The 114,436-nt window shown below is 45.0% G+C and overlaps 1 protein-coding gene across 2 annotated transcripts; it reads left to right on the forward strand.

Annotated features, from left to right (window-relative positions):
• Window positions 1-929: 929 nt before the first annotated feature.
• Window positions 930-89,021, forward strand: RMI1 (recQ-mediated instability protein (DUF1767)). Of its 2 annotated transcripts, none has more exons than XM_087396725.1 (8): window positions 930-1,529; window positions 16,465-16,635; window positions 46,038-46,183; window positions 55,128-55,267; window positions 60,151-60,302; window positions 88,012-88,122; window positions 88,459-88,587; window positions 88,689-89,021. In XM_087396725.1, exons 1-8 carry the CDS (start codon window positions 987-989, stop codon window positions 88,848-88,850), a joined length of 1,554 nt encoding a protein of 517 aa, XP_087252851.1. In that variant the 5' UTR covers window positions 930-986; the 3' UTR covers window positions 88,851-89,021. The 2 variants fall into 2 exon arrangements, with proteins under 2 accessions (XP_087252851.1, XP_087252852.1); XM_087396726.1 differs by having other exon boundaries at window positions 55,131-55,267.
• The last annotated feature ends 25,415 nt before the right edge of the window (window positions 89,022-114,436 follow it).

Genomic DNA, 114,436 nt, shown 5'->3' on the forward strand with positions numbered 1-114,436 from the left:
ACACATAGGGCTTTAAAAGGGGACATGTACTATGGGGTAAGAATTGATAGATGTGTTATTGGTAGTGATCTTGCTGAAGCTCTTGAGTTTCAAAGTGCTTTTTGTAATGAAGTGAAAAGAAACTTGCGATCTAGGTTTTCTGAAAATCATGTGTTGGAGAGCTTCAAAATCCTTGCACCTTCCACGTTTCCTTCAACTCAAGAGCTTAAAAGTTATGGAGGAGATGAGCTAGGAGTGTTGGCACAGCAGTTTGGAAATGATGCAATGTTAGTGGATGGTACACATGTAGGATGCTTGATTGATGGTAGAGGATTGAAGAGGGAATATCATATTTTTAAGATACAAGCACCATCAGATTGAAGAGGAAAAGTGTTGAAAGATGCATGGTGCTTTATTAGTAGAAATGAAGTGCTCTGTGATAAGTATCCTATGCTTCTTCGAGTTGCAAAAATTGCCTTGTTGCACTACAGCAGCACATCTATTTGTGAAAGGGGCTTCAGTATTCAGAACATCATCGAGAACAAGCTGAGAAATAGATTGGAAACCAAGAACTTGGATTCACTTATGCGGATTTCAATCGAAGGGCCACCTCTAGCAGAGTTTGATTTTGTGCTGGCTATACAATTATGGCGGAATGCAGCCAAAACGTGCAGACATGCATACAGTGAATTAGAATGATAATGTATCATGACTCCTTGAGCTGTTTCTTGCTTTTTTAGTGAGTGAAATGATAATGTATCATGACTCCTTGAAGCTGTTTCTTGCTCTTTCATGAAGATATATCCACATCTTGTCATGAATGTAGTACCATTATATTTTCATGAATGTATTAGCAATGTTCCCTTGTAAACTTTCAAGGAGTGTTCCCTGTACAATATATAAGTGCACAGTTACTATGATGGCAAGTACAAGGGAAAATGGCCCTCAAAGCCCTTTGTGTTGAGAGTTTGAAAATTTGAATCAAATGCGCCAAGTTGTAGAGTATTATGGGTCATCGCAGACGAGCGTTGCGAGTTCCCTCCTCCTCCTCCTCCTCCTCCTCCTCAGAAGACGACCACAATGCATTACCACCATCATCTTCCTCTTCAGCTTCTGCTCCAGCTCCCGCTCCCTCAGCTGCTTCCGCTTCTGCTCCCCCCCAACACCACGACGATGACCTCCAATTCTTGGACCCCCCTCCCACCCTCCTTCAGCGTCGTCCCATCCCTAGCCACCCTCTATCATCCATTCCCGTTTCCATCCATCCTCCCCCTTTTGCCACTCCCCCCCTTCAGGGTTCCCAATATGCCGACTTGGATTCTCTGTTCCGCACCCGCGGTGTCCGGCCTGCACCTCAATGGCTCACGGCTTGCGTCGACAGTTTCGCTGCATCCCGCCCAGGCTTCCTCCAGCTGCCCCTTTCGCAGCAGGCAGAGTTTTGTTTCGCTTGTTTTCTCATGGCTGATCTGAACACCATGGGGACGGCCGTGCTTCCTCCTCATGTTGACACTCTTCATGCAACTGAACTTGCTGGGCCATACGTCTTGCAGGTACCTGGGCATCGCTTTAACTCTTGTCCTGCTGTGGAACGCCAGTACGTTCACATTCTCAAATGTAATGTTTGGCAGCACACACAACGGTTGCCCTTAGGTGGCTAGTATCTTGCCTCATCCTCATCTGTAACAACTAAATCATTAGCTCTACTTATTGAGCAACATAGGCTGTTCTTCACCTTTACAAAAGACTCTCGATTTGTAGACTTTCCAGACAACCGCTCAATGTTGGACAATAAGCATGGTCACACCACTGTTAGCATTCTAATCTCAGGGCGGCAAGGAGCAACCAGGAAGAGAGATCTTCAGATACCACGTTTCTTGTTTGATTTTGCCTTGGGCTGGTTCTCGTACTTTTTCTTCAGATCTGCCTTCTTCCTCTTTAAATCTTTACAAGATGTCTTGGTGGATTACAATAGTATTATTTATGAAAAGAATCCTTTCAAATCTCAAATGTCAAACTATAAACTAAGAGATTTGCAATTATCCATTTTGGACTACCACACCTGATCCTCATACACCCAATTGTGTAGGTCTCTGTAATGGGAGTAACTACACTACTATTTAGAGGGTGAAAATATAGAGCCATTTGATGGCAAGGTGACAAGCTGAGACAATCTTCTAGAAACCACCTCAACACAAGGCCACCACACCTCTGGTTTCATCACAACTTTCAAGTTCAATTGTTTTTCTTGGACAGTGAGAGAAACCATCTCCATTCAAGGCCACCACACCTTTGGTTTCATCACAACTTTCAAGCTAGATTGTTGTCCATGGAGCCATATCAAGGAAGTACCATTGAACAAATTAACTCATCCTCTCAACCTCAAACTTGACAAAGGCAAAGCATGCCAAAGTGAGGCAAGGGGTTCTCATGAAAAGAGCAAATCTGAAGGGGACCACAATCTTCATCAATGAGGACTTTACACAGATGCAAATTGAGCACAAGAAGGAAAGTATCATGAGGGTAATGTAGGCAAGGGAGAAGGGCAAGTGGGCAGTCTATAGAGATGGCAAGGGGATCATCCAGGAGCGGAGGCCCCCCCTCCTCCCAAATAGGGGTAGAATGGGAATGAGACCTTGTGATTCTCACCAAACAACTTTTCCAAGACTTTCTAGGGGAAAGATCTTGTAATATATATCGAGGCACACCAAAGCCCAAATAAAAGGACTAGAGAGGTGGCTAGAGATGAAGTTTGGCAGAGTTTATCTGTGTTAGTCACCCCAGAGATGTTATGCTCACTTGATGCACGCTTTACCAACACAGAATTCAAGACTGCTCTCTCTGCCCTTCATAAGGGCAAATGCCTTGGTTCCGATGGTCTTACTCCTCCTTTTTTTATAGCCTTTTGGGATATGATAGGTGATCATATTACTTCAGCCCTGCAGGACATTTGGGACTCGGGTGAGATGCCTGACTCACTGACCGAGGGACTCATTCACCTTATCTCGAAAGGTGGCAACATGAATTTTGTATCCCATTGGAGACCCATCACTGTTTTGGGCACTCTTTACTAAATCCTTGCCAAGGCGATCAGCATCTGATTACAGCCCCTTCTTCCAGACCTCATCCATGATACTCAGACAGGCTTTGTGCATGGCAGGAGCATTACAGGCTTTGTGCATGGCAGGAGCATTTTTGATAATATCTTTTTCTTTTGGGAAGCCACAGAGTGGGCTATGCAGAGTGGGCAGAGGCTAGCAATTTTACTCTTGGACTTCGAGAAAGCCTATGACAGAGTAGATTGGGGTTTTCTTGAGGGCACTCTTCTACGATTTGGATTTTCAGATGCTTGGATCAGAGGGGTGGCCCCCCTTTACAGATCAGCCCACAGCCAGGTTTTGATTGGAGGGGTAAGGGGTGACAGGTTTCAGATTTCCAGATCAGTTCGTCAGGGATGCTCTTTAGCCCCCTTCCTCTTTCTTTTTGTGCCAGAAGCTATGAGTATCTTCCTTAGATCTCAGGCTGAGCTTTTTGGGCTGAGATTGCCCTTGAGACAGGAGCAGGAGCTTTTTGACTGTGAGCTGACTGATGACACTGCTATTTTTATTGAGGTCTCTTCGCAGTCACTTGATTCTTTTCGGACAGCCTTGGATATTTTTTACTCAGCTTCAGGGGCACACATTAACTGGCATAAATCCTTTGGCTTTTGGATCAGTAATGAGGACACTCCAGGCTGGGGAGTTGACATTGGTTTTTCCTAGATTCAGAGGGGTGTTCCTATCAGGTATTTGGGATGCCAGGTAGGATTGGACATCTCTCCAGCACAGCAGTTTGCCCCAGTACTAGAAAGTATAAGGAAAAAGCTCCTTTTCTGGAGCTCTGCCAAACTCGACCTTGCATCTAGAGTTGTGGCAGTGAACTAGGTTCTCTTGGCCACTTCCTGGTTTGTGTGTTCTTGTTGGTGCCGGTCTAGGAATTGCATCACTCAGCTCATTAGACCAGTCAGGAATTTTTTATGGAGTGGACTTGATGGCACAGCAGATGTTGCGGCAAGGGGTGGCCTGGGAGACCATTATTCTCCTTACATGTGAAGGGGGCCTTAATGTCATTGACTCGGACTTGCAGTAGTGCAGGGCATTGCTTTGTAAGGTGGTGGTGAGGGGGGGCATGAACCTTGGAAGGATTTCTTTTTTAGACGCATTCATGCTTGCACACCAACCTTGGGAGATGATTGGGTGGACAGCCCTCGTTGGATTTTCACTTCAGCCCCTCTCAGATCTCCTGCCTCTCCTCTCATGACTGCCATCCTGAAAGCTTGGGGTAGCTTCAGGAACACTCTTCGAAGGATTCCACCTTCTACTGTCGAAGAGATTGATAGGCAGCCGATCATTTGGAATGATAGTATTCTTGACGAGCATGCCAGACCACTGGGCACTTCCCGTTACATGCAATGGTCTAAATGAGAGAGAGGCCCCGCCTACACAGTAGGCACTTGGAAATCTTTTATCAGGCTACCTGAGGATCAGAGACTGCAGTCCGTGAGTCACCTCAGAGGGGTAGCATGCAGGATTCAGCAGATAGATGTAGCCATCCCGGTGGAATGGACAGTTGAGTTGCCTATTACTTCCACCACTTGGATGGGGGCTTTTTTGAGGACATCATTTCCTTTACAGATGATCGCTCTCCGAGGTCTCGGGGAAGACGCACTGGTCTTTGATGTTGGCGATGGAGGTTTACTTTCTATATCCAAGGATAGCATTCTTCTTGAGGTTGCCTTTCAAGCTGTCAGGATTGCTGGTTTTGTGGATCATGGAGCGGGCTTGCAGTGGTACTTAGACCCCGACCCTCTACTCTTGGCCTTGGGATCCTGGAGATTGTGGTTATATGGAGGTGCACCTATCAGGTGCTTGCAGTGGGACCCAGGAGAGTGGGAGTGGATAGATCATGGGCACCGAGAGAGGGGGATTCCCTTCTTTCGTTTCACGGTTGGTAATGCCAGGAGATTTTAGTTGAACAGTAGGGGTTGGATTCCCTCCAGAGCCCCCCATTGGGAAAGCTTCTTCATCACCGTAGATTTGTGTAGAAATTTCTGGAGGAGGCTCTGGAAATCCCTAAGAAATAGAAAGATCACTCTTTTCTTTTGGCTTTCTATTCATGGAGGGATTGCAGTGAACCTATGGAGATCACGATTTGGGGCTGATCCCACTTGTCCTCGATGTCATTCTGCAGAGGAGTCAGTGCGACATTGCCTTTGGGACTGTAGTCAGGCGAGGACTGTTTGGAAAGGGGTTGCTCGGATACTCAGCATCTTTCACACTTCCGCTTTCTTCATGACTTGGGGCTCGGTTGCATGGTTATCTCTTACCGGGCCCTAGGTGTTTTATGAGGGTGAGCCTTCTTCTTGGGCACTCTCGGTCCGCCGGTAGGTGATAGAGCCCTGCTCTCTGCAGGATGTACCACTTACTCCCTTCAGAGCTTCTCATGTTTCAGTGGACACCTCTTGGGAGATTTTGGCTAGCATTTCCTCTTGGCACATTTGGAGAGCCAGACGTACTGAGGCCTTGGATGGCACCCAGATACACCCATCACAGGTGTTCACGGGTATTTGGACTGACAGGGTTCACACTTTGATAGCCATATGGGCTAGCATGCAGGGCCCTTCACGGGCAGCTTTTTCTAGAAGGACTATATTTCTTCGAGTTTGGAGGGGTTCTTCCTTTTTCTCGGAGGTTTCTACCGTATTGAGATGGCACTATCAGCCTCAATCCTTTCTTTTTGGCTCTTGAGCTTTTTGTGCATTGCATGATGTATCCTGTATGGAGCTTGCTCTAACGGTTTTTCTTTAATACTTAATAGAAGTCTCTTTTCGCAAAAAAAAAAAAGGGACTACCTATAGTATGTGGGTACACTTAGATGTCCACACCCGGTCAGAGACCTGCATAGATGGAGAAATGCGTGGGTTTGGTGGGTTGGCAATTCTTCTCTGCTCACACCTCTAGACACATATCACTATCATCAGTATGGATGAACAATCATCACACGTCCAGAGACATATAGCTATCATCACTATCATTAGTATGGATGAACATGCCTATTATATGTGGATTAGACTCAAGAGGCTACCATCTGTGGATGTATACATCATAGCTTGCTACTTCCTCCATAGACATCAGATTATGCCAGGATAGAATCTAGAAGGGGACAAGTTTCAACTTTCTTGGCACTATACGAAGGCATCCAGGGATACATGCAATAGAGAGAGGTCGTACTTATGGGGGACTTCAATGCTAGGACCAGGGACAAGTTGGAAGAGATCCTAGACTTTCAGGAGGATGCCATATCACTCCCATCCACACAGGGAAAGTTAGTGGTTGCTCCTAGAAGCGCCTAAAGAAGGATTGTGTTAATCCATTCTTTGGAGGGCATTGTTGTGGAGGGCTTGGTGAAACGCTCCTCTATGTGTCTGCTCATGCTTTGAGAGACATGGTCGAGACATGGGTCCAAATTGCCTCTCGGGTTGCATGTACGTGAGGAGTATACAGCAACTAAACAATCCCCAATTTATGGGGCAATCTAACAGCTCATAGGCCAGCCAAAAGGCCAGCCACCTCAGCCAACCAAGTGGCCAGAAAGACCAGTTGGTCTGGCCGACCAGTTGGCCGACCAGCTGGCAGGCCCACCGACTAGCTGGCTGACCAGCTAGCAGACCTACCGACCAGCTGGCCGACCAGCTAGGTTTGGCCTATAAAAGCATAAGCTCCCACACTCCTTCTGTCAGGACAGAACCTGCAGCTGCTCCTTATCTCTGCCATCTTTTGCTGCAGGCCCGCCTGCTCCATCTACCTCTTCTCTTCAGATCTGCCTTCTCTGCTGCCTTCTCTCTGCCTCACATTCCTGCCTCTTGGCTGCTCCATCCTCTCCTCCAGATCTGCCTCAACTTCTGCTTCTCTGTCCCAGATCTGCTTCTCTGTTTCAGGGATGCGTCAATTTTACGAGCAAAAACCTATGAGCAGGTTTATCCGAGCGTGTTTTTCAAGAGATTTTTAAAAATGTTTTTCTTTAGGAAACATGGTTTTTACACTTTTATTTTCACTAGAACTAGATCCCTTTATCATAAAAATATACAGACTAGTCACTCATTCATTTTTACACAACATAATTTTCTTATTTAAAGACATCCCTTTGTAACCCTGTTATTACCTTAAAAAAGTGTTGATTCCTTTAAGAAACATTCCTCATAATCACTCTCAATGTAATAATACTATGCATATATAATTACTTATTAACACATTTATATCATATGGCAATATCTTTTTAGTGTTTTTATAGCATATTTATGGACATGTTTCTAAAGAAGTTTAAATTACTATAAATAAGTATTAACTTGGGCTTATATATCACTCTCATAAAATACATGTAATATTTAATACTATATATGAAAGATTTTCCAAAATATAACTCCATAGATGTGCTCAAATGGGGTGTTCCGATCAATTTGAGTGGTTGAATGACTATATTTGGACATTGGATATGAAAGTTATGTCACTTTTAAAAGTGTTGTCCAAGGTAGTTTCGCCAGCGAAACTACCTTGGGAGACTTGCTTCAAAGGGGTTTCGCTGGCGAAACTACCTGGATGGCTTGCTTCAATGAGTTTTCTTTGAAGAAACTCTTTCATGAAGATAGGTTGAGAGAGGGTTTTCAATGTCACCCCCTATTAAGTAAAAGTTGTAAGAAGGATCATAAGGAAATTTTCATAGAGAAGTCTACTCTACATGTGGGTTTCTTCAAAAGCCATCCCATTATGCTCTCACCATTCCTACAGATTCACCTAAAGATTTTTGTATAAAATAGGCATAGCTATAATTCTTTGCATATTTCTAAGTGAAACTATGTTTTCTTTTGATCGATTTTTGCCATATTTATGCATAGTTGGAAGCTTTTTTTTCCTTTGCTCGGACGCTCGGAAGATTTCGCTCAGAAAATGCTCGTCCCCTCTGTTTCAGCTCTGTCTCTTCTGCTCCAGATCTATCCCATCCTACTCCAGATCTGTCTCTTCTGCTCCTCTGCTCCAGATCTGCTCCTTCTGCCCCAGATCTGCTCCTTTTCTTCATCATGTTGCTATTTCAGATAGCCTGAAGGTTCCTTCCTCAGAGCATGCTGGTTTTCAGCCATTTCCAAGGGCAGCTCCAGTCCTTCATCATCCTCGTCATCATTGAGCTACACGGAGGACTGTTGGGATATCTCAAGGTGTATGCCTCAGGCACACCTTATGTTTCTATGTGTGAGTGCTAGAGGCACAGTTAGGTGCCCACAAGCACAGTTAGGTGGTGGAAAAGCCACATAGGATGATTGAGTGAATCTAGGAGCAGATTGAGGAGATGATTGTGGAGCTTTGAGGTCATCAGTGATGTCAGTGACCTTGTATGAGGTGCCTACTTAAGGACCTCTTTCTTCTTCATTCTATAAGCAAGTATTCTGATTTTGTGTCAACTCTACTCTTTCCTTTCAGTGTTCCAACATGGTATCAGAGCCCTTTGATCCCCCTTGAGCCCATTTTTGCCACATCATCATCTTCTTTCATCTTCTTCTTCTCCATTTTCCTCTTTCTTCCCAAAATCTTTGAGAGCTTGGTTCTCCATCTACAAACAGCCATTGCCCAAACCCTCTGAGCTGGAAACTCCTCTAGTATGGGCGAACTTCCACCTGCAAGCAATTGAAGAAAAAACGTCTGTGGTGGCTGCCATTCTCCAAACAGCGAATTTCTTCTGTTGCTCAATACTCCCTGCATACTCCGCCATTGCCTGAGCCCTCTTAGGAGTAGATGGGCGACCTCAAGACGAAGATTTTGAGCCATTTTTCAAGTCATTTGGTTCAGTAACGAGGGAGAAATCGTCAAAACTCAGTTTCAGCCTGTAGCAACTCTCCCGGGCAAAAGTGCGCACCATTTCGTCCAACCTCTGTGCTGGACCTTCTCTGGTATATGAGCTTTCTTTTGCTTCAGAAAGCCCTCTTTTCCTTGCTTTGAAGAGTGAGCTACAAGCCCTCCAAGTTCAGCTTTTCAGTTTTGACAGTTTTGGACAAGTTTTTGAAGATGATGCTACATAAAATGCTACTCTAGCATTTCTGGTTTTTTGAAGCTTTTAATAACTTCAGTACAAGTGTGGATTCAGTTTGTTTTTGACTTGCTAGACCTGGTTTTGATTGGAAAGTGCTTATTTCACTCACTTCTATGAAGCATGTAAAAGGAAGCATCATTGTTTGAAATCTAGTCACTACTATTTGCTACATTAAATGCTTATATTTTGAAGCATTTCAGTTGTTATTCTAAGCCCTGTAAGAGAGAAGACACTACCCAATACTTGGGTTAGAGCCTCTCATGGCTTGCTTATGCCAAATATGTGAAAAGCCAAAACATAAAGCAATGTCTTGTTATGCTACAAAGGATGAAAATGCCAACCTGACTTCCTTGTTGAAGATTGCCAAAACAATGGTTGCCAAAAAGGAAGCAACTACAGAGATCTACCCTCTCATGGCATTTTTATTTGACTCCAAGTACAAGAAAAAGATGAAGGTCAGATACCTAAGATATGCTTCTCTACACAACTATGGAGATGACAAGATAATTGTTCTCTTGAAGGATATGACTTTCAAATCCACTTGTTCTATCATAGTACCATCTTATAAGGCACTAGACACTGCCCATGTGGTAAGACCTTGCCTTGACATGGATATTTTGCCTCCACAAGATGAGGCATCCCATGAAGATTATGCATTTTAAACTCATCTCTATGTATGCTCCAGATCACTCTTTTTATGTCAAGGTACTCAGTCTGGATAGTCCTCCAAAATGAATGAAAATAAACTATTGTGTGTTGTGTGTTTTGTAAACACCTCTGGTCACCTTATGATGTAGGCCATGTGTATGGTTTGTTCCATGGTACCTCCTACAGACATTGTGTGCATGTACATGTAGGAGAGATAACCATTGGAAGGTCTGTTTGTATCCCTTTCTGTTTACCTTACACCCAAGGAAACCCTTGCTAGCATGAGAACCTAGCCATAGATTTATCCTTGACCACCATGAGATGGCATGAGAAACTATGAGACTAGATGTATCCTTGACATAGCCTGAGGCATTTCCTTGAGGGGGGGTTTGTTGGGATATCTCAAGGTGTATGCCTCAGGCACACCTTATGTTTCTATGTGTGAGTGCTAGAGGCACAGTTAGGTGCCCACAAGCACAGTTAGGTGGTGGAAAAGCCACATAGGATGATTGAGTGAATCTAGGAGCAGATTGAGGAGATGATTGTGGAGCTTTGAGGTCATCAGTGATGTCAGTGACCTTGTATGAGGTGCCTACTTAAGGACCTCTTTCTTCTTCATTCTATAAGCAAGTATTCTGATTTTGTGTCAACTCTACTCTTTCCTTTCAGTGTTCCAACAAGGACTGCGTTACGCTCCCTCTGCTGCTATCTTTTCTACTGTCTCTCTACATGGAATCATCTTTCGGATTCACCTCAGCCACGGTCCTTCAGACACGACGGCTTGAGGTTCTTGTATTCAGTTTTTCATATTACCGACAGGCACTATGTTTTCTGAGTTCCGTTCTTCAGTTGTGTCTGAGTATTGTCTACTTTTTGATTGCTCCACTGCAAACCCTACAGTTTCTCTATAAGGAGGCTCCTCGTTTGATTGAAATAAGCTTCGATAGAAGTTTGTGGTCATCTGTAGAATCTCCTGAGGGTCAGAGTCCATCTGTTCGCTCACATCTCTCAATCTTTGTAATTGTGTCCGTGTTGATCGGGCCCGATGGTTTGGAAATACTTTCTGGTCATCGTGTCACCTTGTTGTAGCCATCGAGGCATGGATGACTGATAAGAGAACTCTGTGCGACAAATCTTTGTGTCTTGGAGGTTGAGTCGAGCGCACTCGGGCCAATGTACGAGCCATCGAGAGCCGGAGTCCACACTCAATGTAAGCCAGGTCCTATCTCAATGCTCTCTCACGCGCATGGAGGAGGTGGCGCCGGCAGAGAGCCTAAGACCAACGCTCCTTGATGCTCCTCTTAATCACATCTGCTACCCATTGGGCCCAACCTCCCTCTTGTGGGGTCTCGATTGTTGTCAGACCTCTAAGAACGCTTGTTGTATCTCCTTCTCTTTGAACAAGGCATCTGGTATATGAACCCCTTTCTGGGGGAGTCCTCAACGAGGTTACTCGAGGTAAAGAACAATCGGCGAGTGATTAGACGTCGTGGTACCTACCAAAATGCAAGTTGCTCCCTCCCTATGCATCGCCCAATCATCACCATAGAACCTATCGAGTCTCTCTAGACCTCTGTTATGCCGATGCTGTCCAAAGGAGAAGCGGGAGACTATTGGGGAGTCTGGAGAACTCCAACTCCCACCAAGAATCTTGCCACAAATCATGAAGAGAAACTACGTCCACATCATCTTCTCGGGTGCCGGCATCTCCGAGAAAGAGGCTCTGCCTTGCTTGTCCTCCCCCCTTCCCAAACTCTAGGTTGTTGAAGTTACCTCCAACAATCCAAGAGTTCACATCTGGGAGGCTCTTAATCAACCGTCTATAGAACGCGGGGCGTTGGTGTCTACAAGCAAGGGCGTATACACTTAGAATGGACTCGTCCAATCGTAAACATCCATATTGCCCTCCCTGTGATGAGCTCACCTTGATCATATACATCTGCAGCCAATGCTTGTGAGACAGAAATGCAAACCCTCCACTCTTGCCTATGGCAGGGGACCACACCTTCGGGCCTCTCTTGGGAAGAGGTGGCACCGGAGTCTGACATTTGCTATTGAAAACATATGCTCTTGGATCAAAAGGAAGTCTAGCCTTCTGTAACTCTTGGCAAAGTATGAGATGCTATGGCTGTTGCCGCGCACGGTCGTGAAGCTCGTGCTTGTTCCAACTCACTATGGTCCAGCTCATGGGGAGGATGCGTGAGAGAAGAGGGCTTGCTTATGAGTGGGAGCTTGCACAACCACCCCGAACTTCTATGTCTTTGAGCGGGGCTTGGAAGGAGAGTAGTGTGGACTTTGCATTTTTGCAGCAGCATACCAGAGGCTTGACAGATTCTATGCCTACATTTAGAGCCCATTGAAGGAGACCTCTATCCCAAGCCTGGCAGTGCATCGATGAAGCGTCCATTACATAGCTTGTGTGAGTTGCACCTTTGGCCCCAAATGGATCATCCCCATTTCTATGCATGTACTTGGCCTCTCCTTGATGAAGCCGAGCTAAAAAGAAGCCGAGTCTTCATGGGCGAACCAAATATCTATCCTGTGGGGGCCGGTCCATTCCTTCATCATGCGAAACAATTGCTCTTTCATCATACAATCATACAAAGTTGGGTTCCAAAGTGGAGGCCCCAGAAAGGGCGAGTGCGGGAACCAACACTCCGATGGATCTCCCTTTTTGGGGCTGCAATATCATCATTGTCATCTCTAGGGCGAGAAGATACTCATCCAAAGTCTCTAGGTCACGGTCCAATCCTATAAAACTCCCTCTACAAGGGTTGCTCAAGTTGGGAGAACATGCCGCTTGACTCTCACTTCTTCGAGAAAGTGGAGTTGTGCAAAATGAGAGGATTGGGCTGTGACAGAGATGAGGAGGTCACAGTTTGGGGGGGGGAAATGGGCCGTAGGCACTTGACGGTGTTGTAGAAGCTACACCTTGTAGTGGAAGAGCGCTAGATTGCTATTGCAAGGATGAGGCCACTAATTGTGCGGGAGAAGGCTCAGCCTCGCCCTTGCCGAAGGGTTGACATTCTGGGTAGGGCTTAGGCCCTATTGGAGGGGGACTCATAGATGAAGAAGAAAGCGGGGTTGTAGTAGAAAAGGGGGGGGGGAGAGTGGGGAGGCAGAGGGAGGGGGACCAGTAGTGAGAATAACTGCCCCCGGAGGAGCAGTCAAGGGGGAGGAGTGGACTCAGCCGGGGGGGCCTGCGAAGAGGATAGGATGTCTAGAGGAAGGGGAGGGTGGGCTGAAGGGGTGGTAGAGGACGAAGTGGCTGGCTCTCCTGTGGCCTATTGCTATAAATTTAAGGTACCTTATTGTGTTGGGCCATTGGCATCGGGGATTTGTGGGCAGATCAAAGAACGTCTAATCCTCCGGGGTCTGGGGTCGGCCTGAGGGGGTCTCCAATTGCTCCCCTTGAAATTGAGAAGCTGCCTCCTGCTTTGCTCTCACCCTCCTATCTAAGTCTAGTATGTTGCCTCCGGTTCTTAGTGGCCTGCTTACTCAGGAAGGGGGAGTTGGAAAAAGGGGGGAATACGAAAGGGACAAAGGTGAAGAGAGGACTCCGCAAAAAGGCCAACCCACAGCTCAAGCTAGAGGCTGCTTTAAGCCTAAAAGGGTTTGTACAAAAACCAGTAAAGAAGGCCGGCTGAGCCCAGGAAAGCTTGCAACCTGAAGAAGCGAAACCCTTGCCAAGGAGAGAGCTCTAAGAGCTGAAAGGTGCACAAGAGGCAGCTTTGAAGCTGCTGTAGGTATACCCGCAGCAAAAAAAGCTCCAGGAGAGCCATGATAAGCATGAAAGGAGCTCCAGGGAGGACCCTTGCTGCAATGCGGCACTTTACTAGTAGATGAATCAAATGAACTACTCCTAGGTGGCTTAAGAGTGGCGTAATTGTCTTGAGAGCATGCAGAGTAGTATGGTGGGGCTGGAGAGATAGCCGGGGTCGGTTGCGACCAGGGAAAGCTCCACCCGATTGTTGTAGCCTCCCCAAGCTCCCCCAAATGAACAGCAATGCAGGCTGAAATGGGGATTGAAGGGCCATCAAATAGGGGAGAAAGGGCCATCAAATAGGGGAGAAAGGGTTAAAATTAGAGGAAAGAAAGGGAAGAAGGGTGGAAGAGGGGGAGAAAGAGAAACGAAGGGGAAAGGAAGCAAGACGGTGGCAGCAGGGAGCTCGCAGCTCAGTCGTTGTGCTGACCAACTTATTGTGTCATGCTCAACCTTATGCAGGTCATAGCAAGATTGCTTCCACTACACAAGCTCTGGAGAGGTGCTTCTTTTGGCGAGGTATGTGCAAAGATATTCATCAATTTGTTTCTGAATATCTTCTTGCCAAAAAGTGAAATATGATAGGCATAAGACACCTGGTCTCTTGATGCCTCTTCCAGTGCCCTAGGCACCTTGGGGGAGCATAGCCATGGATTTCATTTTTGATCTCCTGAGGTCAAGACAAGGTAATGATGGGATTTGGACAATCTTTGATAGATTCAGTAAGCAAGCTCATTGCATACTTGTACGGATGACCATAACAGCTAATAATGACCCGAGAATGACCAGCCTTTTCTGGATAGCTTTATTTGATAATATGGGGACCAAGCTGGACTTTTCCTTTCCCCAATCTAATGGGCAAAGTGAAGTAGCTAATTCCACTGTTTTAGATTTGCTGAAATGTTATGTGGCTAACCAGAAGGCTGAGTGGGAAAGGTATCTTCCATTGATGGGGTTCGTATACAACAATACTGCCCACAGTTCTATGGAAAGGCATCTTTCGAGGTATTTTATGGTAAGGTAATTTTACCACCCGTCATGAGGGCGAAAGATGACATTTTTGCTGCTGATTAATATGTTCGAGATCTGGAAACAGCCTTTGCGCAGGTAAGGACAGCAATTGCAAGATCTCAAGAAAAACAAAAGAAAGCTGCAGAGAGACATCGGAGGCAGCTAGACCTTCAGATTGGTGATTGGGTGCTCCTCAAGTTTGAAAAGGCTAGACTCCGAAAGATGAAAAGCTAATGAATATGTATATCCCAAGCTGTCCACCAGATTGTATGGACCATTTCGGATCACAGGGGAGATCAATGGGGTAGCTTACAGGCTCGATTTACTTGAGCATTGGAAGATTAATAATGCATTCCATGTAAGTCTTCTAAAGAAGTATAAGGGACCAGAGCCAACTGAACCGGTTTTGCATGGATTGGCTAACCTTTAACCGGTGACACGTGCTTGGTGTGTTTTATTTTGTGGCAGCTGCTTGAAGAGGGTTAAAATCCCCACACTTTAATGGGGGAAAGGCATGCAAAAGCGGACGTCCAAAGTGCTAGAGGAGCCACATGCTCAAAGTTTCTACTTTTAGCTAGAGCTGCCCCAGTTAGGAAGCAGCTCACCTCTCCTTTTTATTTTAGAATTCAATAGTCTGATACAGAGTTCAGCTCACACAGAGCTCAAAGAAGAAGCTTATTTATGGCCCTTAGTGTGTGCATTCTCTGCTCCCTTTCTTCTTCTTTCTTCACCAGAAGAAATTCGTTGCTGTTTTCCCATCAGCCAAATCGACTGGATGCAAGTTTTCCCTGTGCCCACTGAAATTCAAATTCTTCTTGGGTGTTGTGCTGCGATTTGTTCAGAGCTGCCGCATTTGTGTTTTTCTGCTGCTGCAAATTAAGGAATCTGGCTGCGAATTCACTACGAAGTGCTGCCTTTTAGGGTTCATGGGCTGATTAAATACACCATGTCAGTAGGAGACTAGACATAGGCCTTGTGAGTGCACGCCCCATCCAAGGTACTATCATTGCGGCATCTCAATGCCAGGCTACTTCATGTCACCCACAAGTATATCTCATGAAGAGGAGTTGACATCAGTGATAGACCTCTGATATGTTCCAGATATACCGGGCTCCTGATGGGCTCCCAGTTAGACGTCTACTCTTGGATAGGATGGGACAGAATTGGCAGTTCTTGCCCATCTGTTTCTAGTTCTTTTTCATTGTCATTTTAAATATCAGTAGTTCTTGGGGGTGTATCTACGTGAGGCTTTTTTGGCCTTCAGCAGATGTTAATTAATCTTTTTCTTTCTCTCTTTCTCTTGTCAAAGGAGGTTAGGCTAATGGCTACAGGATATACGCAAGAGGCATGTTTTGATCTTGACAAGGTTTTGCTCTGGCTGCCGAGGTAGTTTTTGCTAGTTGAGCGATAGCACATGCCAACACAACACATTACACATGGAAAGTGTATAAAGTGAATGTTAAGTCAGCCTTGTTATGAATGATAAGTTGAAGCAGAAGTATAACATTAACAGTCACAAGGTTCTTTGCTAAAAAGACCTATGTTTCAACTTAAAAACCTATTATTTACTGCTAGAATGAGAAAGAGTTGTGTAGCGCTAGCCAAAGTTTGAGTCTTCCTTGGCATGGCAAAAAATTTACATAGAAAGACACCCAATAAGTAAAACTTTTTCAGTTGAAGTTTCTAGGGTTTTTCATTGTTTAGTGCTCCTTGATTGGCCTTGTAAAGAAATGCTTGTACGTTTTATTTAATTTCTGTGATAAACATTTTGTTCTATCTTTGTGTTGTCTTGGCAACTACGGATGCTCTGTATGCGTTGACCCTTGCGATCCTCTTCTTCCTTTACTCGGATGCCAGCATTGTAGGACATGCTAAAGCTCCCTTGTGGAGGCTGTAATTCCTACAAAAGATGTGATTGTAATGTATATTGTGTTTGTGGCAATGTGTAGGTGGATGAAATTGCTGACATTGGTTCAGCAATTCGTCACCGATCTAAAGAACGACCTGCAAATGCAAAGAGATGCTTAAAATTGTCCATGACTGATGGTGTTCAGCGAGTTTATGGTATTGAATATCGGCCAATTAAAGACTTGAAAGTTCTTTCCCCTGCAGGCATGAAGGTGAGCTGGTGTTTTCTTGGTGGTGCTATCGAATTATTGAGCCAGTTGAATTCGATTGCTCAAGTTTTGGCTAAATGAATCTTTTGATTGTACATATGTTTGATCTTTTCTTCCAATATGCTCTGCAGCAGGTTAATTTTTGACTATACAGTATTCTGAAGGAAAATAATTTTTAAAAAAGAATTACATAGCTACCGTCTCTCTCGCATGCACACACGCACGTATGCAGAGAGAGTGTAACAAAGGGGGGGTTAGTTAGTAGCTTTTAAGTTGGCTTTGTATTTTGTACTAAGAACTCTAGGCTGCTGGAATGATGCCATGTGGCAAATTGCAATCTGTGGGCCATAAAGATGTGAAACAGCCTGCCTTAATCCTATAAAAGGCATGGCTCTCTCATATGTACTCAGCTTCTAATGAATACACCGAAACTCTGCCAAATTGGATTCTCACAAGCAAGAGCTCTAATAGCTGAATCTAATAAGGAATTAACCTCTTTCCTGTCCCTGCTTCCTGCACACGTGCAGACCAGCATCGCTCGTCTCCCTCTGTTGCCAACCTCATGGAGGAATCGAGAGCCAACCATGGCAACCTCTGTCTCCCTGATGTGCAGTCCCCATATGATCTAACCCGGTGTAGATATGTGACGGTTTGAAAGGCTACATCTAGTTGGAGTGGAGAAGCTCCAAACTCGGCTTAAATGATGTGATGTGGTACAGACGGTTTCCCCCGGATCATCCGTGAGAGCATGAGTATCTACAGGCGCTCCACCCGTGTCCACTCTATCTCTGACATGTCAGGCCCCCAACAAGGACTGCCATACATACCGGCTGGTCGGACCAAGGAGTCGAAGAGAAGAGCCTTGGTCCGAGGGTCCTGGAAGTGGGAGTGGAAGCATTGTCTCTCTAGCCGAGCCAGTGAGGCGTATCCCCTACTCAGTCTGGCTTGCATCGTTGGTCTCATTGTGAAGATCAGGCCGGAGAAGATGACCCCCAAGTAAGTGTATGAGGATACGATCTCAACTGATGACCCACCGAAAGTGAATTGCTTTCGTTGCATGTTTGCTCGAGAGGTGTTAAAGATCATGACCTCAAATCATGGGATAAACAAAAAGCTTGTAGTGCATCTAGGTGTCGTTGGAGCCCCTCAGGTGTGGACGATAAGAGTGCCACGTCATCTGCATAAAGAAGAATCCTGATGATGATCCCGACAAGTGACCAAGTGGTCCCTCCGAACGTCCCCATGAAAGTCTCAAGCTCATCGATGTAGAGGCCAAACAGGGTCGATGATCAAGGGACAACCCTGTTTGACCCCTATGGTACTCAAGATCTCATCTGTCTAACTTGCAGCTGTTCAAACTCGGCTTGAGACTCTCTCATAAAGTGCCATGACTGCCCAGATGATCTCCTGATCAAATCCCAGTGTCTGTAGGCGTGTGATGAGATGAGCTCGAGGTACTGTGTCAAAGGCTTTGCGGAAATATACAAAGCAGCAATATACCCTCTCCTTCCGTGATCTGGCCTCCTCAATGACACTCCTAAGTGTGAGTATGTGATCCATAGTCCGATGGTCTCGCTTGAAACCGGCCTAACCCTCTACTCTGAGCCCTCTCATCTTTGCGAACAGGCTGACCGATGCATCCAATACAGCTGCATAGATCTTGGACATCACATGTCGAATCATGATAGTCCTGTAGTTACTCGGGTCCATGGGATCCCCTGCCTTGTGGATGGGGGTGATGGTGTTGAGTGTCCAAGTGCGGGGGAAGCCAAGGCAAACATCGTCATTGAATAGCTTTGCTAGGATCGGGGCTAACGTGTCGATCCCATATGTGATAAACTCAGTGCATAGCCCCTCGTGATCCTTAGCTCGACCATTGTGTGTAGTTTCAATGTCGCGTCCTTGACTCCCTCTTTGGTGAACAACGTGCAAGTGGTAAGGCGAGGTGTGTGAGATTTGGAGTGGGCTGGTGCGGGACATCATAAAGATGGTGTACATACGTGTGCCAGACTCTCGTGTCAGTGAGGGGTGATGGAGACCTATGCTCAAGGAATCTCCGCCAAAAATCTAGAGAAAGAAAGAAAGAAAGAAAGAAAGTGTATTATTGTCCACTAGAGGCCAAAATGGGCCCATGGGACATCAAGAACTCTGCATACAAGATAGCACAAAATCAACGTGCCCCAAAGAAGAGGCATCGTCGAATATCATCTAGGTGCTACGCAATATAATGCAAGTGAAAGTACATAATGTCAAATCTGAGCCTAAATACAGAGTAAACTAGATGCACGGAAATCGCCCCCGGATGCAAAATGGGGGGGATGAGCACAATATGCCAATGCAAAGATACAAGTCCAGGTGTCACGGAGTCTGAGAACCAAAATAATACTGGAAATCCTGTCCATCGACTCTGCCTCCTGCTATGAGAGTACAAATCTGGGCAAAGGTGAGGTGAGCGGCTGGTGGGGCGAGATCTCCATGAGTAAGTCTCCTCCGAAATGCTGCCATCATCCTGCGGCGTCTACAAACCATCTCATATGTACATCCACATGGTGGAGGCATGTGTCCTGTGTGGGCTCTGCCGTCCTCGTGCTCCTCCTGGTCTCTGTCCTCTGGTATGGCGTGTGCCTGAGCTCTATGAGGCTGGGCTCTATCACGCTCCGGTCTGTGCTCTCTGAGGTAGTCTCGCCGAAGCATAGTGGCCTCCCTGACATAAAGGGCTAGGCAATGCTGATCCTCGTAGTCCATCACTCATGAGAGGTGTCCAAAGCCATCCGTGAAGAGACAGTGGAATCTACCTCTGATCTCATAATATAGCGGGCATCTGCAAATGAAGTGCTCCTCTGACTCCACCTCTCCCATGGTGCAACAAGGGCAGATCCTGGTCTCTCGGCCTGGTCGCCGTCCATCCTCCATGCGTCGCATCCTACCAGCCTCTATCTCGAGCTGATGCGAAGAGACTCTAAGCTGGCCGAGGGCAATCCTCAGTGAGTGGGACATGTGGGTACCTGTATAGCCTGGTGGGATGACAAATCCATCCTCTGAGATCCGAAGGAAGTGGTCACGATATGTGGCCATCTTCACCGGAAGCTGCGTGGGATAAATCCAAGTGCGATACGTATGAAGCTGCAGCAAGTCTGCTCTCGTGACCTGGCTAAGCTCGTGGCGAGTCAACTCGAGATGAGGGGCATCTATGCTGTATCGGAACGGAGGCAGTCTATCCATGTCTAGTCCAAGGGATGTGAGCCACCTAGTGAGTCTGAAGTACCAGCAGTATCGGGTCCCTGATCGTGCCAACTCCATAGAAGATGCAAGTGCTAACCATGGCAACCGAGCTCTGCCTGCTGCTGAGTCTCCAAACTCCCTGACCCTGTGCAGATACATGACCGACTGAAACGCTGCATCCAATGCAAGGGGAGTAGCTCCAAACTCTGCTAGCATGATCTCGTGCGGAACTGTAGCCTTGGCCCTAATGAGCCGAGAGAACATGATGATCTGTAACCTCTCTACTCGTCTCCAATCTGCAGCGCCGAGGTCTCCTGCCCAGAAAGGAGCTGCATACATCGCAGCTGGTCTCACCAATGTATCAAAAAGCAAGGATTTCGTATCGGATGCTGAAAGTGGGACTGAAAACACTGACGCTCAAGATGAGCCAACGAAGCATACCCTTTACTAATCCTATCTCGTGCTGCATATGTCATGGTGAAGACCGGTCCCCTGAAAACTGCCCCCAAATAAGTGTACTCTCTAACAAGCTCAATGGGCTGTCCGTCATAAGTGAAGTAAAACTCATCCGTGCTGTAAATACGATCAGAGGTGTTGAAAACCATAACCTTGGTCTTGCCAAGGTTTACGGTCAACCCCCTGTCCTGGCAAAACCTGTGGAGTGCCTCAATATGTGCCTGGAGGCCCTGAGCAGTAGAGGAAATGAGAACCACATCGTCCGCATACAGGAGGATAGGAATGGAGGATCCTGAGAGAGTAAAGCCCACACCACCTGTCATCTGTACAAACATCTCTAGCTCATCAATATATAATCCAAAGAGAGTGGGAGAGAGCGGGCAGCCCTGCTTCACCCCAATCGTGCTGCATACCTCCTCTGAGAGCCCCTCACGTGTCCGAGCCCGACCAGTGACCCTCTCATACAAAGCCATGATAGCCCACTGTATCTCTCCACTAAAGCCCATCTGGCGAATCCTCTGAAACAATCTGAATCGCGGAACTGTGTCAAATGCCTTCCTGAAGTCCACGAAGCAACAATAAAGCCGTTGCCTTCGTGACTTCGCCGCCTCCACCAGTGCCCTAAGTGTGAGGATGTGGTCAAGTGTCGAATGATCCCTACGAAATCCAGCCTGCCCTCTGGCTCTGAGTCCTGTCGTCTCGGCATGGTCATTTATACGGCTTTCCAAAACTGATGCAAAGATCTTGGCCATAACGTGGCCGATCATGATGGTCATGTAATTCGACGGCTCCATAGGGTCCCCCGACTTGTGGATAGGTACTATGGTATTGCCTAACCAGGACTGTGGTAGGCCTGTACAAACAGACTCATTGAAGAGACGGGAAAGAACAAAATCTAAGGCATCAATCCCATGGATCACATACTCCGCTTGCAATCCATCATGATCCTTAGCTCTCCCGTTCTTCAATCGGTGGACTGCTGCACGGACACTCTCTGGTGTGAAAAGAATAGATGAAGCTGGCCTAGGGGAATGGGATAAATCGATGGTTGGCTGATCTGGAACATCGTATAGAGCTGAAGTATATGCAGACCAGACACGTGGATCTGTAAGGGGGCTCTGAGACTTCGAGCGGAGGAATTTTCTCTAGAATTCCTTGGAGTCACAGCTGAAAAGCAAGCTTCTCAGCTCCTCCTCATTCTGGGCTAGAAATTGGCGTTTCTTGCGCCTAACCAACCACTTGTAGTCTCTCTTGGTTTCGGTAAGGAGGGGAGACTTCTCCTTGGTCTCAAGGTGAAGTTTCCTGCGGAGTTCCTTACACTCCTCGTCATACCAACCGTTGCAAGGAACAAGACCAACCGGTGGGGGACTAGACGAATGACACGTGGCAGGGAAGGACATGTGGGCAGCAGAAACGAGTGAAGAATGTACAAGTTCCCACCGGTCCTGCGTGGATGGTAGAGCATCTAATAGATGAGGACGGAGTAGGCGGCTGAGGTTCTGGCTATATACATCATCGAACTGGTGGTCGAAATGAACCTCATAATAGGATGTGCGGTCGTGATGACGAGGGGGGGGTGGGTCATGGGAGACATGAGTCAAAGTAAAGTGGATGAGTGCATGGTCGGCAGAGGGCATGAAGGGGCTAACAGTAAGGCTATGGATGGAAGGGACTAGAGTCGGGGGACCTATGATGTAGTCGATCACGCTAGTGCCACGCCCAGAAGCAGAAGAGAATATAGGCATGGAAGACTGTGGCCACCTGGACAAGCCGTTATAAATGACCATACTGTGCGAGGTGAGGAGCTCCAGTAACTGACGTCCCTGATCTGTGGGCTGTACTGTGCAGTCTGATGAAGTCCGACAGAGGCTATCATTGTGAGATGCCGGAAGTATGACCGGATCCTCCATGAAGTCATAAGTGAGGGCCTGTCTGTTTGAGATCCTCGCGTTGAAGTCCCCTAAGAGGATGACTTCTCCGCGATGTGAAAAATCTGCAATGTCCGCTGAGAGATCCTCAAATATGGACTGGCCTGGTCCAGTGGAAGAATAAAACGACTGCGCCGGGGGGAAGTAGCAAACTGCAATAAAGAGATCTCGCTGAGAGGCTCTGCGGTGGATGCGTACCCACAAGAATCGGGCATGTGAATCCGCTCTCTCCACTGTGATGATCCGATCGAGATGCTCTCTGTACAAAATGGCCACTCCTCCAGATCCTCACTCCAAATGTTCGAGTGTGCTGTCTGAAGGCAGATCTCCATGTATATTCTGTCACTCGTGGCAAAGGTCTCTCTGGACTCTCGTGTGTCTCTGTGAAAAAGATGATATCTCTCCCAAAGAAAGCCCCCCGTAGATTGCCTGGCTGTGCTGTAAAAGAACCATTGCAGTTCCATACAGCGATGCGTAGACTATTTGACAGGTGGTGTGTCCCATGAGCCCTGTCCCGTCAGGCGGTCGGAGCAGGAGGTGGAGGTGGGGCCATATCTGCTGGTCTGTCATCCCTAGGCACTGTGGGAGCACGCCTCAAGGTGCCTGTGATGAGTCTGCCATCCCTGATCACTGCCCACTTGCCCTGAGCTCGGGCTGCGTCTCTCTGAGGCATGAGCGCCTTGCGCTCCTCAACCTGTATCTGAGTCAGATCCTCGTCCATGGAAAGCTTACAATCTTATGAGGGGAGCTGCGAGGGGGGGGTGAGGGGCTGCGAGGGGGAGAGGGGAGCTGCGAGGGGGGGTGAGAGAGAGAGAGAGAGTTTTCCTCTCCCCTTGCTGTTCAACAACCCATCAGAGCTTACAATCTTATGAAAATGGGTATCTGAGTTAGATCCTCGTCCATGGAAATCTGTGGGTGGTCTCTGAGTGTCCCTCTCCTCCTGAGGGCAGCTAGACGTGCCTGGGCATCTCTGAATCTGATAATGAGGGGCTGCTCTCTAGTACGATCTCTCCCGACTCTATATGCTCCTACTATGCCATGATCCTGTACTCCCAATGTCTGAGAGACAAAGGTCACAGCCTGTGTCATCGTGGACTCTGTCTCCGAGGGCAAGATACCACGAATGCGAATGTTGAGGGCCTTTGTGGCCCTCTGCTGTGACTCGGCCAATGTAGCTGATACAGTCGATCTCTGAGGTTGTGATGGCTGACGGCGGACGACATCCACCCACTCTGTGGCTCTCTGGACCTCTGTCTGAAGGGAGGTCAAACGCTCCTCAACCGCTGCTACTGCTGTAGTGGGAGATGTGTCTATGTGCTGAACGCGAGTCTCGATCTGTTGCACTCGCTCTGTGTGTCCATGAATCTCTCCAGCAAGAGTCCTATGAGTCGCCTGTAAGACCTGAAGATCTGTTCTAATAGACAAGATCTCCCAGTCCTGCTGTGTCACTCGATCAGTAAGAGATGCAACCTGAGCTGTAAGGAGAGCAATGGTCTCGTCCTTCCTGTGAAGCATCTGAAGGGCATCTCGGAGGTGGGTCTGAAAGTGCTGAAGCTCTGGCAGGATGTGTTGGCAAGGACAAATAGTGCAAGGCATGGAAGGAGAAAGAGAGGGAGAAAGGGGGGAAAGGGGGGAAACCGGTAAGGTGGGTAGCGGGGATGAGGGAGAAGGCTGGAGAGGGGGAGAGAAAGCGGGTACCGAGGATGGAGAGGAGGGGAAGGCTAAAGTTGGAGAAGGGGTAGGAGAAGAAGGGACCTGAGAGGGGAGGGTGGAAAAAAACTGCGGGTACAAGGTGGCTATGGGTGGAAGATGAGATAATGGGGCTGAAACCGGTGTACCTGTGACTGGGAGTGCGGCAAGTGCGGGCACTGCGCTGGGCGGAAGATGAGATGGTGGAGCTGAAACCGGTGTACCTGCGACTGGGAGTGCGGCAAGTGCGGGTACTGCTCTGTCCTTTGAAGAGGATGCAAGTCCTCTTCTACTATAGTGCAGCATGTCGGTCGTGGAGGCCATTGATGTTGCTGTTGTTGCTCCTTCTGTAATATGCTCGACGATGTCGGCCATGTTTAATTACGGGAAACGGGAAACCGGCGGCATTGAAAAGCAGGAGATGGCGAGCGCTGCCAATGCGCGATGAGCGGGTGAGCGGGGTGGGGGGCCTGAGCGGCTGAGCTGCGAGGGGGAGGGTCTGAGCGGGGTGAGCCGCTGCGAGGGGGAGGAGCTGTGAGGGGGGGGGGGGAGGAGCTGCGAGGGGGGGGTGAGGAGCTGCGAGGGGGGGGAGCTGCGAGGGGGGGGGGGGTGAGCTGCGAGGGGCTGCGAGGGGGAGAGGGGGGCTGCGAGGGGGGGGAGGGGGCTGCGAGGGGGGGGAGGGGTGAGCTGCGAGGGGCTGCGAGGGGGAGAGGGGAGCTGCGAGGGGGGGGTGAGGTGAGCTGCGAGGGGGAGAGGGGCTGCGAGGGGGAGGGGTGAGCTGCGAGGGGCTGCGAGGGGGAGAGGGGAGCTGCGAGGGGGGGGTGAGGGGAGCTGCGAGGGGGGGGTGAGGGGCTGCGAGGGGGAGAGGGGAGCTGCGAGGGGGGGTGAGGGGCTGCGAGGGGGAGAGGGGGGGGCTGCGAGGGGGAGAGGGGGGAGCTGCGAGGGGGGGGTGAGGGGCTGCGAGGGGGAGAGGGGGGAGCTGCGAGGGGGGGGTGAGGTGAGCTGCGAGGGGGAGAGGGGCTGCGAGGGGGAGGGGTGAGCTGCGAGGGGCTGCGAGGGGGAGAGGGGAGCTGCGAGGGGGGGGTGAGGGGAGCTGCGAGGGGGAGAGGGGAGCTGCGAGGGGGGGAGAGGGGCTGCGAGGGGGAGAGAGGGGAGCTGCGAGGGGGGGGTGAAGGGAGCTGCGAGGGGGGGGTGAGGGGCTGCGAGGGGGAGAGGGGAGCTGCGAGGGGGGGTGAGAGAGAGAGAGAGAGTTTTCCTCTCCCCTTGCTGTTCAACAACCCATCAGAGAGAGAGAGAGAGAGAGAGAGAGAGAGAGAGAGAGAGAGAGAGAGAGAGAGATTAACGTCCGCGGGAGGCCTTGCAGGCCTTTGGGACAAAGAGCAAAGTACACCAAAAGGAAAAACTCATACAAGCCACAATGGGTTGGAGCAAAAGACACACTAAGACCCTTGTTGAGTACTATGCTAAAATAAAGAGCTCAATAGCTCAAGCAAATCAAGTACAAAACATATCATATGCTATCTGAAATAGGCTGAGAGCTGGAGTTGGAACTCAGAAACCGAAACCCGGCATTATGGTGGCTCGTCTATGAGCAGTGAAAATGTCTTGGATCTACGTTTGTCGGGCTATCTCATGTTGTGGTGGCGGTCTCCTCTATCTCTGAACTCGCTGAGCTATGTTCAAAGTGACTCCTCGTCTCAGGCGGTCTCCTCTGAGGAAAGATGTGATAGGTCGGACTTGGATAGAGTGTGCTTTGGTCGCTCTCTATGTTGTGGGTGGCCTTTGCATCCCTCTCTCGGTAATCCAAACTGCTCGCATATCAGCTAGCTCCTCCTACTCCACCCTACTGTGTCTTGGAGCTGACTCAAATGTATTAAAATCTGTGACACTTTCTGATCTGTCGTAGCAGGGTCTCCCTGTGTCAACGCATCTCAAGCAGATAGAGCCCAATGCAGACCTGATCATGAAAGTGGGTCAATCGTGATATTGGGTCGAAGCCATTCCCATCCTGATAGACACAGTGGTATCGTCCTCGGATCTCATAGTAGGCTGGGCATGCATAAAGAAAATGCTACTTTGTCTCAATCACTCCCAGTGTGCATAGCATGTAGATCCACTGCTCTCTTGATATACGTGTTACTCTCCTTGTCTCAATCCTCAGCTGATGGGATGAAACCCGCATCTATCCAATGGCGATCCTTAGTGCATGTGAAACTCCTCTATCCTCGAGAATTGGGGTGTGATGATGAATCCCTTGTTCGAGACTCTCGGGAAGTAGTCACGGTAGAATTGGGTCTTGGTGGGGAGCTCTTGATCTGCCCCCCAAGTCCGTGATGTGTGGAGTTGGAGGAGATCTAACGGTATGATATGGTTGATCTCATCGCGTGGGATCGACAAAGGGGGTGCATCAATATTGTACTGAAAGGGAGGAAGCCTGTCCATCTGAATCTCGTGTTTGGCAAACCATGTGGATATACGTTCATACCATGTGTCCGGCCCGCTCTCAACTAGTCGTCTGGATGACTCCAGGGCCAGCCTTGGTAGTCTCCAGTGGGGTAAGTCCCATACTCTATGAATGAATGTCACTGTTTGGAAGATGACATCAATCTGTAGTGGTGTCATGGTGGGTAAACAAGACACTAGATGAATGAAAAAACATGGAGGGAAAATTCAAGAGGAGTGGAGAAAAGAAAAGGGCAAAAAAGAGGAATGGGAGAAAGAAAAGGCTGAATGGATATGTGAAAAAAACAAGCTCCAGGACAAGGTGCATGCTCTAGAGATTGAAGTGCAACAAAGAAAGGACATGAAAGCGATTCCGGAAGGAAATTGCAATGGAAGAGCTGAAAACAGAAACTGCCACTCTCAGGAAGGAGATTGCAGCCATGGAAGATACAATGCAAGGCACACATGCTGAGCTTAAACAACAAATCAGCAAAGGGGAAGCTAAGATGCTGGAATGGAAAGATCCCAAATAAAGAATTTATCTCCGAAGCACTTGAGGAGGAAAAGAGAAGGACCAGCAAAGCGCTAAATGTCTTGGTGAGGGGTTGCCAATGGGAGACACTCCAATGGGAGATGCCAAGATATTGCTCACCAAAAAAAGGGGAGTCAATCTCACTTGCAAGATAGCCTGGAGGGTGGGCAAACCTGAGGCACTTACAAAGCCACTAGTGCTGAAGTTCCGGACAACCATGGATAGGAAGACCCTCACGAGCACGAGAGCGACTTTGAAAGGAACCAGGATCTACCTGGATGACAACCTCACATTCCTACAACAGGAGCACCGAAGGGAAGGTATGGTATAAGTAATGGCAGCAAGAGAAGCAAGGATATGGGCTGCATGTAGGGATGGTAAGGTGATCATCAGAGAGAGGAGACAAGGAGGATAAGGAAGAGAAGGAAGAGGGAGAATTATGACGGTGTTGAGCCCATGGGATGTGTGTACACACTGGATTGAAAATAGCAGTATTATGGAATTGTAATGGCGCATTATGGTTTGACCCAAGAGGTTTCTTGGAGACACATAATGATAGAGATACACTGAGACACACAAGAGCCTAGAGAGAGGGCTGCCCACAATAACAAGATACACATGGGAGTCAGCTCATAGGAGGGAGTTGAGGAGAGATAGTGGAGTACGAGGCTCCGTGGTGGTAGCTGTCCTTTTCAAATCACACCTGAGATCACTCGTATCTGTGGTAAGGAGAGAGGCGCATGCACGACACATGTGGATACGAGCTCAGCTTCCAGATGCTCGACCTATCTTCATTGTGGCGTGCTACTTCCCTCCAGACACATATTCCTATGCACGAGAGGTCACTACAGATGGACACATCCCATATGAGACGATCCATGATGACGTTCTCCAGACAAGGAGACACCCTCCAATTGGGGGATTTCAATGCACGGACTGGAAATAGACAGGTGGGCCTGCTCGACTTCACAGATGACAGAGATGTGCATATAGTCTTGGAGCTAGATGCACTTGAGCCAGGATATTGAGGCACTCTGCAGATGCCCCACAAGTGACAAGATATGGACAACATCTACTTGAGTTGGGGGCAGTCCATGACTTAATCATCTATAATATCTTTAGAGATGGCCATCATCTCGAAGAGACACTTTCTTCCCCCATGGTGGTGGGTCTAGCACAGTGGACTACCTACTAGGCCCACTAGACTTCGTCTCATGGATACATGACTTCGCCATATAACCCCCCTCAATCGGAGCTGACCATTCATACTTGGCCTTCCATATCTCTGCCACTATGCTAGCCACAAGGAGAGCTCCCCCCGCCCGTGCATGTATCAAGATCCACTTTGACCATGCCTTTGACCCAGTGTACATGAGTCACCTAGCCAGAAAGCTTCTGGTCCTACTTGGGTGATATAGACCTCGCCCGCGCCTCTGACATCCTTGTCTCAGTGGTACCTAGACGTTGCTACCAGATCCCCTCCCACGAACCGATTTATGCGGAGCCGAGTTGGGAAGATGCCTCAAAACCCTTAGTTCAAAGACGAGTGCAAAGAGGTGAGAACCCACCTCACACGGAAGCGGGCTTTGGGTTCATCTGATGTCATCTGAGGCACAGAGGATCTTTCGATGGTTGACATATTGTAAGAGGCGGGCCTTGCTCACACATAGGATTGATGAGATTGTCAGATCTTTTCGTTGAGGAGACCCGACCATTGGGTGGGGGTTTCTATCGGAGCGGAAGCCACCTATTCCCATCACTGACCCAGATGTGTGGCACACGTATGCATTTCCACTGATGCTCAGATATGTTGATGGCTCTTCCTTGTCCTTCTTTGTCTTTTCAGAATTGCATTGCGTGAATTTGTTGTTGAAATCCCTTCGGTTGCACTTTCTTGATTCGGAGGCAAAGTGATTCGGAGTTTGCCTCTCTTGATTTTCTTGATTTTTGCATGTCTGGAGTTGGTTGGAGCAGAGGTATGGAGCTGGAGCGGGGGGTCTGAAGCAGTCCCTCGGGATGGCAAAACAGTCACATGGGCTAGGAGATGGTGTACGAGGGGGCCTAGAGGCCCTTGCAGCTTGCGCGGGTCCTTGTAGTTTGCGCCTTAGGTGGTGGGGGTGGTGCAGCACGCGCCCAAGGTGGCGCGAGCCATCCAGGTGGCCGGATGGCTTGCAGGGAGTCCCGCTGTAATACACTACAACTATACCTACTGCAGATCACGGGAGCAGCACCGTTTCTTTCCTCCCAGCCAACCTTGCTGAAGCATACGAGCTAACAGAGAATTACAAATCAGAAAAACATTACGTGAATCCCACATTCTCTTCTCTCTCTAGCTTCAACAAGCCCCATCTCCCTAGATGGATCTAGATGCCACATGTCATCATCTCAGGGCCTTCCTAATGCAACATTTCATCCCTCTCTTGGGATGCATGATTATCCTTTGCCCCTAGGCACATTCCTTGCATTAGGCCCTTAGCCTCAGATCCACCTAGTCTGGTGCTATCAACCCTCACCTAGGACCTTGACATTAATTCCCTCCTGATCATTTACATGAAGCGCAAACAAATAATTACAAACATAGATCCTTTAAGGGAAATGCAACTGATTCTTCTGAGGTCATGCTACCTCGGCTAGAGCGTAACATTCCTTTCCTCTTCAGACATCAGCGTCCTCGATCTACTTGGGCTTGACGTCTGTCTCTTCTTGCTCTGTCTGTGCTGGCCTAGTGGTGTATTTTTTGACCAACCAGCCGACTGGTGGATGCTGCTGCTATAACTAGTAGAGAATCAGCATATAGAGCATCAAGTTGCCGATTACTTCCCCATCCGTCTTGAGGTCATCCCTCATTTGGCTATAAAAATAGTTTTCTTAATTTATATCCTGGGGCTCCACCAAGTGTGCAGGATATTGGGCACGATGGACTGATGGTGGTCTGTGTGCTTGACTTGCATGAGCCATTGCAAGGATAAAATCTGGGAACACTCTCCACAATTGGTATACGGATTCCCAGGTAGCTTCGGATAGAGGCTGACCATGCCATGCAACCAACACTGTGGGTATCTTCCGATTTCGTATTTGCATTGTTCCTCGGTCGAGGATTCTTGTTGGTTTGCGCCTCGCATTATCCTCTATCTCTTGAAACAAAACCACACCTTCGATTAGTGAGTAACCTGTATGTAAAAATTTCTTTAAGCGCGAAACATGAAAAACCGGGTGCACCTTACACCCCTGTGGCAATTCTAATTTATAGGCTACCTTGCCTATTCTCTTTAGAATTAACCACGGCCCACAGTATCGAGGTGATAACTTAGCACACTCTCGTGAAGTCGACGACTTCGAGTGCGAAGGAACTCTGAGAAAAACTTTTTCTCCTTCCTTAAATACTCTTATAGACCGGTTTTCATCCGCATACACCTTGGCTCTATCCATAGCCTGGTGGATATTAGCTCTCGCAGCTAGCATCTCCCGCATCTGAACCACAAAGTTCGCGGCACTAGGCACTTTCTGAGGTACTCCAACTATAGTTGGATTGGCTGGTCTATAACCATAGTTCAGCTCAAACGGACTGAACCCTGTAGAGGAATGTTTTCTATCATTGTAGGCAAACTCCAACAATGGCAACCACTTGTCCCATGTATGTTGCCTCAATGACACATATGCTCTCAGCATATTCTCTTAAGTCTGGTTGACTCTCTCCGTCTGACCATCCGTCTCAGGATGATCCCCACTACTCATTCCCAACTTAGTCCTTAGTGTCTCAAATACCGCTGTCCAAAAATGACCGGTAAATCTGACATCTCTGTCTGACACTATGGATCTAGGCAATCCATGCGGACGAAATATATGTCTAATGAACAAATCCGCCACTTGCGGGGCACTAACAGACTCTCTTGTCGGAATGAAGGGAGCCATCTTGGTTAGACGATCAACCACCACAAGGATAGAATCATACCCTCCTTGGGTCGTAGGTAGCCCTACAATAAAGTCCATGGAAATACTCTCCCACTTACTCAGTGGTATTTCCAAGGGCTGTAAAAGTTTGGGTGGCTTCACCCGCTCGGCCTTACTTACCTGACACGAGAAACACCTTGTCACATATTCATGACTATGCTTTTTCAACTTTGGCCAAAAGAAATCTCGCTTCACGAGATCATGTGTCTTTTCGACTCCTGGATGTCCCGCACATGGGCTATCATGGCACTGTTGAATGACTCTCTGCCTGAGATCATTCTAACTAGGTACTACAACCTTGCCATTTCTTTTCAGCATACCATCCCTTATGGTATATCTTGCATATGTTTGGCCTTTTCTGGATGCCAGGTCATCCTTTTCATTTTTCCCGGGTTTTAACACATGAGCCTTGGGCCATAAGCTCTGGACAAACTCGTCCACTTTTTGAGTTTCTCTAATTTCGGTCATTAGAGCACTCTCTAATGCCGTGAAACTCATATTGTGCATAATGCGAGACAACGCATCAGCAACCTTATTATCTTTTCCTCTTCGGTACCGAATCGTTAAATTAAACTCCTGCATGAGCTCTGCCCATCTAGCTTGGCGGCCCCTCAAGTCAGGCTGTTTACAAAAATGTTTCAGAGTATCATGATCCACATCCACATAAAACTCTGAACCATACAAATAATGCCTCCATGTTTTCAAAGCATGGATAACAGCATACAACTCCAATTCATGAGTTGGCCAATTTCTTTGAGAGGGAGAAAGCTTCTTGCTTTCAAAGGCTACTGGCCTTCCCTCTTGAAGGAGAACTGCTCCAACCGCAATGCCGCTTGCATCGGTTTCCAGGAACAACGGTTTCTAGGGATCAACTATTTTTAACACCGGTCTTGTGACCACAGCTTGTTTTATGGTGTTAAAACTTTCTTGTTGATCTGTCTCCAAATAAAAGGTACTTTATCTGAGGTCAGATCAATCAACGGCGATACTATTTCGGAATATTCTTTGATATGCCTTCTATAAAACTAGACAAATCCCAAGAATGATTGCAACAACGCGGTCAGACTTTGAGGGATTGGCCAAGTTAGTATCGCAGCCACTTTCTTCGGATCCATTTCTACCCCCTCTGGAGTACTTATGAATCCTAAATATTCTAGCCTAACCATACACAGTATAGTTTTCTTTCTATTTATATAAAGACTGGCTTTCCTCAAAGTACTGAACACTATTCTTAAGTGTTCACGATGTTCAGTAATACTTTTACTGAATATCAAAATATCGTCAATAAAATGTACTACAAACTTTCCGATATACGGACGTAGTAAATCGTTCATAAGCATGACGAATGTAGCCGGAGCATTGGTAAGTCCGAAGGGCATTACCAAAAACTCATAATGACCAAACCTGCTTCTGAAAGCGGTTTTATGCACGTCCTCGGCTCTAATCCGGATCTGATGGTAGCCACACTTAAGATCTATCTTGCTGAAAATCACGGCTCCATGTAATGCATCTAGCAAATCATCAATCTGAGCCATCGGATACCTGTGCTTAACAGTGATATTATTCAATGCTCTGTAATCTATACAGAGATAAAACGTATCATCCTTTTTTTTCTTTAACATCATTGGCGAAGCAAAAGGTGAGAAACTTGGTTGAATCTGCCCCAACTTGAGGTATTCTTCCAATTGTCTACGCACCTCTACCTCTTCAGTAAAACTCATTCTATAGGGAGGTCTATTTACAGGTTCTGCCCCCGGGATCAGTTCAATCTTATGTTGAACTTTACGCTCTGGAGGTAACCCATAAGGTAGTTCATCCCTAAAACATTCAGAGAACTCCTTTGTTATAAGATTAGCCAGCTTGGCCATCTCACCACTTTGCGCAACATCAGTGCTAGCCGAAGAATCATCAACCGGCTCTACTGATGCTGTGCAAAGGAATAAAAACTCTACTTGAGCTTTTCGAATTTCCATGACGGAAACCAACGGTCTCTGAGGTATATCTTTCTCACCTCGCAAGACATAAAGCACATCATTCATCTTGAATTGATATACGTGCTTTTTCCAATCAATGGCTGGATTCTTCCTAGAATGCCACGCCATACCCAGGGCTATATCTGCATGAGCAAGCTTGGTCATTTCAAAATCAAGCTTCTCAGCATAGTCCTGAATACGAAGCTCCAACTGGGTAACCCTTTGGTCCCATACTTCAGTTGAACTTCCATCTGCCATTCTGACTGTATAGGCATAGTCAGATGGGCTTGTCTTTAATTTCAGCCTCTTCACGAGCTTGGAGTTAATCACATTGTGAGTTGACGCCGAGTCAAACAACACAATGACATCATGATTGGCCACTTGGCCTTTCATTTTAATTAACTCCGTATCATTAAAGGCCGTATACCCCGTTGCTGTGGGCTTAGATAGGATGTTATCAGGTGCACTCGTCACTAACTTAGCAACAGACACACATAACAAACAAGGTACTAACCTCTGAGAAGATCCCGCTAGCTGAATCTGCATCTCTTCCGCTCTGGGACTTTCCTCCATCTCCACGTCGCATTCTGAGATCACCATCTCAGCCATTTGACGATCTTTGTTACGTGGACAATCCTTCCACTGATGAGGCTGAAGGCAACCAAAACATAAGCCTTCTCTCCTCGCGTTTTCCCTTTGTTCTGGGTTTAAGGGAGACTTAGACCAAGCTCGGGCTGCCATTGGGGTTACTTTCCTCTTCACTCCAATGGTGGTACTTGGTTTAGGAGTTTCAGCCGGTTTCGCCTGCTTGGCTTGACCACTCCCTCTACTAATCCATTTCTTCTTAAACCCAGATTTCTTCGGATACCCATACTGGGTTCCGACTTGTGCAAACCCACTTGCATTGGAGCCTTTCCCTTCTCCTCTCGAGAAGGTCTGGCAGACATACTGTGTATCGCTCTCCTAAGTTTAGACTGCCCTGCATTGGCCTGCAACTGTTGCGCTAATAACTGTTGCAAGGCATCCTCAAGCAATGCAATCCTGCCAGATAAAGTGTGAGCTAGTGGGCACGACACCAGCTTGGTCGGCCGGACTCCTGACTCACCAGGGTCCCTCCTGGAAGCCCCTTCTTCTGCTTCCATTCAGTTCAATGGGTGTTTTGTTTTGTTTTTTTTTTAAAAACACCGCTAGAAAACTGTATTTACAACTGACACAATTCAGGGTACTTGCACTCTGACACAATTCCTACAATCCCACATGCACACTGACTAGGCATTTGACACAGGCATATATCTCAAATAGCGCTTTTCCCTATCCTAGGGAAGCTCCTGCAAACTAGCTCTGACTGAAGCACATAGGCATAATCGCAAGCATAATCTGTCCCTGCTACAGCATCAAAGCTTCATGCAGACTAATCCCTTACGAGATCTTGTTTATGAAAGAAGAGCATCAAATCAAGAAAAAAAAACACGAAACTGATAGAGGTCAAAGAGAGCTCCCTGGTCATCAACGATTTCGTCACAGCCTTCTTGGTTCCATGCAAATCCAACCAACCATCTCCCGCACTGTCTACACAATCCCCCTGTGTGCACGATCCAGGGAAAGGCGTTCAGCTTTGCCCTCGCTGTCCAAGTCCTGAATACGTGGCCAGCTGCTCGTTGACTAGCGCTCCACGTTCAGCGAATCACATCGAAGGCCTCCCATACCAAGCCTGCCTTCCTTCGTCCGTCCTTCAGAATCGCTTTGTTCAGACCGTAATTGGCGAAATCTTCTCTGCAAAGTGTGCCCACATTTTTGCTCTGTCACTAATGAGACGATCTTTCTCTCCGTTGAATTTCGTCAGTCACGGGCTATCTGCGTCGAAGGGTCTCCTCGTTCACGAGCTACTAATTTCAAAGGTGGACGAATCGCTTCCAATTACGCTGCCATCATGCTGTTCGTCGTCACGAGTAGCCCCCTCCAAATTCATCGTCGCTCGTTAGCGTCGATCCCATCTGTCCAACGCGTGGAGGTCACAAGTGGTCGAGTCGCCACACCTACGCTCCACGCCTGCTATCCGCTATCACCGATCCCTGCATGGACTCTCTGTCACCCAGATCGTCTTTCTCACCTAACAACCTCCTGGAGGCAGTGCGGGATGACCACCAAACAGACACGTCTGTTAGCTCGAATTCCGTCCCCTCTCTAACTCCTAACCTTGGAATCCCTCGATACGTATCTCTGTCAAATTTCTTTCACAAGTGCGTTCCGTCATAGTCTTTCATAATCTCTGTTTGCGTGGCCTCTTATCCTTGCCTACGTTCTCTGATCTCAGCTCCACACTCCTAGTACCTTCCCTTGGTCTCTTCCCTTGAGCTCTGATACCAAATGTAATACACTACAACTATTCCTACTGCAGATCACGGGAGTAGCACCGTTTCTTTCCTCCCAGCCAACCTTGTTGAAGCATACGAGCTAACAGAGAATTACAAATCAGAAAAACATTACGTGAATCCCACATTCTCTTCTCTCTCTAGCTTCAACAAGCCCCATCTCCCTAGATGGATCTAGATGCCACATGTCATCATCTGAGGGCCTTCCTAATGCAACATTTCACCCCTCTCTTGGGATGCATGATTATCCTTTGCCCCTAGGCACATTCCTTGCATTAGGCCCTTAGCCTCAGATCCACCTAGTCTGGTGCTATCAACCCTCACCTAGGACCTTGACATTAATTTCCTCCCGATCATTTACATGAAGCGCAAACAAATGATTACAAACATAGATCCTTTAAGGGAAATGTTGACTGATTCTTCCGAGGTCATGCTACCTCGGCTAGAGCGTAACACCCGCAAATGGCAGATGGCATGAAAGTAGGGAGCCCTATGCCGGGGGTTGTAAGGAGGTAGTGCGATTGCAAGAAGCCGACGTGGTGGTTGTAGAGAGGTGCACGGCAGTAGAGAGTCCCACGGAGGGGAGGTGGCGCGACAGTGGGCAGCCCACGGGGGCACACAGAGAGAGAGAGAGAGAGAGAAAGAAAGAAAGAAAGAAATTTTATTAAAGGTCCACGGAAGGCCATACATGGCCTATGGGACACAAAATCATCCGAAAGGAAAATACATCATCAACGATGCGCCAACTAGGTGGCCTCATCGTAATACCGCTAAGATGCCAAAAATGGCTACAAAAATCCTAGATACAAAATGAAATGAAATAGAGTACCAAAATTGCCTAGATACAAAATGTAAAATATGGAATATGAGGAACATCGTCTTCCCTAAGGGGTCTGTGATCCAAAGAAATGATGGAAGTCATGGCCATCGACCATGCCTCCTGCCATGAGTGTGAAGATCTGGGCAAGTGTCAAATGGGCTGCTGGCGGTGCCAAGTCTCCATGGAGCAATCTCCTCCGAAAATCTGCCATCATCCTCCGTCGTCTAGAAATAAAGCGACGGGTACGGCCTCTGTGTAAGATCATCCTGCGGTGCTGCCGGATCATGTCATATGTACATCCTCGGGGTGGAACCATCGGTGCTCTCTGGCAAGATGGGCTATCTCTGTGCTCATGGTCCTGCGCCTCGTCCTGCTCCTCATGAATAACCAGGTCTCTGACAGGGATGCGACGGTGCTCTCTGAGGAATCTCTCTCTGTATCTGGTGATCTCCCTGATGAACAACGCTAAGCAATACTGATCCTCATACTCCATAATCCGAGAGAGAGGTCCAAATCCGTGCCCAAATAAACAGTGAAATCTGCCACGGATCTCATAATATAAAGGGCATCTGCAAACAAAGTGCTCCTCAGTCTCCACCTCCCCCATAGTGCAACAAGGGCATATCCTAGTCTCTCGCCTGGGTCTATGTCCGGTAGCTGTACGACGCATCCTGCCGGCCTCAACGTCTAATCTGTGGGAAGATACCCTGAGCTGGCCCAAGGCAATCCTGAGTGAGTGCGACATATGAACGCCGATATATCCGGGGGATATGATGAAGCCATCCTCTGAAATCCTGAGAAAATGGTCACGATATGTGGCCATCTTCGTAGGAAGCTCCGTGGGATGAACCCAAGTGCGAAACGTGTATAGCTGCAACAAATCTGCCCTGATAACCTGACTGAGCTCATGTCGAGTGAGAGGGAGGCGAGGGGCATCTATGCTGTATCGAAATGGTGGCAGCCTATCCATATCCAAGCCCAGCGAGGTGAGCCATGTGGAGAGTGTGTGGTACCAACAAAAAGTATGACCTCTCTCCGCTAACATCTGCGAGGATGTCAGTGCTAGCCACGGTAATCGTGCTCTGCCTGCTGCTGAGTCTCCGAGCGCCCTGATCCTATGCAAGTACGTAACTGACTGAAATGCTGCATCTAGCGCTAGGGGTGTAGCTCCGAACTCTGCGAACGTAATCTGATGCGGTACCGTGGGCTTCGCTCTGATCAATCTGGAGAACATGATGATCTGTAACCTCTCTACTCGTCTCCAATCTGCAACCCTGAGATCTCCTGCCCAAAAGGGGCTAGCATACATGACTGCAGGTCTCACCAGCGTATCGAAAAGTAAGGACTTCGTGTCGGGATGCTGAAAATGTGACTGTGCACACTGCCTCTCGAGAAGAGCCAAGGCGGCATACCCTCTACTGATCCTATCTCGTGCTGCATGCGTCATGGTGAAGACTGGACCTCTAAATGTGGCACCCAAATATGTATACTCCCTGACTAGCTCCACCTCCTGCCCATCAAATGTGAAAGAGAACTCGCCTCTCCTATAAACCTGGTATGACGTGTTGAAGACCATGACTTTGGTCTTCCCAAGGTTTACAGACAACCCTCTGTCCTGACAAAAGCTGTGGAGTGCATGGAGATGTGCCTGTAAACCCTGCTGGGAGGAAGAAATAAGAACCACGTCATCTGCATAGAGGAGAATCGGTATCGTAGATCCTGCCAGTAAAGAACCTGTACCACCCATCGTCTGTATGTACATCTCTAACTCATTGATATAGAGACCAAAGAGTGTCGGAGACAAAGGACACCCCTGCTTCACCCCTATCGTACTGCGTACTTCCCCCGACAGCCCCGCCCGTGTCCTGACTCTACCTGTGACTCTCTCATACAAGGCCATGATCGCCCATTGAATCTCCCCATTGAATCCCAAGTCACGGAGTCGCTGGAAGAGTCTGAAACGCGGCACAGTGTCAAATGCCTTTCTGAAGTCCACGAAGCAACAATAGAGCCGTTGCTTACGTGACTTCGCCTCCTCAATCAAAGCCCTGAGTGTGAAGATATGATCTAGAGTCGAGTGCTCTGCACGAAATCCTGCCTGCCCTCTAGCTCTCATGCCTGTCGCCTCGGCATGGTCATTTATATGTCCTTCTAGAATGGTCGCATAAATCTTGGCCATGACATGGCCAATCATAATGGTCCTGTAGTTCGACGCCTCCAAAGGATCCCCCGACTTGTGTATGGGTACTATGGTATTTTCTAGCCAACTAGGTGGAAGACCTGTACAAATGGACTCGTTAAAAAGACGGGAGAGGACTGTAGCTAAGGCATCAATCCCATGGATTACATACTCCGCTTGCAATCCATCATGGTCCTTAGCTCTGTCGCACCAAACGCTTGTAACTCTTCTTGGTCTCAATGAGGAGGGGAGACTTCTCCTGTGTCTCAAGGCGAAGCTTCCTGCGGAGTTCTTTACACTCCTCATCATACCATCCATTACAAGGCACAAGACCGACTGGTGGAGGACTGGATGTGTGGCAAGTGACGGGGAAGGACTTGTGGGCTGCTGAGATGATGGAGGTATGTACAAGGTCCCACCGATCCTGTGTGGAGGGTAGGGCATCGAGAAGGTGCGGACGGAGAAGACCACTCAGGTGCTGGCTATAAATATCATCAAACTGGTGGTCAAAATGAACCTCATAGTATGGCTGACGCTCATGATGTCTAGAAGGGGGGGCATGAGGAATCTGGGTAAGAATAAAGTGCAGACGTGCATGATCGGCTGAAGGCATAAAAGGGTCGACTGTGAGGTTATGTACAAAAGGGATTAAAGTCGGGGGACCCAAGACGTAATCAATGACGCTCGTGCCACCACCCGCGAAGGGAAAACATGTGGCTGTGGATGAATGCGGCCACTGTCGAAGTCCATTATAAATGACCATGCCGTGCGATGAGAGAAGCTCCAATAGGCGATGTCCCTGATCTGTCACCTCTACCCCTCTATCTGAAGATAAGCGTGGAAAACTCTCATCTGGGGCAGCTGGAACTAAGACTGGATCCTCAGCAAAGTCCAAAATCTCTGCCTGTCTGTCTGATGTCCTCGCGTTGAAGTCTCCTAAAAGGATGACCTCTCCGCGGCGTGAGTACTCCAATACATCGGCTGACAAATCCTCAAAAGGTGACTGTCCTGGTCCATCTGAGGCATAACGAGACTGTCTCGGGGGAAAGTAGCATACTGCAATAAACAAGTCTCTCAGGGGGGGTCTCCTGATCCGTACCCAAAGATATCTGGCCCGATGGTCTCTGCTCATGACTGTGAGTATCGATCTGAGATGCTCTCTATAAAGAACTGCCACACCGCCAGATCCTCTGACTCCTCCTGATCGTCTAGTCTGCTGTCGAAAGACAGACTCCCAGGCATACCCTGTCACCTGCGGCAAGCCTCTCTCTGGGCTCTCATGGGTCTCTGTAAAGAAGACGATGTCCTGATCAAAAAAGGCCTCTCGTAAGTTGCCAGGCTGAGCTGTGAGGGAACCATTACAGTTCCAAACTGCGAAACTCAAGCTATCTGGCAGACTACGTGTCCCATAGGCCTCGTGTCGTCAACTGTGGGCTCCAGCCGGTCTAGATCGCATAGCTCCTATCAAAAGTCTGCCCTCTCTGATCACGGCCCACTTGCCCTCACGACGGGCAACATCCCTCTGTGCAATGAGACGTCTATGCTCCTCCCACTGAAGAGCTGTAAGTTCCTCATCCATGTGAATCTGTGGATGGTCCCTCAATCTGGATCTCCTTCGTAATGCTGCGAGACGGGCCTCAGCATCTCTGAATCTGATGATAAGTGGCTGGTGCCGTGCTGGATCCCGGCCCACTCGATATGCAGCTACTATGCCATGATCCTGAACTCCGAGTGTCCCAGATATGAAATCTGTCGCCTGATCCATGGCTGATCTCGTATCTGATCGCTCAACTCCGCGGATGCGGATGTTGAGGGCCTTCTGAGCTCGCCGCTGACTCTCGGCAATAGTCTCAGAGACTGTGGTCTGCTGGGCCTGTGGGGCTCTACGCACAACGTCCACCCACTCTGAGGTCTTCTGTACCTCTGTCTGTAGTGTGGCCAACCTCTCCTCAACTGCTGCACTAGCTGGAGGAGCTACATGCAGCTGCTGGAGGCGATCATCGCATGCCACAACATGCTCCTGAATGCGTGTCTCCAGCTGCACTATGCGCTCAGCATGTGTCCGTAACTGGATATCCCGATCAATATCTCTGGTATGAAGCTGGCGAATATGGGAGTCCTGATCAGATCTATGACTCTCAACTGTCGATAGCTGATCAGTCAGTGTGTGTATCTGTGCTGTGAGAGACTGAATCGCAACGCCCTGAAGTCTGCAAGTCTCCATGCACTGCATAACTAAATCTCTCAATCGCAGATTATCTGCCAGGACTGCTTCCGCTGTGGAGGGTGAAGGGGAGAGGGGGTACAAGGATGAGGGGGTAAGAGGGTAAGAAGGTGAGTAAAGGAGGGGTGCAGAAAATGGAGGTCCTGAAGAGAGAGATCCGGTAGAAGGAAGTAGGGAGTCAGGGACCGAAGAAGAGCCTGCACTAGGGGAGGAAGGGGCTGAAAGGGAGGGTCGGTGGGGAGAGGTGGGAAGAAGCTGGGTAGGGACTAGGGGAGGGGAAGAAGAGGAGGGAGGAGGCTGGGTAGGGAATAGGGAAGGGGAGGAAGAGGAAGGAAGAGGATGGATAGGGACTAGGGGAGGGGAGGAAGAGGAAGGAAGAGGATGGGTAGGGACTAGGAGAGGGGAGGAATAAGCAAGGGAAAGGGCTAGGGAGGAATGAACGGGAGCAAGAGGAGGAGGTGAGACTGAAGGAGGGAGAGGAGGAGGATTGAGTAGAGGAGGTGGGTAGGAAAGGGTTGGGATTGAGGCAAGGGAGGTAACCGGAAGTGATGGGGGAGATGGAAGTAAAGGAGATGGGGTCGGAGCCACAGGAGGATTGAGTAAAGTAGATGGGTAAGAAAGGGTTGGGGTGGAGGCAAGGGAGGTCGTTGGAGGTGGTGGGGAAGGAGATGTTAAGGGTAAAGAAGAACTTGCCTCTTCGGCTCTTGTACTGCTGCCTATGCTTTTATCTTTCTCTACTTTTGCTCCTTGGAGGGCCATGGTGGAGCTCCTTGTTTGTGGCATCTCCTTACTCCTGGAAGTGCTGAATTCTCTCCTCAAAACTGCCTCTAAGGGCCATGGTGGAGCTGCTAAATTCTCTGCTTTCAAAACTGTCAAAACTGCCTCCTTTTGCCCTCAAAAACTGCCCCTTTTCTGTTTTTCCTGCACTTTAAGGACACTTGCTGTAAGTCTATTCGCACCGGGGGGGGGGGGGGGAAGTTTAAGACTTTCCTTAAACCCCCTTCCCTTCCACAGAGGCTTCCGCAGGCGGCAGGGAGAGCTGCTGGCTTGCACAGGGAGGTTGCGGGGCTGAGCAGGAGCAACAGGGAGCTGAGCTGCTGGCTTGCACAGAGAGGTTGCGGGGCTGAGCAGGAGCAACAGGCAGGCAGGAGGCGAGAGAGGAGCAGCTTGCGCAGGGAGGGTTGGCGGGGCTGAGCAGGAGGGAGCTGTTGCGACTGAGCAGGAGGGAGCTGTTGCTGCGAGAGAGGCTGAGGCGGGGGGAAAGGGGCTGAGCGGGTGAGTGGCGGGCTGAGCCTGAGCGGGTGAGGGAGGGAGGGGAGCGGGTGAGTTGGCGGGCTGAGGCTGAGCGGGTGAGAGAGAGTGAGCTGCGAGGGGCTGCGAGGGGGAGAGGGGAGCTGCGAGGGGGGGGTGAGGGGCTGCGAGGGGGGGGAGGGGTGAGCTGCGAGGGGGGGGAGGGGTGAGCTGCGAGGGGAGCTGCGATTAACGTCTACAGGAGGCCTCGTGGGCCTATGGGACAAGGTACGGAATCAAGTAACTCATACAGACCACTGTGGGCCGGGGCAAAGGGCTCACTAAGGCCCTTGCTGAGTACTAAAATGCTATACTAGTACAAAATAGCAAAAAAGTAGCAAAATAGCATGAGGGTGGCATGAAAATATCAAGTCCTCAGAGCTAGAGTCCCAAGTGCATGAACCGGCTCCATGTATCTAGGTTCCATGGTGGCTCTCTGATGAGATGCAAAGAGCTCACGTATCTGCATCTGTCGGGTTGTCTCTTGTGGTGGTGGAGGGCGTTGTCTCCTCGATCTTTGGATCTGATCGGCTATGTCAAGGATGACGCCTCGCCTCGGTCAATCTCCCGTGGGGAGAGTTGAAATAGGTCGAACCTCGATCGTGTGTGCTCTGGTTGCCTGTCACATCGTGTATGGTCTCTGTGTCCCTCGTCCAACAGTGCTGTGTCGGCTCTCTCCATCGATCCATATATCTCTCATGTTGGCTAGCTCCTCCTCCTTTACCCTAGAGTGCCCTGGAGCTGAGTCAAATGCATAGAAATTCGTGATTTGTCTCTGCGCTCTCGGTCTACCTCAGTACCCTGTGGTGCGGTGGTCCCATCCTATTGCTCTCTGATATGTCGTAGTAGCGTCTCTCTGTGTCGTCACATCTCCATCAGATAGAGCCCTAATACAGACCTGGTCCTGGAAGTGGATTAGTCGTAAGAGTGGGCCAAAGCGGTGCCCCTCTTGAAAAAGGTAGTGGTAGCGTCCTCCGATCTCAGAGTAGGCTAGTTAGACACATAGGAAGTGCTCCCTTGTCTTGACCACCCCCATCGTGCACAATCTGCAAGTCCACTGCTCTCTAGGTATGCCTGCAGCTCTCCTTGCCTCAATCCTCAACTGATGGGACGATACTCGCATTTGTCCGATGGCAATCCTTAGCGCGTGTGAGACTCCTCTGTCCTCGAGATACTGAGGTCTGATGATGAGCCCATCCTCCGATACTCTCAGAAAAAGGTCATAGTAGAGCTGGGTCTTGGTGGGGAACTCTTGGTCCCCCCCAAGTGCGAGATGTGTGGAGCTAGAGGAGATCTAACTGTATGATGCAGTTAATCTCACCCCGTGGGATCAGCTCGGGCAGTGCATCCATGCTATACTGAAATGGGGGAAACCGATCCATCTGAATGCCGTGACTGGCAAACCATGCGGTGATGCATGCATACCATGCTGTACTTGCCCCACTCTCTGCTAGTCGTATGGAAGACTCTAGTGCCAGCCTCGGAAGTCTCTCGTGAGGTAGGTCCCAAACTCTGTGGAGGAATGTCACTATCTGAAAAATGGCATCAACTTGGAGAGGGGTCATGGCAAACTCTGTGTGTACTATCTGATGGGGGACCGAGGGCTTACTCCAAATCATCCTAGAGCCCATAATCACGTGTAGCCGCTCAAATCTCCTCCATTCTGCTACTAAAAGATCACACCCCCAAAAAGGTGCCACATACATGGCAGTCGGCCTCACTAGAGTGTTGAAAAGCCAACACTTCGTTGGTGGATCTTGGAAGTGCGCCTAGAAGCATTGTCGCTCTAGTCGGGCCAAAGCACTCTGCCCTCGTGTGAGTTGTGCTCTGGCTGCGTGGGTCATCGTGAAAACTGGCCCTGTGAAAACTGCACGCAAATATGTGTAGGACTGCACAATCTCCGTTGGCTGACTCTGGTATGTAAAGCTATGTTGGTGAAGCATTGCGTAAGAGGTGTTGAAGATCATGACCTTGGTCTTCCCAAGGTTAACCATCAAGTCTCTCTCTTTGCAGAACACCTCTAGGGCATCTAGATGTCTCCGCTGGCTGACTTTGGTATGTAAAGCTATGTCGGTGAAGCACCGCGTAAGAGGTGTTGAAGATCATGACCTTGGTCTTCCCAAGGTTAACCATCAGGTCTCTCTCTCTGCAGAACACCTCTAGGGCATCTAGATGTCTCTGTAGTCCCTCTGCCGAAGGTGACATCATCAAGTCAGCTAGTGGTGCTCCCTCGCCTCCTAGACGGTCTCATGAGCTTCACCTTGATCATGGAGTTGCACTCTTAGATCACGTGGCTTGCCACCGGTTTTACACTAGTTTTCTCATCAATGTAGAGTCCGAAGAGAGTCGGTGGAGCGCTTTCTCAATGGATCGCAAAACTTGGGGTTTCAAAAATTTTAAGGTATTTCTTGAGAACTTGCATATTTTTTAGCTGAAAATATAATTGAATTGCTAAATGAAAATTGAGAAAATGATTTTTACAGGCAAAATTGAGAATGTTGCAGATTCGTCGTATATAGTTTATAGGTTTTCTGTAAACACTGTATCGGTCCCCTTTGATTCCGCGGTTCATGGCACACATAAGTGGTTAGATCCATGTGTAGTACAGGTTTCACCTCAGAGATTAAATTATCTCTAGCATCCAACTTCTCTTTCAGTCTACTAGCATGATGGACTGGGTGTACCCGAACGCCATGGCATTGTTCTTTTAAGGGATCAAGAAAGAACCACAAAAGTGTGAAGATATTTGCATTACTTGAGAATCGTTAGGGATCTTCCAGTAAACCCATTGGCCCTTTAAGAGGACTCATAGTGAGTGCTTCTGATTAGCATAAAACTATGCTCTATCTTGAGCACTTTTATGCTTTCCCTTTTAAACTGCAACATATCTTGGTGTTGTGCAACCAATCAGCAGCAATGCCAAGCTTGACACACTGTTGTAAATAAACTCCAATAAAGATAGATACTCTTCCCAATCAACCTACCTCTGGGAGACATAAGCTTTCAGCATATCTTCCAGAGTCTGTTTGACACTCTTAGTCTGTCCATCCGATTTAGGATGATCATCCGAACTCATGCGAGCTGAGTGCCCAATTTTGTGAACACAGCTCCCTAGAAATGCCAAGTAAACTTAGCATCTCCGTCACTAACTATTTCAGTTGGTAAGTCATACATGCTAAACAACTATTTCATGAATAGGTGAGCAAGCTGAGTGGCTGAGATATTTTCTCTTGTAGGAATATACCATGACAATTTGGTGAATCGATCCCTGATCACCCAAATTACATCATGCTCACCAGAGGTTTGTGGTCAGTCTCCCAAGCATAACTTCGGTAAAAACATCCTTGGCAGGCGGGCAGGAGGAACAAGGTGAACAGAAGGAGCATGACATGGAGCACCAGGATGAATAGGAAGGTGAGGCACGGGAAGAAGAGAAGAAGCAGAATGAGGACCAGGTGCAGGAGCAGCAGGATGGGCAGGCCACTCAGGAACAGGATGAAGAAAAGAAGCCAACATTGTATTCATAATTTTTGGACTTGTCAAAAGTCCAATTCTAGAACTGGACTAACTACAAGTCCAAAATTTTTGAATATCATAGTCCCATGTTTTTTTCCCCATATATTTTAAAACAAATATTGCAATATCTATTGTATAGAGTAATTGTGATCATAGACACATGAGAAGATAAGATCTCTCTTTGAGAGATGGTGTGCATATACACCTTCTTGCTATTGATATATTGAGCTCAAGTTTTATTAGCACATGTAGTCTTGAGGGCCTTCTTGAGCACATAATAAGGTGAGGAAAGATCCATCGTACACAAAGTCTTCAGTCATAAATTTCAGTAAGTTTTACAGTGGTTGAGCTAATGGAAATGCGATCACTCTCACCCTCATTTTAGTATTTTAGAATTTCAAAACAGGTGTAGCGTGGAAAGAGACCCTTCTGTCTTTGCTTGTAAGCATAAGATAAAAATGCAGATTATGTTGCCTTTTTAGGACTCAACCTTGCTTTGATCGGTGTGAATTATGTCTGCAATGGTGGTAACCCATGTTCTGCCACGTTCTGTGTGTTCTCTAGGCTTGCTTTATTGTGACTGTTTCGTACCCTCTGGAGAGATGGTAGATGATCTTTCTAGGACTCAACATTGCTTTGATCAGTGTGAAATATGCCTGCAATGGTGGTATCCCATGTTCTGCCACGTTCTGTGTGTTTCTAGGCTTGCTTTATTGTGACTGTTTGGTCCCCATCTGGAGAAATTGTAGATGCTTGTTTGCAGTTCCTTGTATCCAGATATATGAAACTCAGTGCCTCTTGACTTTTTCAGATTGCTGTCCACCATGTCAATGTTCGAAGAGGGCTTCTTATTCTTGTTCCTGAAGTTCTCATAGTTCTGGGTGGATATGTAGAATGCCTTGAAGCTGCTCGGCAAAGAGTTGTGGAGCACATAAATAAACCGCCACGGGGTGCAAGGTGAGCTGGCTCAGAACTCTTGACTTCATGGCCACCTGTTTTCCAGGGGTTTGTGAGTCGTGACTTGGTCTTCCAAAGATGGTTTCATACCGAGTCAGTGCTCCACATTTTGGAATGGAATTTAATAGATGGATAGTGGTCATGCAATTTCACCCTTTAGGAACTTGCTGAGCTTGCCCCTAATTCTTTGCTTGACTTCATGCTCTCAATGCCATCTGTTTTTCTGGGTTTTCCTGTAGCTTTATGGAAATTTCTTCACCCTGGGTGTTCTGACTAAACCTCATGCAATAGAGTTGATTCTTCTCTCATTTTCATATAGGTGAGTTTCGTTATGCAAGTTCAATATTCAGGATGGGTCCTGCCTTGATGAAACCTTAAATTGCGCCAAACTTCTTGATTGTATTTTCTCAAGCTTTCCTTTTCCCTCCAGTTCATCTTGTATGCATACCCACCACACAACAACCCTTGGCCTCCCTAGATCTCTTACAAATGCCCTTTACGGAAATGCACCACATGCATGCTCAAGAGGTTCACAAGCAGCGAGAGATCGATACCCTCCTTCATGACTTCTTCATGATCTAGGCCGAGCCCACTGATCCTTGGAAAGAGGTAACACACCTCCAACACCAAGCAGATTTGACCCGTGGGAGCAGCCCAACTTTAGAAGAGCAGATTGCCACAACGTAGTCTACTATCGACAAGCCTCCAATTAGGTGGATATCATGAAACGGGAGCTTGCAAAGGCAACTGTTTCAGCCCCCTTACTTGAGCAGCAACGGAGAGCTAGTAAGGCTCTAAATATTAGAGTCCGTGGGATTCCCCTCACTCCTTCCACTCTTACAGTTGCTACTATCTTTGTGACCTTTACCTTCATCTGCCAGAATGAGGAGGAATTATCAAATCTGTTTAGTTGCAACTCCAAGGTCTTTTGGTTGGAAGTTTCTTGAGCGGAGGTTCCCATTTCCCCTCATATTTGGCGCACTAATTTACGCACCGTCTATGACATCCCTCATCCGTTGACACGAGACCTTCCCTAGCTACCTCTTCCTATGTCTTGTTTACTCTTCATAACTGGTGATATCAAATACACAACCCTCAAGCTACACCATGGCCAACCTAAAGATCATGAGTGGCTATGCACTAAGTACACTCACTAAGTACATTGCACATGGACTTAGCACCCTAGCCTCGATCTTAATGAAGCAGTTTGCACCTGTTTGCCTCACACTTGGATCCTAAACACTATTGGCTTGATCCATAAGACATGGGATCCCATGAGTCCAAAGAACTATAGGGCCACTATGATTGGCGTGCCATTTCCAAGATCTATGCATCAACACTTCACACTTAAGTAAGGGATTTTAGAGTTGTTGGGCAGTCAAGCTTTCGAGCAGACCATGCTACGATGGACCACATTTTCATGTTGAGAGGTTCGAGGAGGCCAATGCATGGAAGCAGAGGGTCTTTTACTTTGTGGATTTTTACAGAGTCCTTGACACAGTGCCACAAGCCTAGCTATTTAGGCTATTACATGATCTAGGATACAGTCAGAAGATCGTCTGGGTAGTCCAGACCCTCTATAAGGTTGTCTTTTTGCTGTAAGCTGGTGCACTCACTTTGGGCTGCCAAATTTGAGTGAATTGGAAGACCGTTATAGGGGTTGTCCCCTTTTCTTCATGGTTTGAGGGTCTTAAGGGTGCATTCAGACGGGGGAGTCCCCCATTAGGACACCCCGTTCCTTGTCCAAAAACCACAAATTTATCTGAAACTCCTTCCCAAGAGAACTCAGAAATTCCAGGAAGAAGAACTTCCTTGGCAAAGCTCACTCTTTAATAGCCGGATTTTCCTTTCCCTCTCACCCACACATTTGAACAAATTCCTGGTTGTATCTGAACAGATTTTTGAAATCCGTAGTGTGCTGGATTTCAACACATTTCTAGGCAGGATTGTATCGGTGATGCGCCGGAATTTGGCCTCCTTGTCCACGTTTGCTGCTTTCGCTCTCTATCCATGCGCTTGTTGTATGCAGCCTTCTCCCGCCTCTTGCTGTCCGCACTGCTTGCGATCTCTGGCAAGATAGGTTTCGCCTCTTGTTTCCATCCTACAAGTGGAATATCATTTCTTTGATACCAAATGTGAAGAACCAAACTTACAAGAATGCAAATGGGTGCAATGCATGCAAAATTTTGACCTGATTGGGCCCTCCAATAGTGGGAGAGCGCCATTGTGAGAGTACTTGTTTTTGATTGACCTACATGCAGTGTGAGAGAAGGTGAGAGAGAGATGGCGAATGCATGCAAGGTGGTAGAGAGAATGCTTCGTATGATCACAATGAACCCCTTCATTAATGTCCCTTGAGATCATTCAAGGTCCATGACCTACTCGTAGCCTATGACCCATGCACATGCCATTCAATACACTCTAATGCACCCTTCCCTTTCCTATTGCCCTTGGGACCTAGACACGTGGTTGCACTCCTTTATTAATAAAATAAGTGTTACATGTCCAAATTTGGTGTTGTCTGAAGTTGTGGCTCTAGCTTGATGGGCCCTTTCTACTCAAATGATACACCGCCATACCAATATCGCTCGGTATCCATCATAAATAGAAACACATGTCGTACCTCAAATTGGCGCACCGTCGTAATAATGTTCTAATAATCACAAAATAGTGATTTCTCTTGTCATGATATACGCACTGACCAGTGTTGAGATGACTTGGAACTTCTTTGGATCAAGACATGGCAAAGAAGAAAATGATGGTGTATGTGTAGTGATTAAAAGGGCCCTTATACATGAGCAGCTAAAGACTGATGGTGTGGTATTGAAGTAGGCAGGTGATGTAGTGCAATTTTTAACAAATTCCTTTCACTCCCGAAGTGGGCGCGAAGCTTTTCTGTCTAAGTACTACTACATCTACTAGTTCCAAGCATAAAGGACCATCCAAAAGAGTATTTTGGGGGATCAAGTTTGGTGAAGTGGATAGAACCAAGACATGGGGTTGTGCAAAGGTGGAGGGGTCTTGAGAATTGCATAGCATTCAAGGATTTTGCAAGCATGATGCAACACAATTCAAGAAACACTTATAGCTACGGAACAAGAACAATGGATACTAAAACATTTTCAAGTTTCCATCCACAATTCATTGTTGACATAACCTGAACGCTGTGGGCTACTTCTGGTGCCATGCCTGCGGAGGGCGTGGATGACGATGCACATCTATTCCTAAAGCTGCGCTACGCACAATTGTGCATACGATCGCACTAACCAAAGCTACTTCCTACGTCCAATTCCTCAAGCTGCGCTACGCACAATTTTTCTGCGTACGATCGCACTAACCCAACTTGCTTTCTACGTACAATCGCTGATCACGGATTTATTCATGCCAGGCAGTGCGAGGAAAATGAGATGTGAGCGCCAATTTACTTGGGTCGGTCACGGATTTCGGTTATGCCAGGAAATGCCTACGCAAACAGATGCGAGCTAAAATGCAAGGGGTGAAGGGAGGGTACCGTGGTCGGGGGGCAGAGGAAAGCGCAGTCGAGAATGGTCTGTATGAAGCGCCATGGGGAGGCAATCCTACATTCTGGGAGCTAGAGCGCGAGGAAATTGGGAATGAGGAGAGATTAAGGGAAGGGGATGGATTGGATTGGGCAACAGATCATCTTTTGACAGTATTTTGCACAAACCTGTGAACCATCCCAAAAAAAAAGGTTTGGATTGGTTGTTACTAAAAAGGTTGATGAAATGTTTTGGAGTTCACAGGTCACATTTGCCTCAAATTTAGGCCTCGTAGGCTAATGTAGTGTAGATCGATTCGTGCACTTGCTAGGTAGTATATGTTACTTTTGGGATCCACCAATTCCATGTCAAATTTTATGGATCTAACAAGATGAGAAAAGATAATGGCAACTGGCTTGTTTTCGAGAAAACAATATCGGAGCAATGTTGATGGTCACTGAATTGTTCATAGTACCATCTAGTAACATTACCACACTTAGTGTCCCACTTATCCTGTAAGCACTTTCCCAGTTGTTTGCTTTGCATGGCTACATTTTAAAATGAAGAATTCCATGCCCTCGTCATTTCCTTCCTCATCATTCACTGCCAGTGTGTGGCCAATCATGAAGGTGCGGTAGTTCCCAGTATCCATGGGGTCTCATGCTTTGTGTATCGGTACAATAGTGGTGGTGCTCCAAGCTTGTGGGAAACTGTGGCATACATCATGGTTGATGGCCGCTACCTGACGTTTGACGAGCGCCACTATAACCCCGGTCGGTTGTACCCCAGGTATGAAAATGGAGATGTCAGTGAGTGTGATCTATGTGTCTGTCCTCTGTCGAGTGTGCCGTGTCTCGGTCTTAGGGTCTCTCCCTCTCCTACTAACAATGGCTAGGATAGCAACCTGCTCTGCTTGGAAGAAGTCTGTGATCCTAATCTAGGATGGGCCGGGCACGGTCCCTTGCTCCTGTCTTTCTCGATCTGATGAGATGATCTCTATGTCGGATTGCCTCGTAAATAAAAGCTGCCAAGCATCTCTGATCTGGGTATAGGGGGCGTTTGGAGAGGCCCTCGAATCCGTCTCTGAAAAGGCAATGGTACCGTCCATGAATCTCATAGTAGACTTGGCAACAGAAGAGGAAGTGCTCCTCTGACTCCATCTCATGACGCTCACACAATGTGCAGAGAGAGAGAGAGAGAGAGAGAGAGAGAGAGAGAGAGAGAGAGAGAGAGAGAGAGAGAGAGAGTTTACTAAAGTCTTTGAAATACTAAAGGGTCTATGGCACTGAAAAACCAAATACAATAAGTTGTATGGGTGGAGCCACTAAGTGAGCATCTGCACCCAAGGCAAATACAAACACTAACACTAACACTAACACTAACACTAATACTAAGCATCTAAACTGATGGAGAGGATGAAAAAAACCTACAGCATGGTATCATTGTGGTGGTCCTTTGTATGGTTTCTGGGGAACCAAGTCGATCAGGCGGCTGAAAATGGATAAGTGGGTCTAAGTAGAGAGAGGCTCTGGTAGTATCCGTGCTGCGGTAGCATGAGACTTGGGATAGAGTGCTAGTGGTCAACCTGCGTGTGGTCTCCTAGCCGTGGCTCTTTGTGGGACAATTGCCAACAATTGCCAATCCTCGTCGATTGCGCCGCTAGTCTGATGAACATCGAGGGAAGATCCCCGAACGTCATCTATGAATGAAGATGCTAATGGGTTTGTCTTGTCTCGTTTATGGCCTCGGTTACATCGTCTTGCTGGGGATTGTTTGTCCGTGCTATCTGATTGAGAAAACTCGAGGATCATGCTCTATGTGGAGTGAGACTGAGTCCCCCCATATTGTCTATTTGTCCTGAGCAGCTGGTCTCTATGTCGTACGACCTCATAAATGAAGATCGCCAAACGTCTTCAATCCAGGTTAACCAAAAGGCCGGAGAGGGGTCCACATTTATGTTTGAAGAGACAGTGGTGATGACCTTGATCTCATAGTACATAGGGCATGTGAAAACAAATTGTGCCTTTGACACAATCTCATGTAGATGACAGAGTGCATATGTGGCCCTCTCTAGGATGCCCTTAGCCCATGCAACCTCAATGTGTAATTGGTGTGACCAAACATGGAACTGCTTGATTGAAATCCTCAAAGAGTGGGGGAGGTGGATCCGTGTGTAGAAGCTAAGCTTCACAGGAAGGCTCGCTAGGTGCTAACCAGATACTGTGTGTGTAACCGTATGAGATCCTTTGGTTAGCCTCGTGATAGGTGAGCAGAATGGAGGGGGTCTCAAGGTTGTATTGAAAGTTGAAAGGGAGGTGATTTGTCCTTGTGGACTCGCAAGTTCGATAACTATTTGCGTGTATGGGCATACCACCACCTCTGACCCCCCTCAGTTGCTAATGCCAGATTAAGGGGAAGACTGGCCATGGTAACCTATGTTGGCGTAAGGTCGAGCAACCAAAATCCTTGATTCGGTGGAGGTATGTGATGATTGATCACTTGGAATGCCTTGGCAAGCTGGAGTGGGGGGCCCCCGAACATAGCCAAAATAATATGGTGTGGAAGTGATGACTCTATGCCAATAAGAGAAATTGGAGCCTCTCCTCTCGACCCAATCCACCTTTGATAGGTAAGGCTCCTTGCATGGGCTGCCATATTGTCCACTAGGGGGTCCAAAGAATCAAAGAGAAGAGGCTTGGTCTAAGGATCCTAGAAGTGACAGTGAAAGCACTGTTGCTCAAGCTTAGCAAGCGCGGCGTATCCCATGCTGCTCAGTCTAATTTACATCATTGGTCTCATTGTGAAAATTTGGCTAGACAAAAGAACTCCCAGCTTGACTATGCCCTAGATCTTGAAAGTGTCCGATGAGGTGAGCTCTCGGCACTACATCAAAAGCCTCGCAAAATACACAAAGTAGCAATAAATACTTTGTCTTCGTTCTTTGGCCTTCTCAATGACACCTTGAAGTGTGAGGGTGTGAGCTAGAGTTGCATGATGAGCACCAAAGCTTGCCTATCCATGAACTTTGAATCCTTGGAGCTTTGCAAACTAACTTGGGTATTGAGCACTGAGGCATAGATCATGGACATGACATGCCCGATCATAATGGTCTTGTAGTTTTCCAAGCTCATAGGCTTCCTTACCTTGTGAATGGGAGTCATGGTGTTTAGAGTCCAGCTGTGGCGAAAACCGTGTTGATTGCTTTGTTAAAAAGCTTTGACAAGATCAAGGCCACAGTACTTAGTCCATATGCAATGTATTTAGTATGTAGTCGACCTTTGACTTGGCCATTATGTAGCTTTAGAGCTATGTGTTTGACGTCACGGGTAGTGAACAATGTGCAGGAGGTGGGGTGGGGTAGTTGTGAGAGGTTGGGTGGTGGCTAGTTATGCATAAGAGTGTCAAGGTTTGGTGTTTGTCAGAGGAGAGGGGCCTTGTCGCTCGAGAAACTTCCACGAGATTTGCTCGGAGTTATTCCTAAGCAAGATCTTTAGTAACTCCTCGATCTGGTGAACGAAAGCTTGCTTCTTCCGGTGGCGAGACGACGATACTCACATGTTCTTTCAATGTTGCTCGGAAGATCATGCCCAGTCTCTAATCTGAGTTGATGATGTAATGCCTTACACTCATCGTCCTACCAACTATTGTGGGTGGTTTGTGTGAAAGGGTGATCAGAGTGGCTTGATGTTCTAGGAATGAAATATCATCGAAAGCTTTGAGTAGGGTAGAAAGACGTGCTTAGTAGTCGAGAGATAGGCTATGATCAAAGTGGATGTCATGGTATGTGTTGTTTATGGATGGTGTCATAGTGTGTGTCGTGTGGTGGGGGATGTATATACTTAAGAGAAGTGTGGTTAGCTTCTGGTGGTGGTGGTGGTGGGTGGGGTGGGGGAGAGATGGAGAAGTCAGTGATGTGTGGGGCAAAGGCAAGGGATCCCACGAGGTAGTCAACCCCCCGCCCCGCCACCCTGCCGCACGCGCCCTTCCCCTTTTTCTTCCCCCTGCCTCTCTTGTGTGGAAAGCACGTGGATTGACCCGATTAGGGCCATCGATCTAGACCATTGTAACTGATAAGGTCATGTATCTTGCCTATGCCTAGGGAATTGGGCATCTAAGAAATGACCTTGCCTATCTGCAAGTATTCTGCATATCCCTGGCTCATCTAGATCAACATGAATTAGTAAGATAGGATTATCTCGAACTCATTTGTGTATCTTGAGTAGTTTGTCTATGTGTTGTAAGGCCTCATGTAGGAAAATCGCTACCCGTATTTGATCAGATGGATTGGGTGGATGGAGAGAGGCTCGAATCCATATCTAGATAGACAATGATGATGCCTCAGACCTCAATAGTACACATGACATCTGAGACATGATGTGCTGTAGGGACTTGGAATGTGTTTGGTACATCTCTTGGACCTTCTAGTCCTATTGTCCTAACTGATCGAACTACTTGCAAATGTGGCGTTGGTTTTGGTATCTTGTGACACAAGTGAGGTCATTAAACTTTAGAATGTAGGTTGGTCAACCCAAAAGTTTGCCCAATAGTGTCAATGTGCTTGATGAAGGCTCTAGAAAGGCTTGGAAAGCCTACGGTCAAGATCATCATCTTCAGATCCTTGAGCACTAGAGCAAGGACTCAAATGGCAGCCTTAGGGGCATCAAAACCCAAATGAAAATGTGCCCCATCCAAGAAGCCTAGCGCTCCTAAAATTGGATACGAGATTAATAGGTATGTACCAAGAAACCGATCGTTTGGAAGGGTGGAAGCCAAAGGTTTCATTAATGAGCATGTGACCATGCTCATGAAGAGATTAATACGCCCCATCCAAGAATCCTAGCGCTTCTAAAATTGGAGACTAGATTAATAAGGGGACTGTAGGGATTGCCCTGAGAGGAATGGGGCGTAGGAGTGAGGGTATAGGTCGGTGCAGGCAGAGAGAAGAGTTGGGCATGGCAAAATTGGAGCGAGGGGGAGGTGGATGCAAGAGGGCACGATGTCTGGGAGGGATGAGGGCGTGAAGAGCAGTATCTGGAGGAGATCTCGAGCAGGAGGTGGGGAGTTCAAAACCCCACGGAGTCATTATGGGAGTGTCATGTAAGGGTCCTTGCTAATTTGTAGTTGGAAAGTTTTCTTTTCCAAGTAATCTTTTCATAGTACATGTTAATTCTGGACATTTATGGGAATAACTACTCAAAAGGAAGTGCAGAACTCCTGTTGCTCGTGACTCACATGTGTAATGGATTTCCTGCAGAAGATAGTATCTATTGATAAGAGAAGCTGGATGGTTTCATGTTTGGATTCGATTTTTCCTGATCGATTGTGCTCCTTTACAGTTGCAGGAACTTTTGTTTGACCTGAGCATTCAATGTTTTGTAATGCAATCCTTGGAGAGGTTAGGTTATAATCATCAGTGTCCTCTACTCATTCTTCAACACAAACAGCAGGGGAGATGCTGCTACTCAAAGCCTGGCTGAGGGTGCGACTGCTGCGGCTTGGCCTAGCAACCAAAGGGATAATGGACTAAGATCTACTGAAGGGGCTACTCCACAAAGAAATCCGCCATCTAGAGAACCTATCTCAGGTTGGAGAATTCTAAGCGGGCTACTGTCTCAGCCTTAAAGAATTTACAAAAATTGTTGAAGTAGGGTGTAAATTTATTTGCTTTGGGTTAATTTATTATCCTGGTATAACCTCCTTCTGAATGGATCACATATCATTGATGCACTTCATTGAGAAGAAATTGTGATCCACTTTTTCTAAACGTGTTTAATGTCTTTGTTTGCTTTAAAAAAACCCTTTTTTTTTCTGGGAGCATCTTTATTAATGATTAGTTGTTTATAATACGTAATACAAGATTATACGATGCAAGGATGATCAAGTTCTGATCTGAATTTGCAGTTACTGACGTAACTTTTTGTGATATACCATTGGCAGCTTGAACATCTCTTCGTATCCATAGAGGGTCTTCCCAGTAGTGGTTTATAATGCTTGTAAGTATATTGCCTAATAGTAGGTATTTTAACACCTTTTCAACAGTTTTTCCTCCTTGTAAGCCCAGTTGCTGTGCATAGACAGCAAAGTGGAGGCTCCCTCCAAGTTGCATCGATCAAGCCCATCTAACAAGTTATGTGTCTTAGTGGACCAGTCTAATTTGAGAGGGATAGTTTTTTTAAAAACTCTTTTTGGTAATGTGCTTGTGCCACGTACTATCCCCTTGCTTTGGAGGACCTCATCAGCGTCTTGTTGTCGCTAACTGTTGGATTTAGTGATGTGGATTACTTGATCCTTGTGACTGTAGAGGAAATCTTGGCAACTGGTATGTTTTTTGAGTGGGTGTGTGGCTTGGTCTGTCTAGGGTATGAACCAATTTGTGTGCTCAATTATGTCTGCTCGTGATAAGAAAGAGAAGACTAGGTACACAAAGTTTATTGAGTTGCTCTACGAGGAGCTGTTGCTGAAGCTTTAAGCTGCCTTCACCTGCCCCCACCCGCTTCTTCGTCCTTCAGCCTGCTGGTAACCTTCACCCACTTCATCTGCCTGCTCACATTCTTTATAAATATATAATTTGGGCAATACAAAAAATGTTCACCACACTGGTGGTTCAGTGATCCCGTCAAAGACCATAAGGTTTCCATCAGTCAAGGTTTGACTATAGAATATGCCATCTTGAAAATGTCAGTCTATATGTTGTAACAATATAAATGTTGGAAAACTCACCCACGCTTGTCTGAAATATAGCAGAGCTAATGCAACTTGTAGATGAATGCCCTTGCAGTCGCACCTGAGAAAACAAGGCATCTAAATGCGGAAGATATTTGCCCAAAGAACAACAGTCAAATATCTCACTCCCGGACTGTGCACTTAGAAGAAGAGATAGATAGAGAACACTTATCAGACTCAGGCTCCCAAAATGTTACCTAACGTTCAGCATGTACTGCTGAGGTAGGATACCACCTGAGACTCTGTATGCTGTACCCTCTTCAGAGATCTCTTCCAAATCTGCCACGTGCCTCTTCGTTACGCTTCAGTAGCTGCTTCTGGTAGAGCTTTTCTTGCTACTCATTCTGGCAATCTTGTGCTCCCCTTGTCACTCAAGGTATGCACTTAGATCTGCCCTTACAGGCTGAGATATGCAGTACCCTGGATTGAACTCACTGTGAGAACTTCTGCTGCTGCTCTCAGCCACTCCTCTGCTCTTCATCCAGGATGCTGTTCTGAAGACTGGAGTGGGCTGAAATGCCCAGTTACTGATCTGAGTACGTCACGTGTCGCCAAGTCTTTGACATGGATAAGAATGGAAAACATGAAGCAATCAAGGAGGTAATGCAGTGACACAATGCAGCAGTGTCTGCACCACAGCTTGCAACTAAGGTACAAGAAATGGTTACCACCCAGCTCAAGTATATGAAACAGGAACTCACAGCAACAGTGGACAACAAAATCAACAAATGTGACATCTACGAGGAGGTAAAAGAACAAGAAACCAGGGCTGTCAATACCCGGGTTATACGCATAGGAGGGTTGCCTGAGGGTTGGTTTGGGAGCATGAAAGAAACGATTGATCATATCAAGGATACAATCCTGCAGATTGAGTGGGACTCAGAAGGCATATCTTATGCCCTCCAAAAGGGGGCACAAGCACGGGTAGTTTTCACCGATAAGATGGCAAGGAGCAAGGTTCTTAAGCAAACTAACAAGCTGAGAGGCACCAAGACATAGATCTCAGAGGAGCTTACCTTGACTCAGCTCAAAGCAAGAATTGCAGAGTTGACTAAAGTGAAGAAAGCGGAAGTAAGGAGAGTGACTATTTTATAGAGGTGGGAAAGCGTTAATTAGAGACTTCAAGTCGAGACCCAATGACTCTCAGTCTTAACCTGATGTAATTGCAGGTTGATAATCTTTATAGTAGATCATAGCTAACCTATAATAATTTTGAAGATGCTATATGCACTCCCAAGTAGTTTTGCCATGTGCACTCCCCAATTCTTTGACAGTCCGAGATGTAGTAGCTCTTTTTGGTGTGTACTTTGTCTCATAGGCCCATGAGGGCTCCTGCAGACATCCATCTTTCTTTCTTTCTTTCTCGATGATTACAGATACCTCCCAATACCTTAGAGTCCTGTCTTTAGGCAGAGGATTGATTACATAGGATACCACAACCAGTGCGAGGTTTTGCAAGCAATGATGATTACACATACCTCCCCACACCTTACACTCCTCTCTTTAGGTAGAGGACGGATGTCATAGGGTACCATAACTAGTGCCATGTTTTGCAAGCATTTTGATCACTTTACATATGATGGTCCCAAGAGTCTAGACTCTCAACTAAATCCCCCCAGCTTAGGCTCTTGTTTTATCTAGATTAAGGTGTGGGATCGAAAAGCCCTCACTCAGCACATCAGGACCCCCCTCCAATTCCTTGGGCTTTAAATCCATTTGCATCCCTTGCAAAGGACTGGGATCTCTCCTCAGATGACAATGCTTGTTGACACAGTTGAGTCTGGAGTTGGAACTATCTTGCCTACTTGTTTTGTTGCTTGTCTTCTCATTTTGTTGCTTGTGGTCCATAGTCAAGCGTTCATCAGGATCATGTTGGCAACTTTATTGATGGTGTACTATCAGATTCTCATGGATCTCAGCTATAGGAATAGATTATAGGGAATGCCAATGTGCCAGAGGTGGTCCCCTAGACTTTGCCAGTTTTGACTTCTCAGACTCTAGATTTAGTTTCTTGGAGCCAGGATCACAATTCTTCTCAAGTTGCAGGACTTTTGACCATTTTGCATCATACGGTGCCTTTCTTGATTATGAAGAGTGCTGTTGCGCTAGAGGTGGTCCCTTAGACCTTACCAAAGGTGGTTCTTTGAACTAGAGCTCTAGCTCCAGCCTCTTGAAGCCAGAATCATGGTTCCCCTAATGTTGCAGGAGTTTAGAAGACACCTAGAGAGAGACATTTTGCAGGGAGCAGTGATTCTTTGTTAGAGCAGCAGGCTACTTTTCTCAAAGGGATCCTCTCTCTGATGGAGTTTCTCAACCTTGTGGGTGCATTCCATTACGAGGTTGGGTAAGCCTTTTCACTGACCTTTCCTTGGTAGATGAGGATTATTAACTGGAATGTACAAGGTATGGGTAGGATTCACACCCACTTTAGGAAGTGGGTAGATGCGGGACAGCCTCAGGCCATTGTGCATAGCCCTCAGAATGCTGGTCAGCATTCAACCAGCAGGTGAACTGATCCTCTGCATCGTTATCGTGATTCGCTATTGCTAACCCACCTGCAGTAAGATGGTTTTGTGCCTGGTGTGCTAAGGATGGCAAATGTTCTTGATGCTAGATTAAAGCTGATGTAGAATCCACCAACTACGCACACTGCGCTGCTGTAGTTAGACTTGTGCATTTCCAAAAACTAGATAGCTGTTCTGTTAAAGTCTCCAAACCCTTCCTGGGTGCTGCACAGCCTTTGAGGTCTTTCTGGTGTAGTAGGAAACAGCCAAATCTGTGCAGTCAATCTAGGTGATGCTGCAATTCAGCACAGCTCCACTGACAACTTTTGACAGATCCAAATATGCGCAGCTTCTGGAACAGTACCAACCTGGGAAGCCTCTAGAGTAGCGAAAACAGCTTCGTTTTCAATGTTGGATAGTTAGAGAAGATTCAGCTCATGTACTGCACCAACTCATCGGGCATCTCTTCTCCTTACAAGGGGACACGAGGTGACAGATTTCAAAATTCCAGATCAGTTTGTTAGGGTTGGCATCTAGCACTTCGTGTTCGTAGATTCATATTCGTGGATTGATCTTCTACTACGGAATGACAAAGAACTTTTTGATGGTGAGCTTGCAGATGACGTTGCTAGTGTAATTCAAGGCACATACCTGCAGCCACTATGTAGGAGATTTGGAGGACTTCAGCACAGATAATCCAGGTCCCTAAATTGACCTATGAACAATTCAAGGTCATAGTATCATGAGGTCCACATAAATCAAGAGTGAAAATGGAAATAGGTAATTTCTGAGTTGATTTGATTGGAACTAGAGAATGCCATGATGTTTTTTTCCATGCTCCCTTTCCGGATGCTGCAGGATAGAGTGCTCTGCATGGGATGAAATTAGAGATGTGATCTGCACAACTTGTAGTCAAGACCAGGATGCCAGTACTGACCTGCCTCTTGAGGTTATAATATATACCTTGGGGGTGTTTCTATCCTTCAGAAGGTAGTTCAGAATGAGTGGTCATCCTCAGCCTGCTGAATGAGATTCTTTATGAGGGAGAGAATCTATTGTGGGAAGGAAGAAGTGTATAAATAAACCAGAGAATTTCGAGTAACAGTCATTTAACCAAAGTTAAGGCTAGCAATTAATCTTCAGCATTTCCTTTACTGATTGTATTGAAGATGTATAGGTCCTATCAATTTGTTTTTAGGGAACATGCTCATTCACTGATGGCAATATGTTTCTTGTCTAGGTGTTGTGAATAGTGACCACAATAGTCATCATGCAGCAGGCAATCCTGAAGGTACTGGAGCACCAGATTCAACATTCACCTACTTGGCGCTGCTGCTTGAAAATTGGTCTTCAAGTCAGCTTGATAGTGCAAACATTTGTGGGAGAATAAAGGTTACTCGCTTATTAATACTGATCATTTTAGTTTAATGGGCATGCATTGTATTTAACGGCATTTAGAGCTTGAACAAAATCACTATGGGCTGGTTCTCTCTCTCTCTCTCTCTCTCTCTCTCTCTCTCTTTCTCTCTCTCTCACACACTTTTTTGTAATATCTAGTGCAATATATTTATATGCATATAAATTTACATGATGGGAGGTCCCCGAAATGGAGAGTATCCCAAAGATCAGAAACATAAAAAGAAAAGCTCTATGCAAGAAGCATCCATATCACCCTCATGGCAGGCATCATATAAGGATTGCCTCAATGAGGCTCGGAAAGATTCATATGACTTGTGAATCTGCCGACCCAAGAATGCCAAATTATGCTCATTCCAGATTGTCAAAAGAGCCCAATATCTCACCCAAGAGAGAAATAGTGAGTATTGAGACAAAGACCTCATAAATCTGCCAAAGAGCCAGAAATGTTTCCCAAATCTGTGACTCGGGAAACGGAGCCAAAGATGATCTGAAATTCTCCCGAGGAGGTTCCTAGAACACGGGCAGTGCCAAAGCAAATGAGGAACAGTCTCTGAAGGAGCCTAACATCTTAAACATGTGGATGGTGCAATGCGACGTTTGGCAAGTGTGACTCCCACTGACAATGTGCTTGTCATACATCTCCAAAGAAAAAGTCTTTGTTTCAATGGCATTTGACACTTCCATAATATCCGGAGATTTTTCCGCCACCATGAGAGGGGCTTCCTTATATGCCACAGAGAATTAGCATATTGCTGAATCCATGGAGCAGGCTGAAGAAGCCTGTAGGCTTTGATGGAGGTCAAGGCAGGAAGAGGAACAGGACGAGTGCATGCACACACACACACGAACGCACGCACGCATGCACACAAATCTTGCTTACGATCACCATAGTCACTCCTAGTAGCTGAGCACACCCCGATTACTCACCCAGGAGTTAGTTCATGTATTGGGAAAATACAAGTTGAGACACTGCTGACCTGTTGCTTGCCAAGCTGGTGACGATTGAGGCCAATGCTGTTGCTGGTCACCAGAAACAACAAACTGGGTGCAGATGTTCAATGCTCAACCCTGCATCTTGACTATTTTAGCATGAGCTTAAGGAAGAGGCAACATAAACCTGCTTCAAAAGGTCCAGCAATGCTGACCCCTGCATCTGCAGATTTTTCTTTCTTGTCAAGGCTTTTGCACCAAAAAGGCGATTTGTAGCCAGCGGTCTGCTGCTGATTTTAGTGCGTTCTGATGCCTCCAATGAGAAGGGGAAGAAGGTTAAATACCCTGCTAGCCATGTGTCTCTTTGCAAAGTGTATTTTTGTTTGTGAAGAGAGATTTTTTTTCCAAAGAGGCAGTACTAAATGGCTGTTGTAAACGATCCACCACAAACAGAAGGTTAGCCAGCCAACAGCACTCGACAGAGGTCTGTCTGTCAAATAGAGGTTGATGGCTGCTGTTTTGAAGCTGTTCGACTGCTTATACCTACTGTCAATGCCTGCCAGAAACAGTGCCCTGTGAACAAGGTGTCTGCTTGAATCCATGTGAGATCCCTGTCCCATAAATTTTGAAGTGGTAGTTTTATTTACAATTTAGCATGGGAAGCAAGAATGAGGCTGTAGAAATGTTGCTACTAAGGCTACAGCATGTTCTGGATACTAAGTCCCATAATTGATCATACTGTTGTTTCGCAAGAGTAAAAAAGCGGAAAATAAACACTTAAGACTAGTTCTTGAAACCATGGGAGACAGTCAGAATCTTGGAGATGGAGAAGGGAAATGGATGACGGACATTGAAGGACCTCACCCCAACACAACTAAAACAAAACACAGCAGAACTGGAGAAGGGGAGGGAAGCCAGGAAAGCTTGGAGATGGATCGTATACAGGGAAATCAAGGCTCTCATATGAGAGTTACGCAAGGATAGAAGGCTCAAGATGCCTTTTGCCGTGTAGCAGAGAATCTCTTAGAGACAATAGATTTCTTTTTCTGTTTCTCATGTTGAAAAAAGCGCTTGGCACTCATGTTGAAAAAAGCAAACTATGGACATTGAAGAACCTCACCCCAACACAACTAAAACAAAACACAACAGAACTGGAGAAGGTGAGGGAAGCCAAGAAAGCTTGGAGATGGATCGTATACAGGGAAATCAAGCCTCTCATGTGAGAGTTACACAAGGATAGAAGGCTGAATATGCCTTGTGCCATGTAGCAGAGAATCTCTTAGAGACAATAGATTTCTTTTTTTGTTCTCATGTTGAGAAAAACGCTTGGCACTACTTGTATTTTTTTGTTCATGTAGACCCTGTGGATATTAAAAATCACCAGCATCCTCTCTCTCTCTCTCTCTCTCTCTCTCTCTCTCTCTCTCTCTCTCTTTAGTGAAATCTTTTATTTCTGTGTGGGAAACCCCAAGAAGAGGTAAAAACCCACCAATAAGTACAAAGGAAAAATTTACAAGTAAAGCCTCAAAGTAAAAGCCATGAGGCAGCCAAGTAAAAAGTTACAAGATCAAACTGGAGGAGAATCAAAATCCCATATTCGCACGTCCAACCCCAGGTTTACCTTTTTGGTGATCTCGGTTACGGTGAGTTCCCACTTGATCCCAACTCCAGTTTCAGATTATTGCTTTGTAAAAATTGATGCAGTGAAGAAACTACACCATCAATAAAAGCCAGTTGTTTTTGGCCCTTGTGATTCTTCTTAATATAAGCTGGAAGCCGGAATTTTTGAATCAGAGGGTCAAAAACCTGTTGCATCATAGGATGAAAAGACTCTAGAGAAAAAGAAACATCTGCATCTTGAACAGAAAGAGACTCTGGCACAGTCTTCTTAGACATAGGAACTGGATCAATATCTGTACTCTCTGAAGAAGGAGCATCTGACAAAAGAGTTGCATCAGATAAATCAGGACTCATCATTTCAGCTTCAATCGGGATAGCAACCTGAGAGAGAGTATGCAGATCATCCTGTAAAATCCCCTTTGCAAGGGGTACATCCATATCCTGAGGAGAAGGAGACTGATGGTGCTCAACAGGGGTGCAATCCTGAGCTTCTTCAGCAAGAGGAAGATTGGCCTGTGATTTATCTACCTTCCTCTAGTAGTGCTTCGGAGCAGTAGAAGAAGGCTTCTCCAAAGAAGCCATAGCGGAAACCGGAGGAGAAGGGAGAGTAACCTTGACAGCTGAAGAAGGAGCAGGAGGAGTGGGCCTGGATGCAGAAGGGCAATCACGTGCAAAATGACCAGCCTGTTGGCACCGATAACATGCAGTGGGAAAAGATGCAAAATGCAGCCTGATGCGCATCGGATGGGCAAATCCCAAATCAAGATCCAAAGTAGATGGCATGGGCGAACATCACGGGAAGCTTGCAAGAACTCCTATCGCGGAACATGAAGAGGCCTTCCCAAAAGCACTGCAAGAGTAGGAAGATGTTGAAGAAGAGGCACAGGCAGGGCTTTGAGAGTAATCCAAACCGGACAGTGAGTCAGAAGGATAGGAGAAGGATCGAAAAGTGGATCCCAGGGCATCACATAAGCAAAGAAACCAGCCCCAGGAACACCAGCACGACTGACTAGCCGCTCCACCACATCAATTGAAGAAACGTGGGCATAATAAAACTCTTTGCCCAGAAAGACAAAGCAGGAATTACAATCCGGACCCATTGCGGCTTCAGCCCAACGACGAAGATGAGCGGCAGAAAGAACCTTGCCCATAAAGTAGAGACAGACTCCAAACTGTTGATCGTGTCGAAGTCCTGAAACCAGAAGGGCAAAATCCAATGAACAAACCACGATCGTACAGATTGTATATATGGCCGTACAGACTGTATGGGCTGTACGGACGTGGAAACCTGTATGGATTTTGTAGGTACGGATGGAGCAGGTGGATTAGATACGGATGAAGCAGGTATGGTTGTTTGCACTGCGTGTACTTGTACAGAGGGTTGTATGAAGGGCTGGAGTGGAAGTGGTGGCTGTATAGAATGCCGTATGGAGCATGGGAGCTGAATCGAAGGCTGTACAGAGAACTGCAAGGGTCGGGGGGGTTGTACGGGCTGTACGAAATTTCGTACAGTTGACGGCAGCTGTACGGATGACGATTAAGATTGCAAGGTAGAAGACGGGGGCTATACGGGCAAAACCAGGGAGGGAATAGAGGATGCCAGAGCAAAGGAGGAGGAGGTCTCCATCCCTTTCCCACACACACACACACACACATTTTTTTTGTTGGTGAAACCAGTAACTATAAAATTAACATGAAATCAATGTACATGACATTAGACTCCAAAAGAGAGCCTAATGAAAGAACTCAAAAACAGTGAGAAAACACTTGAAGGCTAGTGGCATCCAAGTCCGTCGTTGCATAACTATCATATAAAGATTGCTTGAGGGACATTCTGAAGAAAGCATATGCCTGAGGAAACTGTTGTCCCATCCTAAAATGCAATCTCTGTGTCCAAATAGTCCATAGTACCCAAAAGCGAGCCCAGTGAAAGAAAAGGAGGAATGGAGACATCTGAGATGAGAAGCTTTCAAACATCCAGAAGAGTTTCCCCAATCTGATAGAGGGAAACCGAAGCCGCAGCAAATGAGAGACATGAGTGATCAATATTCGAGAGTGCGGGCAAGACCATAACAAATGGGGAACTGTCTCACGGTGATGAGAGCAACGGGGGCAAGAAGAGCAAGCAATACGACGTGCTTCCAATTTCACCCCAATGGAAAAAGCTCCCACTATACATCTCCAAAAGAAAAGCCTCTGTTTCAATGGCAATTTAGCTTTCCAAATTTTCCTGAGTTTTGATTGCCACCAAGATAAAGGCCTATCCAAATTCCAAAGAGTGTTGGCATGCTTATCAATCCATGGCTGTGGAAGAAGAAATCTGTAGACCATCGAGGATGTCAAATTATGCATTGAAAGTGAACAGGTGGCAGGAGACAAGGAAGTCAGATTCCAGTCTAGTAATCTGTCCTGTACAAACACAACGGAAGAACATGAACAGGAACAGGAAGAGGAACAAATGGCTGCAACATAGTTGTAAGTATTCTCCAAATGGGCCTATGATGCAGACCCAAGGGGAATGTCCTGCAAGCTTGTGGAAATGAAAGCACATAACCATGTTGATCCACCACATCTCCGACAAATCTTATGCCCAATTTCATAAGATTATATGCTTTAATAGGTGCCTGTAAAGCAAGAGGCGATTCAAACACCTTGCTCCAATGGATGCTTTCCAAACGAAGAGAGTTACCATGATGGGAGGAAGCACTTGACCATTTAGCATAAGAGAGAATTCTCTTCCAATCATGAATAAAAGCAGTAGAAACAGGACAGCCAGGAATTTTCCCCTGAAATGTGGTCATGATTGCTTCCGAGTGATCTGTAATCCAATGCCCATATGCATGGGACTTCATGTTTCCACACGTAGTTGCTAACATAATAGCCCATGGCTGTTTTTGCTGAAAGAAATCAGCAATCATAGTGCTCTTTCTTGCCAACATATGAAACTAAAGATTGAGAATATTCAGTCCACCATGAGTCTTAGGAGAACAAACAGACTGCATGGGAAGTAGTCGCAAAGCCTTTTTGTGAGATTTGCTTTTCCAAAATATCTCCATAGCCTGGGACATATAGGAAGCCAAATGCTTAAAAGACCAGTGAAGAAGAGGCAAATAAAATTGCACATATGCCATAATGATAGACTGTACTATCCGAAGTCGAACATGTAGAGGCCAAGTTGACAAGTGCCAGTATTCCAGCTTCTTGTTAATCTTTTGAAGCACCCATTTGAGCTGTTGTTGAGGGGTAATATTCCAGCCAATGGGATACCCTAAATGCCTCACAATGGTATGGGAAGAAATAATGTGGCCTGGCCAGAGAAGTGCATGCCAATCAGCTTCTTTCAATGCTAGAAGATTCGATTTTTGAAAGTTGATATGCAGTCCAGCAGCTATGCCAAAATCATTCGAAGTATGCATCAAATGAGAGAGGTCACTTTGAGAATTCCTGGGCATGAAATATGAATCATCAGCATATGCCTGTGCAAGAAACGGCTGTGCCCCTGGAATTTGCAAGCGATGAAGCTGTCCTGTATCTGCAAGATGGTCCATATGCAACAATAACGGATGAGTAGCAATGGCGTACAGTAGCGAACTAAGAGGGCATCCCTGTCTCACTGAACGGGTCATAGTCCATGTCCTTGACAACCCACTACCAATCAGACACTATGTAGTGGCATGAGAATACAACCAGTAAATAATATGGACGAGCCGAGGGCCAAATCTTAATTTATGCATAGTCTGAGAAATAAAATCCCAATGGACAGTATCAAATGCTTTCGCAATGTCCACTTGCAGAATGAGAACATCTTGTTTAGAATATTTGGCATACTCAATAGCAAGCAAAACATTGGAGATATTGTTAGTAATCTGCCTTCTGGGAACAAACCCATACTGCCTGGGATGAAGTCTTGCTTGCAAGATAAATCGAACCCTAAGGACAATCATCTTGGCAATGAGTTTGTAAATGACTGGCATAAGAGATATGGGCTGCGAATCAGCCATTGTCTCACACAACCTTTTTTTGGGGATCAATTTGACAAGGCCATGTTTCCAAGAAGGGGGAAGAGATTGTTCTGCCCAAGCATGATTGATCATAAGAAGAAGAGTGTCCTTGAGATCACCCCAAAATGCATGGAAAAATTCAACAGTCAATCCATCCCAACCAGGAGAGCTGCCTTTACGTAAATGACTCAAAGCATCATCTAGTTCATTAAGCATAAATGGCTGCTTCAATGCATGAGACAATATAGGCTGAACATGCATAAGAAGTTGAGACCTAGCTGCATTCACTTGCATCGAATAATCAGGCTGAGGAGAAAAGAGATGCTGGAAATGACTAGAGCATTGTGATTTTAATTCTAATTTGGAGGTGGTCCAGGTGCCATCATCCTGCTTGATCTTGCAAATATCCTCCTTTTGCCTATCCGCATGCAGGCTTTTAAAGAAGGCCTTGGAGGAGCAGCCCTTATCCAAAAGGGGTTTCATGCGAGCTCGGATTCGCCACTTCTTGAATTTGCGAAGATCATTTTGATGGATGATATGAACCGCATAAGTGCAAGAATCCTGTTCAGAGGAGGTGAGCTGCCTATAAGAGCTGATTACATCCATTTGTTGCTTGTGAGATTGAGCCCATTTCAGCTTAAGCCTAAGGTTTTCCATGTGACTCCGTCCATAATCTTGAATAACAGCCTGCAAGCGATGGGCAAGACTGATCCAAGCAAAATCCATGTCCTCCTGAGCATGTAAGAGGAGGGGGCGGACAGCCACTCTCACCATGTTCTGAAATTGTTGATGAAGCAAATAAGCACTATTAACATGGAGTAGGCGACGACTAAAAAAAGGCATATCATCTGTCAAACGTGCTATAGATAATGTCAATCATACTGGAAAGTGATCAGATAGCAAGAGGGAATGATCAACCCATAATGCACATGTGAAACTAGCATACTGCTAAGCATGCAACAAATACCATCTGTCAAGTCGAGCCCAGTAATGAGTAAAAGCATTGTGACGGTATGTATAACCCATATCTCTATCCCTTGTTGAGAGCCATAAATCTTTTGCATGCAAGAAAGAAAGCATATCCTCCCAATGTCAAAGCTCAGTGGGGATCATATGAGAACGATGAGTGGTGTTGTCTTGCATGGCAGGCGAGTTATTAAAGTCTCCACACAAAAAAGCATTAGACAGCCATGGATATTGCTTGAGGGAGGCCCATTTTTGAGCTCTTGTCGCAGAAGTTTGAGAGGCATAAACCGATGCTATTTCATAAAGATCGGCATGACAGATGCATCTGATTACCATCCATCGACCCTAGGGGTCGTTGTGAGCAACCATGGGCTGCATATCATGTTTCACTAGCATGCATACCTTGGAAATGTGCATTGTACCAGCATAAAAGATGTCATAACCAGCAAAGTGGCCTTGTTGGCCAGCCAAGAAGTGTTGATTGTGTTCCCGTAAGGAAATTACATCGGGGTGCATTCTATGTACATAGTGCCAAAAAAGTCTCCACTTATTGACATTGCAAAGACCTTGAACATTGTATGTAATGCAAGTAATTGAAGCAGACAAAGAAGATATGTACAGTTGAACCAAGAAACATAGTAAAGGTATAAGCTGTCAGGCCTCAGCCATGACATCGACGTCCACCTGGCCTCCTGGATCAATAGCTCTATCGTCCTCATCATTGTCACATACAGGAATGCCCTTCTTGAGCACATCAACCCAGAGTCGAGAAGTGAGGCTATCAGCAGGGGTAGAGGCCTGACTAGGGGTGGAAGTAGAGGCATCCCAATGCCGAGATTGTAACAGTCGTGGCTTAAGCGCAAATACCTTTTTGGGTTGCTGCCAGGCACCGTGGGGGATGCGTCAATTTTATGAGCAAAAACCTATGAGCAGGTTTATCCGAGCGTGTTTTTCAAGAGATTTTTAAAAATGTTTTTCTTTAGGAAACATGGTTTTTACACTTTTATTTTCACTAAAACTAGATCCCTTTATCATAAAAATATACAGACTAGTCACTCATTCATTTTTACACAACATAATTTTGTTATTTAGAGACATCCCTTTGTACCCCTGTTATTACCTTAAAAAAGTGTTGATTCCTTTAAGAAACATTCCTCATAATCACTCTCAATGTAATAATACTATGCATATATAATTACTTATTAACACATTTATATCATATGGCAATATCTTTTTAGTGTTTTTATAGCATATTTATGGAGATGTTTCTAAAGAAGTTTAAATTACTATAAATAAGTATTAACTTGGGCTTATATATCACTCTCATAAAATACATGTAATATTTAATACTATATATGGAAGATTTTCCAAAATATAACTTCGTAGATGTGCTCAAATGGGGTGTTCCGATCAATTTGAGTGGTTGAATGACTATATTTGGACATTGGATATGAAAGTTATGTCACTTTTAAAAGTGCTGTCCAAGGTAGTTTCGCCAGCGAAACTACCTTGGGAAACTTGCTTCAAAGGGGTTTCGCTGGCGAAACTACCTGGATGGCTTACTTCAATGAAACTCTTTCATGAAGATAGGTTGAGAGAGGGTTTTCAATGTCACCCCTATTAAGTAAAAGTTGTAAGAAGGATCATAAGGGAATTTTCATAGAGAAGTCTACTCTACATGTGGGTTTCTTCAAAAGCCATCCCATTATGCTCTCACCATTCCTACAGATTCACCTAAAGATTTTTGTATAAAATAGGCACTGCTATAATACTTTGCATATTTCTAAGTGAAACTATGTTTTCTTCTGATCGATTTTTGCCATATTTATGCATAGTTGGAAGCTTTTTTTTTCCTTCGCTCGGATGCTCGGAAGATTTCGCTCAGAAAATGCTCGTCCCCCACCGTGGGGAGAGGCATTAGATTCTGAAATTTTGCCCTTTCCCTTATCCTTTTGCTTGGCTGAAACTTGGACCACACTTTCTTTGGGAAGAACAGATTTAGACACATCACCCAACTTGCTAGGCGTAGCCTTAGGCCTTGGACCATAAGTTGGAGGGGTAGTATTTTCTGGAGCAATAGCTGTAGGTGGGAGCTGATGCAGTATTGCAGGACACTGTGAAGCTAAATGGCCAAATTTATGACAAGTAAAACAAGCACCTGCAAATACTCCCCATTTCAAGTCAATATTTTTCGCCCAAGGGAACATCTTCCATCTCTACCGCAATGGAAGGAGGGGTTGGGTGATTTGTATCCCAAAGAACACAAGACCGATTTCGATTACCCGAAGGACGGGGTGAGCATACAACTTGCCCCAAAGTAGCTGCCAGACTTGGTAGCTCAGCCCTCATATAATCCGGAAAATCCACTACCTCAACCCATACAGGGCAGTGATGTTGAATGAGACCGTGATAATCCTTATTTGGCGACCATGGCATGACATGCACCATTTGTCTGCCATAGAATAGAGAAGACATCTCCAATATCTGCTGACGATATGAGGCATCCAAAAAGTGCACTTCATAAAAATCTCGAGAAGCAAAGTATACTCCTTCAACAAAGCAACCTCCCAACAAAGCCTGAACCCACTGAGCCACATCATTTGCAGAAGGTAACTTCCCAGGGAAGAAAATGATAATTGCTTGCTGAGAGAACTTCCGGAGAGGAGTAACCAATGAGGGCAGCTTCAGCTTATACTTAAGGGTGAAGGGGAAGGTTAGGAAGAGAAGAACCACGGGGAGAGAGTGAGAGAGAGAGAGGACTCCAAACATGCGGGTGTGAAGTGATGAGCCACACCACAAACTCATAGGTTTTATTAGGATTAGGTTTTTTTCCCCCTATGACTGTCTTAAGACAGTCATAGGTGTCATATTTTTAATAAAGGGGTGGCAATGTGCCTTTACCCCAACAACCTCCCACCTAAAGGCCAATGTGCCTAAAGGGGAGAAAAGAATAAAAATTACAGCAATATACAGTTACTGTATACAAGACCATAAAATAAGAATGGTCTCATCCTAATCCCATGATGTGGCGGCAATGTGCAAACCGCTCTGTAGGCAAGCTCTTAGTGAGCAAATCTGCAGGATTATCATCAGTATGCACTTTCACAAGCTCAAGTCGCTTGTCTTCCAGTACCTCCCTGATGAAATGATATTTCACTTCTATGTGCTTGGTCTTCTGATGAAAGACCGGATTCTTTGCCAACATGATAGCACTCTGACTATCACAATGCAAAACTGGCATATCTCCTGTAATGCCCAAATCTCCCACCAGCTGAGTAAGCCATATTGCTTCCTTGCAAGCCTCAGTGGCTGCAACATATTCAGCTTCAGTAGTTGACAGTGCAACGCATTTCTGCAACCGAGACACCCATGATATAGCACCTCTTGCAAATGTGAAAATATAACCGGTAGTAGATTTCCGGTTATCTGCATTTCCTGCATAGTCTGAATCTGTAAAACCATGCACCAATGCATCGTGCCTACCATAGCATATGCACAAGTCTTTGGTACCCTTGAGATACCTCAAGACACCTTTCACTGCTTCCCAGTGCCGCTTGCCTGGATTTGCCATATACCTGCTGATGACTCCCACCGCAAAAGCAATATCCGGACGAGTGGCAACCATGGCATACATCAAAGAACCAACTGCAGATGCATACGGAACTTTGGCCATTTCAGCCTTATCATCATCTGATCTGGGGCTGTCCTTACTGCTGAGTTTTAAATGTGGAGGCATCGGGGTACTAATAGACTTCCCCCCCTCCATTTTAAATCTCTGCAGTACTTTGTCAATGTACTCCTTCTGTGACAGAAACAAAAGTCCCTTGGACCTGTCACGAGTAATCCGCATGCCAAGAATATGATTTGCATCACCCAAGTCTTTCATGTCAAAAGACTTATGCAGTTGTTTCTTCAAAGTACCAATCTCCTGCTGAGATTTACTGGCAATCAGCATGTCATCCACATATAGAATGAGTAGCATCAAACTGCCATCCTTGGCCCGTTTGATGTACAAGCAATGATCGGTCTCACACCTATGATACCCTTGGGACTGCATGAAGGCATCAAACTTCTTGTACCATTCTCTTGGTGCCTGCTTGAGTCCATACAAGCTCCTCTTGAGTTTACACACAAGCTGCTCTTTCCCTTTAACAGCATATCCCTCTGGCTGACTCATATAGATCTCATCATGGAGATCTCCGTGAAGAAAAGCAGTCTTCACATCCATCTGACATAAATCCATGTCCTCATGAGCAACAAGAGCTAACACTGCTCTCAAAGTAGTCATCTTGACTACAGGGGAAAAGATTTCATCAAAATCAATGCCCTTCTCCTGCTTAAATCCCTTGGCAACCAATCTGGCCTTATACCTCGGTAAAGCATTTGAATCCACTTTGACTTTGTAGACCCACTTGCATGGCAAAACCTTTCTGCCTGTAGGTAGCTGCACCAAGTCCCATGTATCATTTTGAAGTAGGGAGTCCATTTCTGACTGCATGGCTTTCTCCCACTTCCTTTTCTCTGTTCTTCCCATAGCTTCCTTGAAGCTGGAAGGCTCACCACAATCTGTCAGCATGATAAAATCAGCCACATTATTGGCTCCTGGAATAAACCTGGCAGGAGGCCGTTGTACACGGGTGCTCCTCCTAACAAAATGTTCCGGATTAGGCTGCTGTCCAACCTGTTCATCATGCATGACGGGTGGCTGTACCACTATATCTAGCTGTTCTACAGCCCCATCTGCTGGCATATCCAGTGGTGCATCATTGGCAAAATTATCTGGCTGATTTCCAGCCTATATACCCTCTTGAACAGGGTTATCTGCAGCAGCCTGCTGCTGCATATAAATGGGCATTCTTTGCTGTCCGACATCATCATAAATAACCCTCCTGTATTCCACAGGTTGCACGGGTTCCTTGTGTACACTATCCTCTTTAAAGATGACATCATTGCTGCGTATAATCTTCCGTTTAACGGGATCCCATAACCTGTACCCCATTTCACCTTCGTCACCATAACCCATGAAGATGCATCTGAAAGACTTTGGCTCCAGTTTGGTGCGCAGTTCTTTGCGTACATGAGCAAAGCACTCGCAGCCAAACACACGTAAGTGCTTATATGAGGGTGGCTTGCCAGACCACACCTCCTCTGGCACTTTCAACTCCAAAGCCTTGTTTGGCGACCTGTTAATAATGTGAACTGCTGTTTGCACGGCTTCTGCCCAAAAGCCATGGGGCAATGCAGCATAAGACAACATACATCGAACCTTCTCCTGAATAGTTCGATTCATCCGCTCACTTACACCATTTTGAGATGCATTATGAGGGGTTGTGAGTTCCTGTTTGATGCCCTTAGCTTCGCAAAACTGCACAAAAGCATGTGACACATACTCACCCCCATTATCGGATCTGAGGCATTTCAGCCTGCGACCTGTCCGATTCTCAACCTGAGCGACAAACTTCTTGAAAGCATCTAAGGCATCGCTTTTATGCTTCAAGAAATAGACCCACACTTTGCGTGCGGCATCATCAATAAAAGTAATAAAATACTTTGCACCCCCTAGTGATAACTGTGGCATCTCACACAAATCAGTGTGCACTAGATCAAGCGGTGCTCTATTCTGGGGAGTTCTCCTCTTATGAGGAGTCACAGAATGCTTGCCAAATATGCAATGATCACAAGTAGCCAAATCTGAAAAAGAAAGAGACGGCAGATAACCCAAACGTGACAGTTCTTGCATTCCTTTAACAGACATGTGTCCCAACCGGCTATGCCACAATGAAACCTTTGGCAGCTCGGTTATGGCAACAACATGATTACCCACACTGGAAACATAAAGAGAGTACAAGGTATCACTCTTATAACCCTCAGCCACTACAACGTGGCCATCAGTAATCACCCATTTGGAATCCCCAAATGTGGTGTGGTAACCACTGTCATCCAACAAGCTAGTGCTAATCAGATTTTTCTTGATTTGCGGCACATGGCGAACACCATCAAGCATAAATGACCGTCCATCAGGGAATACTATCTGTATACTGCCAATCCCTGCAATCTGACATGCATAGTTGTTCCCAAGGTGAACAACTCCATGAGTACCTGTGTAAGAAGTAAACCACTCCTTATGAGGAGTAACATGAAAAGAAGCACCTGAATCCAAGAGCCAGGTGTGCATGTCATGGCCATCAATAACCAATGTGTGTGCAATTACAGCAGAAGAACATAATACCTCATGTCTGTCACTGTCACTGTCCTCTGCTGCAACATTCACTGCATCTAAGTCATCTACCTTGGCCTTGCCTTTGCCTTTGCTTCCACTGCCTGCATCCTTTGCTTCAGCCTTCTTGGCTTTCTGATCCCGTATAAACTTGAAGCACTTAGACTTCACATGTCCCTTCTTGCCACAATAAAAGCATTCAATATCCTTTTTACCACGGGACTGACTTCGGGATTTGGACTTACTAGCAGATCTCCCCTTCTGCTGAGTCCTGCCTCTTTCCTGTACCTGCAAAGCATTTGAAGATTTGCTGCCCGCATTATTTTTCCTGCTCATCTCCTCCATGAGGAGAGAGCTCTCTACATCAGCATATATAAGAGTGACATTCAAATTAGACAAGGTGGTCTTGAAAGTGTTATGCCAAATTATGCTCACTCCATATTGTCCAAAGAGCCCAATATCTGACCCATGAGAGTAGTGAATAGTAAGACAAAGATCTCATAAATCTTCCAAATAACCAAAAATGTTTCCCAAATCTGTGGCTTGGGAAACGGAGCCGAAGATGATATGAAATTCTTCCAAGGAGGTTCCTAGAACACGGGCAGTGCCAAAGCAAATGAGGGACAGTTTTCAGAGGAGCTCGACATCGTAAACATGTGGATGGTGCAATGTGACGTTTGGCAAGTGTGATTCCCACTGACAAAGTGCCGGTCATGCATCTCCAAAGAAAAAGTCTTTGTTTCAAAGGCATTTTACACTTCCATAATATCCGGAGATTCTTCCGCCACCATGAAAGGGGCTTCCTGATATGCCACAGAGTATTAGCATGTTTCTGAATCCATGGAGCAGGCTGAAGGAGCTTGTAGGCTTTGATGGAGGTCAAGACAGGAAGAGGAACATGATGAGAGCATGTAGCAGAGGGTTGCAATTGCCAATCCATAAGCCTGTCTGTGCCAACCACATGAGAAACAGGTAGAAGAGGATGTAGCAAATCAGCAATTTTCTTATATATCGACCTATGATGCATTCCCAATGCACAGGAAGCAGTGGCCTGAGGAAAAGATAAAACATAGCCCTGATCATCTACCACATCATTGATGTATCTAATTCCCAATTTCATGAGATTATATGCCCGAACAGGTTCCTGTAAAGCAAGTGGAATGTCAAAGATGGCACTCCAATGAATACTTTCTTTCCTCATTGAGTTTGTCCCCGAGCAGTTATCGGGAGCCCATTTGACCTTAGAAAGTACTTGTTTCCAGTCAAATATCAGAGCAGTAGAGAAAGGACAGCCACGTATCTTCCCTACAAATCTCCCAATGACAACCTCCCAATGATCAGTAGTCCAATGGCCATATGCCGATGTCCTCATGTTGACACACATGGATGCTATCATACAAGTCCATGGTTGTTGTTGACGGAAAAAAGTATGGAGCATAGTCGCCTTCTTTGCAAGTACATGATATCTTATTTTGAGAACATTAAGTCCACCATGCATCCTAGGAGAGCACACCATTTCCATCTTCATCAGTCTCAATGCTTTCACAACAGTTTTTGTCCTCTATAACAGCTCCATAGCTTGAGACATAAAGGCTGAAATATCTCTGGGGGACCAATATAACAAAGGCAAAAAGAACTGAACATAGGACATTACAATGGACTGTACTATTCTGAGCCTGACATGAAGCGGCCAAGTAAAAATTTTCCAATATTCCAGTTTATGTTGAAGTCTTTGGAAGATCCATTTTAACTGCTGCTTCCTGGTGATATGCCATCCTATAGGATATCCCAAATGCCTGACTACATCTTTGGAATGCACCACCTGACTTGGCTAGAGAATAGAATGCCAGTCACATTGTTTCAAGGGAAGCAATTTAGATTTGTCAAAATTGACATGCAATCGCGCTGCTAATCCATACAATGATAGTGTGGTCATAAGCATGTGAACTTCCTGGGGAGAATTTTGTGGCATAAAGAAGGAATCATCAACGTACGCTTGTGCCAAAAAAGATGCAGCCCCAGGGATTTTAAGACCAGTCATCTGTCCTGTGTTTGTAAGATGATCAAGATACATCAAGAGGGGATGGGTCGCAATAGCATAGAAGAGAGCACTAAGAGGGCAGCCCTGTCTAACTGATCTCCCCAATGTCCATGACCGAGATAGATGACCCCCAAGAATGCACTGAGAAGTAGAGCCAGAATAAAGCCAATAAACTGCATTTGCTATCTTGGGACCAAAACCCAACTTTGTCATGATTTAAGAGATAAAATCCCATTGAACAGTGTCAAATGCCTTAGCAATATCTACCTGCAATATGAGCACATCTTGATGCGAGTACTTGGCATATTCAATTGCAGTCAATGCATGCGAGATATTGTCATGGATTTGTCTTTGCGGCACAAACGCATACTGATGAGGATGAAGGCCCGCATTCAATATCCCGTGAAGCCTATACACAATCATTTTGGCAATGAGTTTGTAAACTACAGGCATCAAAGTAATAGGCCTCCAATCTGACATATGGTCACATAGATGTTTTTTGGGCACAAGTTTGATTATGCCATGCTTCCAAAGGGGCGGCGAGTGATTTTCTTGCAAGGCAACATTGATCATTTGCAAAAGGACATCTTTCAAATCATCCCAAAAAGAAATATAAAATTCCACCGTAAGACCATCCCAACCAGGGGACTTGTATTTGTTGAGGTGGGACAATGCATTATCAGGTTCTGTGTCAGTAAAAGGTCTCTCCAATGTAAGTGCATCATCCATTTCCACTATCTCAGAAACATATTGAAGAAATTCAATTCCTGCATCGGTCACTTGATTTGATGGGGAACCAGAAGCAGAGAACAATTTCTGGAAATAATTTTGGCATTCATCTTGGAGATCAGAGAAAAGTGCGTCCAAGAGCCATCTATCTTCCTTACCCTTAGACATGAGTTTTTCTTTCGAGTAGCATGCAGGCCCTGGAAGAAGGCTTTTGATGAGCAGCCCTTATCCATGAGAGGCTTCATTCTTGCTCTAATCTGCCATTTGTGCAATTTCCTCTGATCATTATCATTCAGTTTGATCCGGGCATGTGAAAGGGAATCATTTTCTGATTCAGAGAGAGGCCTGAAATGTGAAAATTCAGTCAATTGTTGTGCTGTTCTTTTTGCCCATTTAACCTCATTCCTCCATTTAGTCATATGCCAGTTTCCCTCCCTAATGACATTCTGTGTACGAGAGACGAAACTGTCCCAAGCATAATCTATGTCCTCCTGGGCATGCAAAGGCAAGGGATGAATTGCAATTCTGATCATTTGCTGAAAATATTGATGTCGGAGATAAGCCTAATTAACATGCAGTAATCTACTGGAAAGAGGTGGCAAATCATCCAGTGGCATACCAAGTTGCAGATTCATCCATAATGGGGCATGATCTGACAAGCCCAATGAGAAATCTATGAGGAGATGAGGGCTAAAATCTGCATATTGTTGTGGGTAAAACAAATACCATCTGTCAAGCCTTGTCCAGTACGTAGTAAATGCATTATGATGAAAAGTATATCCAGGCACTGACCCTTGGAGAAGCAGCCATAAATCTTCAGCCTGCACAGAAAGAAGCATGCTATCCCATTTCTGCCTTTCGGATGATAGCATATGAGATCTTGAAGTGGTGTTATCTCTCGGCAGAGGGGAATTGTTAAAATCTCACAGATAAATGCATTAGATCTCCATGGATATTTGCTTAAAGAGTCCCATAAAGAAGCCCTCATGGCAGAGGTGTGAGAGGCATAAACTGATGCAAACTCAAGAATATCACCATTGACATTACATTGTATGACCATCCATCTGCCATTGCTGTCATTGGAGGCCAACTGAGGCTCCAGCTCATGTTTGACCATTATGCATACACCTGAGTAGGTAGTGGTACCAGCATAATATATGTCATAACTGCCAAAGTAATCATGATGACCAGCCTTAGAGTGCTGATTTTGCTCTTGCAAACAAACAACATCTGGCTGCATTTTATGTACATAATTCCAGAAAAGCCTCCACTTTGAAACATTGCAGAGGCTGTGTACATTGTATGTAAAGCACTTAAGTGTTTGATGCATGAAAGAGATATATACAGAAAGGTATAAATATGAAAACAAGATATCAGAGAGGCAAAGCCTCTGCCTGCATGGGCTGCATGCCTTCATGATCCATGAAAGATATAACATTCTTCCCTTCTTCATAATCACATATGGGGATGCCCTTTTTCAAAACCCCCACCCAATTTTGAAGGACAGGAGCTGAAGTTGAAGCCTGTCCTGGTGAGGGAGAAGAGGCATCCCATTGACGAGATTGAAAGGGGCGTTGCTTCAATACAATCACCTTCTTAGGCTGTTGAAAACCATCCCTATCTATTCCCACAGATTCCTTCATCTTCTCTTTTTCTTTTTCTTTTCCTTTTCCAGCAAATGATTGCACCTGATTTTTTTGGCATTCTTTGCTCCATTTCTATTTGCTGTCTTAGCTTGCAAATTCTCATTCTTTTCCCGTGTCTGGGGCGGTAATGCATTGAGGAGAGAGGGCATAGCTAGAGAGCACACCTTAAATGAACAACTATACACTCGATTTAGTTGAAAATGTAGAATATATACAAACCTATTTAGGGTTAGGGTTAGGGCATCTAACCCTTTCCTTTATAGCACTCTATATGTGTTAGTGCTATGCACATGTAATCACATGATGTTGAGTGTGGTCTCTCAGCTTCTAGATAACATGAAAAAATGGTTTTCATATGAAACCAATAGAGCATAACCACACACTATCCTACAACCTTGATGCCTACATAAAGACCATAGGAAGGTTGCTCTCTCTCTCTCTCTCTCTCTCTCTCTCTCCCCTTCCCTCACCTCCAAAATCTACTTTAAAAAAAATACCATGAAGAAAAGGTTGTTTTTCTTCCACATCTGCCTCACCTTGAGATTGATACTCCTTTTTCTTTTGAGCTGCTTTGGCTTGCAATCTCTCACATCTCTTTTCTTTTTTTAGGTCCCATCCCTATTGAATCTTGATACTAAAGGAGATATGAGAGGGAATATCTTGGAGAAACCCATCTTTGCACCACCTTTATGATGGGCCACGAAGAGGGCTTTACCGAGGGGAACTCTTGTCTTGGAGAGATGGCCAGTCCAACGGGGCTCTATTGCATCTGGAACTCTTTTCTAAGCCCCTTTTGCCAAGCGTCTAGAAGGTTGCATCAATTTCCTTGATCTTGTGCCTTGTCCCTCTGATACAAACACCCTTGGAGCTTGTAGTGTGAAAAGGTTTGTGGTTTCTACTGTACCAGTGTGAATATGATTTGATAGGTTTAAGGGGTTTTAGTGTGTCACATTATCTATGATGTCAGTGAAGGGAATCTCCTTGGCATCATTAGTGATGTATGTGCGGGAAGATAAGGCCTGACCTCAGCCTATAAAAGGATGCATGTACTTGCAATCAACATCAATCTAAATCTATTCATTCTTGCCTATGTACCTCCAATCAACATCAATCCAAATCTATTCGTTCTTGCCACAAATTTGCTCTCCATCATGTAGCCTCCATAGATTCCAATATGGTATCAGAGCGGCGTTGAGCTTCTTGCTCTTCTTCATAGATCCATCTTTTAAGCATTATTCTCGTTTTGAGCTGTAGGCAACCTGCTTCAGCTTGTTTTCTTGCAAGCAACCATGTCATCTTCTCTCCAAAGGCACAACAGTTCTTCAACAACCCATTTTTTACTCTCTTGTTTCTGCCTGCCTTTCGTCAACGTACACGCTTTTCACTAAGCCTATGTGCTTCAACAAGTCCTTCTTAGGTCCATTGCCTTCTGCACGACTGTGCAACTATATCGTAGAGCTCCGTTTTAGATTTTTATGCTTTCCTTCTTATTGCAGACTCTGACAGTATAGGGTTTGGTAGGTCATTCCAAGATTGGTAAACCAGATATGAGGGTTCAAAGTGATGCACCAATCTGGAATCCAAGAATGCTCTTTTTGGCTTTCACGAGGACAAATGTTCTGGTTTAGATGGGCTGACGGCCTTTTTTCATATTTTGAAAATCGACAGCATAGATGTATTGCTTGGCAAAGAGTGGTTCTTTAGATGGAATGACCTTAATGGCCTTGTGTTGTTAATAAAGACAAGCAATTACTATTTCAGATGGTTCTATGCGACTCTATGGAAGTTGATTTTACTGTCATGCAAAAGACTTCTAAAGTATGAAAAATACCTGCGTGAGCAAGCTCAAAGCGGAAATACATCATGCTGTGCATGAGGAAACCCCCCTGAAATAGGGAACATAATACTCAAAATGAACTGGAAAGAAACCAAGGTTGAGGCTGAAAGTGCCACCTCAACCCTAGTGTAGTCTCTAAGAAAAGGGGGAACCCCTCCATTCTCTAAGGAATATAACCCTCGCGGCTAAGGTTGCCCAGGAAGAACCTTGCATGCTCGCCCAACTGGGCATTAGTGTGTGAATGGTATCAGCCCAAATACTGCCAGGGTGTGCGAGGGATGGATTTGAGATTTGTCTAAGGCCTCTATGCATCTGGCCCTGCAAATCTGCCAAGCAATGATGCTAGCTTGTATCTCTTTAGAGGTATCCCCATCAGCATGTACTGGTCTATAGCGGAAGACAGGCACATCCTCCAGAGAGCAAGTCTCGACTAGGTGACGTCGAATCAATATGGCCCAAGAAGCATCCTGCCACTCATAGAAGGTCTGAGGCCCTGATAGTGAGAGTCAAGCTACTGATCCCCACGTCATGAAGAAACCAAAAGGAGCAAAAGGATTGATTCCCATCCAAATGGGTCTCTTATGCATGCAGTCCCATAGACAATGATGAATCGATTAGGAGCAGATGAGCACCTAGGACAAGTGGGGTCTACCCCAAATCTAGACCTCCACCTGTTCACTGCAATCCCTCCATGAATAGAAAGCCAAAAAATTATAGTGACCCCTCTGCAAATTAGTGAATATCTGATAACTCTCCCAATGAGGGCCCTTGGAAGGTCTCCAACCTCTACAATTGATGTGGAACTTCTTGGCGTTATTGACCGTGTAACCAAAAAAAGGAAGGCTCTTTTCTTGACCGTGTAACCAAAAAAAGGAAGGCTCTTTTCTTGGTTCCCTGCAACAATCCATTCCCACTCTCTTGGGTCCCATTAAAGAAACTTTATTGGGATTCCTCCAAAGAGCCACAACCTCCAAGAACCTAAAAGAGAGAGATGAGGGCTCGGATCAATATGCCATGCAGATCCCTTGCCTTGATCCAAAAAGCCTATGATCCAGATAGGCTGAAAAGGCATGCCAAAAAGAATATCCTATGAAGAAATAACCAGCTTGCCACGTGCTTGTACATCAAAAACCAAGGCATCCTCGTGTGCTCCCAAAAAAGCTATAACCTGGAGAGGAATGCCTATCCTCAAGAAAGCCTCCATCCACACAGAACAAACAACGGGCATGTCATATGTATCCACCCAATCAAGGGGAAGGGTTGCATCAATCTAAAGTATGCTCCTTGCACATCCTCTGAGGTGACTAACCGTTTGTTGTTGACGAACTTTTGGAAGCCTCTTTAAGGCTTTCCAAGAACCTACGGAGGCGGCAAGGCCTCTCTCCCACCTGGACCATTGCATATAGTGAGACAGACCAAGCTGCCTACAATGTTCATCAAGTATATTGTCATTCCACATAATCGGCTGCTTGTCAATCTCTTCGACAGAGGAGGGAGGAACTCTTCGAAGGGTACTTTTAAAGCTGGCCCAAGCCTTCAGAATTGCAACCATAAGCGTGGAGGAAGGAGACTTTGTTGGAAAGCTGAAAGGAAAGCAAAGAGTGGACACAAACTCAGAATACTTGCTTATGGAATGAAGAAGAGTGAGGTCCTTAAGTAGGCACCTCATACAAGCTCACTGACATCACTGATGACCTCAGAGCTCCACAATCATCTCCTCAATCTGCTCCTAGATTCTCTCAATCATCCTATGTGGCTCTTCCACCACCTAACTGTGCTTGTGGGCACCTAACTGTGCCTCTAGCACTCACACATAGAAACATAAGGTGTGCCTGAGGCATACACCTTGAGATATCCCAACAAACCCCCCCTCAAGGAAATGCCTCAGGCTATGTCAAGGATACATCTAGTCTCATAGTTTCTCATGCCATCTCATGGTGGTCAAGGATAAATCTATGGCTAGGTTCTCATGCTAGCAAGGGTTTCCTTGGGTTTAAGGTAAACAAAAAAGGGATACAGAAAGACCTTCCAATGGTTATCTCCCCTGCATGTACATGCACACAATGTCTGCAGGAGGTACCATGGAGCAAAACATACACATGGCCTACATCATAAGGTGACCAGAGGTGTTTACAAAACACACAAAACACAATAGTTTATTTCATTCATTTTGGAGGACTATCCAGGCTGAGTACCTTGACATAAAAAAGAGAGATCTGGAGCATACATAGAGATGATTAAAATGCATAATCTTCATGGGATGCCTCATCTTGTGGAGGCTCAACTGAAAGTAGATTTGCATTTTCTTTCTTTGCTTTGGCTCTGCAAAACTTCTCATTATGGTTGTTCTTGCCACAGTGCTTGCATGGATTAATTTTGAAGCAGTCCTTTGAAAGGTGATTTGTCTTTCCACAGTGATTGCAAGGAGTATACTTGCCCTTCTGGACTTTTACAGCATAAGCAGTGTCATTGCCTTTCCTGAGCTCCATATGCCTTTCTTCTTCTTGGAGAGCAGAGATAATACCTTCAAGATTAGGATTAGGAAGATTTTTCAAAGTGGTAACTATGTGATCATAATCTTCAGGCATGCTCTTAAGTAACACTACCATAGCATCATCTGGAGAAATAGGAGAGTTGATAGAAGCTAATTGAGTCATAAGACTCTGCATATAGTTGACATGAGCTGCTAAAGTAGTACCACTAGTCATCTTCAATTCAAAGAAAGAGATTTTAAGTGATAGTTTAGAGATGTGAGAGCTAGCACCAAAAATCATGTCAAGCTTCTGCCAAGCTTCCGAAGGAGACTCCAAGTCAGAGATATGGTGTATATAATCATCTCCTAAAGCAAGAGCAATAATACCGTATGCTTTTTCTTCTCTAGCTGGATCCCTTGCCGGTCGTGTTGGAGTTGAGGATTCTCCAGCATTGGAGGCCGTAGAAGAAGCGGTAGGAGTCGGTTTGACAAGTCCCCATAAGTTCTCCCTCATCAATGCAAATTTCACCTTCATCTGCCATGTGTGGAAGCCCTTTCCATTGAACTTCTCGAGATTAAATAGGGTAGCCATGAGAGGGTCTAACCCAGATATTGGGCAGTGTCTATCTCTCTTACAAGGAAAAAATAACTGAAAGACTTCCAAAATATGAGCACTTGATGTAGCAAAGACTAGTGACCAATATTCAAACAATGATGCTTCTTCTTACATGCTTCATAGAAGTGGGTGAAATAAATACTTTCTAATCAAAACCAGGTCTAGTAATTCAAAACAAAACTGAAGCCACACTTGTATTGAAGTTATTGAAAGCTTCAAAAAACCAGAAATGCTAGAGTAGCATTTTATGTAGCATCATCTTCAAAAACTTGTCCAAAACTGTCAAAACTGAAAAGCTGAACTTGGAGGGCTTGTAGCTCACTCTTCAAAGCAAGGAAAAGAGGGCTTTCTGAAGCAAAAGAAAGCTCATATACTAGAGAGGGTCCAGCACAGAGGTTGGACGAAATGGTGCGCACTTTTGCCTGGGAGAGTTGCTACAGGCTGAAACTGAGTTTTGATGATTTCTCCCTTGTTACTGAACCAAATGACCTGAAAAATGGCTCAAAATCTTCGTCTTGAGGTCGCCCATCTACTCCTAAGAGGGCTCAGGCAATGGCGGAGCAGGCAGGGAGTATTGAGCAACAGAAGAAATTCGCTGTTTGGAGAATGGCAGCCACCACAGACGTTTTTTCTTCAATTGCTTGCAGGTGGAAGTTCGCCCATACTAGAGGAGTTTCCAGCTCAAAGGGTTTGGGCAATGGTCGTTTGTAGGTGGAGAACCAAGCTCTCAAAGATTTTGGGAAGAAAGAGGAAAATGGAGAAGAAGAAGATGAAGAAGAAGATGATGATGTGGCAGAAATGGGCTCAAGGGGGATCAAAGGGCTCTGATACCATGTTGGAAAGCTGAAAGGAAAGCAAAGAGTGGACACAAACTCATAATACTTGCTTATGGAATGAAGAAGAGTGAGGTCCTTAAGTAGGCACCTCATACAAGCTCACTGACATCACTGATGACCTTAGAGCTCCACAATCATCTAAACCCTAAACCCCCTTTTGGGATTAAATGTATGAGACTCTCCGTAAGTGAGCCAGGCATCTAACCAAGTGCCAAACGCCCTGCAGGGTTGAAGTGATATGATCCCCAATCATATCTCAAAAGGTCTAGAAAAAGGAGGGTGTAAGCCCATCTGAATCTGGGCATTTACCCTAATGAAGGGCAAGAAGAGCGGTCCTGAATTCTAGGTTGGTAAAAGGCGCGTCAAGAGAGACTCTCATATTTGGACTCACCCACCTAGGGATACACTGCCAAATAACCTGTCTGGCATTATCTACAGCCACACTACCAGGATCTGCTGAAAGAAGGGAGGCATAAAAATCTGTAGCTATGCACGTGACGCCATCTGGATCTGACTGCAAAACTCCGTCTGAGTCAATAAGTTGAGAGGCACTCTCTCTACTATTTCTGAAGCCATGAGTAGAGAAGAATTGCTTAATGGACTCTACCTCCCATCTGTATCCAGAAGGACTCTCGTGCATGAAAACCAAACTCTGCTCTTTGATCCAACAAAATCTGCCGATGAGCCCTTGCTGCAGCAAGGCGCTCCTGAATCCAAGCATCAAGTGGCCTCTTCTGCTCTTCCCTCTGCAAAGCTGCCAACTGCTGGAGAATACCAATCTCTCGCTTGAGAATCTCACGTCTCCTGGTACTAGCAACTATATGATTTTATTGTTTGATGAGCCAGATGTCATTCCTCATGTTTATTTCATTAATCTGATCTGATAACTATCTCATGTGAGTCAGATATAGTTGTAAGAAAGGCGAAAAAGAGTTATTCCATTAATGTAGTAATTCATTCTGAAAATTCAGTTTTTAATAGTAATAATGATCTGAAATGTTGACAACTATAAGTCTTCAAGGTATGGAGCTCATTCCATGGATTTGAAATGTTGTCTGGTGGATTCTGGACGTACTAGCAAGACTATAACTCAATCAAGGATTTTGCACCCGTTGCTAGAGCTTGTTGCATAGATGACGATTTTAGATTCTCGGGCTCTCTTGGATGCACTTGTTAGACCTTTAGTGGATTCTAAAGAGTCACAACTACTTCGGAGTATGTTAGTTGGATTTTTGGATGCATTTCCATCTATGTTTCCTTATGGTCTTCCAGTTAAGTAGAGTGTGGACCATAAAATAAACCATATAGGACGAGCCTCAAAGAAGAAGATGAAATTGCTAGGCAAGTGTCATAATATGTAGTATGTAGGACATGTTTGTCCCGATAAATCTCCCTTGGAGACACTAATTATTTTTATAGGTAAAAGGATAGTACCATGCACATGTGAATAGACTATAAAGGCCTCAATAAGGTGACTATGAAAACTAAACATCCTTTGCCTAGGATGGATGACCTTATAGATCAATTATATGGTGCAACATATTTCACCAATCTTAATCCACGTACGGGGTACCATGAAATCAATATTCCAAAGGAGAATGCCTCTAAGATGGGTTTCGTACACAATATTGACATTCTGAGTTCCCTACTTTGCAGTAGATATTTCGTCCACTCATCATACTCTTTGATGAGATACTTGTATACACTTATCTTACCATGTTGAATATTTGAAGGTTGTTCGGATTATTCTTTGAAAAGAGATTCTATATGGGAAGATGGCCAAATGTGAGTTTCTCAAAAGGAAACTGTTATACTTGGCCATATTATTTCCATTGACGGTATCTGTATTGACCCAGAAAAGGCCTGGGTAGTCAATGAGTGGCCAATATTACATATTGTCAAGGGAGTGAGGTCCTTTTTAGGATTCACTCAAGATTTTTAGAGATTTATTATTGAGTATTCACATATTGCGCTACCTCTCTCCAATCTTTTGAAAGAAGAGAAAGTTACAAAGACCTATTGCTTGGGTAGATGCCCTCGATGCATGCTTTAGGGAATCGAAGCATGCTGTGACTATTGCGCCTATGTTGCATATCACAAATTCATGTAAACAATTTGTGGTTGAAACGGATGCTATTGATCATGGTATTGTCACACTCTTGTTGTGGCGCAAACGCATGTTAAATATCGTACGCATGAAAAGAAGCTATTTTGTGTGATTTATGCGTAAAAGAAGCGGAGGCATTGTTTGTATGGCTCCAAGTTTGTGGTGTGTGGTAGGACTTCGACTTAGTATCCGACACATTAGGGTTACCACTAATGTGGTGGCTGATGCGTACAGTCGCACTGTTTTTGTGAACTTTATGAGTTTCATTGAGATCTAGACTGATCTCTTTCTATCGTTTAAGGCCTGTATGAGATGATAATTACTTTAGCTATATTTGGCAACAAGTCCAGGTTGAGGCATGCCCGACGAACCAAGTGGCTCAAGGTTAAGGTGGAGAAATTCGAGAAGTATTCCATTCAAAACGGTCTCTTGTTCTGAAAGGGTAGTTTGTATACTAGACGTCTAGGACACAAGGAAGAAAGTCATCTTTGAGTGTCACGACACCCCGTGTGGCAGACATCTAGGCGTCTAACAAAAATTGGCTTTGTTTAAGCTCGAATTTAATTGGCCAAAGATGCGGACTGATGTTGAACACTATGTTCGAGAGTGTCGACAATGCTAAGTCAATAAAGCGGAACTTGCCAGCTAAACATGGACATGATGCCATATGGGTAGTCATGGATAGACTGACCAAGATGGCCAGGTTTATTTCAACCAAGACAACAAATTTTGCTCCACAACTAGCACTTGTGTTTGTAGAGAGATTGTTTAGTCTTTATGAGCGTTTGTGACTGAGATGTCAGTGATAGTGACTGAGATGTCACAATCACTTGTGCTGAGATGTCAATGATTTCGACCCAAATTCATGAGATGTCAGTGATGCTAGGCTTTATGGGCGCTTATTATTGAGATATCAGGGATCGTGATCCTAAACTCATGAGTCATTTTTGGCGACGAGAAGTGTTCAAGAAGTTGGACACTAAGCTGAGCATCTGTTCATTTGAACGTCCACAGTCAAATAGATAGGCGGAGCAAGTAAATCGAATTCTTAAGGAGATGCTTTGTGTCTATGTCTCACGAAAGCAATCTGCTTGGGAGGTATGTGTATGTGTGTGTTAGTGTAGAAAGAGTAGCAAGCAAAGAAGCATTTCTGCTTGTAGACATACGATGACATCATTACATGAAAATTTGGGAATCAATCCTAATTCTTTATTGTGTTTAAGGCAGGCAAAACCATAACTTCACATTTTTTCCCAAATGTGGAAATGCATTTGCAGACACTTAGATTCCAAACATTGAGAAATAGACTTCTTCTTTGGAGCATGTCTCTCTTTTCTCGGCATTAGCCTGGGTGCACTCTACTCAACAAGATTGGGAATTTGTGTGTATTGATGTTTGAAAGTCAGTTTTGTATGTAGAAGGCATTTGGCTCTACATTCTTAAATTTGGTAAATGGGTAAAATTTGTTAGATAAGAATTGACTAGTTGTGAATTCTGGAATAAAGGACAATGGTGGTTCACATATTTGTGTTAAGGATGCCGAGGCCATGGCTCAATAGGAACAAGATAGTTATGGCATGTGAACTTTTGTTGGAACTTTTAAAGATTAGGGTCTGATTCAGTAGTCTACTTTTATATATGCTCATTTTTTAATTTGTTGCAGTGCGTATTAACTGGAGTAAAAGAATTCCAATTCAAAAATCAGGATAAATTCAAGCTTATTGTATATGTTGATGATGGGAGCCAAATTGCCACTGTTATGGTAGATCATCATGTGAGTACCTTTCACACATGCCTATATTGACTTCACTGGGTAGCTATGCTAATATTTTCCTGCTACTTATGGAAAGACCTTATGGCCTTGATTTTCGAAGACCTGGAACTTAATCTCTGGATTTTGCATTATTGCATTTCTTGGAACATGCATAGACTAAACTTCACGGTCCTAGAAAGTTGAGACCTGGGTGAAAGAAACAAATGCTGGTTTCTTTCTTTTATATTCAACATAAATCTACAAAGGACCACCTTTGATGAATTATGGATAATAAAATGCAGTAAAGTCAAATACATAACTCCTCTAGCTAGAAACATATTGGAATCAATTTTGCAGGTAGTGGAAGGTTTGATTGGATTTTCTCCGAGGCAGGTTTCATCTGCCTTGGCTGGTACAAATCAGAATGAGGTCAAGATGATGAAGGAAACTTTAAGCCGCTTCCAGGCTTTCTTGACTAAATTTGAGGTTGCAATTTCTTGCTGCACTCTCTTTCACGTAATAAAGATAGGTATGGTTGGAGCACTTGTTGCATGTTTGAATCTCATTCTTTCCCTCTTGGGGTGCAGGGCATTATGCTGTTACAGAAGCCTGACGACTCAAACATTCCCATAGTTATAGAGATGACAGAAGGTTGTGAAAAGTCTGAAGGTTGGTTATTTATTCAAAGACTGCAGTCTAGAATGCCCGCTGATTTTCTAAACATGGCAACCATTGAAATCTCTCCATAAATATAAATTGCTTTGCGTTTTCTTACTCTACATTAGTAGAACATTTCATCCCATTTCTTTTCTACAATACAGAGCATCGTTATTCAAAGACAGCCTCCATGTACATGTGGAGGTTTTTATACTCACGGGCAATGAAAGTTAATGCCTTTTGATTTCCTGTGAAAATGCTGTTCGTCACCACAATAAAGCTTGAAATAGAGATAATATAATCTGAGAAGGCATCATGCATTTGATACTGTAGAAAGAAGAAAAACCTTTTTCGAGATCATAATGCAGAAGGTCCTGAGGTTTGGTGCCATTTGTTGACATGTGCATTATATATTTAATTTGTTGCAAATCCGCCATGTGTTACACACGTTTTTTTGGTTGGGGGGGGGGGGGGTGGGTTTAAAAGAACCTTTCATTAAAAAGAATGTACATTCATAGCTGTCCGAAAGTGAGGCAGCTACTACTGTCTCTCACACTTTTTTCAGGGATGAAATCCATGTATGATTATATTACAAAAAGCAGTCTCCAAAGAGGAGACATGCAATTACAAATCAGAAGATTTCATTGTAAAACAAGTAATCAGAGTAATCTATCTGACGAATAGAGAGGCAATCATAAAAGGATTTCCTGAGTGACATCCGGAAATAGTAAACCATGGAGGTGGGATCTCCAAAGACTCTGGTTTCTGTCTTTCCAGAGTCCAGAGTGCCTGATATTAAACCTAAGTGAAGAAAAGGTTGAACTCAGACCTCTGTGGGTAAATGTCAACGAGACAAAAAAGCGTGCCAAAGCAAACAATAGGAAATCGGGCTTAGAGACGCTGTTACTACTCACATACACTCACGCACGCATGCACGCACACGCAAAAAGGCCCTATAGTTGCGGTCTTTCCATAAGTCCATGGTGCCCAATAACAAACCCAATGAAAGAAATGATCGTACCCTTGCTTGATAGGATGAACAACAAACAGCCAGAGCAGCTTGCCAAAACAAGCAATAGGGAAACGAGTCTGAAGACGTTGCAGCATAAATAGAAAATTACGAGAGTCAGTCAGGACAATGCCAAAACAAATGAGGCATAGTCTCAAGCAAGGTTATACATTTGCAACGAGTGGAAGGGGTAATGTATCGATGTGTGAAAATCTGCCTAAATGAGAGAGCCTAAAGTAAAAACACTAAAAGATTTGTTGCGAAAGTGGAGGTTTGCATGTCCAAATTTGCCCATTTCCGCCACCTCCAAGTACGTGTCATGAACCCGATGCGATTCGCATGAAGAAGCAAACTTTATATTGCGATACAATTGTGATGTTTGCTAGCAACAATGAACGACAAGTAGGATCATCCGAGTGAAGGGCCTAGAGTCAAGACGAGGCACTAGCTCTAAAGCATAATGCATCTGTGATAATACGTGCCAAAAGGGTGTAATGCTATCCCAAATCAAATTGTTTGTCTGCTACGCAAACCTTGCATGTCATTTTTCCCTTGTTAGCTAGAATATTCATGTGAATATTTGCATTTTTGGTGAGCAAAGGTGATCAGTAGAAGTAATCTCAGAGCTTTATGTCAATGGCGTGATTGCCAAAAAAGCTTTATAATATTAGACATAAAGTAGGAGATGTCTTGCTTGGCAAACGTCATCAGTGGTGGTGGCAAATAAAATTGTATGTGGGCAATCCCAAAGGGTAAACAAGATGACAGTGGTGGTGGCAAATAAAATTGTATGTGGGCAATCCCAAAGGGTAAACAAGATGACACATCAGATGCATAGGTGAAACAATCTCTTGACCATAAAATATGATGTGTGTATGCCTCATGCTACAAATAATTATTATTTATCCTTTATTTGGCAATTTGTCATTCTGTATATCATAAAAAGATAGCTGCAACCACAGAGGAGCATGACCGAAATGTGGGAAAGGCATAATTAGCCCACATATTACAATTGAATGCACTATATATTGATGTGCATTAAGCATATACCGAGGATCCAATTGTGCTTGATTTATAAACTACATATTATGCTAGAAAGTATATCTAGGACGTACAGGCCGTGTCTCTTTTTAGGGTTAGCAAGATCAGACTGGAGGAATAATTGATTCCATTGCAAAGGCAAGTATATGTGTATGACTAGATTTGTCTCTTTCTAGGGTCAGCAAGATCAACCTGCAGCGCGTTACTGAAAACTCCACATAAGAAAGCATTTTGCCTTGAAGGATACTGTAGTATAGCCAGCCAAATTGATGCTCTACTACATGATCACCTTGCAAAAGACATTGCATGACATTGCATCGACCTTTGTGGTCATGAAAAGCCACAACATGCCACAAGGCATTTTTCTTGTTTTCTGTGGGTGTGCCCACCTAGAGTGAGGAGTAGGCACACATTCCAAAGGGGCCAGTTACATGAGCATATTGGGTAGGGTTAAGGGAAGAATCCAAACTAGTTACTCGCCCATTCTAGGCTGGCTAGTGGAGGCTAATGTGATCCATGTTCAAGGATAATTTGGGACCCAGGGGCTCCCAACCAGGTCAGATTACTTGGCCTAACTCATTTACAAACTAACCTAATCCGAGCTTTCTTGGATTGAGGCAGACCGGCCTGCTCGTCGGGTTAGGCCGACCTAATAGTTGATCAATTTGGCCATCCTTTATTGGTCAACCAGGTTGGTTGGGGGCTATAAGTATGCCCCCCTTCCACACTCATATGTGTCTCACACTGGTGGTCTCGAAGAATTTCTCCTCACATGGATCCTTGCATGAGGTTGTATCCCAAGATCTAAAGAGGTGCTATTGCCTCTCTCTCTCTCTCTCTATGTGTGTGTGTGTGTGTGTGTGTGTGTGTGTGAGTGTGCATGTGCACAACTTTTACATGATAGTAGAGCATGAGTTCAAGGAGAGACTAGGAGAGCTTGGAGCTAACATAGTCTAGACAATCTCACAATGTCTGAAGGAAAAACAAGGTGTTGATTGGTGTTCGTAGGGCCTATTTCAAGGCGATCTAAGGAAAAATGTGTAGGATTGTTTGGTGCACCCAAAGGGATGTTCTTGCAAAGGCGTGTGTGAGGGTGGAGTAGTTCCATGGGACCGCCGTGTAGGAGTAAGAACAACCTTGACAGAACAAACTATGCCCTCTGAAAGCTGAACATGAAGTTGTGATTCATTCACAAGGGCTTAGGGAGATTGTCGAGAGGATTCAACAGAAAGCCTGAGCATCCATGGAGCTCCATCCATTGGGTTGCGGACCATGAGGATGCCTTTTTGGAAGAATTACAAGACAAGGACGAGTGTTTCCAAAGCACATTCTACTATGGTATGGATCATTTCAAAATAGGTCTTGGGATGCCTTTTGGAAGAATTACAAGACTAGGAGGAGTGTTTCCAAGGGACATTCTACTATGGTATGGACCATTTCAAAAGGGGTCTCTCCAATAGTGCAAACATTGACCAGTCCCTTGGAAGTGTGGTCCAAACCAGAGGATCTTTATGTGAGGGATTCATCCATGAGGCTGTCGCTCTACAGGGGAAACTCAACGATCTTGAATTCTCTAAAGGTAGTCTTATGCATCCCTTCCTAATGAGGTGAAGGCTATCCACGATCAGCTTTGGCTATTGGTGCTTCATTAACCTCATCTCAGCTAACTGCCCTGATTCTCACCAAAGTCCCACTGGAATACAAGATGGTCTCTCGAGCCTTGCTGTGCTAGGTCACGACAAGTCCCTTAGCTTTTGATGACTTGCTCCCTTCTTCTTGAGGAGGAATTTGTTCTGTTATCCCAAGGCAAGCTAAAGAAGTCCTTGAATGGCGATTACGCATACACAGCTATACCCAAGAAAGGAAGGCAGAGCTTTTTTGCAAGCGGGAAGAGAGGGCAACTGGAAAAGGATTGTAGATCCAAGAACAAAGCTAAGGTCCAAGACACTAAGTCAGAGTCACCTTGTAACCAGTCTGGTACTCCCAAGGTAGTTGTTGCTAGAGATCTCTAGATTACACTAGTCTTCTAATAATAAGGAAGGTCTTCTCCCATGCGTCACAGCCAAAGAGGTCATGTGGGCGGGAGAGAGGGCTAGCTTTAGCTCCAATCATTTTAAGCTTGGTAGGCGAGGCAATACTATGGAGGTATGGGCATTAGTTCATGTGACATTAAGAATGGGCAATGGAAGGAGGGGACCATACCCACGTACTTCACAGAATCTGGGAGCTAATGTGATGGAGCACTATCAAAGTGGAGACGTGGGGAGGTACGATGAGATTGCGCGGGAAAAAGAAGAGGCATTGAGAGGAGACTCATAGAGGCTTAAGCAAAGAGAATGGCCATAGGAGGTGTGAATGGCAAAGTTTGGCCCCTTTTTAAGTAGCCGGGATCTCACATTCTAGGGCAAGTTTGTTGCTCTGTAAAAGTTGCAGCAAATCCATGACTATAGTAAGCACAACACCCAGCTCAAGTCTTGAACATTTATAAATCTTTTCCAGAATGTTGGACCATGTCGGTTCTTTAAACTCCTCACTTGTGCAGGTATTTTTGGCATGCATCATAGGGTTCAAAGACCTCTCGCACTTTAGTAGGCCTTAGAAGAGTATATTGATAAGATTTTCTAATCATTGAGCTTTTGTTTTAATGCTTTATGTCTGTCTATGCTTACCTTTTGTGTTTCGCCTCAACAAATTCTTGTTGATAAATTTTGGATGCTATTGGCTCTATCAACGCACTGCTAGAGATTGGGAGTCTGAGTCCCAGAATGGATCGAAATCATGTTGAACATTGCTTGCACTGGGTGGACTTTTGCCGGGAACACCTCTCCGTTAGATTTGCAAGTAGAGTATTGGGCATGATATTCCGAAAAAGGATGTTTGCAACCTTGAAGAATAATCTTAAGGGACTTATGATGAGAGATATAGTATTCTCGACCTATTGTGCAGACTTACATGTATCCATTTGTAGTGGGAAGTTGGAAGTGGAAAGTAAGCTACCTTAAAGATACTTAATTTAGAAATTGTCTTACGGTTTTTATCATGGGAGAAATTGACAAGAAACTGTTCTTTTGATTCTCGATTTAAAATATAGCTAGAATAATCAAATGGATTTCTCGTTCCTTGGCAAATCTCTTTGCTAGACCATTAAGCATTAAATTAATTGTTGAGGAGTGGAGGAGGAGGGGAGGAAGGAGAAAGGAGGAAGGAGGAGGGGAGGACGGGAAGAGGAGGAGGAGGAGGGAGGAAGGAGGAAGAGGGAGGGAGAGGGAGGAGGAGGGAGAGGGAGGAGTAGGAGGAGGAGGAGGGAGGAAGGAGGAAGAGGGAGGAAGAGGAGGAGGGAGGAAGGAGGAGGAGGAAGGAAGGAGGAGGAGGAAGGAGGAGGAGGAGGAGGGAGGACAAGGCTACAGAGTGTAAGGGTAAGGGGATGCTGGAACACAATAGTGTGAGGAGCATGGATGCAATGGAGATCAATCACATGAACACAATAGTGAGCTTGAACACTGAACCCCAAAGAGTGGGAGCTTCATTCCATTGAAAGATATTTATACATGTTGGTCTCTACACAATCCGTAGAGGTACCTCCATGGTGGGACCTCTTTTGTAGGAGACCTTTTGGACAAGAGTCCCTCCACTTTTAGGGGGGCCCTTTTGGGTCTCTACACAAAGTGGGAGGACCTTTTGGGTCTCTACACAAAGTGGCGAGACCCTTTCTTGCTTTATTGCAAACCCAATTATAATGGCCAATAGATGGGCAATGTAGCTTTTGCCATTATGTGTAGTGGATACATAATTGGTTAGCAGCAAGGATATGTGTTGAGCCCAATCTTGTAGTTTTTCTCTACAAAGGAGTGTAAGAGTTTTTACTAACATATAATTTTTTCTCTCTTGTATGATTGAAAATGTCAGCCAAAAACTTAGTTGCCTCTTTGCATATGGGATCGAGAATCATATCATGGCATATTGCCCCGCTCTATGACTTTGTATTAGGTGGGAATAAATCCTGAATCTTAGAGAATTTTGCATCCAAATGTTTCTTTGAATATTCTTCTTGTGCCTCTAGAAATGAGAAAGCTTCCTGCATAGTGGATCTACTGAGGTGGATTTGTAAGGGATTTTCTTTATATGTTATTATGCCATACTTATCTTTCTCCAACTCTATGCTTTTAATTGATGTAATGAATTGACAAATGTATTCTGTCACAACAAGTGTTGGTAAGAAGGATTTTAGCTTCTCAAAAAGACTTCCCAGAACACTTATTTCATGAATTTTGGACTCATATGTCTACATTTGGACTAATCCTAAAACTCCTTCCCAAATGAAAAGTTTACTTTATGAAAATGTTATTCGAGAATCAAAAGTTTACTTTTTGGCACTATCATTTCCACGTTATAAGTTTCAAAATATCTCTCTATAATGTTGCACTCAATAACAGTTTAAATTAATAATTTAATAAAAAATACTAGTTTAATTACACCTAAATTAATAACAGCAATTTAAATATATGAAAAAATTATATGTATGCATGCATTCTTGTATGTATGTATGTATGCATGCATGTATGTATGTATGGATGTATGTATGTATGCATGCATGCATGTATGTATGTATGGTCCATGCATGACATTAATTTACCAAACTTAATAATGGTGTCAATAAACAGCTTTCAAAGTTTCAAAAAGCAACATCAGTATAATCTCAAAGAACTTGGAATAGTTACAAAGGTTTTTTAAGATGTTTTTGCACTGAGTGAAGCACACATCCTCAAATGACGCATCTTAATGGAGGGCAAAAGAGAGGGAAAGAAGGAAAAGGGAAGGGAAAGGGGAGAGACATGGAATGGAGAGGGAAAGAGAGGGGGAAGCGTCGAGGAAGGAATGAAGGTAAGGGAAGAGCGAGGGAAGGAGAGAGAGAGAGAGAGAGAGAGAGAGAGAGAAAGAGAGAGAGAGAGGTGGGTGACAAGAGGGAGGGGAAGAGCGCGCTGTTGTGGCATGGTAAAAAAATAAATAAATAAATAAATTGGTCGCCACCACGCTGTCACAGTGGCGCGATCTCTTGGGCAAGGGAGGGAGGAAGGAGAGGAGAAGGGAAGAGAGATGGAGGGAAGGGAGGAGAAAGAAGAGGAAGAGGGAGAGGGGCAACGGAGTGCAACACGAGGGGGAGGGAGAGGGAGAGGGAGGGCGATGTGAGGGAGAGGGAGAGGGAGGAAGGGAGGGGACCACAATGGGGGCAAGAGTAGCAAGAAGGGCGAGAGTAGAAGGAAGAGGGAGAGAGGAAGGGAAGAGTAGAGGAGGGAGGAATAATTTTTAAAAAATAAATTTAATAAGGTAAGAGGGGAGAGGTGGGTGATGAGGAGGAAGGGAAGAGATCACATTGCCGCGGTAGTGCAAAAATAAAAAAATAAGAAAATTATCGTCGCCGCGCTACCGCAGTAGCTCGATCTCTTGGGCACACTACACAACCTCTTGACTTTGAGGTCAAGAGGACACTTGAAAGGGTGGGCAAGAAAGGGAGGGAGATAGGAGATGAGTGAGTGAGTGAGTGAGTGAGAGAGAGAGAGAGAGAGAGAGAGAGAGAGAGAGGGGGGGGGAGAAAGACAGAGGGAGAGAAGGGAGGAGAAAGGAGAGGGAGACGGAGAGGGGGAGGGGAAGGGGATCTCAACACGAGGGAGAGAGAGAGGGAGAGGGGAAAGGGAGCGCAACGCAACACAAGGGAGAGGGAGATGGAGATGCAGAGGGAGAGGGAGAGAGGAAGAGAGGTGAACATGACAAGAGGGAGGGTGTGATTGAAAATGACTTACGAGAGAGGTGAGAGTCAATATACTTCCCGCTCTAGGAATTCAAACTTCCAGCTCCTTCTCTCCCCCCCCCTCTCTCTCTCTCTCTTTCTCTCTCTTCTCCTCCCCCCTTTCCCTTTTTCCCTTTCTCCCCTTTCCCCTCCTCCCTCCCCCCTACCCCTTCCCCCTGTTTTCCCTCCCCCTTCCCCCTTTCCCCCATTCCCCCATTCCCCCCTTTTCCTCATTTCCCCCTTTTCCCTCCCCCTTTTCCCCCTCCCCATTCCCCCCTTTTCCCTTCCCCCCTTTCCCCCCTTCCCCTCCCCCCATTCCCCCTTTCTCCCCTTCCTTTCCCCCTTCCCCCATTCCCCATTCCCCCATTGTCCCATTCCCCCCTTTCCTCCATTCCCTCCTCTCCTCCCTCTCTACCCATTCCCCCTTTCTCCCCTTTCCCCCTTCCCCTCCCCCCCATTCCCCATTCTCCCATTCCCCCCTTTCATCCATTCCCCCCTTCCCCCCTATCCCCCATTCTCCCTTCCTCTCTCCCCCCATTCCCCCATTCCCCTCCCCCCTTCCCCCTTTCCACCCTTTCCCCTCCCCCCCCTTCCCATCCCACCTTTCTTCTTTTCCCTCGTCCCCCCCTTTTTTACCCTCCCCCCCCTTTCCCCTTCTAGTTTAGCTAGTATTTCAAACTTGAAATTTGATAAATTCACCCAAAAATTAACACAAGTTCCTACATAACTTCCTCGTATGAGACCCAAATTTAGCCCTCCAAGTACTCAAATCGATTGGCATAAGCCATCTAGAGTTATCTATATGATTAGAATTTTCAAATTCTAGCTTATAGAAAACGTGTGTAAAGTATCGTGCCCATCAAGTATAAGCACATTCTAATGACACACCTCAGATTCTCATAACACTTGGTGAAAAACAGCGTTTGGGGCGAGTTTGACCATCCAAAGCATATACGATGGGCACGATAATTTACACGCGTCTCAACATAGGTTGGATTCACATGTGTAAAGTATCATGTCCATCAAGTATGAGCGCATTCTTATGACACATCTCAGATAGTTTCTTTTGGCAGTTGTGCGTATTACTTGGTGAAAAATGGGGTTTGTGGCAACATTGACCATCCAAAGCATATCTGATGGGCATGATAATTTTTATATGCATCAAAATATGCAAGATTGATGCCTACACACAATATCATGTCCATCAAGTATGTGTGCGCTCGAATAACACACCTCAGATCGTGTTTTTTGGCGGCGGTTGTGCATGACACTTAGTGAAAAATAGGGTTTGTAGTGAGTTTGACCATCCAAAGCATATCCGATGGACACAATACTTGGCATAGGACTCAAAAAAGGTGAAATTGACACAACTACAAGGTATCATGCCCATCCGTATGTGCGCACTTGAATAACATACCTCAAATACTATTTTTTAGCAGTTGTGCATAATACTTGATGAAAAACTGGGTTTGTGCCGATTTTGATAATCCAAAGCATATCTCATGGACACGATACTTTGCACGCACCTCAACATAGGTTGGATTGATGTGTGTGCAAAGTATCGTGCCTATCGGGTATGAGTGCATTTGAATACACACCTCAAATACTATTCTTTGGCAATTGTGCATAACACTTGATGAAAAATGGGGTTCGTTGCGCGTTTGACCATCCAAAGCATATTCGATAGACACGATATTTTTCATGCACCTCTAATTATATTAGATTTATACATGTGCAAAGCATCATGCCCATTAGGTATGAGAGAATTTGAATAATACACCTCATATATTATTTTTGGCGGTTGTGCATGACACTTGGTGAAAAACAGAGTTTGTGGCATGTTTGACCATCCAAAGCAAATTTGATGGACATGATACTTTGAAAGCGACTCAACATAGATTGTATTGATGTGTGTGCAAAGTATCATTCCCATTGGGTATGAGTGCATTCGAATGACACACCTCAGATACATTTTATGGCAGTTGTGGATAACACTTGGGATGACACTTAATGAAAAATGGAGTTTGTGGCGCGTTTGACCATCCAAAGCATATTCGATGGGCATGATACTTTTCAGAGACCTCAAAATAGTTTGGATTGATATGAATGCAAAGTATCAAATAACACACCTTAAACTCTATTTTTTTGCGGTTGTGCATAACACTTGACGACTTTGACCATATAAAGCATATCTAATGGGCATGATACTTTGCACACAACTCAAAATATATTGTATTGATGCATGTGAAAAGTATTGTACCCATCGGGTATGAGAGCATTTGAATAACACACCTCAAATACTATTCTTTGGCAGTTGTGCATAACAGTTGGTGAAAAATGGGGTTTGTGGTGCGTTTAACCATCCCCAATGTATATCCGATGGGCAAGATACTTTGCACGCATCTCAAAATAGGTTTTATTTATACTTGTGCAAAGCATCGTACCCTTTGGATATGAGCGCATTTGAATAAGACACCTCAGGTACTATTTCTTGGCGGTTGTGCATAACACTTCGTGAAAAAAGGTGTTTGTGGCACATTTGACCATCCAAAGCATATTAGATGGACATGATATTTTGCACATGTCTCAACACAAGTTGTACTGATGTGTGTGCAAAGTATCATGACCATTGGGTATGAACGCATTTGAATGACACACCTTAGATACGATTTTTTTACGGTTGGGCATAACACTTGGTGAAAAATGGGGTTTGTGGTAACTTTGACCATCTAGAGCATATTTGATGGGCATGATACTTTGCAGAAAGCTCACATTAGGTTATATTTATACACTTGCAAAGTATCATGTCCATCAGGTATGTGCATGTTCAAATAACACACCTCAGAGCATGTTTTTTGGCGGTTGTGCATAACACTTGGTGAAAAATGGGGTTTGTGGCAAGTTTAACCATCCAAAGCATATTTGATGGGCAGGATACTTTGTACAAGCCTCAACATAGGTTGGATTGACATAAGTGAAAATTATTGTGCCCATCGGATATGTGCACGTATGAATAACACACCTCAAGTAATATTTTTTGGCGGTTGTGCATAACACTTGATGGAAAATGGGGTTTGTGGCGACTTTGACCATCCAAAGCATATACGATGGGTATGATAATTTGTAGGTGCATTAACATAGGTTGGATTCCCATGTGTAGAGAGTATCATGCCCATCGATTATGTGGACGTTCCAATGACACACCTCAAATACTATTTTTTTATGGTTGTGCATAACACTTGGTGAAAAATGGGATTTGTGGGGACTTTGACCATCGAAAGCATATTCGATACACATGATACTTTGCACATGATTTAACATAGATTTGTTTGACACATGTGAAAAGGATCATGCCCATCGGTTATGTGCACGGTCAAATAACACATCTCATATACTATTATTTGGCTTAAGGTTTAGGATATAGGGTATAGGGTATAGGGTTTAGGATTTAGGGTTTAAGTTATAGGAAATAGTGTTATGGTCGCCTCCCTTCCTCCCTCTCCCTCTCCCTCACGTTGCCCTCCCTCTCCCTCTCCCTCGCATTGCGCTCCGTTCCTCGTCTTTCTCTTCCTCTCCTTTCTCCTCCCTTCTCTCCCTCTCTCTTCCCATTCTCCTACCTTCTCTCCCTCCCTTGCCTAAGAGATCATGCTACTGTGGCAGCACGGCAACTAATTTGTTTGTTTGTTTGTTTGTTTTTCTTTTTGTGCTACTGCGGTAGTGCGATCTCTTCTGCTCCTCCTCATCACCCACCTCTCCCCTATTATCTAATTAAATTTATTTTTAAAAAATTATTTCTCCCCTCCCTCTCCCTCTCCCTTTCTCCCCTCCCTTTCCCTCTCATGTCCCCCTTCATCCTTTTATGTGTTAAAATTCTTACTGTCGTGGTAGTGCAAGAGACCTCTCCTCCCTTCTCTCTTTCCCTTTCCTCTCCCATTTTCCCTTCCGTCTCCTCTCTCCTCTCTCTTCCCCCTCCCTCACCCCCCTCTCTGTCTCTCTGTCTCTCTCCCCTCCCCTTTCGTCTCCCATCCTCTTGAGAGTGCTCTCAACTTTTTTCATATGGCCCTTCTTGCCACAATGGTAACACTCAATGTTCCGTGCCCTGGATTTGCTACGAGACTTCCCTCTTTCTTGGGACTTCCCCCTGAACTGTGATCTGCCCCTTTGCACATTTAAGGCTGCATCCTGCTTGTTGCCATCCATAGACTTCCGTCTGATCTCTTCGGCCAACAAGCTACCCACAACATCATCAAATTTCAGTACTCCACCAGGTGCAGAGTTACTGACAACTGTACGGAAGGTATCCCATGAGGATGGCAATGAACATAAGAGAAATATTGCCTTAGTCTCTGCATCAAAATTCATTTTCTGAGCTTGAAGCTGGCTGAAAATAATATTGAATTCATTCAAGTGAGAAGCAATGGAGACCCCTTCCTTCATCTGTAGCTCAAACAACCTCTTCATGAGGTAAACTTTATTAGAGGCAGTTTCCTTCTCATAAGTGGCACATAGTTTCTTCCACAAATCTTCCGTAGTCTGCTCATTTACTACTGTGAAGTAAACTGACTCTGCAAGATGAAGTCTAATAGTAGACTTTGCTAATGCATCCAACTCATTCCAATCATCCTCAGACATATTTGCAGGCTTAGCTTCAATCCCTGCCAAGGGTTTAATCTGCTTCTTTTGAATAAGCACATCCCTTATCTATTCTTTCCACAAAGAAAAGTTTGTCCCATCAAACTTTTTAATGCTGAAAAACTCCTTTTCAGACATGGAAGAGGATGCCATGATGCGAATAAAGCAAAATCCCAAATGCTAGTGCCTGCAAGAGAGAATCGCACCAAATACCAGGTGCACCCAAATGTGTATGCCACAATAGAGTGAAATATCACCAAAACTCAAAGCTCAAAGCATCAAAAGATGCATCTGACTCATGTGCATATACTATGCATCCATATGAGCAAATCTGGCCCAAAAGAAAATGCCAATAAGTGCCAAATAACTCAAGCATAAACACCGTCCATTGGCATATGCATCAATAATATCTCATCCAAGAGAGCATAGCACTATCAGTGCATCACCAGCAATGTGTCAAAGCTATCCCTCAGCTTAAAATAGCATCCATGTGCAAAGCGTCCATAAAAAAATAGCATCCCACAAGGCAATTTGGGCCTATCAGCGCATCCAACAAGGACCGCAATGCATCCAAATGACCTATAAATCATCCATTGCAACCCAATGCATACCACGAATGAGCGCACACTGCTCAAACTGCAACCAGAGTGATCTGCATAAGGTATGCTCAAGAAATCATAGTCCCACGGTAATGAGCGCTACTAAAAATAGAACCTGAGATGCCTCAAAACATGGGCGCCATCGCATAATTGGACTCAGCAGAAAATCTGCAAATATCTCTCTTCTGCCAGAACTCCAAAATCCTAACCGATAAGTGAGAAATGGGAGTCAATACTTATCCACTGCCATGTGGCATAAATCTAAGGTTTCAAAACCTTAGAATGAAAAATGCATAACAGAGAGACAAAATCGAATACACAGAGATCTATAACTCTAAAAATCCTCCACCGAATCGTGCAAGAACTGATAGGTAGGGGTTTTTGGGCGTCCGGAACGCAATGGGACAGACGGTTTTGGAAACCGTGGTCTCAATCACTGGGTCCAACACACGGACTGAAAAACGTTTTTGGAAACAGAGTTGTTTGTAAACTCCACCGGAGTGCCAATGATGAGCAACTTAGAAGTTTTAGGACCTCCTGAGTACTGGAACTGATAGATCTGCAAATGGTTGCTCCAAACTTGAGTTCCAACACCCGGGCAAAAAACGCAGGAACTGACACAGTGACTTAGAAATCCAATGAAATGATCCCAGATTCAGGAATGAAGGTGTTTCCAGGATCCTGAAGTAATGTGGACACCAAAAGCAAGCAATAGTTGCCTCTACAAGTCAATACGGAGTCTCTATCATCAAACAGAACAGGGAAAAGCTCAAAAAACGACTTTTTTCTTTGAAAGCTCTTAACAGGCTCTCAAAACCACTTCGTAAAGCCAAAGTGACTTTTCCAAAGGTTCCTCCAAGGTCTCTGCACACTCGGATGCAAGTAAAGTCACCCACAAAGCTTCCCATAGAGCTTCTCCTTCCTCCCACAGAGCTGCTGAGCTTCCAAGCATTCACGCACGCTCAGCTAGATCACCCGGGCTCTGATACCAGTTGAGAATGCTCTCAACGGAAGCAAGAACAGAAGAAGGAGAGAGAGAGATAGAGAGCCACACAAGTTTGGTGGGTGCAGAACCACCTTAATCTTCTTTTTCATTCATTTATATATGTGTTTGAGTATTGTACATAACTGGGATTAAGGCACAGTGACATTTAACCCCACACCTCTCTCACTCTTCCTCTTTCCCTCTCTCTCTCTCACACACAATCTCTCTTTCTCTCCCTCCTCTTCCCCCCCTCTCCCTCTTCCTTCCTTTTTTTAAATTTCTTATTGCCGTGACAATGCATCCCTTCCCTCTCCCTCTCCCTCTCCTCTCCATCTCTCTCTCCCTCTCCCTCTCCTCTCCCTTTCTCTCTCCCTCTCCCTCTCCTCTTTCCCTCCCCTCCCCCCTCGTGCTCTCTCTCTCTCTCTCTCTCTCTCTCTCTCTCTCTCTCTATCTCTCTCTCTCTCTCTCTCTCTCTCTCTCTCCCTTCCTCCCTGCGGCAATGCAAGGAACTGCATTGAATTTTTTTAATGTGTTTTTTTTTTTGGGTGCTGTAGCGGTAGTGCGAGAGCTTCCTTACCCCCCCCCTCTCTCTCCCTCTCCTTTTCCCCTCCATTCTATCTCTCTGTCCCTTCCTTTTCCTTTTACTTCTTTCCCTCTCTTTCCCCCTCCATCAAGATACGTCATATGAAGGTGGTTGCTTAAAAAACCTTTGTAGCTATTGCAAGGTGTTTATTGGTATCATTATAAAGTTCTTTGAGATTATATCATTTTTGCTTTTTGAAACTCTGAAAGGTGTTTATTGGCATCGTTATTAACTCTTGGAGATTTTAGAGTTTCGAAACTCTGAAAGGTGTTTATTAACACCGTTATTAAGTCTTGGAGAGTTTAGAGGACTCTCATGGTAAATTAATCTCATGCATGGACCTTATATATATATATATATATATGCATTTACGTACACACACACACACACACATAGATATATATAGTTTATCCATGGATTTAAATTATTTTTATTTATTAAAGTTATTAATAATTAAGAAAAAGTTGAACTTTTAAATGAGGATTCTAAAAAGTGAAAAATTACACTAGGATTTCTACAATATAGAGTAATGTAAGAATTACATTTCTTAGTTTTTGCATTATTAGTACAAAATGATAGTATAAGTAAATAAACTCTTTATTTCAAAAGGGTAGTGTCATCTTTTGGTTTTGGAAGGATATTTTCGTAAAGTAGATTTTTTCAATAGAAATTTAAGTATAAAAATGAATCAGGACCGTGCACCAGTCTATGTAAGAAGTTATGTTAATTTTCATACCTTTAGTTTTATTTGCTACTGTTTCTTATCTTTTGGTGTAGCTTATCTGTGTTACGTTTTTATAAATTTGATTTTATTTCCTTCAAAATACTCTAAAAAATTGCTTGTTTTTATGTTTTTATTTGTGTTTTTAAGAGTGAATTTTTCTTTAAATTTTATTCATAAACTAGTCCAAAAGTATCTAATCAAATGAATTTATATATTGACAAATCCAAAATTAATGAAATAAGTGTTCTAGACCCTTTGACTGCAAGAAGTTGTATGCATTGGGTGACATGGCGAATGTTAAGACTCATGGCCATACAAGCTGTATTGTTTCATCTATTGCTAGCTCTTTGTTGGTTTGGTCATCAAGGTTTTCTGCACCTGCATCCTGCATAGTCAATTGCTTTGCCTCCATTTCTCATAACTCTAGGGTCCTTAGGTTCTATGGCGTATCTTCTTAGCATGTTGCACTTATTTGCTCATCAGTATCACTGTCCAAAACCACTTTGGTGATTCTGGATCTTGTCCTTCTTCAGGTTGGTGATTTGAGGATGGTTGTTGAGGTTGAGGTTTGGGTCATTTGGATGGTGTCACTTTGTCGCATTGTAGGCCTTTTTCCATCTTATTGGACTGTCTTCACCTTGGCATTTCACACATGAATCAGGCCCTAGTTTGACGGTGCCAATATAGTGCCATGTGCTAATTTGCCTATTTCTTTTGTCAGTGGCTAATACATTTTACTCTTTTTGTGATGAGGGTGTCGTGTGTGTGGATCAAAGCAACTATCTCTTGGGGCATTTATTCATGCAATTTATTCATGGTGCTCGAAACGTGTGGTGTGCTATGCATGACTAGTGAGGGTGCTTAATTTGCTAAGGGAATCATAGGGCAGTTACGACTCAATCATCACCTTTGAGCCCTAGGTTGAAATCGATTGAAACTACCTATATGTGTGAAGTTGTACATATGCTAGTGAGTGCTTGTGATACAATCTAGTCCTAACTATGGAAGACTTGGGGTCCCCAAATCTTCATTATTATCGGGGATGGCTTGCATGTTGATGTAGTAGTGCTTTAGTCGGCTCCCGTTTATTGTTGTTGTGAATTGGACTTGATCCAATGTTTCTAGCAGTACGGCTCCGATGGAATTCATTTTTTTGACTCTATAAGGTCCTTGACCTAGAAATTTGAGTTTTCTCTTGTGGAATTTGGTATTGTACAATAAAACTAGGTCACCTTCCTTGACGTCTTTGTCTTTGAGCTTTTTGTCAAGCGATGCCTTTCTTCTTCACTTTTTTGTTGTCATGGCATGGTAGGCAGCTAATCTAGCCTCTGTATGCTTCTCTAATTGGTAGAGTCTTTCTTTTAGGGATGCATGATCTCCCATACATTCTTGTACTATTATGCATAGACTGGTATTACAAATTTAAGTGGAACCATAGCTTCAAGGCCGTACACAAATTGAAAAGGTGTATTTCCTGTATTGACCTTGAGTGTGGTTCGGTATGCCCATAATGCTGCATCCAAATTGGGTGAACACATTCTTGTACAAGAACCTTGATGTGCTTTTGGCACTACTTTAGCTTCAGCCCATTTGGTAAAGTGATCAGTGGCCACAATGATGTAGCATGCCCATGTTCCCTTTGCTGCTGGATAGATACGACCCACAAAATCAATCCCCCATTTTTTCAAATAGTTTTTGTGCAACAACTGTTGTTAGGGGATTGAAGTCCTTGTGTTGTGGCTTAGTAGTCTGTTGGCATACATCACAACATTTGACATATTCATAGGCATCTACCCAAAGTGTTGGCCACTAGTATCCTGCGGGACTTTTCTTGCTGTTGTTTCCCCTTGGAAATGTCCACTCACAATGCCTTCATGGGATTCACTAAGGTTTGGCATGATTTCATGTGGCATTACACATCTCCTTAAAATGTGGTCCTTGCTCATCTTATATAGTTGCCCTGCAATGAGTTGATAGGTTGTAGCTTTTAGAATTAGTTTCCTAGCATCCACTGCTTTCATTTCAGGAGGTGGTTTTCCTACCATTAAGTACCCAATGATGTCTGCACACCAGTCAGGCATAGCATCTATGTGAAATAATTTGGCATCTGGTAGGTCATCTTCTATTCCTTTCGGCTCTTCTCCTATCCTTAATCGTGACATGTGATTGGCAATGAAATTTTGAGCTCCTTTTCTCACCATGATTTTGAAATTGAATTCTTGTAGCAGTAGAAGCCATTGAGAGATCCAGCCTGTGGTACATGATTGATTTTACAAAATATAATAAGGCTTGATGATCTGTGTAGACTAAGAGCTTATATAGGGGTCTTGCAATCATGGCATACCTCAGTATGAACCTTTGATAGTATCGCATGGCCCATGAAGACTTGGAATCCCTTGGCATTTAGTGGGGGGAGAAGTTCCATGATGATCTTTATTTTGTCCATGTCAGTTGCAATCGCATGTCGAGAGACTATGTGTCCCAAGACTACTCCATGTGTGACCAAGAATTGGCATTTTATAGGATTCAAAGAGATTCCATATTCCCTGCATTTTTTTAGTACTTCTTCAAGGCATTTCAAGTGATCCTTTTTTCCTGAGTGTACGCACAAGTTGTCGAGGAAGACTTGTAGGAACTTGATGAGAAATTCCTTGAAGGCGGTGTACATGACCCTTTGAAAAGTAGATGGGGCATGCATAAGACGAATGGCATGACTCTATATGTAAAAATGCCCCATTCTGTGGCAAACACTGTCTTTGCCTAATCTTGAGGTGCAATTTGTACTTGTTCGTACCCACTGAACCCATCCAAGAAGCTATTTACTTCAAACCCTGCTACCCTTTCTAAAATTGTTTCAATCAATGGTAGGGGATAGTGTTCTCTAATTGTTGCTACATTGATGTTCTTGAGATTCACACATATTCTGAGCTTCTTGTTTTTCTTAGGAACAATCACAATTGGTGACACCCAATCGGTATGCTCGATCTCATAAATGAAACTAGCATACAGTAATTTTTCTAGTTCTTCATAGACATGGGTGCCATACTTGGGATTTGTCCTGTAGGGTCTGCATACCTTTGGTTTGGATCCTTCCCTTATTGGTATGGTATGTATTACAACTTCAGAGGAAATCCCTTTCATTTCTTTGTAGGACCAAGCCATGCAATCTCTATATTCCATCAACAATGCTTTTAATTCTTTTTCTTCTTCTAGAGTGAGCTATTCGCCAATGTATACAAGCTTTTCTTCCTCTCCGTCCAAGGCAAGATTCAATTTCCTTGTCTTGGTTGGTCCTTCATAAACTGGGGTGTCCTCAATATTCTCTATTTCTATGGGCTTTGATTCCCTCACTGGCCTAGGCATTGCTATTGTTGCTTCTCCCCTGGTGTAGCTTTTGAAGTAATTGCGAACTTCCTTAGGACTTCATGGCACTTTGAGGTGCTTACTTGGTTGATAGATCCACTAGAAGATATTTGGTCCAATTTAGATGTTTTCCCTTGTTCTTCTTTTTTGTTACTATTCACCATTTCACTCTCCATTCTCACATTGGGTTTGAATTTTCTAAGGTTTTTGCTTTGTGAGACTAGTGATGGATTTTCAATAGGAGTCGCACTCCCAAGGAGTGGTTCTTCGGCCATACAAGCACCTTCAAGCCCTTTAGGATCCCATTCAAAATTTGGGGACTCATGTGCTTTTGTGGGCTTAGTCAAATACAATTTCACCGCTCTGTTCTGCATTCTTTCGAATTCATTGAAGTGCTCTATCTTGGACTTTTGGCATTGCACACCCTCCTTCTTTTTCTTGGATCGATTGCTATTGGCTACTGCTGGAGTGTCTATCTTCGGGTATTCTATGGCCATGAGTGCCTATAGGTTTGCTAAGTCATTGTCGGATACTTGGCCTTCCAAGGTGGCATTATCAGCTTATGTTTCTATATCCCAATCAATGTCTGCATGGTAACCTTCTATTATGGCCTCTTTAGGGTCATTGTCCCACTTGATGCTTGCCATGAAGATTGGAATTGCCACCACTTTTGATTGGATGTGTTGTTTTACAATTATCTATTGTAACCAACGCTTGTATCCAATTATTGATGTCACTTTGTGTATCCCCTTTTATGGGTTTTACTAAATTGGTAGGTACAGGGGATGCATGACTTGTAGCTGTAGTGGAGGAAGTGTCTTCAACATTTCTAGGAATAGTGGGTTTGACTTCCCTTGTTCCCAAATTTATCTTAACATTAGTTTCTCTATTTTGGATTATGATTTTATCAGTGCCCCAATCATGGAGTACCAATGCTTCTCGAAGACATGGACTTCCCAACAATATCTGGTATGTTGTGGCTCCCTTGGGAAGATCCAAGATAGTAAACTGGAGAGTGAACCTGACTCCTGCAATTTTTGTTGACACATTGTCAATGATACCCAATGGCTTCATTTTAGTGTGGTCGACTAGGTGGATGTTGAATGTGGCTTTCTGCATCGGAGGTAGGCCCCATTCTTCATATATCTCTCTTGCTAGAATGTTTACTCCGACTCTTTCGTCCACTATTATAGGGTATTGGCCAAAGGCTTTATGCTCTAGCAGGATGGTTACATTTTTTATGTCATCCCTAGCACCGAATTTTACTGAAATAACCTTTTTCTCTTCTTTAGGTGGGGGGAAGTATTGTGAAGATTCAATCCATCCCTTGAAACTCTCCCACAGTGTAGGGCAACTTCTTAGTAAGGTCCCAATTAGAATAGTGACGGGGCAGCTTATCAAGCTTGCTAGTGTGATGCCATCCAATTGGGGATGTTTTGCTTGTTGCTCCACTACCCTTTGGAAGCTGTTGGGATCAATCATTGTGTCAATGCTGGGTGATGATGGTGCTCTAACCTCTACTGCAATCATCATGTCTGTCTCAAATTTTTCTTGCTCTTTTTGTACCCATTGCTTCAAGGCTTGGTAACGAGCTTTCTCAGTTTCAGCATTGGGGTATGCTTCCTTGGCTTCTTGGGTGGCACTTTCTCTGGATGGGCTAGGCATGGTCTCAATGAGTTGTGGAATTGGCATGGCTTGTTTTGCCAAAGGGCTCTTTGCTTTTTGAGCAAAAAGGAGTTTTTGCCATGCCGCTTCTTTTTGCTATCTTGTTATGGTCAAGACTGGCTCTGATGCCACACTTTGTGTTGCCACATTTTGATTTTCCACACTTATCATCCCCAGGGGTACATCAGGTTTTACTTTTGTGGTTGGTTAAGGCTTTGTTCTTAGTGGGCACTCCATGCAGACATGCCCAACTTCGTATTCCCTGCACACAAGTTGGAATGTAATGGGGTTACCCTTGTGTGGGCATTCTGCTATGCGGTGGTTTTCTCCACAATCTAAACACTTAATGGGTGTTCGATATGTGGTGGGCCTTGCTTGATTAGCATACACTGAGATGAGTCCTTCGGCACAATCCATGTAGTGAGGTTCCATACTCATAGTGAGGTTCCAACACTTCAGGTTTGAGTGGTTGCATCGAAACTACTGGAGCAAGATTGGGAGCTCCAGGATATTGCAGAGGATTGGGATTCCTCATTAGTTGAGGCACTTTTTTCCTCATCGGGAGTGGGTTGAGACATGGCACTTGTGCATTAGGTGTTAGTGCTGTTTCCTGTACACTCGGATTGGCGGGGCTGTTGGTATTGTTGGGGCTGGGGTTGTCCTATCCTCATATTATAGAAACATGTATTTACATCATGCCCTACAACATTGTAAATGGGACACCATAATTGTGGGGGTCAAGCCACTTCTAGTGGGTTTAGTATGTTCCTCAAGATTGGGCATTCATTGGTTGTATAGTTGGTTATACAATGTGGGCACCAAACATTTTATCTCCATGGGTACTGTGGTGGCTGAGAGATGCGTAGCTTTTGCTCGATGGCCTGCATCATTTCATCTTTTACTCTTAGGGCCATGGCTTCCACTCTACCCTCAGTGGTGTGATCTTTGTTGGAAGTGCTTCCCTTCTTCAAAGATTTCTTGTTGTTATGACTTGATTTATAGCCATCACCATCCCTGTCAGAATTGGTCATGCCGTCCTCGATCTCAGTTGCAGCTTCATGAGCATCGCTGAAATGTGCATAGCTATCGACTTTTTTCATGTCTTTGTGAATGGATTTTTTTAATCCATAGATAAAACATGCTATGAGGTACCTGTCGTCTGGACAAGGAACACACTTTGCTATTAATATTTTCATTCTTCCTAAGTATGTTCTAATCTTTTCTTTCTTGCACATTGCTATATTGCCTAGTTTTAATGTGGGGTCATCTTGCAGTCTTTCTATTTGGAATCTTCTTTTGAACTGCTCAGATAGTGGTGCCCATGTGGGTCTTTCCTCTACGAGAAGGTCGAGGTACCATTCCAAAGCCTCATTGGTTAGGGCCATTGAAAACTAGGTGGCTTTGGTTTCATTTGACTGATCGCCTCCAACATAACAAGCTGCATCGAAGAGTTGAAGGAACCTAACAGCATTTCCAATTTTTCAAAGTGTCATCTGCCATTGTTGTTGTTGTTACCATTGTGTTGTTGACCAAAGTAATCTGCAGGATGCAGATCATTGTTATTTATTTCTTCTTCAACCCTTAGGTCCTCCATGCTGCTTGTCGATGGTGACAGGTTGAATTCTTGGAGAGGGCCGAGGGCCAAAGAAAGCTCGTGAAAGTATGTAGGTGCTATTCTTTGTCTAGATCCGAGGTGCATACACAATGCTTGATTGTATTTGTCAAGTGAGTGCATTTGACTTTGAAATCCACAATTGACTTCAACCTTTGTAACCCAAAAATGGCAAAAAATATGCAATCGATAGGTTGAAATTAGTGCCTATGTAATGGTGACTACCGAGACTAAAAACTACGTCAAAAGACTTGAAAATTATCGTCTGAGATTGGGGACTTTGTGTGCGTGAATCTTGGCATCAAATTGGGTTCGATTTAGTCTTCAAACAGCCAAGTTACGGGCCCTCAAAAAAGGGGTAAAAGTGTTAGGGGGATAAGAGATGCGTTAGTGTAGTAGTGACCGTCATGTTAAGAAGGTGCCTAGGATTGTCCCACATGAGTGGGGGAACGTGCCAGGTGCAGACGGATCATCAACCGAAGGTCACAAACTTATGAGCGAATTAGTGCGAAAAGGGGGCCACATGGGGGTGCAAATTGATGAGCATTAAGGATGCAAAAATGTTGTGGAATGTGTTTGAAAATTTCCCCATAGCATGGTGTTTTTGTGTGAATAGCTGTGGCGCAATTTGGGTCCCAAATGAGCAAGTTGTGGAGGGTCAAATGAACGTCAAAATTAGGCCTTTTTGGGGTGTCTTGAGTCCCCCAAGTGGTGGCAGTAATGAAGCAGAGATTTGGGGCAGTGGAGTTGCAAAACGCTTTGATGATGCAGTTGGACCAATTCTATCAAGGAGAGGGTGAGATGGTCTCTGCGTTGGCAATCCAATATGAAACTTTATGGACAAAGTATGAAAGGGCAGCTTTGCGAGATGTGGCATCTACATCATCGGCCCCTCAAAGTCTCTTAGGGATGGAGCACTTAAAGATAAGCAAATTTGTTATGGCTTTGGAGCCTCGTCTTCGCTCAAAAGTAATGAGTAAAGATCCAACAACATACATGGAAGTACTTTGCATCGCAACCAAGAAAGAAGCTTCTCTAAAGATCAAATCCTCCTTTGTGTCTTCAATAGCTTCAACTTCTAAGGTGAGGTAATGGGCACTCCTCGAGTACCAAAGTCCTCTGAGTTAGATAATAATATCTCCCAATTGATGGCAGAGGTTGTTGATTTGAAATTGCATTTGGTTAATGCACGACAACCTAGAGCACCAAAGAGTGAAGATAGGTGAGATAAGAGTGGGGTCACTTGCTATGAATGTAATGAAAAAGGTCACTATCACCCCGAGTGTCCTAGATTGAGAAAGAAAGAAGAAAAACAAGTATCCTTGTTAGAAGCTTCTTCAGGGGATGAGGAAAGAGAGGTAATGATGGCTAAACAGGGGCATGGTAAAGCAAAAGAAGAAGAAGAAGAAGTAGATGAGGAACATCAGGAAGAGGAACATCATAGTAAGAAAAAGAAGGTAGCTTGAAGGAGAATTAGCCAGTCAGACTTTCCTTTAGGACAAGACATTGGAAGCTATGACTTGTTGTCCGACCTTAAAGAAAAGGAAGCTCATATCACCTTTGGTCAATCACTTGCTTTATCTCCAAAACTATGGAAGGCATGGGGAAAGCTAGCAAGCATAAGAGTGTCAAAGAAGAAAAAGAAGAAAAGTGCCATTCCTCTTGTTAAAAAGGTAGATATAGATGTTGGTGATGATGTACCTATGGTTGATGTGATCATTGATGGTCAAGTGATTTCTAATGTTTACATTGATGGAGGTGCATCAATTAATGTCATGAGTGAGAAGACCATGATAGATGCTGATTTAAAATACTCTAGTACTACCTCTCCTTATCGCATCAAATTGACTGACAACACTAGGGTAAAGACCTTGGGAGTTGTGAAGAATCTAGAAGTGGATGTATGTGGAATTTCTATGCTGACTACTTTTCAGGTGATCCCTACCAAGCCAGATGCACGGGCCTATCCATTGATTTTGGGAAGGCCTTGGCTACACAAGGTGAAGGCTGTTCAAAAGTGGGATACTGGAGAATTGATTTTTCAGGGAAATGATAAGAAGGTGTGCTACATCATTAGAAGTTGCAAAAAGGAAGTTGTCAAGGAGGAGTCTTCAACATCAGAGAGTTCGAGCTCTAACTTAGCCGATGAAGAAGAAGAGACAGGGTGTAGCTCCGAGGAGTCCAGCTTAGAGGGTGAGTTGGAAGGAGTGGCCTTTGGTCTTTGTCTTGGTGCTGATCGGGATGAGTCAAGAGGGAACAAGGTGGTGGCACAAGAAGATCCTATAGAGACACTTCATGTGGAGGATGTGGAGCACACTAAACGATGCCAATGCAATGAAGAGCTTCTTGGTGATTCTCTATCAGGTAGAGGTTCGACTAGTCTCTCTTGTGGAGCACAAGATTGAGTTAAAGCTGAGTTGAAGCCAGAAAGCAAGCCAGTTGTGCAACGCTTAAGGCAATTGGGGGTGATCCAAGCTGAGGCACTAAAGAAAGAGGTAACACAACTACTTACCAAAGAAAGGAAATAAGTGGCAGGGTTGTATCGACTTTTGTCCTTTGAATGCATGCACTAAGAGGGATCATTTTCCTTTGCCATTCCAAGATGAAATACTAGACCAAGTAGCAGGGCATGAGATGTATTCTGTATGTGATAGGTATTCTGGGTACTTTCAAATTCATATTCGGGAGGAAGATCAAAAGAAAACATCATTTGTCACACCCTGGGGAGTTTTTGCTTACAGAGTGATGCCTTTTGGGTTGACCAATGCACCAGCTACATTTCAAAGGTTCATGAGTCAAGTGCTCGAACCTTACTTGGGAAAGTTCATAAGGGTGTTTTTGGATGATTTTTGCATTTATTCTCGGTGCATAGATCAAATGGAGAAGTTAAAGATGGCCTTAGTTAGGATTGATGAAGCAAAAGGGTGTCTAAATCCTAGCAAGTGTCATTTGGCTCAAACAAAAGTAACCTTGTTGGGGCATATTGTGTCTGAAGAAGGCCTGCTAACAAGGTCATGCAATCATGGCATTGCCAAGTCCTGAGAGTGTCACTGGTGTTTGCAAAATTCTAGGAAAGGGCAAGTATTATCAACGCTTTTGTGATGATTTCACAGAGATAGTGGATCCCATGAACTTGTTGACAAGAAAAGGAGTTTCTTTCCAATGGGGTGTGGAGCAACAAGAGTCTTTTTAGCAACTTAAGGAGGCCATGAGTAAGGGCCCAATATTAAAGCCCCCTAATTGGTCTCAAGACTTTTATGTAAATTTAAGTGTATTTTTGCATTCAGTTGGTGCTGTATTGCTACAAAAAGGAGAGGTAGGTAGAATGCAACCCATCTATTATGCCAGCTGACAGCTTAGAGAGGTGGAAACAAGGAATGAAGAAATGGAGCAACAAGCCCTCTCTTTGGTGTTTTCAGTTAGAAAGTTTCGCTCCTATTTATTACCTCGACCATTTTTCTTCCTTACCTCTCAGTCTGTATTAGCATATCTAGTTCGCAAGCCTAATCCTAGGGGGAGATTTGCAAAATGGTTGTCAGAGCCTCAAGAGTTCTCTTTCTCTTTTGTCACTAAAAATACCACTAGGTGACTATGGTAGATTTGCTCACAGGACGGGAGGATCTAGGAAAAGAAAAGAAATGTAAGGAGAACATTAAAGATGAAAGGGATACACCATCAAC

This window comes from Dipteris shenzhenensis, chromosome 25 (genome assembly GCF_047967505.1).
Source record: "Dipteris shenzhenensis isolate YYH24624 ecotype China chromosome 25, Dip_SZ_1.0, whole genome shotgun sequence".
NCBI classification, from domain to species: Eukaryota; Viridiplantae; Streptophyta; class Polypodiopsida; order Gleicheniales; family Dipteridaceae; genus Dipteris; species Dipteris shenzhenensis.

Coding starts and splice junctions, on each gene's coding strand:
- RMI1 (XM_087396725.1), top strand. CDS start 987: ATGGGTCATCGCAGACGAGCGTTGCGAGTTCCCTCCTCCTCCTCCTCC. Junction 55,268..60,150: donor ATCTAGAGAACCTATCTCAG/GTTGGAGAATTC, acceptor TTTCTTGTCTAG/GTGTTGTGAATAGTGACCAC. Junction 88,588..88,688: donor CTTTCTTGACTAAATTTGAG/GTTGCAATTTCT, acceptor CTTGGGGTGCAG/GGCATTATGCTGTTACAGAA.